At 36.5% G+C, this 144,179-nt stretch overlaps 2 protein-coding genes across 6 annotated transcripts; both read right to left on the reverse strand.

Moving 5' to 3' along the window:
* Positions 1-27,096: 27,096 nt before the first annotated feature.
* On the reverse strand, positions 27,097-54,720 carry LOC145768655 (organic cation transporter protein-like). Of its 3 annotated transcripts, XM_082580211.1 has the most exons (15): positions 45,048-45,105; positions 43,344-43,492; positions 42,582-42,698; positions 38,939-39,065; positions 38,720-38,823; positions 36,614-36,768; positions 35,488-35,612; positions 35,016-35,201; positions 34,033-34,130; positions 33,501-33,583; positions 32,744-32,893; positions 31,939-32,047; positions 29,958-30,076; positions 28,544-28,664; positions 27,097-27,858 (listed from the first exon to the last, which is right to left on the reverse strand). In XM_082580211.1, exons 1-15 carry the CDS (start codon positions 45,048-45,050, stop codon positions 27,780-27,782), a joined length of 1,725 nt encoding a protein of 574 aa, XP_082436337.1. In that variant the 5' UTR covers positions 45,051-45,105; the 3' UTR covers positions 27,097-27,779. The 3 variants fall into 3 exon arrangements, with proteins under 3 accessions (XP_082436337.1, XP_082436339.1, XP_082436338.1); XM_082580213.1 differs by lacking the exons at positions 43,344-43,492; positions 45,048-45,105 and adding an exon at positions 54,511-54,720; XM_082580212.1 differs by lacking the exons at positions 43,344-43,492; positions 45,048-45,105 and adding an exon at positions 46,687-46,929.
* A 13,727-nt stretch (positions 54,721-68,447) lies between these two features.
* LOC145769521 (uncharacterized) lies at positions 68,448-87,975 on the reverse strand. 3 transcript variants are annotated; one of them, XM_082581172.1, is made up of 15 exons: positions 87,872-87,975; positions 87,111-87,218; positions 86,686-86,774; positions 83,990-84,127; positions 79,780-79,875; positions 78,860-79,019; positions 78,235-78,332; positions 77,629-77,742; positions 76,744-76,853; positions 75,258-75,373; positions 74,708-74,842; positions 73,943-74,014; positions 73,416-73,509; positions 72,640-72,843; positions 68,448-71,390 (listed from the first exon to the last, which is right to left on the reverse strand). In XM_082581172.1, the coding sequence occupies exons 2-15, from the start codon at positions 87,214-87,216 to the stop codon at positions 71,150-71,152; spliced, it is 1,773 nt and encodes a 590-aa protein (XP_082437298.1). In that variant the 5' UTR covers positions 87,217-87,218; positions 87,872-87,975; the 3' UTR covers positions 68,448-71,149. The 3 variants fall into 3 exon arrangements, with proteins under 3 accessions (XP_082437298.1, XP_082437296.1, XP_082437297.1); XM_082581170.1 differs by having other exon boundaries at positions 78,235-78,356; XM_082581171.1 differs by lacking the exon at positions 87,872-87,975 and adding an exon at positions 87,685-87,818 and having other exon boundaries at positions 78,235-78,356.
* Positions 87,976-144,179: the final 56,204 nt, after the last annotated feature.

Raw genomic sequence — 144,179 nt, forward strand, 5'->3', positions numbered from 1 at the left:
TTTTTTGTTTGTCGTATCCAGGTTTACACCTGGTAGGCCTAGTTGAAGATTTAGATTAAGCGGACGGGAAGGCAAGGAAGCCAATCTGGGTACGAAATGCGTTCTTTTTTAGCATGAGAGTCAACCTACCTAACATTTTATTAGTGCGGCCCGCCACAGCTTTCCTTAGTGCCAAAGTGGCCCGCATGCAAAAAAGGTTGGTGACCCCTGATCTAAAGGATTAGTAATAGAAGAAAAGTCGCACGTGGCAGCGGCTTGCCTTATTCGTGCACCCAATTCTGGAACAGTTTCACCTGGTTTCCGCTTCAAGTTGCTCCAGAAGCGAAATCATTCACGAATAACGAAGCGCTTAGGGTCGAACTGTGCCTTCATGTAATTAGAAATTCCCTCCATTGTAAGTTCATTGATTGGCTTTGCTGTAGACTCCTGTGCGGCCAGATTGAGGATCATCTTGTAGATGCTGGCTGACTGGTAAGTGAGGAAAACTTGAGCCTTCTTATCATCAGGAACGGACTGTGCTTTTACGAATGTGCGAAAACGTGACCAATCTTCTTCTTCTCTCGTGTTGTCGCTATATGTCAGGGCATCCGTTGGTTAGCCACTGCCTGGTGTCGTCATCGATGGAAATTAGGCCTTCCATACCATGGGGTGGTCTGTATAGCCGGCAATCCTTGATAATGTGGGCTGCCGTCTGCATTTCGCCACACTCACAAGCAGCACTCTCTGCCAAGCCCCAGCGCAACATGTCTGCACCATAGCGTCCAACACCAGTGAGCAAACGGTTACGCCTTGATGAGGCAAGTCTAGAGAGGCCATGTCCCAGCTGGTTTTCGGACGGGGATCTGAATACTTGGCGAAGTGGGGACGTGCTGCTTGACCATTGTTCACACCACGCCGCGTGGCACCACTGTTTGCTAGGGCTTCCACCAGAGGCTGCCAGAAGGTCTTGTGCAGCGCGTACAAATGGCTTTCTTGATTTTAGCCGCTGCTTTGGTGGATATCTCAGCGTGGAACGTGACCAATAATCAGTCCAAAGTTCTAAAGTTGAATCAAATTCACAAAATTTAGGAATAGCTTGAGATACCCGATTTTGGTTTTCTGATTCGCATGGAATTTTGAGGGCTGAAATTAACTCCTTCAGTTGTTTTTTATGATGACGTTCTTGCTGTTGCATTTGTTGTTGTGCCTGTTCTTCTTGCTGTTGCATCTATTGTCGCATCTGTTCTTCTTGCTGCTGTCTTTGTTGTCGCGCCTGTTCTTCTTGCTGCTGCCTTTGTTGTCGCGCCTGTTCTTCTTGCTGTTGCATCTGTTGTCGCGCCTGTTCTTCTTGCTGTTGCATCTGTTGTCGCATGTGTTCCAGCTGCGACTGCATTAATTCCACGACTTTTTCCATATTGTAAATAATTTAAAAAAAACTAAAACTTGTAGAAAGTAAAACTCGTAGGGACTAAAACTGAACACTTCTGCGTACCACTGTAAGTTTCTCGTTCAGACGTTCAGCATCCCATCCTCGTCGCCAAATAACTCTGTTGTGTTCTTAGCTCATTCAATCAGAGTCATACTGGAATTCTGTTTTATTTAGGGTTGCCAGATTTTGTTCCTCAAAATAGTGAACATTTTGAAAGCGCGCGACCGCATCCTCAAAGCAGTGGCGTAGCCAGGAATTGTGGAAGGGGGGGGGGGGGGGTTGACGGCGTCTTCGCTCAAGACGACACCCAGTGGCGGGGGGTCTGGGGGGCCTCCCCCAGAAAATTTTGAAAAATTACTTTGAATTTGGTGCATTCTGAGAGCATTTTCAACAAAAATGTGGGTATAAATATTCCTGTAAAATGGTGCTGTCTGGTGGCATAGCAAAAGGATAAGATCATGTTTTCTTGGGCATTTTTCGGTAATAGAGCTATGTCTCTATGTTTTCTTGTTGCTAATTCCTGGCTGAGATATTTGAATGTTTGGTATTGGCAAAACTCGCTCTTTTAATGTAGTTTCGTTTAAAATTAGGTAAACTTTGTTTTAAAGACATAGAGACTGAAAGCATCATTCTCAATATAGTGACGTCACACGCGTGCGAAAGGGGGGGTTGTAACCCCCTTCTTGGCCACGCCACTGTCTCAAACACATGCCAAAGCCCAAAATACGCGCAATTGCACCCTTTAACGCATGCCACACGCCTAAATGAGTGCAACCACGCCCAAATATGCAAAGAATTATTGCATAAATAACATGCAATAATTGTTGCAATACAATATGTGATGTTGTCTGACACAACAATTTGGTTCATAAGTGATACCACAGATGAAAATTAATAAAATTTTACTTTCTTGATCTTCTTTAGCAAGTATGGTGCTCTACTTATCACAGGTTGAATCCAGGTAATTGGCTAGCTAGTATTTTGCAGTGTAGCCTACACAGCATATACCTACTGATGCTAAAATGGCAAGAAAAGAGGCCCGCGATTAGAACACTCCTACTTGCTTACGTAACTTAGTTTAGGGGAAGGTGGGGTTAGTTGAGTCATGTTTTACATTTTTCCTTATATTTTTTTACCTATTGTAGATACACCTATGAAACTCTAAGTAAACAAAGGTAATGAAGTATGCTTGCTACTACCCATTTATCAAAATGTTATCTCATGTTTAATTGCCATTTTTATTACCTTAAACATAGAGCACCATTTGACTCAACCAACCCCGCAGGCAGGGTTAGTTGAGTCAGTGGGTGGGGTTAGTTGAGGCGCAATGGCATTCATGAGAAGCATAACTTTTTGGGTCTATATTGGGCACCGCTCTCATCTGGCACCTCTGATCTATACCATCAATGAACGTTTATTGTATTCAGGAGTGGGGAATAACCTACTTTGTAGCCTACTGTGGGCCACAAAAATTATTAACAATACCAGGCGGGCCACATGGCCTCAAATTCGCCCGTTTTCTCAGTCTTTTCCTGAAAAAAGAGTCTTCACTGCAACCAGACCCAAATTTTCCTCGGTTATTTTACCCGATGTTTCGTTTCTCGTTTCTCTAAGAAAATAAAAATAGGTCTTTACTGCAACCAGGCCCTAATTTCTCTCGATTTCGCCCTACTTCATGCCATTTCTCTAAAAAAAGTTTTCATACCGCCTAGACCCAAATTTCACACATTCTATCGAAATTAGTGACGTAAAATCTAATACTTTTCATGCTTTTTCCGCGGCCACATTGTATTGCTTCACGAACCAAATTTGGCAAAATTGGAAGTATTTCCATTGGTGACACATAAGTGGTCTCTGATCTAGCTGAATTCCGAACAGAAGTTACGCTGGAACAAGTTTGATGTGCAGCACTAATGTTGGGTGTTTCGAAGGTTGCGGACAACTGATCCGTGTGTTCATTGATTTCTGAAGCACAGTTTTCATCTTGAATCCCAACACGTAACTCTAACGGTTTCGCACTTTCGCTCATCTGTCCATATGTTACCCATAACACTGAAAATTCTCTCAACATTGGCATTAGATACAGGGATAGACATTGCATACTGGACAAATTTTAACAATTTAGGTGCAGTTTCTTTCTGAAAGAAGTTAGTCCACTTTTTCCAGCGATGATCTTAACTTATTAGCCACATCCTGGTTTTTTTTTTCGTTAAGACTTTTCGGTCATTTGTCCGAAATGACTTGAAAAAATTCGGTCATTTTTTATTTATTTTGGTCATTTTTTCTGATGAAAATATTTCCTTTCAAGTAGCTGATACAAACCAAAATTTGCACATAGTCAATTCGGACATTTTGACCGAATTGACTATATATTTTTTTGGACATTTTGACCGAATTACCTATATTTTTTTCGGACATTTTGCTAAAAAATCGGTCAATGACCGATAAACGACCAAAAAAAAAAACCCAGCCCACATCACACATGATTGAGTAGCTGGCCTACACAGTCTATAAACAAACAGTTAAATGGCCAAACTTCTAGGCTGTTAGTTGCTCAGGCTAGTGGCTTTCAGTTTGTCAGCTACCTAGGCTGTACAGTACAGTGTACACTCTCCACTGTTGGACTTCGTGCTGGCCAAGCCTGGCTTTGACGAAATTACACTGGGGTAGCATACAGGGATGCCAGCGACAAATTTCCAATAAACTTAGATTGTGTGCTAAAAAAAAAACCAGATAAGGCAAAAAAACCCAGGTCCAGAAAATATGTAGTAAAGCGGTTAAAAAAACCTGCGTGTGCTTTCAGCACTATTTTAAATACTTACACAGAAGCCTCAGAAAGCTACAAATAGTAACACGTATATATAATTATACAATATGATATCCATGCTTATTGCTTATGTTGGTATGGTAGTTAATATATAATGTAATATAACTATATACAAAAACAAGAGCTTGGTAAGCCTTTGGGCTCACAGCAAAGATTTCGGTTCAAAATTACTTTTAAGGTAAAGCGTCTAGCTAGCAAGGTTCAGTGTGTGTTTAACCAAAATTTCTAAAACTGACTAGATGTATGAGTGTATTGGCTAGCCATTAAGGTTAGTTTTGACTTTTGAACTAAAATTTTTGCAGTGTGAGTTGTAGACTGCGGCTGAGGAGAATCATCATGACTGCATAGGCCTACAGCTTACAGTTTGTTGTACAACTACGATAACTTGGTTCTTAGCAATAAACCCTGCTTAGCCTTTTTCATTTGAACATAATGTTGAAAAGAATAGGCCTAACTCAAATTCACAATACATAAATGTTCAGTAACACAAATAGTTGTACTACTCCAATTTTTAGTCATCCACATTTTCATAAAGTTGGATCATTTCTTGAGCATCCTGTACCTCACTGACTGCAGTAGCTGATGCAAAAAACATTACCGATACCATATCATTTTTGTGTTGCAGTGTGGACCCTTTATCGAAAATCCCAGAGCCTTAATACCATGCAAGCTCTGTACAAAGTTAAAAACCAAAAAAACCTAGATTTACCTAAATTTGAAATAAAAGAACTTAAAACCCAGATGTGGTCAAAAAAACCCAGATCTAGGTGGAAAAACCAAGCTCTGGCATCCTTGGTAGCATATTAGGGGTTTTTCCTCAAAGCACCAGACTCATGTGCTTTTACTCTCTAAGCAGCAGAAGTGGATAGTCACTTGTTAATCCATAGCTATTGGCTAAAATATATTGCCAGAATTGTAGACAAAAATTAATTGTCAAAATAGTGAACATGTTCACTATCACTATTAGCAAAATAGTTTACAGTGAACATTTACTTAAAATAGTGATTTGTTCACTAAAATAGTGAACATCTGGCAACCCTAGTTTTATTATAAAATTGCACAACCAAGATATAGTGTGAAACCTGCAACGTAAGCCCAAAACGAGAAGTGCCAATCAACAAAAGCAGGCGGATGAATACTAAGCAAAAGAGAAGACCTGAAGGAAACGAAAACAAAGTACATCGTTTCAATGCAAATAAACTAAAATACATAACAATTGGAACACATAAAACTTTTCAATGGAGGAGTTTTAGTTTTAGATGTCCTTTTTTTACATCGTCTAATCAGAGATATAAATACAGAGATAGGCAAAGTGGCCAATTCGTGAATCGGTTTTGAAAAATGATGACGTCACCGTCACGGTGCGTGGATATGGATCAACAGCGATAAGGGAAAGGCTACGAGGCATTCAGTACAGTATTTCCGATTTCGGAGTTCACTTAGTTCACGTTTTGAAAACGAAGGTTATAAAAGCATACGATATATTTTATGCTATAAGAAAATGGAAGTTTTATCTATGTTCCATTCCAATACGTCTTGGCTCACACGTTTTGTACAAACAAATGGCATGTTGTTTGACAAAAAAAAAGGCATTCGATAATTCCAATCATGCCATTAACTGATAATTTCAATCCTTTAAAGGTTTGGTCAGATATAATTTCTTTTTTCTAATTGCCCTGGAAACTTGAGTGTTTGCATTTATCTGTTCATGCCAACTATTAAGATACGGCAAAAATACACCTTGCAATCGTTCAAGTCTGGCATCAGTAGTTGAATAACATGGTTTTAAATCCGGGTTACCTGCTGTAAAATTGCATGTTGTGTTCATCAAATCCAAGAACCTGTTAAACATGGAACAATATTGAGCTGTGGCATTAAAACCATACTTCTCCAACTCCATTGATACGCAGCGACTTAGTGTTTGGGCAGCAACAGCAACATTCATTTTAGAAAAAGAAGTCAAGTAAGCCTGACTATTTGATATTCTTGGCAAATATCGCAACTCTCGATTCATCTCAGCAAAGGCCACTTCTTTAAAATGATCCCACAAGATCAATTCTCCATTAACGTATTGCATCAATCGTGTTCCTCCAACTCGGCTTGAATAGGCTATAAACAATTTCTTGCTATTTTTATAAGATGGGGCGGATCATTTAATAATTAAATAAATTAATTAAATAAACAAACCTATCTTCTTCAGTGAATGGATTTTTTTACTTTTTCAGAACCAGATCTCAAAATTTCCAAATACTTTTGATTGTTTGCGCTACCATCACAAACAGTTCCCAGCACTTTCAAATTACAATGTGTCTCCAAGCTGTCTACACCTCCCCAAACAATGCTCACTAAATTATGACATTTAGCTGTGTTTGTTGAATAAAAGGCCAGAGACCGACTGATATTTCTTGCAAAACTTTTAACATAAACCACCAGCATATAATTGGCCACATCTAAATCGGTTGATAAATTTGACCCATAGGCTAATCTGTAAAAATCTATGGTTTTTTCGGTTTCCGGTTTGAATACTAAATTAGATCGTAGGCTACTTTCATTTCATCAAACGTTATATAAAAGTATTTCTCAAAATTTTTGCATGAATCCATGAATGACTTTTTTTTAATGCATCCGGAATATGATTGTTGAATGTCCCGGTTTGGTTTTGATGCATATGACGATAATCAAATAAAGTACGTTTTGATGGCAAGCGCAAAACTCCACGAAGTTGATCCGAGTTGATCATATGCAGAGGAACTTTTTAACTGCAGGCTGAGAGCAAATCGGATAATCTCAGGATGATATTTTGTTTTACAATTCTTTTGATTAACTTCAAGTTGACTTTCAAAAAATATTTTTTGAAAATCAGTCAACATTGTAATACATTGTATGTTTTGTAATATACAATGCAATTAGTGCCAATGACCGGCTTTGTTGTAATACCGGGACACATTTTTTCTGGATGTGCTTCTAATTCTGTGATTTGGGCACCAAGCTTGTTACAGAACATTGTGTCCTGACTGTCCTCAGACACTTTAAAATGAAAGTTAGACACACTAAATTTGTATTGTAGCCTAATGTTGAGATATTTACAATAAGAACAAGGTCATTCTTTTGAATTGAAATATAATCTGCATGTTCTTGAAATTGCCACCCAATTCGTTTTATCCTGTTAAAAGATTTTTCCTGACATCTCCAATGTTTTCATGTATTGATGGTGTAATTCGGTCTCGGACCAGTGTTAGACGCATAGTGGATACAGCAGCTTATCACCGGTTTTCTGTGGCAAGTTTAAGCATGGGACGGCACCAAACTTCAAAGATTTACTGCTACTTTTGGAATTTATTATTATGTCCTCTGCATTAAAGTGTTTCTCACAAATTTCAGCATTTCCTTTGTGAAGAACTTGTTTAATATTATCTCTTGGATCACGTTCATCTCTGTACTTAAGTTAAAGTATGACATTCTTCAAAACTTCATTATGCCACACTTTGTACTTCCCTTTCGCATAAACATTGACAGTTTAAATATAGAAAAACCTTTTACTTCTATCCGTGTGACACTGAGGAATTGGGCGATTCGAAGCTGGCATTTATAATCTAATAAATAACTGCAAATAAATAGTATAATGATAATATTCCTGAAATTATAAAACAAATATGAATGATTATAACAACAGAATTCATGACTGTAAAATACACCACAATTCATAACCTAATCTTGCAAATGGCAATAAAAACTACCATGCCCATGACTAAGTATTTAGCCAGATAGTTTAAAAACTGAAACTCTTGCTAAACCTGCATGTTGCTTCCTACATACTCGCAAAACAATCAATAAATCCAAAAGGGCTACCGTAATCTGCTAGGTTTATTGCCGACTGGTCAATAATACATACGGTAACTTAGCTTGATAGCAATTAAGTTATCTACCATATTTAATTTTCCAATAGACGAATATTAATGCAAGCTCTACAAAACTGAATTGGAACCATCAAATTCCATGGAACTTCCTCACTAAACCTGTAAACCTCTGGGTAAACTGCTTGAAATTATCACGTTTTGCAGTTTGCGGGCATAGAGAGCTGCCGCTTGATCCCTATCCAGTCAACCGTGACCGCTTTTCAACATCGCCGAATGTTTAAAGCGTACGCGGATTCTATTGCCTATTTCTTGGTCTAATAAGTAACCTAAAGATATCCTTGTCCAGTAGGCTGTAACTGTCACCATAAAGGCGACTTGTTCAGTATTTTCATTTTCAAATCTATTTCTTATTATAAAATCTATTATCCTGCTTGAATAAAAATAATAAAGCAACCTTTACTGTAATAAAAGTTAGTGGACGCGCTACACTTACTTTCATCTACTCAAAAAACTAATGACTATAAACTAAATTTATGTTCAAAGCACATGCACTTCTTAGATTATTATGATTTGGCCACCTTCTTCGTTTGTATGAATTGTTGCTGTGTTTGTTAAACGTTTTAACCACAACATAACGATTATTTGTACACCATCCATTAGTTTGCCTTCAGACAAGAAACAAATAAACCGAAGATTAAAATAAGTTTGCAGGATAAACAAAGCCAGCTGGTCTGTAAATCCAACTTTGACAGTAGGTTTGCAACTATGGTTTTTGTGACAGGTTTTACAAGAAGATTGCAATTGCAGCAATGCTCATTTATACTGATAGGCGATACGGATTGCTGCAGTTAGGAAATTGTTTTTGAAAAAGTTATGAAATACAACTGTGTTGTGTATTTTGGTTTGTTTTTGTTGAAACATGTAGCCTACCTTGCTTTCGTTCCCCTTAGGTCTTCTTTTTTGCGTGTTTGTTAATCAGCGCTTCCCGTTTTGTTTCACCTTATATTTTGGTTGCATGCCTTTTTGATGATATAGTTTCATTCTTGCGATTTTGAATACAAGTAGAAAACTTTTATATGACTCTTGTTTAACCCGTTAAGTGCGTAATTAATTTTTCGAAACTCTCCTTACTGTGCGTATTTAATTTGATCACTCGCAGTATTTTTCGTCGCATTATTGCTTGCTAGGATATTGGGGAACCCCCATGACGCAGCACAATACGCTTTTGTTCAATTTCCTTTTGCGTCTATTGCTTTACCATTTCATCAACTATTGCGGAGAAGTCTTCGGCTGGACTATTGTTTTCTGGTGTAATCGCATTACTCTCAAGTGATTATACCTTTCACCATTGTGAAATTATTCAACTAGTTGTTTATTATGAAGAAAAAAATACATTAGTTCACAGAACAGAATAATTTCTAAGCATTTATAGGACACTGAACAAAGTATACGTAAGTTTAGTTTGGAAATATCAAACTGCATCATTTTCGAACGCTTGTTCTAACATTAGCAGCAACACAAAACCCTATTGTTTTGTTGACTATGTTACAAAATATGTTTTCGAACACAGCAAAATATTTCTGAAACTGCTTGCAACGTTACATCAAAATAACTTCACACTGACTGAACGCGCATGATCTGGTTCGAATTTTATACACCGGAAGGAAGCCATTTTAGAAAAAAATAACATTTAGAATAAAATCTTTTTATTCTTGCAATTGTGGTTATATTGTAGGTGAGTGCAGAAGCTACCTAATATTGTAATGGAGCGATTTAGGGATTAATGATTTCTGTCAGGCTGCAATCGTTATTGTAGTGTAAACAATGCATCTATGTTTCTTCACACGTCATAATTGCGCCTTCTAGACAAAGCGAATAGAGGAAAGCGAAATTAAAAGTGCCATGATAGCTGCGATCACGAAAACGACAATTGTCGTCTTACGCACAGCAAGAGCGACTGTCTCGGACGACAATTGTCGTTATACGCACTTAACAGGTTAATGAGTTAAAAACATAACAGAGTTATTTGGCAGCGAGGATGGGATTTCTGATCGACTGAACGACAAGCTTACAGTGCTAAGCAGATTGATCAGTTTTAGTTCCTACAAGTTTTAAGTTCTGCAAGTTTTAGTTTTCACAATTATCTTTTACTCAAGATGGAAAAGGTCATGGATTTGATGCAGTCGCAGCTAAAACATATGCGACAACAAATGCAACAGCAAGAAGAAAGTGCGCACCAAACTGATTAGAAGATTTTTCACTGAAAAAGAACTTTTTGATCTGCCTGATTTTTATTAAATTCCTGCATCTACAAGTTTATCATGTCAAGTCTTTTGAACGTTTTCAGCCGCCTACAAATCTGGAGAGATTTTATTCATGGAAGATGAAATTACAAATGTCATAGTAAGCCTCTCAGATAGAAAATCAAGTGGGGCAGATGAAATTGCTGCAGAACTTCTAAAACAATTGGGAAAAGGGAAATCGCAAAACATGACGAAACTACTGAATAAGACATACATCAGTGGTGAAATTCCGGATGATTTCACTAAGAGTATCCTAATCCCAATACCAAAAGTAACAAAATAATGAGATGTGAGGAACACAGGACTATATAAGTTTAATATCACAGGCCAGCAAAATTCTGCTACACATTATCGAAAAATAAATAACCCCAATAATACAACAAATAGATGAAAATCAAGTGGTATGTAAAAAAGGATCCGGAACAAGAAGGGGAATCTTCTTTCTACAAACAATTGGCGAACAAAGAATAGAAAAAGGAAATTACACTTATATTGCATAGCCTACATTGATTACAGTAAAGCATTTTTCAGTATAAAGCAAATCAAATTACTACAATTGCTTGAAAAACTTAAAGTCCCGTTCTTAGAAAGAAGACATATAAAAAACAGACATTTTAAACAAACAGCTGTAGTTTGAAGTGGTAGCATCTCACTGAATTCTTCCCAATTTGCAGAGGAGTTCGACAAGGATGCATATTGCATAGTTGCATACTCTCACCAATAGTATTTAATTTATATAGCGAAGCAATAATCAAGGAAACGTTAACAGCACTGGACAGAAACGGAGTCAGATTTAATGGACAAGTAGTGAGCAACACAAGATATGCAGATATTGTCATTGGAAAATTGCGGGAAAGTATGGTCAAAATCAAATAAATCAGCAAAAAGTACGAAATGAAACTAAATTTAAACAAAACAAAGACATTGTTGATAGAAAAAAAGTAATGAAAATAAAGAATAAAAATTAAGCTGGAAGGAGGACAATTGAAATAGGTCACTACCTTCACATACCTAGGGTCCCACGTTACACAAGATGGAAGATGCACCAATGATGTAAAAAGAAGAATCGGTCAAGCAATACCGTCATTTTGGAAATGTAAGAAATTTTTAAGAAGAGATATAGATTTGCAATTAAAACTGAGACTACTATCTTGTCATATCAAACTAGTTATGTTATATGGAAGTAAAAGTTGAACCTACAACAAGAAAATTAACAAAAAATAATGCTTTTCAACCCTGATGTTACAGAGGAATATTAAAAATATCATATAAAAAACATTACAAACGAAGCAATTAGAAAAAAAATTGAAGGGTAACATATATAGATGGGCAAACAATTTAGCAAAACAAAAAATGAAATTCGCGGTACCATACGTATTTTAAGAGGATTGGCAGAACAGCTACATCAATTGGTTATTGAAATTTGAAAATATGACAGAAAAAAAGAGGTGCAGGTGAAGAAGGAAACGAACTTGGGGAAATGAAGTAAAACAATGGGCTGTCTTGACAAGCATCGGAGAAGCAAAAAAAAAGGAGCGAAAGAACACGACGTGTGGAAGTAATTTACAGCCAGCCTTCGTCTTGGAGATGACACATGATGATTTTAATATTTTATTTTTAAATAACTATTTTTCTTTAATAGAACGCAACCATGCAAACAACCAATTACTAATGATCAATTAAGACGAATTTTATTAAGCGGTTTTCAGTTTCAACTCTTTCAATGTAGGAAAAGAATTCACATTTATAATTTTTCCAAAGAGTAAACAACTCTAATATTTTTGAAAAAAAAAAAGTAAATATGACGACAATACGATAGCGGGTCTGGAAAAAAGATTAGGGAAGAACTAGAGTTTTAACAAAGCTAAATGGATAAATGAATAATGTAAAATTTAATGTCCGAAAAAGTAAAGTCGGACAAGGGGTGTGGGGGCTTTCCCACCGGAAAATTTTACCAAATGTAACCTTGTTTTGGTTATTTTTGTCGCAATAACGTCTTTTTTATTAAGATACACAGTTTTTATCAAATTAAACTTAGATTTGGGTAAAAGGTTTGGTATATGATTTAAGTTAGCCTACCTTTTAAAAAAACTTCATTCACAACCACAAAAGGATTTTTATAATTTATTTCTTGAAAATTTGTATACTATAGTCTAGTAGGACAGTGCCGGTCTTAGGGTATTTCGGGCCCTGTGCGGAATATGCTTTGCGGGCCCCAATGCAATGATCCAATTCAATAGCTTAGCTAGGTACCGGTATTTTGAAAGGGGAGGGGCTGGTTTGACGGTCGGCGAGCGTTGCCTGATGGTGTGTTCACCGAAGGCGACACCTAGTAGCAGGGGGTCTGGGGAAACCTCCCTCAGAAAATTTTGAACAATTACTTTGAATTTGGGGTATTCTGAGAGCATGTTCAACAAAAATTTGGGTATGAATATTACTGTAAAATGGAGCTGTCCGCTGTCGACAAAATCGAATTTCAACCTATTTCGTCCTCTGAAAAGATCGAGGAAATTATGAAATGTTTGCGGCAACTCCAATCAGCGACTTCGGCTCTGTTGTTTTTTTCTTTTGATCTTTTTAGGGTACGAAATGTTCAGGACACGAAATAGGTTGTGTCTCTGTCTTTTTGTTGCTAATTCTTTTGTTGAATTTTTCCATTGGAAATGACAAAAATGACTGCATTTTCTGAGTAAATTGCGGGCCCACTAATTTGCGGGCCCTGTGCGATCGCACGGTTTGCACACCTCAAAGACCGGCACTGAGTAGGATATAGCCTTTCAGCAATCAGCAGTCTACAACTTTGAAAATCCATCTGATGCCAACACCTTTACCCAGGGTCTTTACCTAGAGCAGTGGTTCTTAACCTTTTAACAGTGGGGGACCGGCAAAATTTAAAAAAAATGTTTGCGGACCGGCAACCAAAGATCGTAGTGAATAGAATGAATATTTGTAACGTTTTGATAACCAAAGTTGTCGTTGCGCACCATAATGCAAGGTTTTAGCATATGATTTGTATTCAGGACGAAAATTAGAATAAAACGGCAATCAAATCAACTCAAACAGAAAAATGTCAATCCATTTCCATACAAAATCAATGTCAGTGGGAAATTTGCTACTGTTACGCTGCCAGTAGCCTATGTGAGATATCAAAGAAGTTTCTAAAACACGTAGCTCTGTTTCGGCATCCAGGCGATTTCTTTGCTTTGTAAAAGCCAGACATGAAAAAGAACTGTCGTTTCTAAATAGCTGGTTGAAACAATTACCCTCAAATCGATTGTTTTGAAAGTTAGGCACGAGTTCGTTTGCAAGAGATAACCAGAAGTGTGACGATGATGTTTTTCGAATCTGGACTGCAAAGTAGAAGCATAAGATATTGTAGGCTAATTCAATCAGACTTTCTTTTTCATGAAGATTAAGGTCGCATGTGTTGACATCATCGATGCATGGATTGTTTATCCAAAAGTATAATGTCGAGGATCTTCATGTTACGCGAAATGAATCGTTAAAATTGTTAGCCAACTGTTTCAATTGTTGACTCACAACGCTCAGCACCTCTTTTTACTTTTTTCACCACTCCATTTCACCAGCATTTTCCACAGCAAATCAGCTTGTCTTCATTCCATTCTTTGAAAAACAAGATCTTTGCTTTCTCAAACTCCGGTTGTGGCAAATTTCCATTGCAGGCCTGACTTTATCCCGGAACTTCAAACTTATCTAATTCCAAATTTTTGTCTCCAACGACTTTGAAATTTTTCAAAATAAAGGACAAAATTCCCCATTTGTTTATGTATTTCTGTGTTTCAAAACTTTTTGAAAACTATTATGCAATTTGTCACAAAAAACATTATCAACGGCACAGAATTAGGTCATCAAAAAGTTCACCTTTATTATCAAACAATTTTACGTGGAGATATGTCAGTTTTACAGCTGTGCGTGTTTCACAGTGCGGTCACAATTATACAATATGCTAATGACTCCACGTTAAAATAAGGTTTGCAGAAAGTAAGATCTTTTGCAGACCGGCAAAAAAATTACACGGACCGGCACCGGTCCGAGGACCGGCGGTTAAGAACCACTGACCTAGAGTATTTTCACGGCACAGTTTACTTCATAGCTTAAGCTATCTATTAACACTGAAATTTATCAACCGAATTGTTAATTAACTACATAGTGGGCCTACTAAGCTATCTATTAACACTGAAATTTATCAACCGAATTGTTAATTAACTACATAGTGGGCCTACTAAGCTATTTGAGTGAGCAGTACTTATTGCGGAATATTGCATTATTATGCTCCCTTTTACTCCCTGAATGCACTTCTAAAGCTATGCATCCCCAACTTTGCTGGTTATGCGACTAAAATGTGGTTGAGTGAAAGCGAGCAAAAAAAATTTGTAAAAATGAAGGAAGAATTACATGTTAAACGTTACATGTTAATTTACGAATCCAAACAGCATGCACGAACCAAATATGTGTGGGCCCCTGAACGGAGGTGGACCCTCACTCGGGGATTTGTAAAGCAGTAAATACGGCCTTGCATGATTTTGAACCCTATCTTAGTACGAGATGTTTTCGTACACGGAAAGTAGCCTACGTCACGGGCTATCTTAGCGCCATGCTAATTAATCGCTAATAACGGGATCTATGAAAATCACCGAGCCAAAATATTTCACAAGATAGCCTAATAGCCATGTGTATTGTGCGTATAGAAATTACATTTTTACCGAACAAATTTATTGAAATAAAGTGTTTGAGATGAAAAACGTCAGAAAGTCGGTTTTTATTCTAATTTTCCGAAAATAGCTTCAAAATTGACCGTTCTAACGCATATTTTTGAATTATAACATATCATAGAAATAGAGTAATGCTAAACTAAACACAAATTACTCTTTGTTTAGGGGTAGGATTAGAACGAATGTCCTAAAACGATATATCGGATAATTGGGGATCACGCAGCAAGAGAAAAACTTCCCACGACAATGTAGGCAGTCATGAAAATGTCTAGCCACTTGAGACGAAATGCTTATTGTGAAGGACAGGAAGGTAGAAAAATGACCAGTGTAGGTTTAGAAAATTCGTAAAAAATAAAAAATAAAAGTCAAGAAATTTCACATTTCTAGCATATTTCCTTCTGTGAAATATTTCACTACTAGAGTGGGGCGTCCTCATAAAACCCCGTATCGCTACAGATAGGGTTAAGCTATTGATTTCCGTATCAAATTTTTGTAGCAGCTTTTTCTTTTTTAAACAGTCAAAAAACTTTAAACAGACTAAAATGAGTGGGCCCCTAAACAGCCATGGCTCCCTCCCGGTTGGGGGGCATAGAGAGCGGGTAACACGGTCCTGTTTGTACCTGACAGGCGAGATTCTAGTCTTCCGATTGTGGACTGCTGTCTGGATAATTGTCTTCTCATTGAACGTATTTGGCCTATAAAAAAATTAGAGTATTTGAACTAACATTAGACGTTGACACGTAATGCATAGTAGGCAGGCGCGAATCTAAGAGTTTTTTTCGGGGGGGGGCCAGAAAATTTGAAAATCAATTAAAAAGAAAGAAAAAGCTAAACAGATATGAACAATGATACTACGACATATACGATATGCTAGAAAATAGACATTAAAACAACCATTTTCATCAATTGTGATGCCGAGGGACTAATATCAGCTGTTTAGAAGCATATCAAACCATTTGATGCGGAAACATACACTTTTTCACAAAATTTCGGGGGGGGCCCGGGCCCCCTGGGCCCCCCCCATAAATCCGCGCCTGATAGTAGGCTATGAGCAACTTGATCATTTAAAGACATAAGCTGTCATGCATATTCAACAAAAGCAGTCAACCCAAGATTAAGTGTTGAGAATCATCTTCCTACTAATGAATTTATTCAAACTTAGTCATTGAATAGAGTGCTTTGATTTTTTACCGAATTTGGCTATAACTTTACATAATTATTCTTGATATATGTATTTGTGATCCTTTGAGGAGAATGTTATTTTGCTTGAAAATAAAACATATAGTTACGTTTTCATGATCAACAAATTATTTTGTTTTCTAAGTATTTTAAAACGACAATAAATTATACATTGTTTATTAGATACACACTGTTCGGTAGTTGAAAAAATTCAACAAAGTTACAGAATGTAAAAGCATCTTTTATTTTGACATTGCAATGTCACTTTAGAACTTCGTAACTCGGGTGTAACTTAATTTGTAGGCTAAGTAGAGAAAATACCTCGAACCAGAAACGTAATTGCCGCTTGGTCGACTGCACTAACGTCTCCCTTCTGCCCCTTCTGGCCAACCTCTCCCTTTGCTCCAACCACCCCTTTCTTACCCGGGGGGCCTTGTGAAGTTGACCTTGTATTTTCAATTGGTGACCCAGAAGAAACTGGACTTGCCCGTAAGCAGGTAAATTGGTCTTGTGAACAACAAGACAAGACAAGCAGAAAAATAACAAATAAACAGCAAAATATTTTCATGTTGAACTTAACAGCTTAACGATACAATGTAAACAATATTTACATTGTAATACCCTGTAAACAATATTCTTTTATTAAAAGCTACTGAACATCTAATTGAAATTAAAATTTGTACCAAATCAAAATGCTTAAACATTTTATCTAATTTGAATAAGTGTAGCTCACGTTTTTGTGTAAAGTAACCAGGAAACAGGTTTTTGTGTAAAGTAAGCAAAGAGCATTCTGACAAAAGTTATAAAGAAAATGCACCCTTGGCACATGTTGAGCTAAATAGTTGGGCTCATCTTTGCTTACATTTAGAGTTAAAATTTGACTGTTTGACCGGGAGTCGAAGCCGGTTTGCAATGTTGGAATGCCAGCTCCTTATCCGCTGCGCTATTCCACCGTTACTTTGAATAATTGAAGATTAAATATTATAGCTATTATCAAGAATTATGTTTGAATCAAAACAGAATATGTTTCACACGGGCATGTGTGAATAGCTACCAATTTCTATTGGTCTCAAATTAGATCGAATAATTCATCCACATTAATGCAGTTTTCTAGATAGCTGAAACGTTCTGCATCTTTCTTAACGTCACTCAAAATTGTATGGTAAGGAAAGAAACAGTACTGTCGAGGTGCAAAAAGATTAAATAAAGGAAATGAAGTTTGTTTTAAAAAGAAACGAACAGGTGCAGGAAGATTGAATCAAGAAAATGCAGCACGTTTGATTAAAGTTTTATGTAGCCTACAATTACGTTACAGTACGTAAAAATTCTTGGTTCATTTTTTTGTGGTATCAGCCTCTGTGGCCAAGGGTCCATCCTTTTGCCACTCCGAATTCACAACTTTCCAGGACTACACCGTAAGGCTACTGGAGAGCAGCCAGTCTTTGGTTTCATCAACTAAGACGGGCAGTTCGAGGTTTCATTTTCTTTCGACAGAATGAAGGTCAAACAATGTTTTAGCTTATCTCAAAATGATATCACTTCCTGCAACATTTCGAGTTACTGTATATTTTCACCGAGAGCGGGCAGTTTGTTTTGGGAATATTCATCTCTATTTGGGTTGAATTCAAGACTTGTACTTGGGAAGAAAATTACACCGTAACCAAGCGAAGTTACACCCTCTTGAGTTGAGATGCAGAAGTTTGTTCTGTTAAATCACAAAATCACAAAGGAAAATCTCGATGACGTGTTCTGCAACAGATGTTTACTAATAAGCAATTCACTTCATTTTCAGAACATGTTAAAAGAACGTTTAAGTCTGTGATATGTATCCCACAATTGGCATGGAACTGAAATAGTCGGGTCAATATATGGTTTGACCTCAAAAAAATTCCTACAAAAGGTTTTCCAACGGTTTTTTGTAGTATTTATCATCAAGAATAATATATTAAAAATCTAGGAGAATCAGAGCACCGGAAAGTTGTCATTTTCAAGATGGCCGCCAAAACAGTATAATCACAATAATTCACATAATATTAGGATTATTAGCAGTGGGCTATAAAAATATAAAAAGGCAGTGCTACAGGCAGTTGTGCAGTTGCAGTGGATAATATTCAAGAGGGCATCTGGGGCCGCATTCATGTCCGACTCTGTTGACACAAACTACTGTACATTAGAGTGTTGTGAGAGACGTTCCGACGATTGGTCATTTGCCGTGAAAGGTCGTGTTGAATATTACGGCGGCGATTTGCATGCTGCAGACTGTTTATACCATCATTCTTGTAGTGTTAATTTTATATATGGATTTAACGTAACTTTGTAATGCGGCAGAGTATTGAGGCAAAACGTCGCAAATCTGGGCGACCGAAGGATGAGGAACAGGACTAGGCATATCTAAAGATGTGTTCACATCTTGAACAGAATGATGAAGAACAGTTAACGATATCAGACCTCAGATCTAAAATGAAGGAGTTTTTAGCAAATGATGATTGCCTTCCTTATGGATCACAATATCTGAAAACCCAATTACAGAAACAATACGGTGAATCAATTCATATAGCTGAAGGTCAGGGTCTTCTTGGCATTGTCACCATGAAAGAGAAAACATCTGAAATCCTCCGATTTCATTACCTAAAAACAAGGCAGGAGGATGATGAAGAGTCACAAAAGAGAAAGCTGAGTTGCGTGGAAGATCTAAGAGCAGTCAACTGTAGTTATGCTATCAGTCTATGGTTGGGGTAGCGCGAGCACTAATCGAAGCGGACAGGACAGGTAAATGGCAGATGCACCTTCGTGCAGCTTCTGACTGTCTACCAGTATTCGCGGCTGCAGGGCACTTCAATTATCTGAAACCTGCTCTCTATTACATCCAAGAAATGGACCAACTCTCGAACCGACACCCAGAGTTATCTCAAAGGTTTCAGCAAGGGTACCATGTTATCCGTCGCTCGAATCAGTTTTGGGCTGGTCTCAGCTCAGACCTAGTTATTGAACGGAGCTTGATGAGGTCACTGAAGACGTCGGGAGGTTTAACGCGTGGAACCGGCATGACAGAAGAACAGCGATGCTAGTGGACAATGTCGACTCCAGTCACGTCTGAGTACAACTATGCCATGCAGGAATTCAATAAACTCTTCTACACAACAAGCGAACAACACAAGGAAGCAACACAGGCTAGGGTTCAGAGAGACAGTTCTGATCTTGAAAAGCTCAAGACATCACTGGCTGGTTACGTACCTTTTTCTCAGGATCAAACCCTAAGGAATATTGTGAATGGTGTTGTGGCCGAGGATGACGTTAATGTACATGAATTCGAATCAGTCGGAAGGAACATTATGGACAAAATGATTGGACAGTTTGTTTTCTCAATATCTTTTAAGCGGAAGGATAAAGCCAAGACATTTGGAAACATCTCATTAGTGAAGGTGACACCTGAAAGAACGATTGACCAAGGTTTGCTTTTTCAACGTTTCCTAGTTGTTTCACAACTAGGGGTTTTATCTCTCGAAGATATCTTGAAGTATGAACTGAGCCCGTTCCCTCCAGCACTGTTTGAAACAAGGAAAGTGCTTCGGATTTCGGAAGCCTGATAAGCCTCAACTTGCGAATGCTATCACAGACTATGCAACCAAGGCAGTTCGGGAAATCCGTGAATCCATAGGAGACACTCCACCAAAAACTCAACACTACGTCATAGGATTCCCTCTCGTCATTGCGCTACAGAGTACTAAGAAAAAAAGTAGTCTCTTCCCAATCATTTGTGACACCAGAACGCCTACCACCTACTGAGCCATCAACAAAATTGCACTGTCTAAGGGTTTACTACCAAATAATGGTGTGGCTAGGACAGGAGAGTGATATGGAAACTTGCGGGTGGGGTTGGAAACTGGAAGGCAGTCAGTTTGTGCCAACAGAGTCGGACATGAATGCGGCCCCAGATGCCCTCTTGAAGATTATCCACTGCAACTGCACAACTGCCTGTAGCACTGCCAGGTGTAGCTGTAGGCGGAATAATCTACCCTGTACCTCAGCATTTGGACAGTGGCAACTTGATGCCTGTGACAAAACCTACAATCAGTCATTACTGGAAGAAGATGATGATCAGGACTTATTAAGCAACTGAATGTAAAGAACTTAATAAGTGGTGTGTGACTCTTATGCTGCCAGTGTTTCACTATTGGTTTTGTTTCATATAAGTCTTTCCATTAAACTAATGAGTAAATTTCATTTTGAATTGTTTTAATGAATTCCTTACCACCTAAAACCTAAATATAGACGCCAGAATTAGAGAATTAATTACTTATTTTGTGGTTTTTATCGAAATTAAAACCACAAAATAAGTTTAAAAAAGTGGGTAATTTTGTCAAACTATATTATAACTCTACACATAAAAGCTATAGCCTACTTATTATTGCTTAAACAGATTACGTGATCTCACAAACATAGGGTAAGACACCACAACCAGGTAAAAATACCCCAAAATGACCAAGTTATGGCTAAAAACGTGATTTTTTTGCGGAAAATGGTGGCCATTTTGAATTTTTGCCCTGCACACTTTTTTCTTGGAACTCAGACCAAAAATTTTGTCATTTTATGTTGAGATAGGCTAAATGGAATACAAAAATCTGTTTCTAAAGCAAAATAAAAAATTGCCCATTTATAGCCCACTGCTAATAATCCTAATATTATGTGAATTATTGTGATTATACTGTTTTGGCGGCCATCTTGAAAATGACAACTTTCCGGTGCTCTGATTCTCCTAGATTTTTAATATATTATTCTTGATGATAAATACTACAAAAAACCGTTGGAAAACCTTTTGTATAAAACTGTTCACATTCGCCTTTTAAACACTGTCTCAGTCAGACCAGTCCAGCTCCGCTTAAAAACATCAAATTGATTGTGTACTTTTAAGTACGGTAACATTTGGACGACTGTTAAAATGTAATAATTCGTAATAATGTTTCACTGTCCTGTAGTATCACTATTCTGTAATGTTTAATTTCAACTTCCGTCATAAACCTACAATATAATATGAACACATTCTGATAACTAAAAATTATAATTCGAATAACAATTGTGTGGAAATAGTTGTGTGGAAATAGTTGATGGAGTCAGATAGTCAAATTAGTTAGAATATCCGTTAGACAGACAGAATTTCATTGGACAGCTAATTAACGTTTCAAATTACCGCTACAACCATTCTTACATTATAATAATTATTACTACATTGTTAACATTCTTACACACTTATATAATAAAAATAACCACATTCTTAATATCCTTACATTTATAATAACCATGACCACATTCTTATACTTATAATAAAAATATAACCACATTATTACCAAAATATATGCTTCCTAGTGTAGTCCATTGATGTCAGTGATTCTATTAGCCGGCAAGGCCAATAGTGTTAACGGGCGCCAGCATGGAAACAAACGTTGACAAAACAACAACATACTGTAGACTAACAAGTGAATAAAGAAATAACAGTTAACCTCTCAAGTAGCCTACATGTAGCTCCACACAGAGTGAAATTTACATGACTTTTGACTCTTTTATGTTTGTTTAAAAATAATGTCTAAAAAGACATTATTAAAAGATAACTTCATTATTATCTTTTAATACTGATGTTAAAATGTCTTTTTAGACATTATTTTTAAACAAATAAAAAAGAGTCAATAGTCATATAAATTTCACTCTGTCTGGAGCTACATGTACTTGAGAGATTAACTGCTATTTCTTTATTCACTTGTTGATTTATGCATATCAGTTTGTATCCTCTGTGGATCCTTCTCTTTTATCATGGGCCAATCCTATAGATGTTTGCTGGTACACCCCTTCATTTTTTAAATCTTAATACTGTAGACTGTTAGTAAGTTATGTAGGCCTACATGCAGCATTCTGAAAAATAAATCAATTTAGTGCAAATAGCTACTTCGAAAACTAAACTGTCTTCAGTTCAGTCAATTTTAATAGCAGTGAAGATTGAACGTATCTACATTTTGGGATCTTTAGTTTGATTTTATCAACTGTGTTGTTACTAATGTTTTATTGTAGGCTGTTTCAGTTGAATTCTGGAGCAATCAAACAAGTAGAAGCACGTCTCCGCTGCTTTAATGGCGTTTCTCAGCAAACACCGATGTGAGAATGCTCAATCTAGGGCACTTTGAAACAAAGTATTTGAAGAAAAATCAAATTGTAATTTATTAAACTAAAACTGACTGTTCGCTTTTCTTCGACGCACAATGTCATTGTCTTGGTCTTCATCCGTTCAGCTATGTCAAAAATATTTTGAAATTGTTTCGTAAAATTCCATTTGTCTTTAAAATACGGACTTACCTGTCGATTTTAATTGATCGGTAGAAACTGTGTTGCTGCTTCTTGTGGTTATTTTAAAAGTAGGCTGCAGGATGCTGAGGCAACCAGTTCAGTGGCGGCTGGATAATCAGCTAATCAGCCCAGTTTACATTGATTCAACGTTTTCAGACAGTGGAATCGATGTCAAAAACAACTGATTTGCTACCTGAGTGGTAGCTGTCACATCCTCTGAGAGGCTTAGGTTCAATTGTGTTTTTTGTTACGGAAACCAACAATATAAGTAGAAGCAATATGGTGTTTCCGTAACAAATACAAGTATTCAGATAATATGAAACCAAGGAACTTTCAGAATATGTCCTTATGATGTTTGTAATGTATTGTATTGAGTTTAAATTTAACCGTTGTTATTGCGTTCATAAACGTAGTTGCACTGATGAGAATTTAATATTCGAAAACGCGTTCTGCAACACTGTTTTTTGCACTCTGCAATGCCTGATGCAGATTTATCTGTAAATACAAGTATGATTTGGAAACGCATAAAGATATAACAAATTTTCATTTTGTGTTTAAGCTTTAACAGTTAGATGTTACCAAACAGCCCTCGACAAACTATCTTTCTACCATTAGCCGATTAGATATTGTTCCCTTGTTTCGACCACCATTTCTTGTAGTCCTGGAGGTTGGGATTTGACTCCAGATTATAGGATATTATGTTTCAAACTAGTACCAATTGTATCCTTTCTTGTGTACAACAGTGGGGATATATTAGGGTTATAATGAGCACAAGTTGACGTTGTGGACATGGTCACGAAAATACATTGACTGTAAGATTTGAATGTACGGCACATAAGACTTGAAGTCATCTATTTTAAAGAAATAATAATAATAATTTATTTAATACCAGTTGGGAGCAAAATAGTGTCAATAAAAAGTCTTCATAACTGGCAATTTTCAGCCAACTGTCGCAGTTCTTCCTGGCTGTGCTTTGTCAAAGATCGAACTCTTCCCATGAATGTCTCTGCTGGTCTTCCTTGATTTCGCTTGCCTTTGATCAGTTTTGATAATAGGAAAGTTTCCTTATAAACTGAGTTTATTGCATGGCGTATTACGCCATTTTAAAGTGACAACACATAAATCAATCCATTCTTATTATTGAAAGTTGGCTACTTTACAGATATTAAAAATCTTACTCTAGAGTAGACCAAAACATAGAAAAATCGATTGTTTTTAACCGTAATTCTTCTGTGGCAACTCTCACGAAGCCCTATCATTACCTCTGCTCTTTGCGACATTAGCTTAATTCGAACAAAGTAACCTTAAATTCTTGCAAACGGCATGTAGATTTGTTTGCCATAACCACGAGATTTTAACATGATTTAATCTCACTGGTAAAAGGTTTACAATAAACCGGTTTTGCTTAACCTCAGTGCAACATTGCAGCAGCGACGTTATTGCCAACGTCAAACAAGCAAGTTGCAAATACCACCTTCCTTATAACGCAAGTCTCTGAATGTCTGCCATTCTTCTTAATAAACATTGTTCAAGCTTTTTTACACTCTCTTAGAACCCAACTATAGAGAGTTTCAAATTGTGGTCAAAGCTGTTCCTGCATGATCAATCACGAAAGCTTGCGGATGATAAATGTTTCTTGTCTAACTCTTTCTGATGTGACATTCTATCCTTTTCGCTTCACAAAATAAGTTCATTTCCATGGGTTTTCTACACGTTTCTACTGAAGGTTTTTTGTGTTTTTGAGATTTTGCATTGCTTTGGTATAGGTTTTACAATATTTCTTGCTTTCTTTGGAAGACTTCAGGCAAGACTACCACAAAATCTTGAAAATGATACCGAGGTTTATTTCAGACGTTTCGTTAGTCAGCACGACAGACTTAATCTGCTGTTTAGCAACAAAAGGACACAGCACGACAACATAGACAAAATGAAAAAAACATCTCATTTCAAAAATATATATCGCTATGTTATTTATTAATAGTGGGAGTTTATTAGTAGCCTATAAACCTGTCCCGGCTAAGTCGGGTCAAGGTCAAAAGAATTCGAACAGGAGTCTAGCGCATCCATTCCAATATGCAGAAGTGGGATTAGGCTCCCTCATTGGCCTGCGAGTGCGGCGCGGAGGAACAAACTGCTAACCATGTGTTATTGAATGCCCATTTGCAAGGGACCAAGTGAAACCAAGCAAAACTAAAATAACCTGGCTTTCCATCATCTTCCCTGAGTACTGAACCATCTTATCTCACACAAAAGAAGAAGAAGAAGAAGCAAAAAAAAAAAATTGGTATTTTTTTGCAGGTACGAATGCATTGACTACACGGAGGCTTTGCTTATATCTTCACCACACATTCCAAAAAAGTAAAAAAGATAGTAGAACCGAAGGGCATTATGCTGTTCTAATAAAAATTTAAGTTCTAATGTATGTTATTAGTTTGTGATTAGAAGTTGCGTAAAATTTCCTGGAAAACATGATGAGCAAGGTTTTACATCAAGTGTGGGTCCTGAGCAAAACCAAAGCTTCAGGTTGAAGTCACAGGCTTCAATCCAATTGCAATATTGGCCATGAAAATTAGTTAGCGTTGGCAAGAGAGTACCGTTTTTCCAGTTCCGTATCTTCCAACAACTTCCATAAACCTCCAAGACACGTTGTTAAAGTTTTTAGGTTGTGCCACTAAAAGCCCTTTTTGTTAATTGTTTTATGTAAGGATCTGCTTTTCAAGGCAAGGTATTGCCGCCGTAACTATGCAGCCCACTATTGTATTGTATATCATCACAACTGGCAAGAAATAAACTTGTTATTGGTATTTTTATTATGCTTGCATGACATATCAAAATTGTAACTTTCCGCATTAACCCGTTAAGTGCGTAATTAAATTTTCGAAACTCTCCTTACTGTGCGTATTTAATTTGATCACTCGCAGTATTTTTCGTCGCAGTATTGCTTGCTAGGATATTGGGGAACCCCCATGACGCAGCACAATACGCTTTTGTTCGATTTCCTTTTGTGTCCATTGCTTTACTTTTTCATCGACTATTGCGGAGAAGTCTCCGGCTGGACTATTGTTTTCTGGTGTAATCGCATTACTCTCAAGTGATTATACCTTTCACCGTTGTGAAATTATTCAACTAGTTGTTTATCATGAAGAAAAAAATACATCAATTCACAGAACAGAATAATTTCTAAGCATTTATAGGTTACTAAACAAAGTACACGTAAGTTTAGTTTGGAAATATTCAAACTGTAGCCTACCATTTTCTGACGCTTGTTCTAACATTAGCAGCAACACAAAACCCTATTGTTTTGTTGACTATATGTTACAAAATATGTTTTCAAACACAACAAAATATTTCTGAAACTGCTTGCAACATTACATCAAAATGAATTCACACTGACTGAACGCGCATGATGTGGTTCGAATTTTATACACTGGAGTCTGGAAGGAAGCCATTTCAGAAAAAAAAAAACATTTAGGACAAAATCTTCTTATTCTTGCAATTGTGGTTATATTGTAGGTGAGTGCAGAAGCTACCTAATATTGTAATAGAGTGATTTAGGGATTAATGACTTCCGTCAGGCTGCAATCGTTATTGTAGTGTAAACAATGTAGGCTATCTATGTTTCTTCACACGTCATAATTGCGCTTTCCAGACAAAGCGAATAGAGGAAAGCGAAATTAAAAGCGCCATGAGTAGCTGCGATCACGAAAACGACAATTGTCGTCTTACGCACAGCAAGAGCGACTGTCTCGGACGACAATTGTCGTTATACGCACTTAACAGGTTAAAAATGTCACCGTTTACAAGAATCTTTCTTCTATACAGATTTTAGTTTGAACGGTTTACACAGAAGTAAACTGTGTGCTTACCCTTCCTAACAAGTACAAGAATAAATTCATATGATTAGATGGATCTTTGAGAAATGTTTTAACGTAGCCAATTGCAGGGTACTAAGAAAAATCATAACTTATAAAACAAACAAGTGAGGACCTTCTCTCAAAATTAGCTGACCTGTAGCTGTCGACGATTTTACTACAGTAATTTCTTTCGTTGGGTATTTTAAAAAAGGCATTGTGCTCTTTTTTGATAGTGTCTTGCTTTGGAGGTCCGGAATTGACGCAAGTAAAGTAAAGTCCCATACTTGGACACAAGCTTTGGGGGTTGAGAAGATAAGGTTCTCATCATACGCACTAGGTACTAAACCTTCGGCGCTAACGAGAGTAGGGCAGCCAGTTGCTTTCTCTCGGCTGTCTCGGCTGCCATAGAGACGACGAGCCCAAATTAGCTCATCAATTGCTCTGGCTCTAACAACGTAATTTTTTTTACAAAATATCAGAATCCCTAGTTTAGCTTTTAATTTCTAATCGAAAGGATTCACAAAAATAAACAATAAGAACAAATAATGAGATACTTCGACTTCTATCACTCTTCAAAGGTAATCACCTAATCTGATTCGTTTGCATTTTTTTTAAGAGCAAGGTTGAAAACCGCTGATCCAGTTGATTGCCTTTGCATATACTGTACATTGTAGGCTACAATAATTAATAGAACGCTCCACTAAAGAATACCAGAAAAACGTGTTGCGTCACTTTTGTAATTTCAAAATCACTTAGAATTCATGAGCATGATTTATCGGTTCACAAAAATCCTAAAACAGGAAAAGTTTAAGAAACAAGTCTACTGTTTACATTAGGGGCTATGTTGTCATCAAAACGTATAAGTTGTCATCAAAACTGGAAAACAATAAAGGTCTTGGGAACAAAGGTGTTGAGTGAAAACTGAATTATTCACAAAGAATTTAATTTAAAGCAAAATGAAATACTTCAAAGCATTTTGCTGCAAACAGCCTTGCTGTATTATCATTTTTAAAGGATTAGCATGTCCAGCATCTATTTTTTTCTAACATCAAATTCTACTTCACTGCTCTTTACGTAAGAATTGCCGATAACATGTAGGCTAATCACTGCTTGTCTATTATTACAAGCCGAAAGAGCAGCCTAATATAATGACAGTAAAAAATTTAAACTATATGGTATTGCGCAGTGCAAACAGTGGTTACTAAAAACAATAATAGGCTACTCATGTTAGGCTGATCTTTCTCTACCGACTATGGATCATAAAGTTACTTTTGTAAAAGTAAAATTAAAGTTTAGTAAAATCTTTTGTGTAAGCGGGGTTGTTGTACTCGTATGACTCTTTGGATTCAGATCCAACATCAAACCTGGAAATAAATTAACAACATTGTCATCTCTGTATGAAAAATCGCTTATAAAAATAAATAAATTTACTATTTTTCGAATTATATTATATATTATAATATTATTTATAGGATTAGTATTATTCCAGAGATATTTTACTAATTTTCATATTGCAAAATAGAAAATACTTGACGTAGCAGTAATTACAGAGTTTTTTAGTCGGACAAATATCTTTGCAACTTGTTTTGCTTGAATATTTATGGCAGCTTTTTGTGATAAATTTATGCAAAGCATCTTGTGTAGTGCTGCTTTACAAACGGGGTACCTAAAGATGGTATTGTCAGATGTCCGTTTTTGGTTTAATATTAGTATTATCATGTTACGATATTATTAATGAATTATTAATATTCTAGAGATAAATTTCAACAATTGCAAATTATGTGCTCAATGCCAGCAGAGCAAAAACGCTTACTGTGAAAAGTTAGTTAGATTTTAAGTTGGTTTTTACTGTAAGTATTATTATTTATAAATGTTATATTACCATATTATCATACCGTATTACTATTAAGTTTATTTTATATATAAGTTATTCAAAAGTGCCTTATATCGTTGTCTTTTTTTTTCTTTTTTTTTCAGGTTTGATTTTGTAACAGTTTGACTGGGAGCGAAAAACAAATTATAATTATCTGGATTAAAGTTTATACTCACTTCTCGTCGTAATCCACCGCCTTTCCTTTAGAGTAAAACTCTTCTGCCTCTTCAATGGTTTCCATCATCACGTGACCGTTTGTTTCCGGAAAAGTAAGAGATAGCACTCCAGCGACAACACCTTTGCAAAATATACGTGATCAATATGTCGTGAATTTTTTAACCTTATCAATGAAAACATCAGCAGTCTTCTAGATCATTCGACGTTGGTAAAGGGATGCAATAAAAGTCCGTTGACATAATAATTTAAAATAATCAAGCAAACTTTCAACTCAGGCCTAATGCTTTGCTAAGAATGTTTTTTCTTCTTCGCGCAACGTTTTCTCGCGGTTGACGCCATTTTGAAGCTAGCTGTGCTTACATGCTGAGTTTTACAATGAAATTCATGTCTTGTTTTTGCCACAATTTGTCACAGCTAAGTAACTGCTATCAATGCAGGGATTGTCAAACCTTTGTTTATATAGGCGAAAATAACTGAAGGATTGATAAGCGAGGGGCCTCATGTTCTTTCTAGATATTGTTTTAAAGTCAGAACAAAAGCTTTACCCTTATTTATTTAAAATCAACAAATCGTTATGTTGTCTCAATTAAGCGGCTATAGATTACCTAACTTTGAGACACGACCATAAGTTAAGAATAGGTGGCCAAAAAACAAGCGCAATTAAAACTTTAACCAAATAAGTTTTGATCTTTCTTGCGCGTGATGTACCAATTACATTAATTCATTTATTGCATTCTACAAATTCTTATGGTTCATCCATTTTGCCACGCAAATAAAAGTACCACCGGCGAGCCTGATCAATTAACGTGGCAAGCCTGACTCGACTCATGACTGTAGTTTGAGGTTTGGTGATAAAAAGCGGGATACAATAATGCTATACAACAAACAAATTTACAATCCTTGAATAGCATTTAGCTTATCCTACAGTGAACTAAACTAAGGGTTCTTAACCTGGGGTAAATTTACTTTGGAGAGAAATTTTATCCACCAAAAGGGTACAACTATTAAAAAGGAAATGGTAGAGTAGGCCTACATGATAAATTTCGCAAACCTGGTCAGAAAAAAAACCTCCAAAAACTGAAGTGGTTAAATTTATCTTTAGACAACCGGCAAAGGGCAAACAAAAGTAGGCTACAACGTTTGAGAAACTCTGAACTAGACCCACAAGACACGTTCACAGATCTTTTTGATCTTTACATTGGAATAGCCCTATGTTATTTAAAAGAACAACTTCTCGTAAACAATGCACTTATGGCACTTTTATATGTGCATTGTTTATCTCATCACGTTTTTTACAAAAAAACATCTCAATTTGTTTAGAGAAAATATTTGAAAAATTAAAAGATATTGAGATACTCTCACTCTATCGTGTATGAAACGTTTTGTTATATAAACAAATGTACGAGAACTTACTGAATACGCCGAAGATGACGCTAGGAAGCCATGGCACTGCATCTTGTGCCGATATAACATATGGAGCTAAAATTCCTCCAACTCTTGCAGCCACTGATCCCATTCCAACGCCATTGCTCCTGGTTTGTGGAAAAATACATATCAAAATTTCTACGCCAACTAACGGTATTATCTTACAAACTTTAATATATTGCCTAATTAAACATGAAATATTTCACTCTATCCTGATGTAAAATATTTATCACGTCACATTGCAAGTCGGTTAGCTGGTTGTTGCTGCAATATTTGGAAAATTAAAATCTAATCTGGCCCCAATGGTGAACTTGGTTGCGTTTGGCTAATGATTGATGATCTTATAATAACATCATTTATGTGGTGTCCAATGACAAAGTAGTTGCAGATGCAACACAATAGAAAATCGTAAGCAGCAAGACACCATAGCCTGTAGTCAAGTCAGCTGCTTTCGTTATCTCATGCCACTAAAGTCTTATGAAGATATATAGAATAGGCGAATGCTCTCGAATGGTATTGGACTGACGTCTTTTCAGGCGTTGTGTTGGCGCTCTCTTCACTCAGCCACGCTGCATGGCAACGAGTCGGGGGTAGGCTTCTGCTGCTATAGACACCACAGAGATAGCCTAACCTTACAATAATCCAATTTCTTCCACGAATTCTACGCTACACGTAGCCTATACTGTATACGTGGTGTAATGCAGTATGCATTATACTTTTTTGAAGTTTCTCAACTGGAAGCATTTAAATTGTCTGCAATGGAAAAGTATCTGCATTTTTGTGGCTTCTTCTATGCCGTTAACCTACTTTTTCTTTTGCAACTTTGTTCTACTTATACCAACAAATCGACAAAACCAACACCAACACACACCTACACTCAGCAAACAATAGAGAATCTTGGAAACTTTTCATGCAAGAGGCTGTCAATGCTTGGAATCAAGTGTGACAATAAAAAAAGAAGATGTCTGAAATGATTTTGACTGAAACACAACTTTATAAAAAGCTAAAATAAATTGTGGTGGACTTATTTTGCCATGACATACCTATGCAATTTCTTGTACGTAGATTTTTTGGAGCAAATAGTAATCCATCAATATTTAACATTAGCATTAACAAAATTGTATTTTAACATAAACAAGCAATAGATTAACAAATTGTGGTAAACACTTAATGTCTAACAAACGCAATTGATACAAGTAGAGGCATTCAATAATGATTTTTTGTTTGAACTTTATTGTCATTGTTTTTGACAGTGTTACTTGTTTTGTGATCTGTATTGCGCAAATTTAATAGGAAGTCGGTTTATCAATTTTTTCGTTTTTTAAAATAAAACTGAAAGATTCATTGAACGTAAAAAACATGTTTCAGTAGAAAAGTAAAAATATCTAATATTTATCACCTTTTGTAATCTTATAAAAACTTTTATGATGTTATCACAGGAAAGCATTTTGTACTAAATCACTTTTTGTAAAAAAATATTTCATGACGAACTGACTGACGAAACGTCAGTAATAAAAGCTAGATATCATAATTAACCCCAAGGGGTAACCTAGTAGCCTGTAGTCACCACCAGAAGAACGCAAGTCACTTTATTTAAAATATTCCATGTTGTTTTACCGCCAATCAAAGTTGTGAATATCTCTATTATTCCCCAACAGAATTTTTGTATTCTTTTTCACAGCAATAGCATTATTTTGCAGTTTCCGTGGTTATTCGGTCTCAGTTTGAAGAGAAAAAAAGCTTTTTAAAAAATTTAATGTTATTGCAAGCTATAATAGGGTTCTTGATATGACTTGACTAAGAAGCCAAGACATTGGTGTCTTTAATTCAGAAGAGTGAACTCTATCTACTGCATCAACGGTTCAGTGAAGTTGGGGGAAGGGAGCTGTTGAAGCTCTCCCGCAATAAGCACAAAAAATTGAAATTTTATGTAATCATTGACGTTAAATGACGTTGTTAAACTACAAACCTGATCACTGTTGGATACAATTCAGAAGTGAGATTATAGATGACGGCAAATGAGCCTGATATTCCAAATTTAGCAGCAAAAGCAAAAACAAGACCAACGGTTATCAAAGCTAAATAACAAAAACAGTAATGCATATTTAGAAATAAAAAAATGCTTACCAAGATTTGATAAAATCTGCCCGTAAACCTGTTTGGTTGATTATTATAAAATTATGCTGCAATACTCATCCTCGGACTAAGAAATTGTTTTAAAAATTCAATTCTTGACAGTTAGACATAACTTATGCATGCAAAACGTTTTTATGGTTGACAGTTGCAGAGTTTGGCGCAGTTGAACCGTTGTTTTTGGAGCAAACTTATATTTATCAAAACAGACAGCTGTCGAAGTCCTATTTCGACTGTATAGGCCTAAACTTCACCCTACCCCGCTTAAAAGCACAGAAGAATATAGTTAGATTAGCTTTTAAATCAAGCAAGGCATGTTTAGCAAGCAAATCTTCTAAATTAAATTATTTTTAAATTTATGTGTTTTAAGTTCCTAAACATAAAGCTCTGATCTAGATCACCATTGACAGAGTTTGACAGAGACCAGAGACGTTGAAATGCTTATTGGCAAATTCAATATAGGCTAACGACTGGAGCTCCTTTAAGCTTTGTAGTCTACAATTCGTCAACAGAACGTTTGTATCGAAAATGTTGCGCATAAATCCCTTCAGCTACAGTGCTTGCTTGCTCGACAAATATTTCGGCACCATGTTGATGAGAATTTTTTACCAATAATCGAAACAATCGATTGCTGTACTCACTTTGACTGGTGCCAGCATATACGTTGACAACAACGCTTGCAAGAAGCCCGACACCAGCTAGAAGGAGCAAAAAAGTCAAAAGAATCCTTCTTCCAATGCGATCCATTACCAAGATGCAAAAAATGTAAGATGCTATTTCAAACACTCCATCTGTAATAAAAAGTAGCTGAAAAACTGCATTCTTCAAGTTTTATTTAACTTGTATCAATTTGTAAAAGTATAAACCAGGGGGGTATAGACTAAACAATACACTACTTTTGTATAATCAATCTGTATGCTTGCTTCAAGACAGCAACTAAATCACCTATGCTATGACAATTTTCTATATACTTTGTATTTATAAATTGTAGACTTGTAATAAAATGTTTCCAAAAAAAAACTTTAAGTAGTGTTGCTGTGATTTTTATCACACTCGGGTTTATCATTGGAAAACAATTTGCACTACAGTAAGTAGACAAAAGGAGTTAAGAAGCCTTTGTAAGTTGTTAAATCCATATTTTTCAGAACGTCATGAATAAGTTTTACCACCACAGTCCAGTCATACAATCAATTGTATTCATTGAATTGCGGTCGTTTTATAATATCCAATTGCTGCATCAAATATGGATTTATCAGGTAATTGACAACCATTAGATAGCAATTGATAGATATTGCATAATTTTTCCATCTTTAAAAAGCAACGAGTTATCCCGTTTCTTTTCGAGTTATTTGGTTGGTGCTAAACTCACTTTCTTAACATTATTCGATATAAACTCACTCAATGTATTGTTGAGGAATAAATCTCCAGCCAAGGAACCAGCATTCAATGAAATTCCATAATAAACAAAACTATTCGCAAACCTTTGAAAGAAAACTCAAATGAAATCGTAACACACTATACCGTATGTTATTGTTTTAATATTATATTTCTGATTTCATATCATAAATTCAACTTGCTGATTTAGGCTAAAGAATATTTTCAGAAGATATGTGGGTGTTGAATGGTTGAATACGCAGCCTTAACACATTTGTATAAAATTTACTGCTGATATCAACAACAGCTTGCAGCTAAAGTTGCCAAGTAATTGTTACGTTTTACACTGTCGTACATTCACTAATTGCCGAAAACTGAAACGTTATTGCGTTAACTCAGGCATATGCAATGAGGCTTCAGCTGTGTGTTCAATAATTTGTATATTTTATATCCATCAAGGTGATATTCAAGTCACACCAATATGTCGTAATGGAGTGTATTTAAGGCCATTTTACTATTTATACAGTTACGTATGTAACTTGTTCGTTTCACTTACCAATTGAACATCACTTTTAAAGTAATAATCGCAGTTGCCTTGCTTTTAAAGAGATCGATTGAGCTATACTTTCTTCCATCTTCTTGCATAGCTTCAGCCTGAATAAAAAAAAGACTGTGTAAAAAACATTCTTCAGGTCATCCAATGTCACTTATGTTATAAACCGATTTAGTGCCACTTCGTTAGTTTTGAAGAACTGTTTATTATAGAAGACAAAAGCATTGTAAACATGTCTGTTTTTGAGGTGCAACCAAATATTGATGGTCTGTACACTTCCGTGGAGTAAACACAGCCATAATTTCTTGAAATTTTAAAAGCTCAAAAAAATTTAAACTACTCTGGAAATTCAGATTATTTTGTTTGGCAGTCTTAACATAATTTCTCTTGAGGTTGATGACACGGTCGCTGTTTTATTGAAATCACCTTATTTTGTTAAAAAGTTATGCATGTTTTCTGTAAGTATAATGGAATAGTTCCGGTAAAAAAAACCTTGGATGTTGAAACTTTTCATACTTTTTGTTACTATAACCATGAATCTAATCCTTGGTTTTTCTTTAGTTGGTAAAAATTAATCATCAACATGAAAATATTAATCTTTAAAGTAAACAATAAAAATAACGTACAACTTTTTAGTATACTTTTGACTTAACACCCTTTCTCTCAGGAAAGTGGAAATTTTGTAATGGATAATTTGATTTTAAAAAAAATGCTTTAAAACAAATCTGAAATAGACGTAAGCGCAATATACAAAAAAAAACTCCAACAAAAAGTTTTTTTTTTCAATTTCAAAGAGGGCACTTGGAAAGATTCCAGGTATTTAAGCCTATACAGGACAGTAATAAAAATACAGTATTTAAGTCTATACAGGACAGGACTCCGAAAAGTATGCTACGCCTCTCTCAACACCACTGGAGACACTAGGCAAGTATATACAGCACACAAACTAAAAAAAACAAATGCGTTCTGATAATGTTTATACGTACCTCTTCTCCAGCCTTTTTAGCCGCAATCCATGTTTCTTCTGAGATCTTTGTCCGATTGATGCGAGCCATGAAGTTTGTTACCTTCCTCCCTTGTTTCTCCTTATTCTTCGCAAAGAGCCACCGCGGAGATTCAGGGATAATTATTGTAAACACCCAAAAAGGAATACTCAACAAAGACGCGACCAGCTAAAACAACACATTTTCTATTAAAACGGGGTTAAAACCCATTGCATTGAAAGCATATTGTAAGTTTGAAGCTTTATTTATAATGTTTAGCCACCAATGCTCACTTCTGGCTTAAATACTGGCCAGCTGAGTTGCAAAAAAATTACTAGATGAAAAAGTTGTGAAACCGATCTATAAAATTACTGTCTTACAAAAATTGAAAATTGGATATAAAAACCTTTTTGAAAAATATAAAAATTTTACATACGGTACTTGAAATTACAAATTAAAATGCCACTTTTTTTACCATCATATCATGCCAATTCCTCCAGTTGTAAGCTATTCCACCCAAAATCATAAACCCTAATGAAAAAGCCATTTGATACCCTATTCCAAACATGGTCCTCCATTCTTTTCCAACAATCTCCATGACTTTATAAAACAAAAAACGATTAGTAGTTATTTTATAATAATCAGTTGAAAAATGTAAAAGGAGCAGAAAGGCTGTGCAAGAAAAAAATTCTCGTATTTTGGTCACGTGATGAGAAGCAGACCATAATCTATCTGAGGTGTTCTCACCTTCGCTTTACTTATAATATTTTCAAAGTACATTTTACTTCATAGCCTATCTCTTTTTACACCGAGATTTTATCAATTTAATTGTTAATTAAGTAGGCTATTCGGATGAGCACTTGAGCAGTGTTTACTTCAAAATATTACTTTATTTTGTTAGTTTTTATGGGACATAAAAAAACTTTTTACTCCCTTAATCCACTTTTGAAAAACTATGTACGCTCAACATCGATGTTAGGTGATAGGTGAATAAAGTGTGATTGAGTAAGCAAAGCAAGAGAGAAAATTTAAAAAGAAAAGGATTTAAAATTACAAGTCGACAAACTTTGTACGAACTAAATATGTGTGGCCCCATAGACGGAGGTGGGCCTCCAGCTGGGAGTTTTGGAAGCAGCAAAGAGTGAACTTGCATGATTTAGGCTATTCATTATCGAGCTTCTGCTGCATTTTTTTTTTTTTTTTTTTTTAAACAGTCAAAAACAGTAAAAAGACTAAAATAAGTGAGCCCCTAAGCATCTGTGAGCCCCCGTCTGGGGGATACGGGAGTGGTTAACACGGCCCTGATCGTATTTGTTTAATATTGGTTATGTTGCATTTGTTTAGAATTTACAATAAAACGAAATAGTTTTTCTTTCAAAATGAAATAAAAGAATATTTTGTATAAATTAGACAAAATATTTCAAATTTTAGAAATTAAAGTCCTTCCGAAATATTTTTGTGGTACACAATTCTAGAGTGCAATAAAAGATTTGATAATGTAATTGCAACGCAACATAGAAATCTATGTAAAAGTGCATCTATCATCTTTACGGTATCAATATGTCTAAATGTACACCAACTCCATTTTTATTAGTACTTACTATAGACATATGTGCCAATCGTCGAACCATATCCAAAAGCAGCAATTAAAACTCTCATAATGATGTAAAGTTCAACTGAATGAACAAATGATAGACCAAACATGCATCCCAAGCATCCAGTAAATGTGACGAGACAGCAAAGCTTTCGGCCTAGCCTATGAGAGCAAGATCTTTTATGCTTCATGAAATGTATTCTTTGATAGGCTAAACCATGAAAGAGCAATTCTATGATACTTACCTTCCGCTGCCACCACTCTGCGGTAAGCCAATTTAGGTTTTAAATATTCAAAAAAAAAACATCATAGTGATGTTTCTTTGTATTATCCAGGGTTGGGATATGCTTAGGGGTCATGATTTCATGTCAAACAAACTAATGTCCTGTCCAAGAGTTAGTGATGCGCTCAACATAGCTGCTCTTCTAAGTGTGCGCAGATGCACTCACCACCGCACCACGCAGCTGACGTTGCAGAAAGCAACAGGAAATCTATCAGTTTTACTTAGCATTATTATAGTAATATGTAATGAAATTTAAAAATAGTTGCAGAGTCGGAAGACAATCGAAGACTCTAAATGTGTACACTTAAATCAGACAAATGATTTTGCCTTTTTAGAGAACCTACATAAACATAAAAACAAAATACTCCTAAAAAACTTGTTAACCTGGAGTACTATTCGAAGTTAAGTTTGGTCAGTTTGTATCAGTTTGGAACAATACAAAACAAGGTTTTACTGTAGGCCTACAGTATAAAAGTAGTTGAAAATAACATAAAAATCTTAAAAAAAAATCCAAGACCCTTTAAGACAACAGACTTTTCTAAAACAAAAATTGTTTTGAAAATTTCTCAAAGTATTTTTGTTGCACACTTGCAGACTTGCATGGTTAGTAATGATGCAAAGAACTTGATCAATGCCACTTACTTTAAATTTTGCATTTGAAAATTGTCGTTTCGAGTTATAAACGAAACAAAGTTTCTTTTATTTCGAAACGGAACAAAAACAAATGTATTTGAAAAAAATGAAAGCAAGACAATATATTTCGTGACACAATTGAACGTAAATTTTGTTTCGCTTATACTACAGTACTGCAGTAGTATTTCCAATTATTAGTTTCGAACGCCTTAAATAACTTTTTTAACTTTGAGATATTTCGAGAACCATGTAGCCTAAAAAAGAACGACAAGACCAGAGGGTATCGCACTGAATTGATGAAAACAAGTTTATTTCAGAGGTTTCACCATACAAGTAAATACTGTATAATGTACTTTGTCAGCACATATCTATTCATTACCTAAAGGCTCGTCAGTACATACATATTTATTCCTTGTAACTCCGTCAGTACATATCAGTATATATTTATTGCCTTTTATACCTACAGAGGATTACATTAAATACTGTAGTAGTTGACTTTTGGCTTGGCACGACAAGCACAAGTCTAAACATGTTGTGATCATATAAATCAGTACAAGTGTTTTGCAAACAATTGACAAGAAAATCTTACGTGATTGATACGCAAACATGCAGCCATATATCAAGTGTTTAGGAGAACGTTACCCCTGAATTGACGTTTTCGATTTGTTTGTTTACTGTGTTGGTGGCGAGGTATAAGTTGTACACAATGAACATATTTTGATAATGCCACCAATTCACTTTTTAAAGAAAATTCCAGTTGATTTTTCTACCTGAACCGCTTAATTTATGCACTGTCATGACAATAAGTTATAAAACTTAAAAATCAAACTAATTCAAACTGCAGTATACTTTGGGTAAGCTTAAGTATATTGACAAACATTCAACGCATAAAAACTCTTATTGTGAGTCAAGAATGCTTTTGCGCAAATGCGTGATTGTTGGAATGGGTGACGTCAGTTGTTTAATTTTAAACGTTAAAGTGAACTAACAACGCAATTAAAATCCATGTCAATAGAAAACAATTTTTACAGGAGTTTTTTTTATTATTGGAAAATAAGGATAGTTCAACTCAGACAAAAGTGGAAAACAATGGGTGAATACTTGAACTACATTTGAAATAAACAAATTATTTTGTTGCACAGCAAGTGTTAATTATAAACATACATTGAAGTTTAAAAAACACTAACAGCAACTTACAAGTCAGCAAAGTTTCCAAACACCAACGAACCAATCATCACCCCAGCATAGAAAAGGGAAGTTGACAATGTATTGAGATACTTGTTGGAACAGACCAAATCAAACTAAAGTAACAACATTTCAGCATGGTCAAAAGCAAGTTGTAACAAATTGAAAACAAAAAGTTCGAATCGAGATTTTTGAACAGTTGACACTATGTTTCACTGAGGATACTCTTACCTCGGTTACTATAGTCTCTGTGAAAGTCGATCGGTCGTAGTAATATCCATTATCACAAGGTATTAGTGGAGCAGATTTGTTCACACAACTCAAGTTTCCATCACATGTGTTCAAATCATACCCGTACCTGCAAATAAAAAAGGGTTACGGTTAAATTGCATGTGTTAAACGTAGAAAATGACAAAACAGCTTGTTTTAGTCTCACAAGTAGGCTCCTTGAAAGTACAGTAACGTCGGACGGATTAGTTTATTGCACTAATCACAGAACTCCTTTATTTACCTGGGTGAGACAAGTTAGTTACACTCAGTGTTGGGCGCGATAACTCATTTTTCAGTTAAGCGATAACGATAATCAATAAACGAAAAATGCCTAAAGCGATAACGATAAACGATAAATCAAAAAAAAGTTAAGCGATAACGATAAACGATAAATTATCGCCGATAATGTCCGATAACGACAATTTTTTTTTTCTTGATCAGCGCTGCCCCATCCCATGCAGCACGAACTGTTTTCATAAACATGCCGAAAAATCGAACATAATATACTGCAAAGGGACAAAACTTTTTGTAAGTTATGCATGAATAGAATCGCAACAGCGGCAGTGGGTATCGAATCTTCAACCTCTTGATCCAGAATCAAACCACTGAGGTAACCGCCGTGCTTATAATTATACTTTCAGATACCAGTTGGATGCTTTTATCAATTGAGTTACACTGCCGCTTACGTGCAGTAGGCAAAATAATTAAATTAAATGAAAATACCACAAAAAATTCCATACTTTGTATTTTGCTTTCTGCTTAAAGGGCTGTTTACAGCAAAGTCAGCAATAATTGAAAAAATTCCCAAAAACGCAAAATGCTTGAAAATTTATCAGTAATCTTAAGCGTTATTGGTAGTAAAACTGTGCATACTGTGAAATCCATCAAGCTTGTCAAATCAGTCGTGTTTGTTTAAGAACAATAACATAATTATCGTAATTTACTGATAATTTCAGATATTTTTTTTTGTTTTCTTTGTGAACACCATCATTAAAGCAATGGCAGAACGCTGAGTTGTTGAGATAAGAATTACAATGTAGGCACTGTATTAGTGGGAATAAAATTATTTGATTGAAATAGGCTATGGTGCATAGGTAGGCTACAGTAAATGAGAAAGGTTATACAGTATTTAGCATAATTTTACCACGCAACTCGATCCGCCTATTGTCATGCAAAAACAACTACAAGATGCAAAAAACGTGATGTCGGTCTGCATGTTAAATGCTTCAAGCAATATCATATTCCGCAATGACTTCTTTCAGTGATGTTGTGTTACTTTGCTAATTTTCATCTTCATATTTTTTGAACTTTCATTTCAATAAAATGCTCGATAACAATAATGACATGACAAGATATGAACAAGACATTTCCCATTTATCACTTTGAACGATAAGTAAAATGTAATAACGCTTAAGTATTACGCACAAGAAGCTTGTGAAATTTGATAACGGATTTGCCTAGCGTCTTATATATAGGACGGCTTTTTTCTCAAAAAGTACAAACACAATTAAGAAAAAAATTATTGTGATATGTTTTTTAGGTCATAATTATGCTATATTTAAATTTTCCGAAAATTTTTTTAAGTACTTTCACTTTCGGCACAAATGGGTTAACTTTTTAAGTTAAATGGCACTTATGCATTCGGTTATTATTTTTGGATTAAAGTTATATCGCCAAGCTAGAAAAAAATCGATCTTACAGTCTATAACCGATCTTGTGTTGTTATTGTGTGTGAATTTTGTCTTTTAATTTGAGTTTGTGACGTAACCGCACGTCTCAAGGCAAGTTCTTGCAATTTTAGTTAATCTACTCATCTAAAGGTTTAATGCGCTTAAAACAGTAAGGTTCATGTTTTGACGAGAGAGATTTTATTTTTTTACGACAATTACTAAAAACTAACACTTTTCAACGAAAAAAGAAAACACAAGAATAAAATAGTTGATCGTGAGGGGACGCGAAAGATCATGTTTCCGATGTAAAAGCGGCTTCGTATTGCAACACTTTCACAAACCACTTGCCAATTTCTTTCGCTTTGCTTCAAAGGAAGTTGTGCCGCCTGTGCGCTTACATTTTAATTGTAAAATTCACTCGCGATTGCTCATTGCAGCAAAACAACAAGCGACTTGTTGCATGCATTTCATTGCATTGCAATTTGCAACTCTAAAATTTATTGTGTTGTCAGGGCCGTCGCTGCAGGGGGGCGTGCCCCCTCCCCTGATAACGACCTGTGCACACACACTTCAGGCACTGAAGAAGAACTGGTTTTAATTTTAGTTTCATTAACTAGGTGGCTAGTAAAAATATTACTTTTCATGATCTTTCCACTTGTGTGTTGATCCAAAATAAAATTTATCTGCGATTAATTATCGGCGATAATCAAATATTGCCTTTGGCGATAACGATAAACGATAACTGAAAAAATAATTGAGCGATAACGATAAGCGATAAAAATTTATCGGCGATAATTATCGCCGATGAATTATCGCCGATAATGCCCATCACTGGTTACACTGACGCAATAATTGTATTATCAAGACAAATAATAGTGGACAGTTTTAATGCAAACGATTAATTATTTTCAACCGTCTTCGTCAATTGCTCTTGAACCGACTTTTAAGTGATGCTCATTCAGCGAATTTCATGTTTGTTTTACTCAAACAATTCTTCAGAAATAAACTGTCCAAGTCATAAGTTCCAAATAACGTGTAGCTACTTAGACCATCGGATCATGAATGCTGTAACCAATTATGTTAGTATAGGTATTATTTAATTAAATGTTTACATTTACCTGTGTTTACAAAGTAACCTACGACTCTATTATAAATAAAGTTAAGGGTACATTTATGTAGCGAAACAAATGTCCAAAGACGAAATCAGTTATTTAGTGTAATGACTAGGGCGATTTTTTTGTAACATAAAAAACTCAAAAAGGTGACTTTAATTTTGCGAAAAAGTAACTTTATTCAACAAAAACAAAAAAGCGAAAAAAATAGCAGCAATTCAACATAAAAAAGCATCTAAATTAGTTTCAATTTGTGCTCAAATTATATTTACTCATTCCAATTACACATATGTGATGTTTTACATTCTCTGGCAGGAAGGTTCTGTCAATCAAACACTTTAGCTGTTGCAGGGAAAACAAGCGGTTTAAAATAGTTAACACAATTTATTTCATCGAAAAAACTTCTTTACGAGTTTTCGGGAATACACGCGATACGAACAAGCATGGGCTCGTGCAAACCTAAAATCCGTAGCCTACCATATTAGAAGATATATTAAAAATTTTGGCATTACATAGAAATATAATGTAAACTCATCTCTCCAGTAGCAATGAAAGATAAATAGGGGAATTAGGCAAAAAGTATGCAAAATAAAGTGACCTAGCAAATGAAAAGTAACCTAAAAACACAAAAATTGATTTTTGGTAACTTTATAACTTCTTAAATATTGACCCCACTACCATGAAATTTTGTTTCTACATTTCTTTTGTTAATTGGTAAAACTAAAAAAAGTAACTTTAGTTACAAAAAATTGCCCTAGTAATGACTTATTATAAAGAAAATTAAATATTCAATTTAAGGGCATTAAAGTAAACTTTTCCGACCTGTTGCATTCGTCATATGTTCCAGTTGCAGGATCAAATGGAGTTGTTAAGTTGTAAATGTCAGCTTGTGTAAGGTTTGGATATGCTGTTGCATTGTCAAATGGAGGTATATTGCATCTGAAAACAATGGATAGTTAAAAATAATACATCAAGAACACTCGAACAACAAATGCGCTCTAGCACGCACACTCGCACAGTGGTTCTCAAAGTTTTTCAAACATTTTGCATGGCAACTCTGGAATTTTGGAATAATTTGCAGCCCTTAAAAAAATATATATATAGGAAATAACGCTATGAGAAAAAATCTAAAATGCCAATGGAAAAAAAACACAATACAAACAGATAGTAAGTGAAAAATAAAACATTAAAAGAGAGAGTCAATGAAAGGAAAGCAAAACCTAACCAATGCAATGGCAAGTCTAATGGGATGGGTGCACTTGTTGTGGTGCAATTAATTACAGTGTTTGCATCTCGTAAACTAAAAGAAAATCCAATTCCAGTATTCAGCCTCATCATCTTTCTCAAAAAAGCGCTTAACACGCTTATTTTTTTATTGATGAAGTGATGGCCATCTTCGTAAAATAGTGGAATAGACCAGCAAAGACTTAGTCGTTGGCCGTGGCATAATTAAGCGTGAAGAGTAATGTGGACGTCGCTATAACAACGACATGCAAAACAGGTTAAAAAAACAAACGCAAAATACTGGCAGCACAACCACGTTTAGGCGTTCCTATTATTTCCAATGGCTTGCAGCCAAGTTACCTCTTAGCTAGTCTGTAATCGGATAAACACTCAAGAGCATGCCGCTGTGTCTTTGGCAGGACATTTAAAAGACATGCCTGTGGACAGGAAAATTGGCTTCCTTGCCTTCCCGTCCACTTAATCCAAATCTTCAACCACCGGGCGTAAACCTGGATACGACATGATAAGCTTCAATATAATCACATCATCAAGAACCAAACTCATTTGTTACATAATAACTGCTTACAATAATCTTGGTGACCCTGATGAAAAAGCTGCATGCACTTTCAAACTTGCATGTGTAGCTCTGCCGTGATTTTGGTAAACCTAATATCCGACATTTTGCCAAAATGGCTTTTTTGCATTTTTCTACGTTTAAAGACTTCATGCATCTCCTGACAAAAATTTGTGCCCCAATGTAGTATGGTTTTCGAGATAATTGCTGTGTACAACCTAACATATTCTAATCTGTGCAAGAATAATTTTCTGAAATCTAACATATTCATCTACTCCAATCACGTAGCAGGATATCGTCACGTGACAGCCATAATTTCAGCAGCAATTGCAGCAAGCCACTTCACCACATCTTATTCTTACATCTCTTGAGTTGCATGAAGCGGATTTAAAAGCGTTTGATATGGTTTGATACAGGGATATCTGGTTTGATAAAGTAGATTGGGCTAAAATGTTGTTAAGGACTAAGTAAGTTTAATTGTGTAGGCTAGCCTAAAAATGTCAATCCGAACACTAGCTTTTCTTTTCATTAATGGCCGTATCATTTACGTCTCGCCGATCAGTTTGATTTTTCGTAGCCTACTGGTGTACTGATGGCTTAGTTGAGTTTACGGTACGCTAAATAACTTAGCTTGCATACGATTATTAAGATTTTAACGCAGAGGCCTGGGAGTACGCTACTCAGTGTGTTTGGTCATTTTTAATCAACCGTACCAGATGCTGTGTAGCCAATGTAGTACGGTAGCCTTAAATGAAGGCATGGTTATTAAGTAGGCTACTAGCAACTGATTTTAAATCGGCGATAGCTTTTAACCTAGCAGGCTTTTGTGATATCAGCAAAGTCATCTAGAGATTACAGTGATGAAATGATACACAGTTTTGGCAGAAATCCAGAGGCTTACCGGTAGGCTACTTTAGGTTTGATTTAGGCTTACAAAGCCAACATAGTGTGGTCAAAGCCAACATTTAGCTTATATGAGGCTTTATCATACAAAAACATAACATTAAATAAGCCAATAAGGCGGTTAAAGTGAACATCGAGAGTATATATTAGGTTTTATCATACAAACCTAATGCTTTTTTTATAACTAGTTTTCTGGCAAAACCAAATATACGCCATGTTTTAATAAACAAACAAAAACCTGGCTCAAATTTCATTCTTAAAAATTTTGTTTGGTTGTCCGTTCCAGCCTTACAAAAGTCAACTTCGAGTGTTTTACCTTGGTAATTTTACAGCTATAAACACAAAAAGTCGTTTATCTAGAAAACTTGAAAATGGCGGATATTAGGTTCTGCCAAATCACGGCAGAGCTAGTCATAACAATACTAAATATCGAAGCAAAATCACTAAACAGTACCAAGAGCTTTTCTTTTGCGAACAACCATAAAACAACAAAATTGGGCTATTGAAGAAATCGTTTTAAGAATTATCTCATCTACGCCCTGTATGAAAGACATCTTTATGAGCTTGTAAGGTTATTTTTCTCATACCATAAGTTTTCATGTGATTCCAATCATTCATTTCTCGCAAACCACAATCTCGCAAAACCTTCTCTCGCGATGTTACAGATCTCTGTGATTCTAATTTTGACCTTCAAAGAGTCTGGAGTAAACGTTGGGATGAGACTGTAAGATCAGAGAAGACGAGAGTATCTCCAGGCATCTCACTCCCACCAGGATCAGAGTTACCCCGCAAAGATTGGGTAAAGTTCAATTGTCTTCGTACTGGAGTGGGACGTTTTAATTATAGTATGTTTCAGTGGGGTCTTGCCGAATCGTCAGCCTGTGTGTGTGAATCAGCCTCCCAAACCGCACAAAAAATCACTCATCACTGCCTGAGTTACGGACCTCAAAATTGAAATTCTAACCACACAGCGCTTGATAGCTACACAGCCCAATGGCTGCAGTGCCTGGATGAAATAACGTGACTGCTACTACTTCACACGCAAGAAGAAGAAGATGTGATTCCTAAATTTGTTCGGTAGGTTACCTGACAAAAGTTAAAAATAATTCTCTAAGTTTAATTAAAGTAACTTGCGTTCTTCTGGTGACTATAGGCTACTATACTTAGTCTCTAAACTTAGTTGCAGTACAAGCACATCGAGTTATAAAAAGCATCTATTCTCATTTTTTAATCCTAAATGAAATAGGGTAACAGCATCTAAATGTTTGTAGCCTATATCTTCTTTGTGTATCAAGCCTGCTCAAGGCGTAGGCGTTCATGCAACGTTCTTTCCATTTGTCTGATGTGTGTTGTCCAATTGCAACGTCACTGTAGATATGTATTTGTATTCAATACTTTTGCAACAAAATCATAAATCAACCAAGCCGTGCATGTCAAGTTATTGATTACAAAAACATATCTAGTGACCCTACAATTGGACTAAACCTGCTTGACAATAAGGAATGAGCATTAACTTTAAGCTTGAAATGTTATCGGTCGTTGTTTCACCTGCAGCACTAAACTTTAGAAGCAATATTCATTAAAGCTCTTGATCCATACTTATGCCGTCCAAAAAAATTAGTTTATATCTTACAACTCCTTGGTTAACCAAAATTTATTTTTATCGTTTTTCATTCTTTTCCTATCTATTAAAAACCTTGTCATCACATTTAGGTTACTGGTAAGTTTATTCCGACGACAATTTCTTGAAGACAGTCAAACGTAAAGTGCTGCAGCTTTGAGCAATTAAAAATGAACTTCCTCCTCACCACTTCAAAAACTGTATTCCATGCTTAAAAAGTTTAATTTTATATGTTCTACACTAAAACATTTTTTTGTTCAATATTTTGTTTCAATTTATGTCTTAGAAATGCCTCGGTATGAAATTTCGTAATCGCAGGTTTCCAGCAGACAGCAACTTTGTCTGGTCCAGATTTTTACTAGATCGGGTGCGGATCTAACCAGATCTTGAGCAGATAAAGTGGCTGTCTGCGTTCATACTTAAAAAATCTACGATAGAATTGAAAATTCTGTTAGAGACTCATTATTATACTAGGATAGATTAATCTGTTAGTTAAACTTTTAATTTGTTCATGTGAGCACAGAGCTCGAAAACATGGTTTCACAACAGAGGAGGCCGACATAAGCGCTGTAATAGCCTACCACTATTTAGAAATGAAGTCTTACCTTGCAGTAGGAGTCGCTGCTATAAAGACAGTAGCCAAATTGTTAATGCCACCTACTATGTTGAAGTAACATAGCATGGAAACTAAAATAACTTGAGCTGCACCAATCGCCCCTAATTCAGACAAAACAACATCGAACTGCAACATCTTCTTGAGTTTCTGTGGGACTCGATTCTGGATAAAACTACTTTGCTTAATTGTGGTACAAGGGTATGCAAATCAATTTTTACTTAGCCAATTTGACTTATTACTGTTGCACGTAATAATCAAAGTCCGCTAGACCTATAGGCTACAACTAGGCCTACTTGAACTACATCAAACATGGAAGAAATAAATAAAATTTGCAGCGCAAGCGGTATGCAAATCAATTTTTACTTAGCCAATTTGGCTTATTACTGCTGCACGTAATAATCAAAGTTCACTAGAGCTCGACAACTACGCGAATTAAATCGAACAAGAAAAAAAAAGAAAAAAAATTTACGACATAAATACATGCATTCGTAGCCATGGTAGGTCGATTAGAATAACAAATCTCTGTTGATCTTGCAGTTAAACAAAGCAAACAGACCCCAATGTCGTATAAAATAATTTGATCATGTAGTTTCTTACAGTTTAACTGCTTTGGCAAAAATCACAACTCACTATTTACAAATAAAGAGATTATGTGCATAGACTGTCCTAAAGCTTGCATAAGGCGAGTGGACGTTTTTACTCGAGTGAATGCCCTTCTCGATTAGTATCTCTGGCTAAGAGCACTTTTCGACAAAAATAATCGACAGTTTATTTTATGATCATTTCGTACTATCGCCCTGTGGTCTGTGGAGATTTAGTGAACGGCAAGACAAGGAAGTTGTGAAGAAAGGGGCGTTCTTCCCGGCTATCAGCACAAGGCTGAGCACTCACTAGTACAGCGAGCAGTTGCGATTCGCTAACCATAACGGTGTAGCTTCCACGCTAGCCATTCAGACCATCCAATCAACAATATGTTTTTCGGCAGCCGATTTGTAGCAAGAATTGACAGCGATAGACACGTGTTTCGCCCATGAGGCTGGGCTCATCAGTATCGCACCGTATTCTAGCCACAAATTTATTCGACCACCGCTTTACCAGTCAGTTTAGCGGTGGTCGAATAAATTTGTGGCTAGAATACGGTGCGATACTGATGAGCCCAGCCTCATGGGCGAAACACGTGTCTATCGCTGTCAATTCTTGCTACAAATCGGCTGCCGAGAAACACAAGGAAGTTCCGTTATGTGTTCACCTTATCAAGCATGCCATTGTGTGCTGTTGGCGCATAGCCGATCGATGAAAGCCTTCGTGCGGCACTCCAAAGAGAGCCGGTTTGACACCGCTTAAGAGCATTGAGCTTTGTCTATGGCAGGACACTTATATTCCGTCCACTTAATATAAATCTTCAAAAATATCATGATGTTTTCTTTTTTTTTGGCTGCTGCGCCTGGATGTAACAACGTGATCTGCGGCGGCTTCAAACGCAAGAAGAAGATCTTTGTCTTGACACGATTTAGATAAAGGAAAAGTGTTGCGAGTGCTTCCTGCGATTCGAAATGATAATAGTTCTTTTTATCTGTTATTACTATTGTTACTTGCCTTGTTGGTGTTTAGGCTCATCTCTTTCAATGCAACTCCAGAAAATGCTTAGTGATTTACATTATGAAACAGTTTAATAATCTATATGGGACACCATCAACTCAATCCAACCAGGAACCAGCAGAAAATTAAATTTAGAAATAAAGTCTTACCTTGTATTACGCTTTGCTGCGATGAATATAGTAGCCAATGCATTGAAACCAGCTACAATATGATAGTAGCATAGCATCAAGGTATATATGATTTGAACTAGACCAACTTCTCCTAATTCAGGTAAAACGACATCAAACTGCAACATGCTTTATGTTTTCTGACCTTTTTGTGGAATGAACAAGCTATTTTGTTGAGGTTTTGCTATTTTTTTGTGCTTGTAATTGCATAAGAACAAACCAATAAAACGATGGCTCAAAGGCAGCTTTTATCACTCTACCTTCTACAAGCTTAAACTGTCTGTTAATCGCCGTATACAGAATTGCATACATTAGATTATGAGAACAAAAAAAACATTAGATCTAATTTCGCAATTGTAAAAAGTCAATGACTAAAGCGACTCAAGCGAGTCTAATAATCACAATAGATGTTAAATGGTACTTACTGCAGTAGGTCTAACGACTTTGCAGTGATGCAAATTCATCAGCAAACATAGCTACACAAAAGGCGATTCGATGAGCTTCCTAATGTATAGAGATAAAAATCACCGCCTAAGCTAAAGGCACTGTCAAATGAATGACACTATTTTATTTATAAGCGCGTGGAACTATGAAGACATAAGTTACTCTTCAAGCAAATTATGTGGTCTCATGCTCATTAACAAATCAATTGATAAAACGTGTGCTTTCTGAGTGTTTGATTACCGTACTTCAACATATTTGCAACCATTACAATAAAGTTTTCTAAATAGTCTAATAACGTATGAACTAATATGCTGTAGTTTTGATCTCAGCTTCTAAATAAGAATCTTGGAAAAATCTTATTGCAACTGTCATTACAAAGCTTGTTGGCCAGTTTGAACGCATCCTTTTTGCACTGGCGCTGTTGTAAAGAATACAACAGTTAGGCTACATTGACTTCATCTAAGCCAGCACAGTAATTGATAAGTCTGACCAGCGAAACCTCAACATCACACATAAGAATTAAAAATAGAAATCCACACACGCCGCGGAACAGATCAAATGAAGTGTTGTAGATAAGGAAAATACAAAAAGCTATTAATTAGATCACGCAGAGTAGAAACGAGCCACAAGCATATCGTTACCTGTTTAGCGATCGATTGTTATGTTTTATATGCAGAGCTTGGAAGATTTTTTAAAATGTATGTAGCCTATATTGTATAGCCTATGTTCCACTTCCCTAATGCTTTAAATCCACAAATTCTCCCAAATCTCTTTTCCCAAATCTCTCAATCATCTAAACTCCCAATCCGCCAAATCTTCTAAAATTCTAATCCTCCAATTGCCCAATTCTAACCACCAAACTTTCCTAAACCTCAGATGCCCTAATTTGACAAATCTCCCAATGGTCTGAAATTTTCTACAATAGACCAAAATCTAAATTTTTAAAACATTCCAACGTTCCAATACCTCAAATTTCCTTTTCAATGAATGTCTGTCTTACGAAATGTAGTTTCACGTGCTGTCGGTTCATATACAATTCATATGTTAGTTTATTTATGAAAATTTATTCGTAGTGTACCGGTTTGTAGCAGAAACTTCAAACAACTTTGTCCTGGCAATCACAACACATCTTTAAATGGTCTTTTTATCGATGTTAATTTTGAGAAAAACAAGATTAGTCTGATTTTTACAAAAAAACAACGGTCTTGACTCTTGAGTACATGCAACTGTCTGTTACAAACGGCGTACGTGGTAGGTGGCATTACGAACAGGTTACAACTTTTCGGTGTACCATGGCAATTTGTGGTGTACCATCAAGCCACGCATTCATCTAGTCTAAAGAAAAGGTGCTACAAATATCAGATCTTACTTTGTATCAAGGTTTGCCGCAATGAATATAGTAGCCAAAGCGTTGAAACCAGCTACAATGTTAAAGTAGCTTAGCATCAAATAAAATATGATCTGAACTAGACCAACTACTCCTAATTCAGCTAATACGACATCGAACTGCAACATGTTTTCTACTTCCTAGCTTATTTCATGGATTTTAAAGAGACTGTCTCTTAGGTTTTACTATTTTTTAATGCTAATCAATATAAATATAAGTTAATATATTATACAAAAAATCTAACAAACGACAATTACATGTGCAATAAATTGTATCAACTACATTGTAGTTATTATTCACATAAAAACCGTAATAGCCTGTTTCACCCTAATTGAGATTATTGGAAAGTTAAGTGCACTTCTGCCTTGTACATTACATTTTATGTTGGTGAACCAAGTTCCGAGTTTGTGCCAAGACATTGTTTAAAACTGCACTGAAGAATTTTCAATAAATTTGCAACGGTTTTAGTTAATCTACAGCAGCTTAGGTTATCACATGAACGCAGTACGCTGATAGGCTTGGACCAAAGTAAACGTAAAATCTAACTGCTTAACTATGAAGAGTCGACGTCTAAATTCACAGTGGTTAAGCTAATAATAATCACAATGAATATCAAGTGTTATTGCAATGGGTCTATTTGCTTTGCATCAATGAAAGCAGTAAGGGTAAGCAAAGCTTCATTCAAAGCAGTTATAAAACTTTGCTTGTGGTGATAGAAGTCAAAAAGCATTGCTTTAAAAAAGTGTAGGCTATTCACAAGTAAAGGTCTTCATGAAAGCATACAGTTCTGAAAAGCTCTCCGGTCAAAGCTGTGATTCTTAAAATCATGAGCAACTAGTAGCGTAGCAACAAAGTAACAGTTCCACTGGTGCAACAGTCATTGACCGGACACCCATTCGACCTAACGGAAGTTACTCCTAACGGAACTGCTTCCTCTCAAACCAATAATTTAATTCCCTTCTTTCTTGTGTAACGCCGCGATATGTTAACTTGTCGTTGTTTAATTTGGTTCTATTCTGTTGTGCTTTATAGTGAAAGCCACATGCATGCACAACAACACATGCACACGAAAACCTTTTTAATAAATATCGAGTCAAGGAGTATGATTGTGCTATTGGTGGTGCCAAAGCCTTGGGAACCAGAGTAATAAAATTGCTTTCAAACAATTGAACTTTTTCTATTGAAATCAAGCATGTGATAGTCGAATTGAGAATTGACCTTTCTCTGTGATCAGAAAAACGGAATTTTGCATCCCGTTATGGCAATGTTCTTACTGAAGACTCTCTTTAATCTCAATCTACTACTAATAATTACCAAACAAATAAATTGATACATTGTCACTCCAACATATTTTCAACCTTAACGTAGCTGCTTCCAACTAACAATATGTTAGAATTTGATATAATCGTGATCTTCTTTTTTACATAAGAATTGAAATTCATCCTAAACCTTATTGTTGCTGTCATAAGGAAACGTGCCGAACAACGGGTTGGTGTAATTTTTTCATTGGCCGCATTATTAGGTTATTAAACACTAGACCGTATTTAAAATAAATTTAAATTGTAGCTTACATGTACAATAGCTGCACACAAAGTGAAAATTAAATGCCTAATTAACCCATTTTTATTTAATAAAAAATAATATCTAAAAAGACATTTTACTGCAAACAGAGTCCAATGTTTCGATCTTAATGATCTTTTCAGTGCAGTGAAATGAAAGTAGAGAGATGTCTTGAAGTTTCGGATGAGATGATGGTTTTTAAAGAGTCCTGATTAATAAGCCAATAAGAATTGATTTAATGTTTAATTTCGGACTTCAGCGAAAGGTAATTTTCCTGCCTATTGGAAAGTGTAATTGAATGAATGCACGACTAGGGTCAAAATAACTCCAATACTTTTCAAATGGTACAACAACTGTATTTAGTATTTTAAAAGAATATACTTGTCTGTGATATGGTTTCCTGCACCGTTTGATGACGAGTTCAATGCGTTTACTGGCTTGACGTTACTGGCTGGCATGGGAAAAAGATTGGACGTTCCGTGCTGGAATACTTTTGGGATCCAAACACCCATGTATAGAGCTATCATGTCCGTTATAGAACACGAAGATATTCAAACACTATTTGTTGATAAACTAATCAATGCGTAACGTAGACTGATCCATGGTAGCGTTTGTTACGGACAATCTCTGTACATATCAAACGTCACATAAAACCGTTGTCTACTGAACCTGACGTCTTACGTCATATGGACTATTGCTAGAAATAAGCAAAGATTGCATCACCTTTGTCACACCTGTGAAACATTACATCATCGTTAAATCTTGAATTACGAGATATGGTGTAAGCCAAATTTAACAGGTGCTTGAATAGCTTCATAATGCTTATCATTATTACGTCACAGAAGATGGTTACGTGCGTTTGGAATATTGCAATCTATTCTCTCTTTCTTAAAACTGCTGCTTGAAAAGTTGGTCGCATATTAAAACGGTTTTGTTTGTACTTACCAACTAGACAAAATTTCCGTCTTTATCTAAGTAATTTGTATTGTAGTGACAAGTTTTAGTGGGTACGGTGTTGCCCCCATTCTTCGACAGCCTTGAGGCTATTTTTACTGAAATAAAATTCTTGAATAGACGTTTTCAGAAGAGTGTTTCTTTTGGTCATTGCATGCAGACGAACGGATCCGGGAAATTTATGTTACAAATTTACCACGAAGAGATTGTGGTTTACCGTTGTAACCAGCGTTCAGGTATGAGAGTTGTAAATGACTGGGTGTAAAACCACGTCGACCTGCTATATTGTAAATCAAGTAGGCTACAAGCCAGTTCTTCAAAACGGAAAATATTAGATGAAAATATGTCACATTTTTTCCGTATGCAAAACAACAAAAATATGCGATGCAACCGCTCTCACTGTCATGAAGGAGTTTGTTTTGAACATAGTGTAACCCTGGTCATGTTTCATATTATGTGAAAGAAGTGCAAAATATACAAACGCATTGGATGCCTGATTGCCTGCGTATACTGTGTAGTCTCTGGTTGTTGTTTTACACTTAAATATAGCCTACCAACCCAGCATAGCAAATTTTGTGTTATCATTTGAATTTTTTTCAACCATAAACAGATGAAACCAAGCAACCACACGGCATTTAACATAATATACTGAACATAAACTATAAACTACGAACGTTTTCGGCCATACACACGTTAGTCCTTTTCAAGTAACGAAAAAATATTAACTGATTTTACATCTACATTGAAATAAATAACTGATCTACACAATGAATTGAAAACGAAATGCATAAGAACGAAACGGCAAAGCAGAGGAGAAAGGCACATCACATGGCGGTTAATCTCTCGCGGAATATCATTAAGTTTTAATATTTTTCAGGCATAGGTGGCACGAAAACACTGTGTAAGCCCGCAAATGATACTCGAATAGACATTTTGTATCATTATTGCAGTTTATATCGTAGGCAACGTAGCTTCAGCTCTGTTGAGTTGATAAGAACTCAAATTTCTTTGTTGTATTCAGACTAATCCGTAATTGATTAAAACTGGCTTCAGCTTTTTTTGTAACTTTTGGGCTAGTTTATCGTTAAAATATGAGTTTTTGTTGTGCTGCATGATGAAAAATAGCATTTCAGCTGCCAATTAAAAAAAAATGTTTGGTAAGCCATGACTTTGAAAGCATTCCCCAATCCCCATTGCCAGTAGCTTTTTTATCCAAAATTTGTTATAACATTTAACTTTGTTATAATTTATAACTTACAACTTTGTTAAAAGGCCCTAACGGAAATATTGTGAATATCACAACTATTGGCTTTGTTGTGGGTCTACACTTTTTGATGAAACCGTAAAAGTACAATGATTCTACGAATAATAACATCATTTGCTTTGAATGGCGTCACAAGCCCCATCAATTACAATCATGTTGTCAGGCGTGCAATAAATGTTGAATTTGTTTATTATTGAAAAATAATAATATTGGCGTAAGCACAACTTCGGTAGGCTATTTTTTTTATAAAGTTTTCATGTGGTACCGTACTTAAAATAATTTTTGCCGTCTTTCTATACCATTTCTCAATTAATGTTGCTCACAATAATAGTACGTTTCCAATGCTTGATCAACAAAATTTGGTAAGAGGCATCTTTTGTCGGAGTGCAGTAGGCTATTAGACTTAGCTGAAGCAATTATGTTTCAAAAAAGTCTTACCTGAAATCGGCTGTTGGTGCGATGAACACGGTGGCCAGGAAATTGTATCCAGCTGATAAATTGTACAAGCATAAAATCAGCACCAACACAACCTGAGAGACACCTATCTCACCAAGGTCTGATAAAATTACATCAAACTGCAACATCGTTCAGTGACATTTACATATAGTTAGCACGTACGGTAGATCAAGATTATTTTTCAAAATAAAACTGAAGTGCTACCTTGAACAGGCCCTGGTTGAAGTAATGATTACACAAACTAAAACATCGCTATGTCACTGTTCAAATTATTATCATTTATTTGATTCAATACAACATCGTTTTGTAGTACAAAAGTAAGTATTTGTACAAGTGAATCGGCATTGTTTCGCGTTTGCTCAAGCACTTGCAGTTTTGAAAAGTCGGAGCAATGCAAACAGTGACGAGTTTAATGAAAGGGTGTTGACAAAGTGTTGTAATTCGTTCGTATTTTTCAGGTTAATGGGTCGACTGCAGTTAAATGTTGCAAGAAACAGCTTCCTTTGGACAGATCCTTGACAGGTTTTACAACAATTCCTAACGTTGTGCCTACTCAACTAACAATGTTGACAGCACTCCTTCCGACCTCATTAAAACTCGATTGTATCTTATACAATGAAAACGAAATAACATACGGTTCAAAATAAAACAAAATTCTTTATAAAAACAATAAACTACTGTAAATTTCATTTTGCTATGAAAAATTTCCAAGATACTTTTATGCAAGACACTCGTATACGTTTGAATACATCGATTTTTATTTGAAGAACGTAACTGCGCAACGCATGTTTTCTACGTTCATAACTTCTCGTTTGTTTTGTCTGTTTTGTTTTTGTTTCGAATTGACAGCGAATCGAAAGGAAATCAAGGCAAGGAATCTTAAATTGAATGAAAACGAAATATTAAAGTACTGAATTGTTTGCCTATTTGTGTAAACGAAGCTGAAAATTTAATTCAATTCAAAACTCGCTTGAAAACGTTCTATTTCACTGAAGTGAACACTATGACTGAAAGTACGTATTATTTATCACCATTGCCATGTACATTGTACAGCCCCCAGGAGCATAGTTTACACTGTGGATGTGGCGCTATATAAATGGTGTTATTATTATTATTATAATGTTGTTAAATATTGCCGCTATAAATATTAGAAATGTTGTTATTATTATTATTACTGTACCTAGGCCTATTTGATTCAAATACTGTAGCCTATGTCTGTATAGGCTTAAAGTGCATATGCCTAAACTTTACAGAGGTCAAGCAAAACGTAACTACATGACTATATGCAGTTGCCTATAGGCTACCGAAGAAACAATAAGTAAATTTTAGAAGTAGGTATGTGATAAACATGATAACAAGAAATTAAAGAATCGTTTTTCTGTTGAACAACACCCTGAAATTTCTTCATGTTATGCTGTCTTTTCAATTGTAAAAGAAATGCAAAGTTGGCCATTACACAAGTTTCCCCAGCATAACTTTCTTGAATATTAGAAAAAAAGCATCCACGAAGAAATTTGTTGTCTCCTTTTTACAATAAAAATATGTAATTTAAAAGTTTATTTCAACGCGAGCTTATTCAGCCTATGTACAAACACAATTGCATAAGGTGCTGAAAAAATCCAACAACATAAAAGTTGACACAAATGAGTTATAAAAAGTATATGAAATGCATGTTTCTGTTTCATAGCCCTTTTCATCATCCAAAGGGAAATGAATTTAAAAAAACACAGCTTAGGTCAAGTAATTTAAATATAGCCTAGTTTGATCAACGAAACATTTGCTTGGGGCTGTAACAAGACATTAACAAGTTGTGTATTTCATTCTAAGAAAAGGCCCTCCATTGTGGATGGTCAATCGAAAATATCTTGCGTATATGGGAGTCTAAAATTTATTTGTAGCGTGAGATTGGTCATCAATATTTCCTTCGAAGATCTGATGATGAAAGTAAAACTTGTTCAGAGTAGCCTATTTTGATTAATTTTCAAGCTTTTAAAAAAAAACCTCATTTTGAAATTTAACAAAGCATAACTAACGTAGTTTTAAATATAAGTTGTCCTCGGACAAGCTACATATTAGCCTAGGACAGGGATGTCCAATTGTCCAACCTGCGGCCTGAGATCTTTGTGCGGCCCGCTAATCATTTTCACTCCAAGTATAGTGTTTTGAACTTTGAATCTTAGCCTAATAAAAATGCACCAATCAGTTTTTAGGGGCGTGATAATAGTATTTTATGGAAGCAACAGGATTATATACAGTAGGCTATAAGTCCGAATATATCTATAAAGTTCGATGGCTCAGTAGAGCAGCCACCTTAAAAAGATTTCAATTATTGTTACCCGAAATAAAACAGTTCATGGAGAAAAAGAAATAAAATGTGAACGTGAAAGAAAATGAAGAATGGTTGACATCACAGAAATGCTAGCTGAGCTCAATTTGCATTTACAAGGAAAAGGTCAGTTGTGTAGTTCAATGTTTGAGCGAATAAGTAGCTTTACCGGAAAATTAAAGCTTTTCATAGCACAACTGAAAGCTGGCGCAATTGTTTATGTACCCATTTTTCTTGAAATTTAATAAGTTCTGCGGCCCATTGAATTATTTCAAATGACAATGCGGCCCACTATAATAAAAGGTTGGACATCCCTGGCCTAGGATATACTGTACAAGCAACGTTTAACAACAAGACTTTGCCTTGAAAGCGTTTCTTTCGGTGAAGAAAGAGTAGGCTATATTATGATTTATCATAATACTGTGGGCTCCTGTAGATTAAAGACTGCACAAGGTAGTCACTAGTCAAGTAAGACTGTAACATGCCAATAAAGACAAGTCTACATTCAATTACGATTTTCACATATAAATCGATCGAAAAAGGATAGAAAACACTTTAAAATACGTTTGTATACAGACAGACTATAGATTACCAAAGCCTACCACAGTTAAGATAAATACTCTTGAAATCAACAACTCTTCATATAGGCTACCCCGAAAATTAAAAAAATAAGGTTTATAATTTCTTTATTCAAATAAAACATTTAATTAACAGTAGCCTACAGTATCACAATATCAATATTATTAATTAAAAATATTTATTGTTTTGTTTGCATAAATAATAATTATATTATTTTTATTGATGTTGCACAAGTAAGATATTGAACCAATGACTTCAGGCCATGCTGACAGGATATCACTGTTCACTACACCAAAACAATTTCAAAACAGATTTTGATGAATTTGTATACGTGACTTTGATTGGATATAGGCTATATGTAGGCCTATTTGTAAAGTAGGATGAATCGTTTGATTAACGAAAAATTGTCGAGTAGGCTGAAACGTTGCACACAACTTACTTTATCGTTCCCATCTGGCCGCTTTATAGTTCGCAAATCGTCAAGGGAATCCCCGTACGAAATCAGATAATGTTCAACCCAATAACAACCAAAGGAAGACCGGCCTTGGGTGATGTCACGATTTCTTTCTATCTCTTACCAGGAAAAAGACTTGGAAAGATTCAATGACGTAGTTTAATGGGTTATAACCGAAAAGCAGTCAATTAAATGTCGAATAATTCTACTAGCGAAATGATAATCTGACTTTCTGAAGAACTTTAACGAACGGCTTCTCAAATAACTCTAATTTCTGCATCAACTACCAATCCACAACTCATAGCACAACTCTCATAACCAACTCAATAATAATCATCATAATAATCAACATTACACAAACTACACCACTATTTATATAGTTGGTTGTTCAGTCCAGTAACTTCGAGAAGGTTACATCATAAAGAACCATTGTTCTATCAAGCAGCATTTAAATGTAAACAACAGAAGTCTCTAGAAGGTCACGTAGGGAAAATGATTCCAGAAAACACGTTTTACATAATACAGATTTCGTAATCAGAGGTTACTTCAGGTCATAACCGATAATAACACATCGCACCAGAATTTTACAATGAAAACAGCACATTCTGTCAAGACGCAAAGCAGCCCGACGCGAGGACTTGCACATTGATTGTGACATACGCCCCCCCTTAGAATATTGTTGCAAACAATATAACAACACAATCAATACAAAACACACCACAAAACAATTAATTACTCAATAAATCAATTCTCATAAGTCCATCGTTGCATGATCTACCAACGATAACTTTTCTCAAAACAATAGTCACGTTTACTGTGAAAGTTTTCATCGTCCTCAATGTCTTCAGTGCATCGGCGAGCAAGATGACCCATTTTCCTACATCGGAAACACCTCCTCTCCGGACAGTCCTTGGCGAGATGACCTTCTTTATGACAATTGTAGCAAGCCTTTTCATCAAAAAGGCAGCTCCTGGCTATGTGTCCAATCTCCCCACATCGGTAGCAGTGGTTGTCACGGCAACGTCTATTTTCCGAATGTCCGCCGTCAACAACGCACTCCCTGGCGAAGTGTCCGCGTCTACCGCATCTATAGCAAACTCCAAATGGTCGTCGCCTGCCTCTTCTCCTCGGTTCATCGCGCTCGTAATATCCGTCATCGTGAGATCGTTGCTGATTATCTGCAGAACAATCTCGAGCAAAGTGACCATTCTTGCCACAAGAATAACAAGTCACTTCAGAATCTCTCTCAATAACATTTCCGATTATAAGATCAACTAAAGAGTTTTGTAAACATAACGCTTTCACAGTCCCACTACAATATGGAGTTTCGATATATATCCTCGCTAACGGTCCTTGGATCGAAGTGTTATTTATTGACATCACAATTCCAGTTTTTCCCGTTAATTGACTGTCTTTAACCAAATCTCTCCTCACCATTATACCCGTAGAACCAGAATCACGTAAAACTTTTACCTTTTTGTTTCCAACTTTTCCATCCACTACTGGCAGGTAATCTTCAGGTATTATTTTTTCGTAAACATCTTCATCCGGTTTCTCCTCCCCAAGCGTGGGTTCAGGAATCATTAACGCACAACCGCATCGATAAACGTCCGTGTCTTTATCTTTTCCAGACTGATTGGATAGGGAAAACGACTTGTCCTCGCATTCCTTCGCTTCGTGTCCTTGCCTATTGCAACGATTGCACCACTTCCTCGATTCCTGATGATTTCTGTTAGTCTTCCTCCGGCAGTTAACAGATTTATGACCTAAGCCATTACAATTAAAACAACGTAGCCTACTTCTCTTGGAACAGCACCTCCTTTAAAATTATTTGTTTGCTCCTCGTCATTATCGAATGGCAACATTTCTTCGGTCGACAACTTCTCATCATGAGCAACTAAGTACTGTTCCGCCACACTGGCTATTTCTTCTAGAGTCTTTGGACTTCTCTCCATTAAATAAACTGACAGATCTTTTGAACATGAATCTGTGAATTGTTCCTTAACTATAAGGTTTGCCAATCCGTCCAATGATTGTTCGGCCCCCGAAAGTTCAAACCATTTTAACAAAAGGTTTCTTAAACGTTCAATAAATTGACCTGGGCTTTCGTGTCGTTCAGGCTTTGCCTCACGGAATCTTTGACGGTATCCATGCTCGGTAAAATTGTATCGCTTTAACAGAGCTAACTTCAATCTGTCGTAATTCATGGCTTCTTCTTGCGAAAGTCTTGAATATACATCAAGAGCTTGTCCCGATAATAACATGCTTAGCTGGGTAGCCCACGTCGACTTCTCCAATTTGGCTATTGTAGCATATCTTTCAAATCTTAACAGATAACTATCCAACTCATCTTTTTCTTCAACAAATGATGGCAAATCTGGACGTCTAACTTGCGCCACAATAACATCTCGAGCATTATCATTAGTAGAATTAGATCGCTCACCAATGTCCAGCTTTTGTCTTTCTAATTCAAGTTTTAACTTTTCCAATTCATATTGCGCTCTTCTTTCTTCAGCTTCTGCTTCGTACTGCCATTGAGCACGTTTTTCTTCAGCTTCTCGTTGTGCTTGTTTTTCTTCAGCTTCGCGCTGCGCCCGCTTCTCCTCTGCTTCGCGCTGCACCCGCTTCTCCTCTGCTTCAGCTTCAAGTTGTGCTCGCTTTTCCTCAGCTTCAAGTTGTGCTCGCTTTTCCTCAGCTTCAAGTTGTGCTCGCTTTTCTTCAGCTTCAAGTTGTGCTCGCTTTTCTTCAGCTTCAAGTTCTGCTTTCCTTATTTCACGAGCAGCTCTTCTATCTTCTCTTTCGTCAGCTTCTCGCTGAGCTTTTTGGGCCATTATCTTGTGATACTCTTCCATCGCAAACTGAGACTTCTCATTACCAGTCAGCCCCATTCGTTCAGCCATGCTCCCTAAGTCTTCAATCATCTCATGTTTGACAGTATCCGCCATCTTGATAGCTTGTTGTTAATTTATTATTCTTTCAATAAATCTTCGGTTTTTCGGTTTATTCTTTTTCGGTTATCCCGGACGAGCCCCCAGAATGTCACGATTTCTTTCTATCTCTTACCAGGAAAAAGACTTGGAAAGATTCAATGACGTAGTTTAATGGGTTATAACCGAAAAGCAGTCAATTAAATGTCGAATAATTCTACTAGCGAAATGATAATCTGACTTTCTGAAGAACTTTAACGAACGGCTTCTCAAATAACTCTAATTTCTGCATCAACTACCAATCCACAACTCATAGCACAACTCTCATAACCAACTCAATAATAATCATCATAATAATCAACATTACACAAACTACACCACTATTTATATAGTTGGTTGTTCAGTCCAGTAACTTCGAGAAGGTTACATCATAAAGAACCATTGTTCTATCAAGCAGCATTTAAATGTAAACAACAGAAGTCTCTAGAAGGTCACGTAGGGAAAATGATTCCAGAAAACACGTTTTACATAATACAGATTTCGTAATCAGAGGTTACTTCAGGTCATAACCGATAATAACACATCGCACCAGAATTTTACAATGAAAACAGCACATTCTGTCTAGACGCAAAGCAGCCCGACGCGAGGCCTTGCACATTGATTGTGACAGGTGACAACTCCGGTAACCCGCGTTTGCCGTAGCAAGTCCACTTACAGCCACTCTCCTTTCCCTAGAAACAACTTGTATAAATATTTTGTATGCAGCTACTGCTTATTACTTTTACGCAGCTCCGTTAGCTCAGTGGTAACGCGCCCGACTCAAGATAAGCGGCTCTCGGAGAGTGCGCTTGAGCAACGCATTTCTGCTTGAGCAACGCTTGAGCAACGCAAGAGCAACGCAAGAGCAACGTTGCTCAAGCAACCTCGGGCACCTTTGCTCAAGCAACCAACGTTGCTCAAGCAACGTCCACCATACCTAGCAAAGTTGGAAGTTCGATTCCCGCTCAAGACACATGGATATGCGCCATTGATAATCCAAAGCAAGGGTGAAACTCGAGTATGGCGACTTCCTTTTTCGTTTGATCGGGCTCTTAATGACTTTAGGTTACAAATCCTCACATCCCCTTAATTATCAAAACTCCTTTTTACTGAACCCATTGAGTAGTAATAATATTTATTCAGTCTTTGAAGAAATGACACAAAGCCAGCGCTTTAGAATTTATCGCACTTTTACCTTCTGAGATTATCAAGCGCTTCTTTTTGCTTCAAGGTGACAACTAAACAAAATTAGTTAGGCCTACTGAGAAGGTACCAATAAAGGGCAGAAAAAAAGGACTACCGGTAAGTAATTTTACGATGAATTTTTGTTTTGTTTCGAAAGCTTTTGTTTCGCTTAACTTCAACCTGCAGGACAAAGATGTTCTCACCTTTCGTTTGATTTAGCTCTGACACCAACTCGTTGAGGTTTTCAATCTTTGCTGCAACGAAAGTTTGATAAAGTCGATGCTTAACCCTATGTCTACCGAAAAAAAATATACAAGTTTTACCGTTGGGGTCCATTGGACCCCAAATTTCTAAGTACTTGTTTTGGACAAAAAAAAAATCAGCTCCGATGATGAAATTAAAGCTCAATAGGAAAGGACGTAACAGACTTCAAAAATCATAACTTATAAACACTGTAGAAAAACCAAAAATACTCGAAATTTAACAAACAAGTCATGCAGTAGCCCATGCACAAACCAAACTGATACGGAATTGGTCTATTCTTGAGCAATGGTCAAACCATTGAGAGATTTGGCTAAAAAACGCATATTAGACCTACATATTAAGTCACAAGAAGTATTGTGAGTTGATGTATTATCGCATTCATTGCAAATGAATTGCGAATGTTCTTGGCAAACGTTGAGTTTGCAAGTATAGTACAGAATTGTCTGCATTTTTGGCTTTGTATCTTTCCCAAAAATAGCATCTAGCCTTCTTTGATTTTGGCGCCTGAACTTCAACAGCTGTTTCTTTTATTTTGTTGCGGATTTAGATGTCTTGTTGATATTAAAGTCAAAGCTGGTAATCCAGCAAGCTCTTTTTCTAGTTGGCTCTAAAATTTTCTTCTCTTTCATACATGCGTGCTTCAATGTTGTGCTGCTATTTTCGCCTTGCAATTGATGCCATATCACAAAAGCATTGACAGCAGTGACATCAATTATATTGTAAAATCCCAGCTAGAAGTTTCACGTGTATTACACGTAGATTCTACGTACCTTGGGTCGTGTATTATACGTTAATTTTCACGTATAACACACGCATATGTGTCGACACTATTTCACGTGTATTACACGTATATTTGGTGGTGGATTTTACGTGTTTTACGCCCGCATTACACCTAACTTCCTCGTATCTGACAACACTAATACACGTGTTTTGCACGTATATTTGGTGGTGGATTTTACGTGTTTTACACCCGCATTACACCTAATTTCCTCGTATCTGACACGTAGATTCTATGTACCTTGGGTCGTGTATTATACGTTAATTTTCACGTATAATACACGCATATGTGTCGACACTATTTCACGTGTATTACACGTATATTTGGTGGTGGATTTTACGTGTTTTACACCCGCATTAAACCTAATTTCCTCGTATCTGACACGTAGATTCTACGTTCCTTGGGTCGTGTATTATACGTTAATTTTCACGTATAATACACGCATATGTGTCGACACTATTTCACGTGTATTACACGTATATTCGGTGGTGGATTTTACGTGTTTTACACCCGCATTACACCTAATTTCCTCGTATCTGACACGTAGATTCTACGTTCCTTGGGTCGTGTATTATACGTTAATTTTCACGTATAATACACGCATATGTGTAGACACTATTTCACGTGTATTACACGTATATTAGGTGGTGGATTTTACGTGTTTTACACCCGCATTACACCTAATTTCCTCGTATCTGACACGTAGATTCTACGTTCCTTGGGTCGTGTATTACACGTTAATTTTCACGTATAATACACGCATAAGTGTCGACACTATTTCACGTGTATTACACGTATATTAGGTGGTGGATTTTACGTGTTTTTACACCCACATTCTACCTAATTTCCGCGTACCGTATCTGAAATCAACAATTTAACACATTTGTATTTATTTAACACATTTGTATAACACATATTGTTATAAGAGGCTACTGTCCAATTGTGACCCTTCTAGCACTCATTCGGGGAGTTAATGCTTGTTTTGAACTTTATTTGGAATTAGAGAAGAAAAAGAGCAATAGCAGTGGTGGGAATCGAACCCGCGTCAATGAAATGACTACTTTCTAGCCCTAACCTTAACCCCTAAGCCAACCAGCTGACAAAAAATCCATCACTTAATTTGCTTTCTATCATCTTCTTTTCACCATTTTTACGTCACTTAAACCGGAGCTTATGATTGGTTGGCGGTTTCATTCTAGTCATTTTTAGTGGCAGAATTTCGACTTGTCAAAGTGGCTACCGTACCAAACCTTAGTAAGTAATTGTTTAATATCAGTTAGCGAGACCACTTAAATTTACACTAAGAACTATCGTTAAAAGATCACATTAATTTGCGACTAAAAAATGTCATAAAGTTTCCTTTTTACATAACGTAATAAAAACGTGTAAAGACACCTACAAAAACACATAGTCTAACTTATATCCTAAAAAATGCGGAGGAGCGTGGTTGACACCAATCCACTTGAGTGGAGAATTCTTTCTGTTTATACCGTCCTTGGGAAGTAGTTTTACCTAACACAGATTAAAAATTGCCCAAATGAACTAAAGAACTTCAACACGTTTAATATACGTGGAAAACAAGTGTTTCTTTTCAACAGATGGAAACGTGCAATACACGTGGAAACAACATATAATCAACATACAAAAAATTCCGGAAAAACATCCTTCTGCTCGGGTAAACATTTTTTCTCTTTTATATGCCCTCTTCTGGGTGTAATTTTATCTTATATACCTTAAAAATTAGTCAAATAATCATAGGATTTTGAACACGTGTAATAATAAAATATACGTGGAAAACACGTGTTATTTTTGCAAGAGTTATATTCACAAAATAATCCCTGATAAAACTTCTAGAATCATATTTACACACTAGTCATACTAAATGATAGCTAAAATATGTCTCTAAAAAAATGTTTTTTAAACAAGTGAATTTTTGTTGGTGTACACAAACTCCTTAATAACACCTGAATTCTACCTAAGATACCATACTACCTAAAATCAACCAAAAATCAACGTGTAATATACGTAGCTTTCTAGCTGGGATAGAGCTATCGGCTATCTTCTCGTCATTCTTTTGGAAGTGTATTTCCTAAAAATTCTGTCAATAGTGTCGACTACTCTTTTAGTGCTGTTGTGATACAAGATTACTTCGAATGCAGCAGGCTTGGGGTCCGTTGGACCCCACGGTACAAGATGCTATTATTTTTTTCTATGCTACTAAATTTTGTTTGAGATCAATAATTATTATATTGTCCTAAAGATCAAGCAAAGCTGTGAAAAGTCAAGGTATATCAATATCGCATCTGCTATAGGCTATGTCCTGAGAAATCGCAGAGCGAAATTTGTTTTGGGGTCCATTGGACCCCACGGTAGACAGAGGGTTAATCTCAGAATTTAGAACTCTTCTATTGCCAACTTAGCTACTTTTCGCTGCATTCTATTGTAGGCCTACCGGTAATACAAAGAAACAGCCCTGCCCTTGGCCTACAGTTTTTCAGCAAGATCAAGTTTCGGTTGTTAAAGTTGTGAAGTCGAGTTACATCTATGTGATGTTTTGTCAAAACATACTGAGTGAAATATTCATAATGGAGGGCCATACACTTATCAAATACAAAAATTGTTGTTTTAGAAAATAACTGCTTAATTGGAAACTTAACAGGTTCCGAAAAACCATAAAATCAAAACAATGTTTTTTTTCCAAGTTTAAGCGCTAGTTTACTAGCCTACACTGTCATATTGTCTGCTTAAATCAAGCAACAAACCTTTAATTTCAAGTATCTCCTCTTCTACTTCACCGACAGCACAAATTGCAATCGGCATCAAGTTGGGCAATACAAAGAAGAACAATGAAAAATCTGAAGCATTTTATCATGTTTCGCTTTTGAAGTGTGAAGATTTTTTGAGAAAAAGTATCTAAAATAACGTAAAACTTTCGTAATGCTGCATTAGATTATGAATATTTTTTTCTTAGTTCTGTAACGGACGCGTCGGTTAATACGCGCGCTCATATGCTGCCGTCCGTGCTGACGGCGACATTCCTGGGCAGAACAAGATTGTAGCTGGCAAGGAATGACCAGGACACGGTGGTCTTCACACTGTCTATTTACTAACTGGCTTGACAGCTAATGCTTGACTACGAGATTGAATTCTCCAAGGCTCCGTCGTTTATTAATCGATCCACTATTTTCAGGAGAACAGAGATTTAAACATAGCGAACTAAGAACACCGAACTTTCAAAGAATAGAACTTCAACTTGCAGAAATCAAATAGCCAGCTTGGTTGCAAACAGAAAATACTAGCGAACTTTCTTGAATCGTCTCGAATAGTATAGTATGGTAAAGTCTAGTAAAGTTGAATAGTAAGGTACAGTCTAGTCTAGTTGAATAGTAAAAGTCTAGTTGAATAGTAAAGGTCTAGTTGAATAGTAAAGGTCTAGTTGAATAGTAAAGATCATGGTTGCCGTTACTTAAGAAGCACTCTAGCTTAATTGGAAAGACGCAATCTACAGGCATTGCCAATTCTACATGCGATTATTTAACATTATATAACGGTGGATCCACTTATCGATGAAACAATGATTCAGGCATGGTACAAAGATTGATTACAGGATTGCATTCCGAACGTATGCGGTATTTGTTGATTCGAAACGAAGGTGCTAGAATTCCATATGACGTCAGTATGTGACGTGCGTTACGTCAGAGCTCTCGGGCGCCACAGTTCTTTAAACTACGGTACACGAACACTTTATCTACTGTAAAGTGTGCTTTGCGTTGAGTCGTGCAGGTTTGCAATAATTGCATCAGGTCAGCTAAACAAAACTAATCGCGCTGTTCAACACAAAGCTGCAAATTCTGATAAACTGAAGGGAATGTAAAACGTGCTTAGCAATCGGTAGGAATGTGTTCTCAAATTTATTGAATAATTCCGCTAAATGTCTTTCATCGCCTTACAAATTATAGACTGCTCATACGAAAACAACAACTACGGTATGTTACACTAGCCTACAATCAAAGTGAACTAAAGTTTAACCTGCTTGCAGTAGTTTCACATAAGCTCAATTAACTTTTGAAATTCTTTCCGTGTTATGTAAGGTGCCTAAAGTATCAGCTACAAAAGCCAAGTTGGCTGCACTGCCAAGTGGTGAAAGCCCTGATCAGAAAGACTCGAAAGGGCGCAGGTTCGCTACCGCTCAAGAGCATGCAGCTGTGTTTTGGCTTCCTGTCCACTTAGCCTAATCTAGTCTAAATCTTCAATTACCAGGCGTAAGCTTGGATATGACAAACAAGCTACCAATTTCTGAAGTTATGAGGAAGATTTTTGTTTTAACTTAGCCTACCGGTAGCCTACTTCAATAAATTGGATGAGTAGACTGACTCCTCATTGAAACATTTAAGTTACTGGTAGAGAAAACAAATCAATAGTTTTTTTTTCAAGTCTAAACCTTAAACCATTTGACCAGGTTAACACTCACAATAGCATTTCAAAAAATTTTTTTTAATATAATTTATGTTGTGGAACCGGTTTTCTTAAATTAAATTATGTTAAATTTTTTTTTGAAATGCTATTGTGAGTGTTAACCTGGTCAAATGGTTTAAGGTTTAGACTGGTAAAAAAAACTATTGATTTGTTTTCTTAATGATTGCTTTCTGTGTTAGGTTGATCGCCCATTTGAGGAAGTGTCATAGTACCAGATCATCTTTTCCAGTTAGTTTTTCTCACTTTTGATTTTCTGGTAGAGACATTGTTATTTTCTTTGTGTTGTAGTTGGGGGTGCATGCAGAAAATTTTCATAAGGAAAAATTGAAAAAAAAAGTTTTCCTGAGGCTACGTAGAACTTTGTAAAACTCTTTAGACATGGTAAGATTCTTATGCATTTCATACTTTTTTTTGATAGCATAACAAAACCAAATTGCCACCATTTTAAAACGAAAAAAAATATTCCGTCGAAACAAAACAACTTTTGCTTTAAAACTTTTTAACAACTAGCCGAACTGAAGTTGGTCCTGGTTAAATTCAAGCAAGCTGTTCCAAGAAACAGTAACTGTAGCCTACTAAAAATAACACAACCCAGACAGCCACATTATCTGGCCCAGATCTGTACCCGATCAGGTAGATCTGGACCAGATAAAGTGGCTGTCAGGGAAGCCATCAGTTGAACACAAATATGTTTTAAGCTGGTGACTCGCCCAGGTAGGTAGTAACCTATTGTTGCTTCAAACAGCTTTAACTTGACTTAAACAACAATGCCATACTGCTGAGCAGGTGTGCTGCATGGTAAAGTCGAACCAACAACTAATCAACCGCTTCACTGCCAGTTGAATTTCTTGTAAAATGGAACTTGTCTTCCATCAAGACAGTGACTGAGCATTGGGCAAAGCATGTTTGTAATAACGTACATTAGAAATGCAACAACACAAGAGACAAAAACTTTTGCATTGATATTAGCGCTACCACGTACGTTTCCGCAATAATCTCGTTCACTAATGTAAACACAACGTTCTTCAACGTTCATTATACAAAACAATAACTTTGAAAAGTGACAAAAATAAATTACACGGTCATAATCAAATACTGTACAAAGCTAAGAAAAGAGATTTGGCGATTGGAAATTTTTTTTTAATTTTAAAGAGTGGCTGCCCTATGGTTTACGCCCTGGGGTCAAGTTAGAGTTACATTTAGAGTCACGTTACTAGGCTACATGACATTAATTTTATGTAGACGTCTCAATAAAAGCAGGCAGGCATAAAGACGTGATTCACTTTTCGAAATAAAAGTAACAAAAAATATAAAAAATCAGTTGTCTATACGCCCAAGTGTCAAAGCGGAGAAAATGAATTAAAACTTTACTGCTTGTGTTGAGCTTCAATTGTGTAATAACGTTCCACTATGTGTCACTCGCAATGTCTTACGTATGGATGACAAGGGCGTAGCTACAGGGGAGGCGCAATTACAACCAAAGATTTTATGTTGCCCCCCAAAACATGTTTAATACTGTTACAACGTTTCAATACCATTGTAATTCATGTTGAATATACTATAATACATGCGTTTGTTCCCCTAACAATTACTTTTGCCCACCTAAACTTTCTTTATTGCTACGTCATTGATGGATGGTGTGTCGCAATTTAGGTCCCAGAAATCCGCAAAATCCGTCATTTTACATTGATTCAACGTCTGCAGACGTTGTATCAATGTTAAAACGACGCATTTTTCAGATTTCTGGGCATAGACTCAGTGCAGACATCCACAAACGCTCAACGAAAACAAACAATTTAAAGAGTTGATTAAAAATCAGTAAAAATATCACTTTAGTGTAAATTACCATCGTTGCATGTGGTGAGCAACTGAGCATGGTACGCTTACACACATAACAGGTTCTTTATCACATCATTTCAACGTTTTTAGATGTTAAAACAATGCAAAATGACAACTATTGCTGGCTCGGTAACGGGTCAAAGCAACACATTACATGAAATACGCGGTAGCTAACACGATCATGTACCAGAGCTACGTATGAAATGTTGGTGAACAGCCAACTCAACCGTCATTTCCTTGCAAGTAACTTCACAAAAACAATGAGGATTGTAGAAGAAAGTTAAAGAATTGTGTGGCACACAAGTTTAAATGTCGCTGCCGGTTAAACCCCAAACAGCAAATTAGTCGTTTTTACATTGATTCCACGTCTGTAGACGATTTGATTGTCTGGGACACTTGTTGACAAAATCTGTCATTTTTACATTGATATTGACTATGGTTTGGGTAGAGGTGGTTTGTATGCGGTGCTGCGGTAAATTGTGTTACAGAAATGAAATTCGTGTAGAAGCAACTTAACGTTTCATGCAAAAACATATGAACAAAACGGAAATTTAATCGCGATTGAAAATATATCAAAGTAATTAATCAACAGTTGGAGTGCAACAATTGGCTTCAGGCATGGGCCTTGCAAGTAGTCAGCATACAGTTTTCATATGGCCCAGTTATCGTAAATAACATTCTTCTCGGGCTTTTCTTGCAGTGGAAACATTTGAGTCCATTGATCATAAACTTATCACACGTGAGTTCTGTTAACAGTAAAGTTGTAACCAACAAACTTTTTGACAAAAAAAAATAAATGTGATGTGGCTTTGAATTTAACAAAGGGATTCTGGACTGTAAGATTTTCTCTGGCAGTGTTGTACCAAAGCTGCTTGGTGAACCCAAACAAAAATATTAAGTCAAGTACCACAAATGGATGTAGCAACATTTTAATAAAACCTGTTCTTTCTATTTCTATAAAGTCATAGACAAGCAAAACAAAGTAACCTTAGCGGGTTTAACATAATGTGTTACACACAAAACAAAATATCTAACATAATGACTCAAACATTTTCGACACGTAGGCTACGTGTCATTATGTTGCATATTTTGTTTTGTGTGTAATACATAATGTTAAACCCGCTAAGGTTGCTTTGTTTTGCTTGTCTATGGTTCAAAAATGTAAACTCTCTACCAAAGCTTTATCATTATATAAAGTCCTGGTCAAAAATAAAAGCTGAAAATTTTGATTGCGCGGGATCTTGTGTTAAAGTAATGCAGAGTTTGCCATAACACAGCCTAGCTAGTTACTTGGTTTTATGCGGTTGCTGTACACTGTACAGCATAGTAAACTGTTTGCCGAAGCTTTTTAAAAACAATATTAGCTAACACTGAGAGCATAAGTTTTTTCGACATTACAAAGCGCTGCAAAACGATTTCTTCTACATATTGCATGATGAAAAGACAATAAAGCCACAAACGCAGTAACATTGACCCGTTCACAAGTTATATATTATTTCGTCATGCCCGTAGATTCTCAATGTATTGCTCGTTATTCTTGTGGTTGTAGAGGTATGAGAGTGCTAGGTTATTGCAAAAGTGACATAGCAGGATACCGTTTTAAAGCAAAAGTGAAAAGAAAACTGCCAGTGAACGAAAAAGCGATTCAACACTACGCTGCTGCATATAAACAAAAACACAATGGACACAAGTCAGAATATAAACTTCTGAGTTTCACGACTGCGCACCAGCTCATGCAAGCAGGTCTGACCAGATCAACAAGGTGAATGGACATGAACGATAGAATCGGATAAACTCTGCTGCTGATTTACTTGCACAACTTCTTCAGAGGTCCTTTCATCGATCGGCTCGTAATCGACTTGAGAATAATCTCTAGCGTCACCGCCCGGTTGTAATGAAGCGGAAGCGTTTAAACTCGGGGTGGCGTAGTTGAGTATTTGCAAAGCAGATACGCGTGTGACTTGATAAAGCTTGGTGAAGTTGATGCCCATTACTCTGCAAACACGAAAAAGATCGATCAGCAATGCAAAAACTAAACGCGCAAAAGAAATTGGCCCATTACATCGCCGTCGTTAGTTTTTTATTTTTCACACTGATGGATTGATAAGCAAAGCAATAATATCTTGATTTTAAGAAAAATGTGAACACTATAATATCAACGACGACCTTTTAGAGTACATGCATAGTCCAATTCACAGTCTTACCTTCATAATTTGCATAAAAATTGTCATTATTACTGCTCGTAGACTAATTTGTTTCTTAGCAACCAAATAACATTTTAAGTCATTTTTTTAAAGTGAACTGCTGTAAATTTTACTGTACTATGCTGTTGATAAAAGTTGTACTGAAGAGGGTTAAATACCCGAAATCGCGCGATATGCAACATAAGAATTTCTAACTGGAACAATGCAACAAAAGAATTTCAAATTGGACTTTGTCTCACTCTTATGCATGTACTCTAAAAGGTCGTCGTTGATATTATAGTGTTCACATTTTTCTTAAATTTTTGATGCTTTTGTATCTGCTTTACGCGGATCCCCGATTGACTTATTGACTTTACGTTGATACGGGTTTAAAGCAATCGCCCCTTTTTTTTAAATAAATAATATCTTGTTTCCAGAGTTAAAAATCATGTTAACTTGATGATTGAGAGTATGTCGTTACAACCACCAGCATGACCACAAGTTCGAATAGCTCGTTGAGAATATATGGTTTCGTTTAGAAAAACACAACGATTGAATTGAAACAGTTGAATCGGATTTTTTGCGAGCGTCCCAAAAAGCAAAAGGTAATAAAAATCACAAAACTGATACATTTGAATAAAATGACTTATCTTGCGGAAAAAAAAAACGTTATTTAATTCACACCACAGTTTTTTTTTTCTATTTAAATGAACATTGCTTTCAAACTATTTTGCAATACGATCTATGGTAAGAATGCAGCTGAATCTCATCTTGCGTGAAAAACAATTTCCAGAAATACATTTAAATCGAAAACGTTTTGGGTCGTGAAAAGACTTAAAAAATATACAATATTGCAGTTTGAGCACTTTGGCAAGGTTGGCAGTAGTACCATTTTTGGAACTTGGTACCACAAATGGGAAAATGTCACGTGGAGGTATATATCTCCACGGCGATACCATTGTACCACTGTACCTACTGCACTGAGGAGGCCGGAAGGCCGAAACGGTGTGCACAGTCTGCAGTTATACTTAAAAATATATATATCAAGCAAAATAACTCACTTGAACGCTACCAACTCCGATAGGACGGTGGTCCCTAGAACCAGGACTTTAGCATAAGTCTCCAAGTAATCGCATAGCAAGAAGACAAGGATGGTAGCAATTGGAGCGGATACGGCAACGACTATGGCTGGCACTATTAAAGAAGCACGTTTCGAACTGAGCAGGATTTGACCGAAGTGAACTTTGTGCTGCTCGATGGAGTATCTGCAAAGTGATTGGTTGATGGGGCGTCATGTGAGCAAAAGTTGAAGTATGGATTCGTTGCCACATTATGGAACATGAAGAAAAAAAACTACAATTTAATTTGAAATATTTATCTCGGCTTTAAAATCCTTTGCAATGCCAGGATAACAAATGGTAGGTTCAAGGGTTTAGCCGACAGTGAAGCAAGCTAGCTTCAAGCGAAGGAATTTATTTGCAGCAGTGCAACCCTTTTCTCCTTCATAGCTACGCTAACCTTGGGTCTAACTCCTTATTATGTTCCTGCATAAACTGTAGCTTTGCACTCTTGTCCATTTCATATACTCACATGGCCCGCTTGTCAAAGATTAAAAAGTTTTTGGCCCGTGGTCCAATAAGCTTGCCCTCCCCTGTTCTAACTCTTTGTTACGCCACTGCATATTATATGAGAGGCAGAAAGATCAATTTCCTAAGCTAACTTCAAATGATATAAAATCAATAAATATAACTTTGTTCTAAAATCTTAGTAAGTTTACTTTAACGCTGTGTCAGATCCCAATGTACATTGTACAATGCTAAACAAGGTAAAAAGTCACCTGTGCTTGCACACTTTGCAACAGGCTTTCTCCAGGTTAGGATGCTGTATCAGCCAAGTTCGTAAACAGTTGTGATGAACCTTGGCCATGCCACCTGCAAAACACGTGTTTTCAAAATACTTTTGCTTGCGTTGTTTGAAATGCTACTGCTAGAAATGTTGTTAAAACCTAAAAGTAACTATAGGAATCGAGATGTTGTCTGTCATTTTCACAAGTTATTAACATTTATAAAAAAACAAACTAGCTGAATTAAATTTTATTTTGAATCTTCGTTCAGTAACGTTGAAAAAAAGTTATATATGTCAAATTGGTAGTTCCGGAATCGCAAACGTATGGCGTCACGTGAACGCATGTGAATCTGAACAACGGCACTGTGGTTGATTATGAAGGTAGAGTGAGACATAGCTCAGTTGGGGATCGCCTTCAAGGGCAAAACAGATTCATTATATGCAATGTCTTTGAATCATGGCGATAGTATAGATCGCCATGCTATGAACATATAATGCCCATAGCTTCATATTATATACCTTTACAAAGGCAAGGTGTGATGAAGTCTCCAGCGTCCTTTCGGTCGGGATCATAACAAATCCAACATTCACCTAGAAAACGCAAATATTACGTCAAATAACGAAGAATCGATTCTAAGAAACCCATTCGATTGAGCAGATACGACATAACATCCGTTCTATTTAAAAGAATAACTTCAAACACTGAAAGCAGTGACCAACGTCAGTTAGTTTGTGTACAGTTGGCATGCCATAACTTTATTACTCAGCTGTATCAATAATTTACCGGCCACGGTAATAATACAGGGCCGGGTTTATTTACCGGCCACGGTAACAATACTAGACCGAGTTTATTTTTTTAAATACGATTTAAAAGTGAAGTAAAATACCATAGAAAGTGAAACAAAGAAGTACAACACAGCAGCAGTGCCTTTCTTCGTACACACAATTCAAATGTATTTTGATTACTAGACCAAAAACAAAATGTGACCACGCCTAGCTGAAGTGAAAGAGTCAAGCGTTTAATGTAAAATAGAAAAATTTGAAAAATGATAAATAGCAGATTTCGTAAACGGTCACCTTTTTAGTCAATTTAGTACACTCCAACCATTAACATGTTCAAATTATCCAAAGTGTGTCAACTTTTGTCCTAGTTCAAAAACATACCAGTATTTATTTTGCAGTCAGGCTGGTGAGTTGTAAGCCTTGCAAAATCAATACAAAGTTCCCATAGTGTATAATACAGCTCTGCAACACTTGATATGACTCTACGATTTAGTGACTCACCAGGCTCTTCATCCTTGATTTCTATGTGATCTTCAGCCGGTTGAGAGAAGGTATTATATGTTTTGATGTCTTTGGAGTATTTGCTGGTGTATTCACGAGAGTCCGTAGACGAGGGTCCGGAAAGAAGACGTTCGCCTAAATATGTTGTAACATCAAGAGTTGGCAACTGGAGTGAGGTGGTATGGGCAATGAGCAGGTTTTGAGGAGGGATGAAGAATGAAGATGTTTTGAGAAGAGCGCTGGAATTGCGAGCGGATGGTCGTAGAAAGCAAGGAAGACCGAAAAAACATGGAAAGGGCAGATTGACAAAGTAAGCTCAGAAAGGTTGGTAAGGAAACTGTTCTATATGTATCTAATAACTGTTTTTTTTCTTGCGTGTTTCTGGTGTGCAGGCCAGGGCAGGCTACAACACAGTGTTGAAAATGATAACCAAATTTATTTCCAATATTTAGTCAGTCAGCTCGGATGATTTTATCAATGGGTTAAAATAGGTAAACCACTTGTTATGCAGCAAAATGGCACTTCAAGCCTGCATGTTGTCACATTTCACCTGCGTCACTTGTAATTCTCAGCAAGCATCTCGGATTGAGGAACCATAACTTCTCGGGACTTGCCGCATTCCACAGAACACACGGAAACCAAAGCACAGCGCCTGCTTCTGCAATTCTGCAACAACATTTGGCTGTTATTCAAACTTGAGTGTTATTTTACAAGTTTAGGATCAGAAGAAGAAGGTTTAAAGCCAGAAGAAGAAGGCTCAAACGACCTGTATCAGCCTGATGCTGACGGCTCGCTGTGGTGGTAGGCGTTTGTGACTTTGTCACGAGCTTTCGAAACACAGTTTCCCAAGTCATGTGCTATGAGTAGAGCTCGACCGATGTACCGGTCAGCCGATATTTATCGGCCGATATCAGGGGTAGCCCATATATGGTATCGGCTTTTTCGCGGATAAACATCGGCCAGCAAAAGCACACCCAAAATCAGTCAGGCATGCCTTTAGAAGGAACACAAGTTGCTCAAACGTACAAAAGGCACAGAGAAAACAAAAACGTTGCTGTGGCTTTGCATGTGACTCGCACAGTGGTGTGGTAAATCACAGTGGTGTGATAACACATTCCAACGGCACTACAAATCATACAAAACAAAGCACTTAATTGGCAACGGTAATTACTTTGTACATCACGCTACTCAGCAGTCAGCACTGTAACTGCAACAAAACATTTCAGTTGCCCTTATGGACTTGATTACAGGTATAGTTGCACAAAACCCTCAATATTGATGCTTGTCAAGTGATTTGCCTTCAACTGACCTATTGGTCAAACCACTTCGACTCTGTTGTCGTCTGCGGATGTAAGGTCAGCACAACATAGACCGTACATATACTGAATATAAAATAGGTATGAATACGATGTGTTTATAAAGTATCGTTCATGACTGGCATCATTCACAATAGGGGTGGGGAAGCATATTCATTTGTGAGGTCGCTTTTTTAAATTGTTTGCAAGCAAACCATTAGTCCAAGTTTACATCTCAAAGGGTATCTTAAAGTCAACGTGCACTGTTGAATGGGAAATAATTTCTCTCAACACCATTTCAGAAGTGCAATTCTTCAACAGAAAAAAACAACATCAAAACTGAGACGCGGAACTGTACATAAATTTAATTTCGCTATGATATTGTGCAGACATGATAAAAACGAATCTTTTCTCTACTAAAAAAAATTAGAAATAATAAATAGTAGAAACTTAGTAAGAATTTTAAGTGCCGAACAAAGCATTTGAGAGGTGGGTTGTGTAGTGGTCCTTTCTAAACCGAAAAATCTCAAATGTGTTGAAATCATGCAAAATATGGTACTGCTATTTGCACAACAATCTAACCTCTTAGTGTAATTTATTTAAGAATCGATTTCGTTACACAATATAGTAATGGCATCTTCAGCTTATTCAAATAAATGCAGATATAAATAGAATTCTAATAGATTAGATTCATAGATTCAAATAGAATTCAATAGCATGCAAAATAGTACTGTTCATTACCTGTATATGACCTCATGCGTGCTTTTGGTGCGAGAGTTGATGTTGTACTCCCATAGATTTTCAGCCGCATCAAATATGACGCAGAGAATCGTGAGCAAGGTGAGAAGAGCCTGGAAACATCATGTGAATGAGTTCCAAGATCACGAGAGTTTGATTCATAATAAGACTAACCCAGACGAAAAACCAATCGCTTTTTACATTGATTCAACGTCAGTTATGTAAAAAACGACTGATTTGTTGTCTGGGAATTTTGCTGTTGCTCTACTACGACTACAGGTGAAAGTACTTCACAACATTGAAAATCATAACGAGTTATTTCCGGAAAATTGGTTGTAGAAAATCAATCGGTTTTTACATTGATTCAACGTCTGTAGACGGCAGATTGGTTGTTGATCGAGCCAGAGGAGGCAAGGTAATTACAGATAGTTAAAGAAAAAGAGCACAATGCCAACATTTACTTACTTATCATTGCTTTGTAAAATCAACAACGTGTGTACCCATAAGGACAAACACAACGTTGATGGAATGATGGAAAATTCGAGTGACGAAAACTTTTCTTGCACAAATAAACAGCATTGAAAACAGTGAAAGCAAAGCCCTTTTTGTTTCAAGTATTATAACATTGGCAGTGGTTGAATCGTTGCAACTTAAATTTCTATAAAACTTGTGACAAACATGTGTAGCCTTGAGAGTAGTTATTTTTGTCAACACCAAAGTTTTGTAATAATCTACAAGAGCGCCCTGCAGCCAGCAAACCGGTCGTTTTTATATTGCTCTAGTCTAAGTGGTCATGTCGCGATGATTGAACGTGCGCAGACGTTGAATCAATATATATATATAATAATAAAAGAATTGATTTGCTGGTTGTGAGAATGCTAAGCCCACCTGAAACACAAGGGCAAGCCTGGATTTGAATATCTCGCGAGTGTTGACCGTTCCGTTGTCGCTCGTGCTTGTTGATGGCTGTTCTGTTCTGTCAACAGCGAACGCACCGCGAAGCTGGAGGGAGTAAGAGAAATAGTTTCAATAAAAAGCATCTACTTAATGTTAATTTAACATGCTTTAACGTTTGATGCAAGATACTTTGTGGTGTTTTGGTCGCAAAAATAAAAAGCAATTCATGTAGATTTGAATAAATTTGAATGACAGCTAAACAAGGAACAAAGTACATAAGATCACAGCTATTGGTGATCAAAAGATTTCAGATAACCATAGGATTGTTAAATATGATTTCAAAAGAGCACAATGCCAACACTATCAGTACCTTTCCCAGCATTGTTAAACCAAAGTCGTTTGCGTAATAAAACGCAATTTTGAAGTTACAATCGCTTGCAAGAAGTCAGATAAAGATTATAACGATTGGCTACTTTTCTCAAATCTTAAAAAAGAAAGTATTGTTAGCGATGAAATGGAGTTTGAAAATAGTCTTTTTCTAGCGTTTTATTGTTCCACCACAAAGTATGGCACAACAAAAATTGGGCTTCATACTACCTTGAAGAACATCTCGACTCCAATGGCAAGAAATATGACGTAAACGACAAATAAGACAATTCCAAACGAAGCCTGGAAAGCCCCATTTAGCCATTCAGCTTTACAGTTGGAAAGCGAGGAGTCTGCAAAATCGTTAAAAATTGAGTCATATGACGTTTCAATAACAATTTGTGAAGAAACTACCCTCTAAAGAAAATTTGTCTTTTCTACAATGATTTAACGTCTGCACAAGATGTTGAGTTTGCGAGCTGATCAAGCGCGTTTCATGTTAAAATCACTGAAATTGTATTTTTACATGCAGTCCAGTCAGTGTCATACCATAAGATAAATTTGTCACAAACCTCACACACTATAATCCAGCACACTGGAAATCAGCATTTAAAAAATAGAGCAATTTCAACGAAACCATATAAGCCGAGGTACTACAGTAGCAAATCCCTTGCTGTGGTAATCTTGGACTAAGAATTACATGTTGGTTATTGCACTATTTTCTGCAAAAAGCACCCATTTTTTGAAAACCATGTCGCCTTTCCAAAGAAAAACTTTGAATGTAGATATGTCAGATGAAATCAAACGAAAACAGAAATACGGTAAAAACAACACATTTTAACTATCTCGTTGTTACCTTCTTTCCCGTGAGAATAACAGCCAGCCCCGGTGGCAACGATTTGAGCTATGAGCATCACATACAAGACAACGTTGAAGACTAAGAAAGCGACCACTGATTTTGTTAAAAAGCTTGCTCGGTGTGATGCATCCACGCTGGCTCTTTCAATGAAGAAAGCCTAATAATAAAATCAGTTGTTGTTTCTCGGCAGTTGAGTGCAGCAGAAACTCAGCGCGAAACACAATGCTCGCTGTTCTATAGTGAGTAGTCAGGTAGTGTTGACGCCAGGAAGATCGCTCCTTCTCAACAAAATCAGTTGTTGTTGGTGACAAACCGTAATGGTGTTGCAGGAATAAACAATCAAATCGAAGAAAATGGTACATGCTTATTGAGGCTTCACAATGCCACATTAAATCGACCACAAGGGATGATGTTTTCACGGTGAGATACCGCACAACTACAACGTATGTTATATATACCGGTACTCAAAGTAGACATCATTGCCTTTAACATAGTCATATTAACCCTTTTATACTGAAAACGCGTACGGTTATACTAACGATATGTCGATAAGCTGTTTTCATGGCAAATAACTTACAAGGACTGTTCGTGAACAGATGCCGGATATGAAATACTCACATTAAAATGAAAAATTGAGTAACTTCCGGTGCATTGCAGTTTATTACATCACTTAACCATTTCACATGTACGTAAAAGTTTGCAAATGCACAATGAAAAACAAATAGGCCTACTGACTACTGAATGTACTTGCAATCTCACGTAATTGCATTCCAATTAAAAGGCAAACGTTCATTTTTTTGTTTTTTTCAGCTATACTTTACTGTCTCTTTCAAGTATATATAGCATAATATGAGAAACAATGTGCTTTTTAAAGAAACGTTTAAAAATGAACATATCACATCCGGTTGTTGACCTACCTCGCTCCAGTAGCATACAACAAGCGAGAGGCCTGTGATAAGCAATGGATGGTACGCACTCTCCATGGGTATTAGCCACTGGTCTGGAATGACTCCCTATTGAAACGAGGTGGAAGTTATTAGCCATTAGGTTTTTGAGAAAACCACTGTGAGTTCACATGCGCACATGTTGTAACATGCCAGTAATGTCAAAATAGGGTCGCAGAAGGTTGGGTCAAATGTTTTAAGTAGACTTTGAAGTCCTGTGCGTTTGAATTCAAAGGATCCAAAATTATATATACGTTTGATTTGTAAATTTAACAAGGTACAGTGTGGCGCTGTGTTCAACATCAATGTCACTATCTTAACATGGGTCTGCTACTATTCGGCGAGTCCGATTCGGCGAGTCCGATTCGACTAGTCCGATTCGGCGAGTTCCCAATTCGGCGAGAGCCCTTTTCGGCGAGTGCCCTATTCGGCGAGTTTTTGAAATTTTTGAAAGGAAATTATCGGGTTCCGTAGCCTAATTATAATTGCCGTTTTTACATCGTTTTAACGTCGCTAAACGTTGAAATCGTGCAGAAAGGAATAAAAAGAAAATGTTTGAACTATTAAATTAAAATTCGTCATGTCAGTTCAGTTGTTTTTATTTTTGACCATCATATGAAAAACAATACACGTCAACATAGCAAAGGTAGAAGCGACAAAACGCGAACGTTTAAACGTGCTGGAATTCGTCATGTCAGTTCAGTTGTTTTTATTTCTGACCATCATATGAAAAACAATTCACGTCAACATAGCAAAGGTAGAAGCGACAAAACGCGAACGTTTAAACGTGCTTGAATTCGTCATGTCAGTTCAGTTGTTTTTATTTCTGATCATGATATCAAAAACAATACACGTCAACATAGCAAAGGTGTAGAAAAAGGTAGAAGCGACAAAACGCGAACGTTAAAACGTGCTTGTGACCGAAGTAAGTTCATTGAGTTGAAAGAAATTTGGCACGGTCGCAACACTTTCAAAAAAATTTAAGATATGAAGGGAAAATAAAAACAAAGAAAATGTTACAAAAAAAAATATAAGAGATCATGTTTATGTCAATAAGTTAGTACTTTTGAATAGTTAAAATGATTAGTTTGGACCAACAAATGTGTGGCCTACAGCTTGGATTGAAAGGAAATTATCGGGTACCGTAGCCTAGTTATCCCGACCAGCAAAAATTTGTTCCAAGAACACAGTTCATTTTTCCATTGTAGTAACAGAATGAAAAGGCTAAACAAATGTGTGGCCTATCGTGTTAACGTCGCTAAACGTTGAAATCGTGTAGAAAAGGGCGCTTTTGCTGACTAGGATACTTTGAAACTGAGAAACATTCACAGAAGCCCTACGATTTGTTCCAAGAACCCATTTAGCATAACATTTCATTTGTACATTGATTCAACGTCTGAATACATTATCTTAAAAATGCAACGTATCGTAGGGCTTCTGTGAATGTTTCTCAGTTTCAACGTATCCTAGTCTGCAAAAGCACCCTTTTCTACACAATTTCAACGTTTAGCGACGTTAAAACGATAGGCCACACACTTGGTTAGCCTTTTCATTCTGTTACTACAATGTAAAAATGAACTGTTAGGCTAACTGGGTTCTTGGAACAAATTTTTGCTGGTCGGGATAACTAGGCTACGGTAGCCTACCCGATAATTTCCTTTCAATCTAAGCTGTAGGAGTGTAGGTCACACATTTGTTGATCCAAACTAATCATTTTAACCATAGGCGCCTAAGCCGTGGGGACCAGGCCAGCACGCATATTTCCGCGTGGGAGCAACTTTTTATGCGGCATTGATACATAAAACAATAGATGAACTAGCGATCGGCAGCAGGAAAACATTTTTAAATACAAACCGCAACAGCTTCGCAGTAAATAATCACTAGAACGAGTAGCGATGCTACAATCCCACCCCAGACAAAAAAATCTGTCATTTTTACGTTGATTTAACGTCTGCAGACTTTGAATCAATCTAAAAATGACTGATTTTGCTGCCTGTGACATAGCAAAAATCTACCATTTTGCGTCAATTCAATGTCATCAGATGTTGAATGCACCCAAAAACAACATAATTTGCTACGTTGACGCAGCGTGCGTTTAACTTAATGCGCTTGCAAACAGCCTCGCTGTCGCTTTCGAAAGTCGAAACCTCTGCAGAGAATTGTCGCGGCAGTGAATCGGTTGCTGTGAAAATGAACTTGAAGTCTCGGCCCGAGGTTACCACCAACCAACGTAACAAGGGCTGGTACAAACCGCACTGCCCACAGTCGCACAAGCGGCATAATCAACACAACAACGGACTCGCGTAAACTGCATGGCGCACACACGTCCGTTGCCATAGAAACCCGATCAAAGGCGGGGAATATGCGCATCTTTTGTTTCATCTGCAACACGAAAACGGGCGTATTACAGCGAATTGGAACTTGAAAGCTGGTCAGCCATAAGTTGCGATATTGTAGTGAAAAGGGAGCAATGTCAAGTCGAAAACTTAATCAAACGTCTCTCTGTAACTATTTTTCAAGGGCTGTTTACGGATGTCAGCAACTTTTAAATTTATTAAAGGTGACGTGCTGTTGAATTGATGTAAACATGAATGATTTTGCTTTCAACAGGTATATTTTCAAGCATATGATCAAGTTAGTATTTTCATTCCATTTACAGTATACCTTTTAGTAAACCTTTTCGTCTCTTGTTTCATGCTAATAAATCTAGTTCGTTGATAAACTTTATGTTGTGCTTAGCTTAAACAGTCGCAGTCCATCAACCGCTAGCCAACGCAGACGCATAGCATGTGTTTTGGTCGAGCTTTGTTTATAATAATTAACGGCAGGTCGAACGTAGCGATAACTCCGAGTGTGGCAATAAAAGCAGTCCTAGTGTGACGACATAATTACGTCATCCATCTGCGTGACATTTCGCTGAATTTACGTTGCTGCTGATGAAACACGCTTTCGCCCCCACGGCCAAAAAAATAGTTAGGCGCTTATGATTTTAACTATTCACTAGTACTAACTTATAGACATATATAAACATTATTTTTTTTGTAACATTTTCTTTGTTTTATTTTTCCTTCATATCTTAAATTTTTCTGAAGGTGATGCAACCTTGCCAAATTTCTTTCAACTCAATAACTTACTTCGGTCACAAGCACGTTTTAACGTTCGCGTTTTGTCGCTTCTACCTTTGCTATGTTGACGTGAATTGTTTTTGATATCATGATCAGAAATAAAAACAACTGAACTGACATGACGAATTCAAGCACGTTTTAACGTTCGCGTTTTGTCGCTTCTACCTTTGCTATGTTGACGTGTATTGTTTTTGATATGATGGTCAAAAATAAAAATAACTGAACTGACATGACGAATTTTAATTTAATAGTTCAAACATTTTCTTTTTATTCCTTTCTGCACGATTTCAACGTTTAGCGACGTTAAAACGATGTAAAAACGGCAATTGTAATTAGGCTACGGTACCCGATAATTTCCTTTTAAAAATTTCAAAAACTCGCCGAATAGGGCACTCGCCGAAAAAGGCTCTCGCCGAATTGGGAACTCGCCGAATCGGACTAGTCGAATCGGACTCGCCGAATCGGACTAGCCGAAACGGGCCATTCCGCTTAACATAGGGGACAGTCTGCAGACGTTGAATCAATGCAAAAACAACTGATTTGCTGTCTGGGAAACAAAAATTCAATATATATTGCATTTTATAAGTGTGAGAGGTTGGGCGAGAAAAACAAAGTCACTATGACATTTCGCATCAAATCCTGTTGATGGAAATGAACTGCCAGACAGGAAATTTGACCTGTGTGCCAAACAGCCCGAGGTGTAGTTTTAATTGTCTAGTCTTGTCAATTGTATTTCGTCACAAATCCAACAACCACAAAGGCAAGCCTATTGGGATTTTACTGCTCTGTCTCAATGTCTTATAATTGTCTGTTCAAGTTGACGACAAGGTCGAATTTGTAATAAAATTGGATCCAAATATTGACGTAAATTACAAGTTGGGTCAAAAAAATGTATAAAAACATAAACTGTCAACTATTTTTAGTCTGATATTAACAAATCTACGAGAGATATTCCAAATTTAGTGATTAACCTTGCATTCAAAATTTTCAGGTTATTAAAAGTTTAACAATTAGAGCTTGATTGCAAAAAAAGTAGCGAATATAAAATATATCTGTACCTGCAAAGAAAAATACAGCACTCTGGTAAGAGACGCTGCTATGACAACTCCATGGAGTAACTTCTGCGTCGTGACACGGAATGCCGAACATAGACTCGGATTCTTTAATCGCTTGTATTCCGAATAAATGCAAAAGGACTGAAAACAACACGTTTTTCGTAAAATAGCAATATCAAGCAAGCTTTATATTATATAAAATGAGACCCTAAAAACTAAGTAGAACTTGAATCATAACAGTATACCGAAAGAATACTGTCTTGATAGAACTTCTTCTTCTGATACCGTACGGAGTTAATTGTTTTGATGAAAAGTATGGTTACCAAGCGGTTACGATATTCCAGCTGGCAACTCCGCACAGGAATGATTTTATCAATTGGGATTCTAAGAAGGATTTGAACTCGTTGGGTCAGCCCATAGCCATTTACACACTAGGTCGCCACGAATCAGTCTCACTGGGGGTGCATCTGTCAAATTTTTCAGATTCAAGTTTTTCAATAGGTAAAATAATCCTTTAAAGGTTATTGATAGACTGAAATTAACTTCATTGTTTGCTTCTTCATAGGCTTGAAAAAAAAGACATTCTTTCCTTTATAGTTTATGCTGTTTATTTACTTGTTTTTCAAGTTAACCTGATGCAGAAGATGGACAATTAACTGGTACGAGATACATGAAATACAAAACAAAATTTCCATCCAATTAGGCAGAAAACCGTCGAGCAGAATCACAGCTGAAAAAAAGCATCTAGATTCATCAACAAGTCGTGTGAATTAAACGTTGCCTGCAAGCATCACTTGGTCGTTATGCAAAATTGAAGCTGTATGATGTGAATTCACGGAAATACTTCAGAAAAAGGAACCAAAAGTGGTTGAATGTGAAGAAACTGCCAGATGTGTGGCAAGTCCTAGCAGAACAGAAAGTAACTGGACAGTTTGGTCCAGTCACAGATGGTGCAACATAAAGCAAAGCGAAACTCTAATCGATATAAAAAAACCTTAAAAAAAATCTTGTTAAAAATTACTGTGCCATGTGATGGATATGTTCGATGCTCAGGTCAGCTGCTCTTTCCTAATCATCTCTACCTTCTGCTTTCTTTTTAATTTCACAACACAAATTCTAGGGACATGACACTGCGGGCGATACACGACGTAATGCCGGGGTACGAATGCCGCAATGCATGAATGACGAGAGATTTGATTATTTCGTATCTAAATTAATCGTTTTTTTAAATACTGAAGTAATTTTATTTGTCAGAGTAGTAATTTCAATTTTTATACAAACAAAACTATAAAAATTGTTTTCTTTACTTAAAATGAGACTTGGTTATTTCTCACTAAAACTAAAATTTATTGTTTAATAGAGAAGAGTAGTTTCATTTGCAACGGTAGCAATTTCAATTTTCATTTTTTATTTATAAACAAAAACTTAAAAATTGCTTTTTTCCACTTAATAACATAAAGACGCAGCACAGTGTTATTTTTGTTCACACCAAGGTCAAGGAAGACATAGACTTTGTTCTGACATCAGAAACTATACCAAGAAGTTTTCTGTGACGAAATAAAAACGTAAAAAGTGTGTGATTGATATAGAAATTTCTATTTTTTTTGCCTGCTTTAAGCTAATTAGTGGCACATTCATCTTTGGTTGTGAAGTGGAAAAAATTACTTATATATATTTATTTACAGTGAAAATGAAAATTGTTACCGTGGAAAATGAAATTACTACCTACGGTACCGTATTAAAAAAAAACAATTAGCTTTAGTACAAAATAATCAAATTTTGCGTCATTTATGCACTGCGACATTGGAGTACCGTACTGCGACATTCGGGCTTTGCGTCATTCGTGCTTGTGTTATTCGGACCGCGGCACAGATTCCATTACGGGACGCAAAACTCCACTTTTCCGATCACACTGAAGGGTCATTTCTATAATATTTTACGCCTTACTATAACCTAGCTTTCAACAGAAATACTTGAATTACTTTAGAATTAACTTCACTACTTTTCTATAACTTACAAAAAGTATACACAATGTTTTACAAATCAGCAAAAACGTAATCTTTCTAGCGTGGCAGTGGCAGATAAGGCAAAGGGGGGGGGGGGGGGGTGGAGTTTCACACCCCCTTCATCTAAAACCCCTAAAAAATCCAGTTTTTGTCACGCTCATCGTGTATGCCAACTGAAGCCCAATAAAATGAAAAAAACATACATACAATCTAATGTCCACTTGATTGAGGTTGACTTGGTAATAATATGTCTATAGGTATTTTCCTAGAGACACAATAATAGTCACTGTTTCACGATTTTGTGAGTAATGTAGGTAACAAACTTGGTTGATTTTCTTTACTTTCACTGCTTCGCACAAAAATTTTTACGAGTTTCAGTCAATGGAGAGTGGAGACGTACTGCAATTTCTTCCCCACAATAGTTGCATTTGCGGTATTGTATTTCAGCAAAATCCAAACAAAGTGTTTTTTTTTCATGACAATTTTTCACCAAAGGAGTCATGCAAGAGCGTAAAAAGATTGTAACCTTTCAACTTTACAACAAAGTATCCGCGAATCACCCGTGTGTGATGTGCTTTGAGTGCACGGGAAGGTACGTCATGCATGTTGAGTGGGCCTATGTTGTATCCTGAATAGAGTTCAATATATGCATTATGCAATACACATTACACATTGTAGAATGAAATTTTTTACCAGTTGAATCACGCTGACAAGACCCAAAACACTGAATATGCTGCTAAATGCCGCCGTGTAACCAACGTTCGTCTGTGTGCAATTTTCACCTAAAACACAAAAAATTCATCATCGAACATAAAATATTTCATTTGTAAATGAACAAGATAACTGGTGATATTAGATTCTATTAATATTGTAAATCTGTAGTCTATGAAATTATTCCATCTTATGTGCATTGATTGACTATTGATGCCGAAAAGCTATTTACTTCCGCCAAGCTTTATATTTTCACAGAGCAAGTCATTAATTGTTATACACTGCCAGTTAATGATCGTTGCGTCAAATGTTATTTGAGAATAAGCTACAAAGTATAAATTACCACACAATACGCAACCAAATGAGGGTACGTAAAACGAGCCCGTTTTAAGTATGCGTGGAATCACCTGCAAACTGTACTTGACAGACGCAAACGCCGTCCTGGCATTGGCCACGGTCTGAACAATTGAAATTATTTTCACAAGTCATCAAATTGTAGCCTCCAAATAGCATATCTGCACGAAAAACATAGATTCCGTACAAAACATGCCCCATTGCATTTCAAGAATCATTATATACCCCAGTTAGAAAAAATAATTGTTGCAGACGTTAAATCAATGTATAAAAGACAGATCTTGTGAGTTGAAAAACCAGCAAAGTTTGGACACATTGCAATATTACTAAAATAAAACTTGTGACTGCATTCCTCAAGTAAGATGCCGTACTATTTTTCCCACCAAATTGAGCAAAACTAAACATGTATGTATGATACATTGTACAATTTAACTAGATCAACGGCTTCTAAAACGGTATTCTTGCACAGTTCATAAACCATAAATATGCCGGAACTCTTGGTGGTAACACCAAAGCATGGGATTTACCATGCAATTAATGTTTAGCTATGCCAAGAATTGCACTTTTCATTGTTTCATTTGTATATAAGTAAAAAAACTTGGAAAAAATACATGGCGGTCGACAGACCTGTTTTTTTTTTAAATGGTGCTTCAAAGAGGGGTTTCGCATCATTTAAAAGTTATTCTAGCATGCATTCCAGCTATGACCATGTCGGTTTTCCACTTAGATCCATAATTGAAACGAAAACTGTATTATCCTAAAGAAATAGTATCCGTATTCTCAAGTGGTATTTTAATTTCAATGCAACGTTTACCTGAAAAGATGGACTTCACAAATTTTTCAAAGTTAAGATATTGAATATATATACAACTTGTTTTGATTTTAACTTTAAAGTGCAACTACATAATAAGGTTCCTTGATACAAATAAGTAATTAAAATGCTGAACAAAACGACGTTTGATGGTTGGCTAATTGGCTATGTGTTATGCCAATTTAATTACGGTACTTCAAAGTAGTCATTAGCAGAGCTCCCATTCACACAGTAAGTACGAATATTAAATACTTCCTTAGAGTTTACAAAACAATTATTTAATCATACACAATAGTTTCAATGTCTATTTACAGTTTTCATATAAAGGATATCTTTATCACAAAGCTGCCTGTGTCTGATAGCTAAAAACAAAACAATACTCTTGACATGAAGTCCCAAAATAATTGCCTACACCACCGATAGTTGACTGAGTTTCTCGTGACAGGTCATGTGATTCAGATAAACAGTAGTAAATCACGTGCAGAAAGGAATTTAAGGCTCACTTGAAACTAGGGCAAGAACACAAGTTTGGTAAGCAGAAACGTTTAGGAAAGAGCTTATTTGTAGTGTAAGCCCTATTTTCCTATATCCTGGAACTACTTCTTTTTCACATCAAAGAGATATCTTATTGGGGAGATGCGACTTGTGATTCTGAATCACTCGAGAAACCATGGTACCGGTAGGTGCAGAAATACCACAATTAGAAAACAAAAAAATCCTACCTTAACTTAAGCAAAATTTCAAGCTGTGATAGAAGTGTATCCATTAATGTGAATTGCGTGTAAAAAGTTGCGACCATGAATAGTCTCTGTAAGATGTGTTTTTATCACATCTAGCTTCTCTTGTCATTGTTTAATGACGATTGTAAAAAGGCCTAATGTAAGAACGGTAATGTTTTAAGATAAAAGCTGGGCAACGAAGTAGACATCAAACAAAAGCAAACCACCAAAACGAGAATGGTTCAAATGATGTGTGGCACTACATACTTCTGGACAAAACTATAAATAATGTCTTGAGAGACAGAATGGATGATATGTTGAACATCTTGAACAGGATGAGATAAATTTGACAAAGCAAGTTTGAAATAAGGTAGTGATAGAAAAAAATGAGAAAAGACATTTAAAGCAAAACATGGAAAGACACTGTGAACAATGACCTGACAAAATATGATGTACTGACCGCACCATCTCTTTCGTATATGACCAAGAAACACAAAATCAAGTCTATCAAATGTTATTTTACTGATGTTCAATCATTATAATGGCATTTTAGCATTATAATGGCACTTTACAAATCTGGTTTTTGACTTTTGCTTTCACACATCCTCTTTTAGAATTTTCTGCATGCTTTAGAGCAGTGGTTCTTAAACTGGGGGGCGCGCCCCCCTTGGGGGGCGTGTAAGGCTCACAAGGGGGGCGCAAGAAATTAAAAAATCTCTGCATGGATTATGACTAAACAATCTAAACATGTCTTCACAACTACCCTGGACAGTCAATTGTTGAAGATGAAACTTTGTGTTACAGTGGCACAGTGTTTGTAGCAGGGGCGTTGACAGGGGGGTCTAGGTGGTACTTTTGGACCCGGAATATTCAAGGGGCCCGGATTTAAAAGATTCTCCGCGACTTCAAACATTATTAAGATCTTAATATAATCAGATCTAAAGAATTGCAATCAAAGGTTAAAACAGCCACTTCAACTGTCAGATGGTAAAGTACCGGGCCCACTTCAGCTCTTTGGTGGTAAAATAGCCACTTCAGCTACCAAACAGTAAAATAAAAATTTAGTTTAGTCTAGTATAGTGATTTCCCTCACCATTTATATAGGCCTATTTAGTGAAATATAACCCGAAACACGAGTTTCAAAATAAACAAGCTAATGTTTGTTTAAACTCAAAAACTGAATTTGCACAGGTAAGAAGATTGCTATCCCTATTTCTGCACTAAATATTAGACCAAAACCGCTTTTGAGATTGCAACAATCATCAAATGTTTGACCTAGACCCAAAAAACCTTTCCCAAATCAAATTTAAGACTTTCTGACCATCTGCACTAACTTTGCTGTAAATTCTCTACTGGTGAGCCTAGAATGACCAGTGAAACACCAATGGAATCAAGATGTAATAGCCTACTCTAGCGCCATGTGACAAATAAAAACTCAAAAAAGCAACCGCTAAATAGAGATAGTAAGTTTCACGGTTTGGGAAATTTTAAAGTTGTGCACGATTTGTTAAACAACCATGCTTTTGGCATATCGGGTTTGATCTATTCTGCTTAATTTTCTACTTTGAACGGCATGTGTCATCCTCATTTTAAAACAGCAAGCTTTATATTCATAACATTATCGATGAAAGAGGCCCAAAAATAAATTGGTACCATGCTCGAGAAATCCTGTCGACGGCCCTGGTTTGTAGAGCGTGTTGTTGCCACATCTCGCATTGTTTGTAATGTTTTAGACGTTGCTAAATGTTTCTGCGACACCACTCTCGTAACACAACGGCTTTTTGACACAGCAGCCTCGAGCTTTACTTGTAATAATAATGGCAACGACTGACCAACAAGTGACAGAGGCTAGAAGTACAGCAGTATCCCCAACTCTACAATAGTAGGCTACCATGCGTAGGCCTAAACTATTTTTTTAAATTTTAGCATTGATTTAATTAGGTTTACTTTTAATTAATCAGTTCTATTGACATAATAGAGTGAGGAAAAAAAGAAAGTATGACAAAATTATCGAAAGTTTGGCTTTATAGAGGCCATAGTAGCCTAAATAACCAAGTTGTACCACAATGCGTCATATGTTTTTGAAATCTGAGCAACGTCAGTTTGAGACCAACTCGTACGCAGCGTCATCTTGAAAAAAAAAACAACTTGATTACCAAAGTAAACCTTTAGCTTTTTCCCAATGCAAGAAAGACTCATTTAAAAAAGTTAAGATGGCAAGTAGCGAGTGCTTTCGCCAATCGTCGTCGGCGGAAGTTGTAGAAGCGTCTTTCGGAATTTGGCATTGTCGAGTTCGCCTACCCCGTGAACATTTTTGAAGCCCTTAATAATTTAAATTTGCTCCTGCAGGGCAAGAATACTAATCGCATCAAAGACTATGATGCCATCCAGGCTTTCATAGCAAAACTGGGGCTGTGGCATCGTCGAGTTCAAAAAGGAAACGCAGCTTCATTTTCCAACCTTGATACTCGAGAAAAACCAAACTGAACTGAAGGGCGAGCTTAAGTTCGAAGTGGATTACCACCGTCAACTTTTGAAATAAGAATTTGAATGCTATTTTCCAGACTTTGTAAACATCGAACTTCCAGAATGGCAGATGACAAGGAATCCCTTTCGTCTAAATGAGGAAATTATTCACGACAATTTACAAGAGGAATTCTTGAAACTAAAATGAAATTTTACTGAAACTGAAAACCTTGAAGCAATGCCACTGACTGAGTTCTGGGTAAAGCATGTATTGTAGGCTACAGACATTTACAAGAGTGTGGGACTGTGGGTGCTGTGGCTGTACGCCCACTTCTTCTATTTCCATCCACTTACTTGTGCGAAAATGGTTTTTCTACTCTCGTGAACATAAACACAAAATCTAGAAACAAACTTGAATGTGAAGCCGATCTGAGATGTGCATTATCTGCTACTAATCCCCAAACTAAACATGTGGTATCCAAAAAAATGTTACATCCTTCGCATTAATGCATTACTTGGAAATGAATTGCTGTGTTAAATAATGTTTTTTTGATTTTGAAACAAGGTGGGGCACGAATTTGTTAGAATTGCAAAAGGGAGGCGTGTCTCAAAAAGTTTAAGAACCACTGCTTTAGAGCTTTAGACACCCATTCCGTGTAAGTTTACTTGCCAACAATATATATACGGTAACTAACAGAAAAAAATATGACATTTTTGCATGGTTGAGAGGAAAACTCCTAAATGTGAGATGTGATGTATTTTAACCTTTGAAGCTTTTGTTGTTTTGTAATGTTTGATTTTAATTCAAACAAATACATGTTGTACGGGTCCATGTCTTTTAGGCGCCGGTCAAACAGGCGCGCACAATGTGGCATCAGGATATTTAGGTGCGGATCACATGGCGCCCGTTCATTTAGGACTTTAGGTGCTATTCCTAGTAAAGTCTGCAAATTATATCAGCTCAGCTTTGGCAAAACATAGTCGGGGTTTTGACGGAAAACTAAGTTACTCTTCACTCAAGCCTACCATCCGCTTGAATAAAGGCTATGGTATATTTTTTACTGATGTTTAGAGTAGTTATTAATTATTTGACTTATATAACTAAAAGTGAACTCAGTCATGTTAGGAAACTTGAATAATTTATTGATAAAGCTTTCGCATTAAAAAAAACCAATATATTCTGATATAACTGCACCCCCGGTAATTTCTAAAACTCTACGCCTATGATTCTGACTGTTAAAATGATGCTGGACATCAAATTTCTTCTCATCACTAAACACAACGGTTGGCAGCATGCCTCCTCCTTCAATGCATGAGAGCAAATTTCTGGCTCTGGAGAGATGTTTCTCAATGGTATTGGCATTTAGCAACTGTTTCTTCGTGTGCTTGAATCGGCTCGTTTTCAAATCTTTCTTGAGAACTGTGAACATGGTTCCATAGGCCATGTGTTGCCTCTTTTGCCAGGTTTTGAATTGGATCTCTTGTAAAGTTAATTATTGATGACCCCGTAGAGTGGGTCTGCTATTATTCGGTGAGTTCCTAACCTCTAACCTTAAAACAGCAATGATAATTAGGCTACGGTACTCGATAATTAAAAAAAAAATTGAAAAAATCACCGAATAGGGACCGGACTCATCGTATCGGACTCACCGAATCGGACTCACCAAAACGGGCCATTCCGCCGTAGAGTACCAGTATTTAGCTTTGAAATAATACAAAACTTTCTTGACTTGTCACTTTCTATAGAAGATATCCAGAAGGTATCACTAACAAAAATAAAATAGTCAGTCTGGGTCTATTTGGAGATGACCGATTCTGTGCTTTTTTAAAAATTCAGCGATGGCTCCGTTCATTAAGAAAATTTGCAGGGATCATTTAAGCAGGTGGTTTTTGTGTCTGCCTTCATACTCATGCACAACAAAATGGTTTATGTTGTAACCTAATTGTTTTACAGTGAGATGGATACTTTAGTTGAGACTATTTTTCTGAAATTCTAGTTGTTTAATCTCAATTGTAAACTTTGAATAAGCTTCCTTTGAATAAACAGATGCTGTGGTGGGATTTTAGAGAACTTCCATCTACATATACAGACAACTGTATTTTAACTGACAGCACGTTGCTAACAAAAGGCTGTTTGATGTTGCTTTTTTTGTTGAGACCTTTCGGTTGTTTGTCCAAAATCTCTGGAGAACGCATTTTCTGAATTGGGACATCTCTGAATCGGCGTTTCCAAAATTGGCCATTCTGCAACATTGTCTAAAAGTGAGGACAGCTTCGGCCGAATGCCACCGATGTCATCACCTAAACACGTTGTCCCCCAGATGTCGTCCTTTGTCGATGTCGTCTCTCGAAAGCGCTGTTGTCAGATGTTTTATTTTTTTGCCTATTTTAAATGTTGGTAAATATTTGGGTTGTTTGAAACAAACTTTTTCAAGTCAAAACGAAATTTTTGCCACTTTTTACTATTTTTAGCAAATATCTGAAAAAAACCAACTAGCCTAAACATTAATTTTTATTTTTAAAATGTATAATAATAAAATAAAATCAGAGACTTTTAAAAATGGTAGCACTAGCAGGCCTCGAAACAAATTTTTTCGGCAGCCAAACGTGTCAGACTGAAGCAAGCTGTTCGGCGACCAATCACAAGCACATGGCGGCCATCGGAACTTCAACACGCATCAATAATAATTTATTGCGTCAATAAAGTATACTGTGATGTCACTTGTATCCTGCTTATCGTCAGACATCAGCTGCTTGGTCAATCAATAATGTTAACAATTCAAGCATAGACAGTGTGTATTGTGATTTATCGGGTGCTTTGACTGATAATAAGTTAACGTGGAAACACCACATAGAACAAATCTGTGGGAAAGTTGCAAAGGGTTCTTGGGCACTATTAAAACTGAGAGATTATGTGAATTCAGACACATTGACAACCGTTTATTATACTTTAATTTACTCCCACCTTCAATATTGCATTACTAGCTGGGGTAAAGCTTGCAACAAAGTTCTAGATCCTCTCAGAAAAATGCAAAAAAGAATAATAAGAATAATCACAAAAAGCGATTATAGAGCCCATACCAGTCCATTATTTTTTAAAATGAATATCTTAAAGCTGGAAGACATATGTACACTAGAAGTAAAAAAACACATGTTCAGAGTCTGCATGAACTTGTACCCTTCTGCCTACTGTGCATTGTTCACAAGTTCTTCACTCATCCACAACCATAACACTAGATCTCAAGCAAACAATAATTATTTTGTTAAACGCACTAATACAGAATTTGGCAAAAAATCCATACAAGTATTTGGACCAGTGGTGTGGTCAGAGGTTCCAAGCAATCTTAAAAAGTTATCTTTTTATGATTTCAAAAAACATAGCAAAGCATCGGCTTTGCAAAGTTATGATACTTGATAAGTGGGTCTTCATTTGGCCTAAGCTCTTATATTCAACAATGTCTATTGTCATGGTGTCCAGTGTCCACTGATTTTCATGATTTCTTTTCGTTGGAAAATCTAGTATACAATTCTATGAAGTTGACAATTAATTGTAAGCTACTAATCGAAGTATTAGTCTTGTTTGTGTTTTCTTTTTTGATTGTAACCAATTTGGTTAAATTGTTGATTAGTTTCATAACTCAAATTATTCTTTCCAGGGTGGCAACTGACTAGTTGACCGTATGGTCGTTTCGTTGTCTCCCTATCAATAACAAAACCTAAACATTGTATATATGTATTATTGTTTTATGTCACTTTTGTGTTTTGTTTTTTGATAAATAAACGATTGATTGATTGATACTTTATTCACAAGGCCGCTTGCATAAAAATTTTCTTGGAACTTCATGGCGGACAAATGCGGCTGACGGAAGGGCGAGACCCGGCAGACAAAATGTCGGTTTTTGTAGGTTAATCGTGGCGATGGCCATAGGTGTCGAAATAGGGTGGGCGCCGCCCACCCTGCAGTGAAACGAGGGTGGGCAAAATGTGTTTCGCCCACCCTGTTTTCATGACACTTATGAAGTGTTTGTTACAATCATTTCAGTTTTTGTTAAACGCTGAATTATCCAACCAACTGCAGCGTAACTTCTTGTTTTACGTTATATGTCTCTCGCTAGGTACGGTATCCGACAGAACAAAGCAATTCCGCAACAACGCTGTGTTGAAAAAAAGGCAGTACTCACTGCACTGTTGTTGCTATGGCAACTGCCACACGATGGCAATTCCTGGTGAGAAAAAGCCACGTTTGATCTTTTCTTGAAACGGTCTCACTTTTGTTACGTCACAATCAAACTTCAGTTTCGGGTCAGCGTAAGGGAATATGAATATGACATCATAATGAACATGATAATAAAATAACCGATACAAATTAAAGACGTACTAAACAATCGCTTTTTACAAATCTTCCCTCACAAACTTGTTGCTGGGTATAAATTGGGGCACCGCGTGATGTTGTCATTTCATTATTGAAAAGTCAAACATGAAGCAAAGTCAAACACCTATTTGCGCATTCTTAAAACCAGCTTCCAAAGGCGTCGAGATGATAACGCTGAAGAAGCCATGTCCAGCACGAATGAACATAGAGATAATATTGATGAAGAAATGTTGTCTTTCTGTATGTCATTCATTTTGTCCTTGGGTTTTCTATTAGTGCTTTCGGGTATGTAGGCTACACCTATTTCCAACAGGTTACATTTTTTCCGTCTTAGTAACGTTTGCTTTTTTGTATGATATAATGTCACGCTGCATCTTGTTTCTATTTCAGAAGTTCTGAATACATTTTTGCCAATCGTACAGCAGGCTAAGTAGCGTGATCAATTATTTTAAATCTGAAAAAGTTGGTCGAATAAACTTTTTCTGTTCAGGACAACTGAACTGAACTCGTGCTGAATGACCACATTGTACGTAAGCTTGGCGCGGTACAAAACCGCAATATCCACAGTCACCTGTCAGAACATGTTGCGGCAAATCCGAAGGCGCCACTTTAAAGGTAATAGGTCACACGCTTCTTAGGTCGCAACGGAAAACATAAAAGAAGTTTGTTTGGTTTAGCAGCTCACATAAGATCGCAAGGCGCAAGATAGCAAACACCAAACCTATTAAAGTTTAATTGCTGCAGCGACGCTAAACGCAGTCTTTGTGAGAAAGACTAACCATTACGAATTTGCGAACATACACATTCAATGAAATCTGTTTGAAAACTCTTGCCCACCCAGAATTCCTCTCTTCTCAGAAAAAATCGACGCTTATGGCGTTAGCCACCTTCAGTTTCGAGGCCTGAGTAGCCTACCAAATTGATTGCTTTTTTTTTGTTTGTTTGTTCATCAACTAAGTCCACAAGTTGTACCAAACTGAAAGAATAATGTAACAAACACCACAATAAATATTGAAAATGTAATAGCCTACTTTTGCAATGGGAACATGGGCATTGACGCTCGACCTGAAATTCAACAGCCGGCTGCATAAGAAGTTTTTTCTGACGGCTTAAATGATTGTATGAGGGGACGACATCGAAGGTACGATATCGGCAGGGAACAACATCGTCACCACCCGCTTCAGCCTGCTTTCTTTGCCCAAGCAAAAGCAAAAATATGGTTAAGCTTACAATCTCATGGCAATGACATCTCTATTTAACTTTTTCAAGTGCACATAAAAGTAAAAGAAGTTGAAAAAAACTCGCCTCAAGTCTTCGAAATCTTAATTGCTTCTCTATGCAGTGCTCCCAACTAAACATGAAACTTCAGGCCAAATTAGTGTTATTTCAGGTTTGGATATACAGTTAAGTCTATTGATCATCAATTTCACTTTTTAAAGCAACTTTTGAACAGCATGCCAAATTCCCTTAATTTTGCTCAAGAAAGACGTTTTGAAAAACTAAAAACTACCAAAATTCTTCGGAACTGCCGAACTGGTCGTTTTCCTGCTAAACAGATAAAAAAAGCCAGATTTATCATATTTGGCAGGAAAACTGAAAAAGAACATCACACAACTAAGGCGAAAGAGCCATGTCCATTGAGTCCTGTCATGAGTTACCAAGGGGGGTGGGGGGACTTGTATACCTGGGACTGGTATATAAGTCTCCCCACCCCCCTTGGTAACTCATGACAAAGACAGGACTCAATTCAATTTTCTCTTTCGCCTTAGTTGTGTGATGTTCTAGGTTTTTCCTGGGACTCTACTATGTAATGTTGCCAGACTCCCAAAATTGAATTTCCCAAGTCAAGTTACAGTATTTTGTTTCAACAGGTTTAGTTTTTTCACAAATGGCTCTGGAAAATTCTACAACCGCATTCTCTTTTTACTAGCACTTTTTATTTAAAAAACGTTTACATAAATAATATTTGATCCCCTTGCTTACAACTTTTTCAGTTTTTTTTGGTTAAAATTTCAATCTGTTTTTTCTTCTCTTTAACTAAAAAATTCCTAACTCACAATGTCCTGTCAACAAAAACTAGCATTTATTCAAATAGAATCTATTTGATTAAACTTAACTGAAGACAATCTAGCTACTAGCTGATCGAAATCGATTTTTAGCTGCTTATGGTTGAACTGACTCGTTATTACTCGATTATTATTGTTTTGAATAATACTCTTCAAACCGCTTTTATCTTGATAATGAGCTGCCATATTGTGTATTTGTTCTGCAATCTATTATAGACTACTTAATATCGTTGCTGCGAACACTTTATTTCTGTTTAAAATCTGTAAATAGTCCTTGTTTTGATAGTCCGTTACGTAATTAGTAATTACAATATGTGTGTGTGTATTAGTTTGTTTTTGTGATGTTGTTGGGTTCAGTCGTGTTCTCATTGCTTTAAGAATTGGCGCTCCAGTTGTTTCAGGAACGAGGAGGCGACTGATTCTTAACTAATTCATCTACTTGTTTTAAAGTATCAGGTTTGGTGACCGTGCTTAACTATATTTATCGATGCATATACCGCAATGTTAGACCCTTTCATGCACGTCTTAAACCATTATGGTTTTATCACCTTTCCTTTTGTTGGTTTTGTTACTGTAGGCTATTTCTTTTTCTCAATATCATTTCTTTTGCATTCTGACAAAGAAAAATAAATTGAATTGAATATCAGACCTGATGTCATCTGATTGTTCTTATCGTTCTGAATACTTTCAATTCTTTCAACGCTCATTGTATGTAAATTTGTAACAGTAGATAGCCCATTAGTGAGCTTTTAAACCGACGGCATCTAAAGTGGCACTCTGTGACCTTTGTGCATTTGCAGTTCGTGTATTATTTCGTTGTTTTGTTTTGGATATAGACAACTTTGTCTGACGCAAATAAATAATAAATAAATAAAAATAATTTATTTGAATAAGCTTAACTGAAGATGATCTAGTTTCTGGCTGATCAAAATCGATTTTTAGCTATATATGATTGAACTGACTCGTGTGAAAATAAATTTCTTTGCATTAGGCTAGAAGATGTAACCTAGTCGTTCATATCAAGCATTGTTGTGGATTTGACACCTGTCAGAAGATACTTCCTTTTCTTGATAAATTCGTTGGTATTCCTTTTTTTTTGATAATCTCTTCTAAAAATTTATATAAATGGAAAATATCATGTTGAAATAGTCGGAAAACAATAAAAACTTGAAATAAAAACTTTTTTAAAAATTAATTTACCTTGAGGCTGAAAAATAGCACTCAAAGTAGGCTAAGTTTTTAATCTCAAAGTGTTATGAAATGAATTTTTAAAACCTTTCTGAAAAAACGATTTGGCGGAATCTGGCAGCACTGTAATAAAAAGCCACAGCAGTCAGCCAGGGTTACCAGATTGGTCTTTTTAAGGCCAAATTTCTCGAATTTGGCTTTTTTAAAGTCTGTTGGCCTTAGAAATTGTACATTTGGCCTTTTTTAAGTTTATTCTTCAAAATGCATAATAAGCTTAATCAATATTTCTCATATATTGCAACCTTACCAGATGAAAACCATCTTCACCATTGTTCAATGCATGTTCTATAATTGTTTAATACTCGTAATATGACGCCGGCGTCGAGTCAGGCTGCGCTCACACTCTAAGCCATCCAGTGGTGAAATCTCAGTTCTTTTATACTTGCTATTTTTCGGGCTCTTTCAGAAATATTTTTGCTACAATTTATTAAAACCCGCTACAAGTCATAAAATTTCAATAGATATGAATATTATTATGGACATTACTTTGATAGAAACAGGCAAATATTTGGCATTTTTTTTATCTGCCCGTCACGTTAGCTCAGTGTTTACGCGACCGGCTCAAGATTACGCTGGGGTGGTTCGACTCTCGGGGTATGCGCTTGAACAGCGCATTTCAGGACTGCTCTCCATTCAGCGGCACCTAGTGAATAAAATAATTCCCCGCAACAACACTTCAACAATCGGAAAACTTCACTCTGCCAATCTCGGTAACCGGCCTTGTTTCAAGAGCCTCTACAAGTATGCGAAACTACCAGGAATAACCAATCAAGGCTTTGTCAATCCGAGGATAAAGATTCAAAACCAATCAGCCAACCATCTAATATTTTTCTTGTTTGGCTTTTTTTGTATTATTTCGGCTTTAAAGCTGAGAGCTGAGCCAAAGCTATTTTACTGGTAAGAAAGCTACTGGGCCAAAATAAACTGTCGTGAAATCTATTTTGTGAAATGTTGTCCATAAAATATTCAGACCACAGTAGGCCTATGCTGTACCGTTATTGCGAATGTAGGAAAAGTTAAATAGGCCGTTGTAGGCTTAGGCTACAATATTTATTCACACAAAGGCTAGACCACACTTTTAGCATGTTTTTTGAATCAACTGCAAAATAAGAAAATCACCATAGCCTATGGCAGCAGTTTGGACAAGATTTGCATCGGTTATGGCATTATTTGCAGCCCTCGCTGTTATATGTATTATTTCTTGTATTTTTATTGTTCGATTCACGGGACCTGTAAGAATATCTGCAGTAGTTGTATTGATTCTAGTACAGTAATTGTTACTGGTATTCTCATTGTTGTTTTTCCACCCTTCAGCTGAACCGTTCGATTTTCCGCGTGACCTATCCATTTGTATTTTATTTTCCTTGCTTATCAGTTTATAATAGATCATAGCCTATACTAGGCCACTACTTGCGTCAAATGAAGCCTGTTGTTTCGACATCTTGTAAAGATTGGAAGATGATATAGGCTAGTGGTAGCCTAGGCTAACCTTATTTCAGTCAAAGTAACAAGTAGGCTACGGTAGGCTTAGCCTACTGTAGCCTATCTGAGCAAAGTTGGCTAGTAGGCCAATGTCTACGCTTCATTATTTTGCTACGAACACAGGTTTACCTATTTGTGAGTTTTCTTGAAGCAAATCAGCCTTTTTTACACTAATTGCTGGTTGGGCTCTAGCCTACACTCTGTAGTCTATGTCATGTTCATCAATTGATTCAGAACTGTTGGCTGATCTAAAACATAGTTTCGGTTTCTTGCTTTTCATCTAGTTCTAGTCCTACTGTTTTTGATAGACTGACAAATATAGTTGATTTAACTGCTTTAAATGACAAGACATAATATATGGCAGTTCGATAGCCTATAAAAATATTTCATAACGAGGCAAAGCTTGTGTCTAAGTTCAGCCTAAATATCTCTTAGACTGAACGAATTTCTGAATTTCGAAGTAGACTATTTTATTTCGTGAAGGGTTGCGTCAGTCGAAAATACATGGCCTGCCTCAAATTAAAGCGATGATTCACCCTGCTTTTTAAAAGATTTAACTAAATAGTTATTATCGCATAATAAAGAGAATATGTTGACGGCACGCTACAGACAACGTCAGTAGTGTGCTACAATTGCAGCAAGGGTGTTTAATTGGCTAAGGGGACATTTCAAAGTTCAAGCAGTAGAATCCAAGAAGACAGTTGTTGCGCTCTACGCTACATGGTAAGAATCCCTCAGAAAAGAAAAAATGTTTGGGCTACCATAGACATCAGAAGCAGAAGCAGATTTCGAAAGAGATTTACAGCAAGGCTGACAGGCGAATGGATGGGTTATAGGCTACGTAGGCCATAAACAAAATGTCCATTGAAGTGGTAGTCAACCACACTCGTAGTCAAATGAGTCCGCCCCGATAGCTCAGTTGGTTAGTGCTCGACTTCTGGAACGAAGAAGCTTCAAGACCAAGCCGCGCTGGTTCGACTCTCGTGGTGTGCACTTGAGCAACGCACGTTAAGGACTACCGGTATAGGCTACTCTCTATTCAACGGCACCTAATGGATGGAATAATTCCTTGGCAACAACACTTCAACAATCGGAAAGTTCACTCTGTCGATCTCAGTGACCGGGCCTGCGTGAATGATTCAAAGCCTCTACAAGTATGCGAAACTGCCAGGATCAAGCTCTGCAAGAAGATTTCCCAGTCCGAGGATAAAGATTCAATCAATCAAATGGTGATACATCTAGTAGGCTACTGATTTTGTCCTAGCACCTGTGAACAGTGTTAGTCATGCGAGCAGGCCCGGATTTAGGGGCGGGGCAGTTGCCCCGGGCCCCCCGACTTTTGAAGGGCCCCCCTATGTGGACGAAAATGTGATTTTGTGTTAATTTTTTCCTTTTGGCCTTTAAAGTTTCTGCAAAATGCTGTGCAGTACTAGACTGATGCTACTGTAGACGTAGAGGTGGTTTTTCGCGCCATAGGCGCGAAAAATTTTTTTGCATGGGGGCCCCCGATCCAAAAGTGCCCGGGGCCCCCCATCAGCTAAATCCGGCCCTGCATGCGAGTGTAACATATAGTTGCCTCGCATTGATTGATAAGCCTTCGACTCGAGAGTTTGTGATAGGCCTACGGTATATTCTTACATAAAGCTGCAAATAAAAACATGAGGAGGACGCGTAGGCTAGGCCTACCACATTTGGGCAACACATTTCAGGACTTCTTTTCATTCGACGAAAGGTAGGCTAAGTGAGGAAATGGAATAATTCACAGACCACAACACTTCAACAAGCGGAAACTGCACTCTGCTAATTTGGGTAAGTAGTCTATCATATGTTCGGCTTTGTGATGTGAGGTAACTGACGATCTCAATTTTGGAGTAGCCGGACTTAGTCTTCATCGAAACAAAGTTTAAAGTTTGCTTACAGATTCTGGTCACTACTTTCGCTATCGAGCACTGTGTCAATGTATTTCAAGTGACATTCAATACAATTCGTCCCTTCAAGACATGAGTTGTAGTTTGGGTTGCTGACGAACAGTGAAAGTGCAGTGGTGTAGGCCTAGGCTACCGTAGCCTACTGGTAGGCTAGCACCTAAATTGTTCATTCAGAATCACGGCGAGTTTCAGCTGACGTGTGTTCGTTATCATTCGAAAAAAAAACACATAAAAAACAACAACAAACGTACAAAGAAAAAAAATATGCAAAAACAACTAACAAAAGTACCTTCGAACCAGTGTAATGGAAGCCTATAACCTTTTGGAAAATTCATTTGGTTTTGTTGAAACTTAGTAGCTTAATTCTTTCAAGTGAATGATTCTTACAAGTTGCGTAGCTATGTCCAAGATAGGCTATATTGCAGTTGTGTTTTTTTTTTTTCTCTTTCGCGCGCAGTTGTGATCTGAGGAGCTATTCAGCAAAGAAATGCGACCGCAGTGAGAAATAAGGTTGGTAAGCCCGGTGAAAAGCCGTGTCCTTAGATTTGTCGGCATTCGACCTCATTGAAAGACATTTCGGAAAATGCAAAAGTTGTTGGTTCTACTTAGCGAAACTTTTACTACACTTTGTCTGCTTACAGATCCCTTAAAACTTTTTCATGAGCTACTTTGGTGTTTGGAAACCCAACCAAAGTACCCTATAGGTAGGACGACCAACCGAAGGACACAGTGGCGTAGCCAGAAAAAAAATTTGGGGGGGGCCAAATATTTGATGAATTGAAGAGAGTAACAAAGTGTTTGATTTAAGCCATCGCCAGTTGATGTGCAGTGGCGTATCCTGGTGGGCTGAGCAAGGGAAACAATGAAAGTGGTGGGGGGTTAGAGCGTGCCGAAGGCACGCGTTTTCTAGGGGGGTCCGGGGGCATGCTCCCCCGGAAAATTTTTGAAAATTTACACTCAAATAATGGATTGTAGCGCTTTCTGGAAACACTTAAGGTAATATTTGTATGAAGTTTATTAGCAGATAAACAGCTATTAACTTATTAAAGGTAGCTCTTACACACGAACGGCAAAAACTGCGGCTAAAATTAGAGAACACCAAAAACTCAGCTACACAAAAACTCAATAACTAGCCTACAGTACATAAAAACCCAACAGAGTAAACCATTCTAAAATTGCTTCTACAAATTAGTTCAAAGAAACGTAAATCGCGTAAATTTTGCGCGATTTACAATTTGCAAAATTTATTGGTGTCTATCTGTGTGTCTAAAACAAGTCCTGGGGGGTGTTAATAACCAAATGTCTTGGAAAACGTAATAAATTTCGACAAATTTTATTACATTTTCAACAAAGAGCTCAACTTCGGAATCCAAAGTTGGAAAATTTGGGGGGGGCCATGGCCCCTTTCGCCCCCCCCCTGGCTACGCCTATGGAAGGACATTGACCTTACAGTATTTTGCGTTGGTAGAGAGCTCTTTGTTGAATCACCTTGTCATTAGTTTGTTCAAGCGTAAGTTAAGCTTGCATCCATATATTACGATACTCTTGGACTACGATAAAATGTGACATAGCGCGATTACAGTACAATATATGCAAATTGAATTCAGACTTGTAATGGCACTCTTCACAAGAAGGTCTTGACAACCAGCTGTGTGTCACAGTATGAAGCATTCGTTTGTCTAACGTTAAAAAAATTCAGCCATTTGTTGATTGTGCTGTGCTGGAGCCGATTTCACGTAACTTATTGGTCATCAGTATCTTCATATTTCTTTGCTTTTTCAAACACAGCAGTAGGCTCGGTAGCCTGATAGCTTGTGGTTGTGACATGTGAGGTTAATTGAATAATGCTTTCCCTTCAAACCAACCATACTTTTTTAGCAGTCCGAAACCAAGATGGTTGATTGTGAAACATATTGCTGCGAAATAATTTCGACTGATTGTTTAAACGAAACGAAACCGAAACGTGTGTGAAACTTCAGCCGCCGATGAATAGCCTACTGAAATAAAACTAAGCGTTTTCGATTGGAATTGGAAATCGCACAATCTGTGCAAAAAGTTCTGTAATCTCTGATCGGAAATTTACTATTGTTGATGTCTTCTAAAGAAGGAAATATTATTTCCTTCTGCCTGTACAATGTTTCGAAGAAAAGACTTTTCATCAAGCTTTTCGACTTAGGCACTCCTATAGCTTCTTAGAAAAAGCATCTCGCTGACTTTATTACTGTAGCCTATGGTAGTCACAAACGTTTGCAACACATAAAGCCATGGAACTGTGTATTATTGAACTGGCATTGATACACAACAAGCTACATTTTTCGTTATATAAAAATGCTACAATGCTCTCACAAATTATAGGGACCACTTGGATTTTTCCTCTATTATTTGCTTTTACAAACATTTTTTTGTGTTTGATATTTTTACTTTTGCCAATTTATCAGGTTTTAATTAAAATGAAATAAAAGGCCCAAATAATTTACTTCTGTATTTCTTTTTACCACTGTATTACTGCTAAACCAATACGAGAAAAACGAAGTAGGCCTAAAGCTCAAGCAAAAAATATAGGTGACTTCTAGCAAGATACCAGAAATTGTTAAAGCAATGTTATGGTAAATTTTCTCTCTTTTTGACGTTTATAGGACAACTTTTCATTTTTAAAGGCATACTGAATGAAAATTTCAAACCGGAATTAAGCATTAAAATGAATAAACTGAACATTCAAGAATACATTTTAAAAACAATTACCGAAAAAAAATTGTTTTCAATGGCGCTGGCAAGGCCCAAAGTCCAGTGTTTCATTTATTTTCGTTTTTTTCAAAATGACCAACACGTGCAAACACTGCTCGAGAATACGTAATAAAAGACAGCAATAACAAAAGCCACGTTACCACATCTGATGTTTTGAGCAAACTGTCTGCTGTTTTGATGTTGAAATGTGCTGTTTTGATGTACATACATACATAGCCTACAGTCAAATCGCCCGCAGTAACAATTATTGCGTGATCGGTTGATTGCTAGTCTTTTGTTACATAGACTGTACAGTCGCACGCTTCGTTGCTCAGGCCCAATCTCGCTTTGAAAGCTCTGACAAAAGCACGCGCACAATGGTGGTGAGACCGCAATGGCGCAAAATTTTATTGAAAATCGTTTTATGGTAGCATGTTAAACACAAAGAACGTGGAAAATCGCCAAGTCAGGTTTTTCCTTTACTATCCCTTTAATATGGTAATTTTCATTTCATAACGTTTTTTTTTCATAATTTAATATTGCGTCATAACAGTTACTAATTACTTGCGGAATTGCACATCGTTGGCTTGTGTGGAGGCTACAGCGGTATGGTTAGCGAAACGCAATGCTCGCTGTTCTATAGTGAGTAGTAAGGTAGTGCTGACGCCAGGAAGATCGCTCCTTTTCAACGGCCCTCAAAACGTCGCCATTTTACGCTGCTGCATTTTACTTCCACAAACATCATATCTTTAAACATTTCGCTTTGTTTGTAGTTTTCGCCATTTTTCTGTCTGTGGAAATTTTCAGCACTCATAAAAAATGCAGTTTATCCCAAAAATATATTAACATTTTGTAGTATGAGAAAAAAATTGATGTAATTCCACTTTGATTTCGATTGTTTTTTTTAAAGAATTCTTATACGCAGTGAAAAAGTGTCGGTAGAAATACTTACAGGATAAAGTTTGTCTCAACCAAGCAGAATTTTTGTTTAAAAAAACTGTAGGATTAACTGAAAACAGCAAAAAGATACGTTGACGTATTACGTTATCACATTCATTATGATCAATAACGTAATTTATCTGGGATAGCTCCTGCGACAAAAAAGCATAACGTCATAAAGACTGCCTCTTCGTTTTTGTCGATTTGACATTGCTGTACGTTAAATAAGATGTAAAAGAGCATATCTTTCCAAAAACACACCTCAAAGGTGGCCGACTTGGTTGCACAGGGCTTTAAGTGTTTCCTGATTTTGTTTTCGTTTACGTTGACCTGTGTTTTATGAGGCAGATACAATCTTACCGTAATTCTTGCACAGTTAATGTTTACCAAAAGTGAAGAAGAGACGTCGCAAGCTCAAACAAAAGCGTTTTCTCATTTCAGTCCGGTGAAGCCTACATCAACTCTGGTGGCAAATACAAGTCAATTTTGACTCATGTGTCCTAATAAGGCAGATGTTTCCCCACAAACAAGTAGGTTGACTCATATGATTGGCCCTAAAAGCGCATTCTTTGGTCTTGATGGTTTCCTTTAGCTTTAACTATTTATATTTCTCTTTTTCCTCACTGTCACACTCACATTTTGGAATGACAAATATTTCCCGCCATTTTAAACGTGTCCATTCACAACCAGAGCCTGATTGGATTTGTCAGGTAACAAAATCGCGAGTCAGGATGAGGCGTTAAAATTCCAAAGTGTTGCAGTAATTTATTTTAAATCACAATATTTTCAAGTTCATCTACAGTATCTTAAAAAACTCATCAACAATGACACTTAATTCATTTTGTGGGGAAATTGGTGCGACGGTGCGATACTGTTGAGCTCTAGCTCAATGGTAGAAATATGGTGTAGAAGGTTGATCGCTATTATTACGTTATGCAATGCATGTCCACACTCATAAAGTTATTTTTTTATAAGTTTTTACATTACTTATTCGAAAATGTGCATATCTAAAAAATTCAAATATACTAAATAAAAACGATGCCGGAAATCGGGTAATTCATATTTATTCTAAGTGAAGAAATTTTGAGTGAACGCATTGTCTGCGTCGCTTTCTATGCGTTTTATTTTGTCACTTTGCCACGTGTATTTTCTGTCGTTAGAACGTCTCTTACGTAAAGCACACGTCAGTAAATCACACTGCCGGTTACTTTTTAAAAATAATTTTATTACAAAATCATTGTTGGGCACTATTTGACAAATCCAGTTTAAACTAGGTGTTTCAAGCAAGCTTTTGTTATAACCTGTTTTTTTACCCAGCATTGTTAAAACTGCAGTGTGACTTAGTAGGGCAGTCTATATGCCATGATTGATAGTTATTCTGGCATTTTGTCAATCCACAATACAGAAAATCATGTGTGATAAACATTCGAACTGAAATTGTAAAATAACCACAAACGCAAAATATCATGCTTTAAATTAAATGACATACCAGATAAACAGTATTGGTATCAACAGCACAGTATCCTACTATTTTCTTGGAAAATGTTTCATCGCATGGGAGAGCCAATAGCCAAGCAATTCAGTTGGCAACACTTTCATTTTTCCTTAGACGTTGAATTATTGTAAAAAAGTCAGGTTTTGCTGGTTCGGAAGGACAAATTCTTCACACATTGTCGTGGGCGATTGTAGTCATCTTGTTCCTGCTCAACGCTATGGCAAAAGAGCCTTGCATGACCTTTCTTTAGCAACGAGCTGTGATGTGTGTGATGTAATTGCAACTATTGTGCTGAGCAATAACGTTAAATAAACAAAATCTTCAAAGTTTGATTTTCTCAAACCGTGGTACTGTAATTCTTTGGTCAACAAGTGGCATTCCATCAATTCATGATATTATCGCGACATGTGCAGCAAAGATACGTTCATTTTCATTGTATTTGGGTTCGTTGAAATCTCGAGTCTGTTTTTGTTTGTTTTCTTAACAGGGCATATGGGTTTACCATTTGGACATCCATAACAAGTGGACCAACTGGACCATCGGAATAAATTCTGATACAATTAAACATGGAAGCTTAGAGAAGAATTTAATTGAAACTCTGGCTTGAGTGATCAAAGGATCAAAGTAGCCAAGTCTTTTTTTGTTTGTAGAATATCTGGCAGATTAAGTACATCCACTCACTACAGTAAGCTACTCTTTTTAGTTTTGTCGTGTTGCCGTGCTGGTTCAGTTAATAGCCGCACTTAAGATTTTATCGTTGCAAAATTATATTTAGAGCATTAGTAAGAATTAGTATTACAGCTTTTGCAGACCCTTACTTGTAAACTTAAATCCAGTGTTCGTCAAAAACAAAACCAAAGCAGGGTGGCGCGGTGTGTGGTGAATCAAACTGCTACATGTTTGAAGCAATCAGTTAACTTATCGTGCAGATAGTATTGAGGATTCGTACATTGAGTTGACTCGAGGAAGGATTGCATTTCGCATTTGCAGGTAACCATTCCAATCTTTTGTATGTTATTATTATCATTATCGTATTATTAGCATTTTATTATTAATTTTATATTAGGCTGAGCCGAGCATTGGCAAGGCATTCGGCAGAGGTGGCGCACTTAATACTATTTGCATTGTACAACACAAAAGTAAGAAATTGCAATATGGGAGTCGGTTATGCATTGAAAAAAGCCTTTTGTTGTCGTATACTTGCATTGCTATTTTAATATAGGGAACCTTAAAAGCTTGTTAGTGTTGTGAAGAAAGGATTCTTTGTTTGAATAATGAGAAATTGAACTTAATCTCTAATTTGAAATGTGAAAAAATCACTAAGTTAATATTGTGCATTGATTACAGATTGTTGCTGTTTCGACAGTAAAAAAATATTGAACTTTTAAGTTGTGATAAGCAAAGCATCACATACTAAATTCAATAACCGGGTTCGAGCGTTTTATTCAGAGCGCACTGTCTAACAACAATCGCAAATGTTTATCAAAATTGTTTCTGTATGAATTTTTTTTTTGTAACATTGTTGACTGTTTAGATTTGTTAAAGTAGTTGGTCAAAGTAAAGAAATTAACTTATCTTTGTCCATTCACCACTGAAATACAGTGCTTTTATACACTTCATACAAGACTTTCTATAATAAAAGAGGGCAAGAAAAATTGAACTTTTGAAGTAAGAACACCAACGCTGGCTCCATAGTTTCGACCACCAAGTACTTTACAAACTTCGCAATTGAACGCCTTTTTCGTAGCTGTCTTTCAATCAGTAAAAACTTTTGCAACAATTCATGACTTGTTTGTTTTGCTAGTTTGATTATAAGAAATTGTTAATAAAGAAGATTAAATTAGTTGTGCTCTGGACAGTATTGATCGTGCCTTAATGAGGATGGTCTACACATAAAGTAACTTCAATTCGTTTGTATTGTTATTGTTAGGGTTAGGGCAACACAGATGATATCAGAGATAAAAATAGCTGGATTTTTGCTTTCGGTTTTGTGCAAACTATTTGCATTAGATGCGTCAATTCGATGCAACTTCCGCTAATAGCGCTATTGTGCTGATGCATATTGTAACTATTTGGTCATTCAAAAGTTTAGTCTTGGTGGCCTGCTGTATTTGTTCTCAAGGAATGTGTTGTCAGTAGAGAAATTCGACGATTTTTGTTGAAATTGCCAATTCTCTTGAGCGACACAGTTCCTTGAAAAGCTAGTTGTCAGGCTCAAGTTACAATAAATCCGATGGTTTTAAAAATAGTTGTTGTTTGTTGAATTTTGCTTATCGTTATTTTTTGTCACTGGATGAAAACATCGAAATAACATTTAAAGACTGGGTTGAGATCTTTACAAAATGAATCAAAAATAGCTGACAGTTAATCGTGCGTCTATTTGATATAACCATGGATTGAATAAGCAAACAAATATTGAGTGGTTTATGCAATCACCCTCTCAATCAAATGTTAATAAAAACCGTCCGATTTCCCATAAATTTATCGGACACCGTTCCTAAACGAAAAACATTCATGTACAGGACAGTGAATCAAATATTCAACATGGTGTGCTGTTACACATACATGTATGCTTTTTCCTCTAAATGTTGAAAGGTGCTTCGTGCTTTTCCGCTGAAGAGAAAATCCCCTAACTTATGAACAATAACGGTGCTTGACTAACAGGCTCATTTCTATGTTGGTGTAACACTTTCACACAATAAACAGAGATATCCGGTCAATGTGAGTGGAATTTTTATCTTCATTGTCGAAGTTGTATTTGTTTGCAAAGTTTACAGACCTTATTTGATATTGAGTTGAACAAATCTCAGTAGCATCAGACGTTTTCGATTTGATGTCAAGAAGATGTTGATTATTTCAGTAAATTTGATAATGCGCCTGAAATCAATTAATCTGTTGCTTAGCGAGTGACTTTGTGAACGAAGAAGCTTCAAGGTCAAGCGGAGCTGGTTCGACTTAAGTGTGCGCTTGAGCAACGCATTCTAAGGACTGCTCTCCATTCACCGGAACCTAATGGATGAAATAATTCCTCGGTAACAACACTTCAACAATCGGAAACTTTGCTCTGTCAATCTCGATAACCAGCCCCGCTTCAAATGCCTCTATAAGTACGCGAAACTACCGACCTATCAAGGTTTTGTCAGTCAGATCAGAGCATAAAGATTTAAAACCAATCGATCTTGTGGGCTGCAATGCAATAGATGTGAAACTGTTTGTTGAAATGGTGATAAGGAAGTGTTAAATGCAAAGACTAATTTTTTAACGAGTTGTACCGAAAATCGGAAGCAGGCTGATTTCGTTCTGGCCTTGAATAAGAGTTTAGTTCTGTTTTGAAACACGACTTGTTTTTCGATTGGTATTTTGTTGTGAATATAACCTAATTGCGATATGCTCATAGCAATGCACCCATCACATATCAGTTCCCTCAGCGTTTTTTTAGTCATAGTGATAAACCTTTCCGATCAGCCGTATGGAGGCACAGCCGAGTACGTTTTGATACCAAGGACGATGAAAGTGTCCATCCATCTACTGTCATAGTGCATGCAACTGTGCGATAAATCCTGGCGACTTTTTCTCAACTATAAATTGTTGGCAATGGTGTGTCAACAAATTTAAAATTTTGGAAATGGAAAGTTTTATTTTTCATCAAGCATGACTTGCTTCAAGTTCAAATCAGCAAAATCAACCTGCTTCAAATAAAATGGCTGCCTAAACAGTTTGAAAATGCTCATGTAGCGGTATGCTTGGATCAAACGCTCACATACTGTAGGCTACTAGCAATTCTATTTTGGCTATAAGTTTGTTTATGTAGGCCTACTCAAGTCTGATGAATGAGCGAATTGTACTGTTTGAGCTATGTTGCGTATTACTGTGTGTATCCAGTGGCGTAGCCAGAACATTTTTTTTGGGGGGGGGCAAATATTTGATGAAATGATGAGAATGACAAAGTGTTTGATTAAGCCATCGGCACCTGATGTGCAGTGGCGTATCCTGGTGAGTTAAGCAAGGGAAGCAATAAAAGTGGTGGGGATTAGAGCGTGCCGAAGGCACGAGTATTCTAGGGGGGTCCGGGGGCATGCTCCCCCGGAAAATTTTTGCAAATTTACACTCAAATAATGAATTATAGCGCTTTCTGGAAAAACTTTTAGGGTAATATTTGTATGAAATTTATTAGCAGATAAACAGCTATTAACTTATTAAAAGTAGCTCTTACGCACGATCGTGCAAAAACTGCGGCTAAAATTACATAACACCAAAAACTCAGGTAAGAATTCAATTGACTGACAAAAGCAGCGGTTGAGAACTATGTGGCAGGACTAGTGGTGCGGTATTGATGAGCCCAGCCTCATGGGCGAAACACGTGTCTATCGCTGAGTTCCTGCTACACTCGACTGCCGAGAAACACCAAAAACTCAGCTACACAAAAACCCAACAGAGTAAGCCATTCTGAAATTGCACCACAAGTTAGTTAAAAGAAACGTAAATTGCGTAAATTTTGTAACGTTATAAATTTGGAAAACGTTAATAATTTCTACAAATTTTATTATATTTTCAACAAAGGGCTCAACTTCGGAATCCAAACTTTGAAAATTTGGGGGGGGGGCATGGCCCCTTTTGCCTCCCCTTGGTACGCCTATAAGTGTATCTATGTATCCTACCCTTTTTTGTTCCAAAGTGTATTCTGCTTTTTGAGTAGGCTACAAATCAAGAACTACAAAACTTTTAAATGTGGGTTAACCGTAAACGTAAACTGTTCCATAATGTAGGAAGGAAAAAAAAATGATTTTGCTTTATTTGAAAAGTTGTTGCCATTTGTATTGTAGTAGTGTAGCCTACATTAAGCAAAGATATCGGCAATACAGACGAGAGTAGGCCTAACCAAAATTTTGAGCCAGGAAGAGAAATCACTGGCGTAAAACGTATGCAACCAAAGAAAATCACGTATGTAAATTTATTTAACTATAAGATAGGAGTTTTTGATCTCCTTCGGCTGGTTTGGCTCTTGAAGTACTTGGAACTGAACCGCTCTGGACAACTTGATGCAATTTATTTTGTCTTTGTTGACCTTGATACTGTACTTGCTATCTCGACAAAATAGGCTACCACACTTTTTCTGTAGCCTACTCTAATTTGTTGTTTGTACGAAAGTGTTTCTGCCATCTAGACGTTTTGCTTTTCCCCTAAATCAGTGAAGAAATTTTTTTGAAGTCAGCTGTGAATTGCGTCAAAATCTTTCGGAAATTAAAAATACCCTCTTGCCAATCTGGACGTAAATTTTTTTGTGCGTATCCTTTAACGTGACGTGCGTGATTCTGCAAAGCACAAACATACGGAAATCATAAGAACGCAAAGGTCATAAACTTATAGCCTACTTTATTTCGTGTTAGAATTTCATGCATAGCTAAAAGGATGGTGTTTTTACGAGCTGTATCAATTAGGCCACTTTAAACATCAATGTTAGCCCTTGCAACAGTCTCACGTCATGTTCATTGTTTTTAAACTTTAGCCAACCGATTCTAAAATATCGTTTCAAAGTTTAGTTTCGAAGAAGATAGAACTCTTTCCGTGTAAGCTACTGTGGTAAAGAACGTCATTGCAAAAGTACTGACTATATAAATGTGTTTATAAAAGTTGTTCAACGTCTTTACAAATCTTATGCAACAAACGAAATGAAAAAAACTAACCAATCTATTTCAACTAGGCCTATGATGTAGGCTGGGCGAAGTGAACGGTTTAAAAATTTTTAAGATTCTGTCATGCAAAAGCTTGTTCACATTAATCTTGCCGCACACAGAAATGTTTTGTTTTTGTGAGTTATTTGATCCTGTGGGAGGATAATCGCTTTCCGGATTGTGCGTTGACAACTGAACAAAATAACGGATGTCACGTGCAGGGGAAATTTTGAAGGGTGGAGAAGTGTGTCATCGTTTGTTACACAAAAACTCCTGAAAAAAACAAAAAAATAAACTAAAGCAAAAGTATGTTTTGAAAACAAAAATTTGAGCCAGTCAAGTCAAGCTTTATTGTGTTTTTGTTATCAGCCTATTCGCAGTATAGACCTAACCCGATATGAGCTACTGCACAGTAGGCTATATTTCCATGATGAAACGAATATTTTTGTCTGAGTTCATTTTGAATGTATCTTTCTTTACTAAATATTTTCAAGCGTGAGCAATTAGTTTTTTTTTAAAGCAATTAGTTGATAAATAAGAGGTGACGTCAACGTGCCTACTATCCGTAACTGCTGTGAACAGTTGGAACGAAAAAGTGGGTCGATGTGCTGAATGGTAGGCTAGGGCTATCACATTCTTACAGGATACATTGGCATATCCTCAGGTACTCCTTTGAGCTTTTGTGAAACGTGGCATCCGTAGACTAGAGATGCAGCGAACCCAAAATTTTTATCCGCACACCGCACCGCAACTGACTCATCTATCCGCGCACCGCACCGCACACCGCAATTTATCTGGAACTTTGACACTGCACCGCACCGCACACCGCAAATTACAAAATTAAAAAAAAATATTTTAACGAGTTATTGTTTAGAAAGTCAATTGTAGGAAAAAGCATCCATGGCATATAACTGGTAACCTAGTACCAATACAGTTGTGCACTAATTGGCCAGGCTAACCAGATCATATTCTCTTATCAGCAATGCATCTAAGTTCTAAGACATAATACAAACTAAGACAAATAGAATGTTCCTGGATCCAGTATCAGGACTTTTGAACACTTTTTGTAAGCAATAATGCAATTATAATGCCAGTGGCTATATGAACTACACACACAAGAGTAAAACTTATAGCCTGAACTCACTGGGCTAACTGATATAGTAAATAATGCGGTAGTTGCGCTAGGCCTATAGCCTGGTAACTGAGCTTATCAGCTAGGCTACTAACCAAAAACATTCGTACAGCTTCCCTGACAAGCAAGCCCTAAAACCCTGTCAACTGCAAGCCATTTGCAATTTGCATTTGCATAGCTTTCCATCTTAGGGTTTCCGAAGGGAAAAATAACTGATCCGTGTTTCCAATTTAAATTTGAAGTTTCATAGCTGATTCTTGAAAAGTTGAAAGTTTACGTTTACGAAAGTTTAATTTCTTGAAAGTTTACGTTTACGAAAAATTAATTTCTTGAAAGTTTACGCGGCAAGCGGCGCGGCGCGGCTTTGTCATTTCAACCTTCCACGCGGCGCGGCGCGGCACGCGGCGAAAAAGTCAAAAGCGGCCGCGTACGCGGCGCGGCGCGGCGCGGCTTGCATCACTACCGTAGACATCATATTTTACCATATCTTTAATAGGTCTACCGGAGTGCTACCTCAATCAAAAAAAAAAATGCCACTGATCCTCTGCAGTAAGTGAATAAATGCTAAACAGTGACTTAAACGGGGGAAATAGTACGCTACCACATGTTAAATGCACTGACTTAATTATAAGTTATTTAGTTTCTGTGGCGTACTTGTTTCTTGCTTAATTTTGGAAATGTGAGGCAAATTTTAGATATTTTGAGCTCAAGATTGTGAACACCCACAACTCCCACAGTCTAGCCCACTGAATATTTATTCTTCCGTTGTGGCTGTGATGAGCACCAAAAATAGAAATAGACTTCATTTCAAATATATCTGTTGCTATTATTAAATGGAACCAAGGTGGGATTGTTTAAAACACAAGTAGGTCGAAGACTGTTTCAAATTCGGGAATTGCTTGTTTTTTATCGAAATTAGCATTTTTTTTTCAACTAAAACAGTTCTGTTTAGTTTGAACTTGAAACAAAATCGAAACTCCCATAAATCTCCGTTTGCAGAAATCGCATTACAATATTATTAGAATGAAGCGTTTCTGTGCCTTTTTGTGGAAGAAATACCAATTTAGAGCTTCTGTTGAGAGTTTGTCTTGTTGTAGCCTACCATAGGCAAACGAAGCCGAGTAATGTAATCAGATTTGACATATTTACGTTTATTTTACCATTTGCAGAAAACAAAAAATGCATTGAAGCAAATTTCACATCGAACGTTTTCCCATCACATGATGTCTTTTTCAGGAATAACATACAGTAATTTTATCTACCCTACATCCAAACAAAATACAATGGTTAAATATTAAATTTATCAACAAGAAAAAAAATACACAGTGCTTCTGATTAGCTTAACACAACAATATACTGTGCACGAGAATCCAATGGTAAATGCATCAAACAGCGTTAAACAGACCAAGTTAAACAAATAACCAATTTCAAGCTTACGATTAACTTCAAAACCTTATTTTAACAATATATCGTTTTGTTTCTATAAAAAACTCGTTTGGGTTGATTTTAAAAGAATTAATTATTACGGCATTATTAGTTAAATTAAATTATCTTGTCGAAACTATTGTTTCATTCTGCCAATGACAAGTGCTTTGAACAGCTCCAATAAATTAGAAGAACTAGTCGTATGGGTATTATTTTAGAGGCGATTTTGGTAAATGCTGTGCCAAACCAAAAGACCCCTTATAGCATTTGTGACAGGGGTGTTTCTTGCGCCCTGAAATAGTCATTCGTGAGTACTAAACTTATCCAGTAGATTAGAAATGATCTTTTGGAGACATGATCAAGCATTCCGCCATTCACAGATGTCAATCAGAAAAAAAAAAACACTAAGTTTAGTTTGTGGAAGTGTCTGTGACAAGCTGTGTGTCTTTGGGGACGAGACAGTTTGAAATATGAATGTCGTCATTGTTTTGTACTTCGTGTGTGTCTAAGCACCTAAGCCAAAAGATAGCAATGTCAATATGTGGAAGTAGGCTACAGCTGGCAAGCTTTCTTAGAATAATTTTGTAAGATAATAAAACCGAATAGCCCAACTGACTCCAGCCTGGCATATGTCGCTTCGCCTACGCACATCACTTTGTGAATCATGTTTGGGCCTTTCCAAACTAACTAATCAGGTTACATCCCATTTGACTGTCGTCGGCTCCATTGGCTGCTGTTCCATCATACCAACGCATCTAGCAACAATGTCAATTACACTCGTGACCTACTCCACACTCTTCTCATGTGAAACATCAATGAGCTACGTTTACAAAACTTCTTTTTATTGCTAACAACATTTGTTCGCCAATGGAAAGCAACGTGATTTTTTGTCATATCAAGTCTGTTTGAATTTGGAGTCTGTGAAGAGTTTTTTTGACTGACAACAAAAATGAGTTGTCTCGTTTTATTTTCTATTATAGTTTTTTAACTTTTCAGTGGCTTCAAAGCCACAGTTTTAAATTTAAGTCAATAAGAAAATGGAAAAATTGTAATTGATTACGACTTTTCTTTTTTTTGAGAGATAATTAAGTGTGACGCGCAATTCAAAATCAATCGCGGAGTAAATACTGCAAACAAACTAAAATTGCTGATTACCATCCATCGAATTATGAACCCAATTTCGAATCATTTTTAGTTTACCATTTAGTAAGCTTCCACATTGTAAACATCTTCTAAAATTTATCCTGCTATCTAGCTTCTGGTTCTTAATTGCCACCACAATATGTAAGTAAATCTATAGTTTCTTTTGCGATGCTTGTATGACCAGTGAAAACTATTAATAGCAAGCTTATGAGAGAAAAAACGCAAGCCATCAAAATCAACACAATCGAGTGGTCAGTTATCAACGACGAGGCACAGTGCCCAATGCCCATTGTTTCAGCGCCTAAGCGTCTCAAATGACCGATGTCTGTTGCTGGTAATCTCAGCCCAAGACAGTAAATTAACCGTTTGTTACATTGATTTAACGTCTGCAGAGGTTGAATCAATGTAAAACACAGTTGATTTGCTATCTGGGGCTCGATTTGGGTTTATTGGGAACTGTCAAGCTTTTCAAATTGTGTAGTGTGCTTAGGTCAGCTTTCAAGTTTGTGATCTTTAAAATCACCTTCAATAGCTTTAGAAAGGAACCAGTATTTATTTCATAATTTTAAAAGGTCTCTTTTGAGTTTATAGCGTCTAAACTCATCAAGAAGGGTTCGCTTTTTTCTGAGAATTTGATATGCAAAAAGTTTAATGCAAATGTTATTTCAACAGTAGCCTATGCATTGAAATGTTATTCAAATTTCATGAATATTATATATTTATCATTGTTTTTCTTAAAGAGAGACCTTTGTGTGGTAAAATATAGATTAAACTTATTTGCGGAATCGCTATTATGCAATATATTCAGAATTCATTGTGGTATTTTGCTTACCTTTCAACAACGTAAGTTTAGATACGTTTGTGAATTGAAATGTAGATGCTTGATTTATTTTCTCTGAATTGAATGGAATCTTGGTCATAAAAGGAAAGGTGGTAATGTGCGAAACTGCAGTTCTTGTGACGTGAACATTTTTAGAGCTTTTGTAAACTTATTTATAACGAGTTTAAGTAGAATGCAAACAGGCACAACTACAAAATCTGGTGTGTGTGTATTTTTATTTGAATTGAATCATTCAACATATCATTAACTTCAACTATCAACATTGTTGTTTACACAAAGTAGGAAATTTTATTGACATATTTCTAATTTTAACTAAATAATTTAAAAAATGGTGTAAAAATCAATGTAGTTTAATTTAGTTCGTGGAATAAATTAATTTTTCATTCATTTAACTCAAGCGGATTTGGAAGAAATATGAACATCTAACAAGACTTAGTTTGTTGAGAAAGAGCGATCTTTCTGGGGTCAGCACTACCTGACTACTCACTATAGAACAGCGGGCATTGTGTTTCGCTAACCATACCGGTGTAGTGTAGCCTCCACACTAGCCAGCAAGACTCTTAAAAAAAAAGTCTTATTTTGTCAGCAGAATATGACGACTGGCTGGTATAATTGCCATTTGATGTTACTAGAAAAACATCACATATCTGAAGTTGTAAAATAATAGACCCCAGAAGACGAATGCGACAACAACGTCATCATGTAGATTTTATATTCAAAATTAAACAAATTGAATTTTCTAGCTTATTGATAGCAAACATAGTTCATGGCATAACTCAAGCTATTCCAAGGTATGGTGTTTGAATCACTTTCAAAAGTACAATGCACTATCGGCAACTGACTTTGTTAGATTGGTAGATAAACTCACCAGGGTTCATATTGTCCTCGTTTGTTATGGACGAGACACTTGAACTGTTTCAGACGCGGATATGAGTCATGGCCAGTGTCTAATATATATTTCATGAAAACAATTTGGCACCTTAGCTTCCGTCTGAGGCAAAATGGAAGAGGTTTAGATCAAAAAGATGCTTGTACTCTTTCTTGGTATTTTAGTACACTTCAATTTTGCCCGGAAATTTTGTCGAAAATGTCATGTTGTTTGCAGTTTGCACGATTTGAACATGATATATAACAAATGACTTTTCGATCATTCTTGTACGAATAAAAATAATTTTAAATTCTAATTAATAATTATATCCACAGTATTAAGTAAGCGACCGGAAGTATTGCATAACAAAACATTCGCTTGTAGCGAAGTAATAGCCAATACTTAACAAATTTCTAGCTTTCTCATCAGTTCAAACTCAGTTTGCTTAGTTCTGTGTTGCTCAAATACGTCATGGTCGTGTATAATCTTCATTATTCTTGTTGTTTTGAATATTTAGTACCAAAAGACTGCAATGATATAGAAAAGCTGTATGATAAACGGCTGTAAGTAAACGTACAATAAGCCACACAAGTAACCTACCGCCATGCATTATTATTGGAGCTCCGCCATTTTGCAAACCCCTTCATGATTGCAGTTGCGGTTAACATTGCTTTATGTGACACCCAACAGCATAGTCCTCGCTGCCACTTTGGATAGTGTTTATATGACCATGTAAGGAATAAGTATATTGCTATCACATAATACTGGATATTAAAACCATAATTCGTATTCTTTATCACTCTAAAATCAAGTATCTGTGAAACATATTAGGATGACGTGTTGGGTTGCCGATTTCATTGCTAAAGTGGGGAAGTGACATATTTCCGCCACAAGATGATGGATTGAATAATTTATCACTCCAGATGGTGCGTGATAAACAAGGGGAGTGGAAATTTTACTTTTTTTTACAACTGACCAACTGTTTTGTTTGTGCAAACTATTGTAGATATCACATTAGTCAGCCATTGGCTTACCGGCTTAACCTAATCTAGCCAGCAAGATTTTTTTTTACCTTAAATCAATGTAAAAGATGGCTGTTTTACCCCTTTGGAAAACAGGACGTTATAACTTTAGCAGGAGATTTCATACGATTCTATTCCAAGAAAACAGCCTAAGTTTGATAAACCAAAAATGGATTAATCATCAATTAAGCTAATCTGTTGGTTAACCAACTTGTTTTCTGGATTATTTTTTTTCGTATGCGCGATCCGTGATCTTCTGATTAAAATTACAGATTACGTATCCACTAATGAACTCTGTACCAACTGATCTTTGACTAACTTTTTGGACAATCAGCTTAACCGTTCACTTAAAATATCCGTTGTTGCCAAATCCAACCCTTATTGTTCTTGACCAACTGTTGAGATTTTTTTATCGTATTCAGGCTTACGCCTGGTAGTTGAAGATTTAGATCAAGTGGACGGAAGGCAAGGAAGCCAATCTTCGTGTCCACTATCTGACATAGTGCCTCAAAGTGTCTCGCTAAAAACACAGCCCCATGCTCTTGAGCAGTGTCGTACCAGCGCCCTTTTAAACTTCGAACCGGGGCCCTCACCGCTCGGCTGTGCAGCCTCCTTTGTAGAGATGATGTCATTGTTCTTGAGCTCTTCTGTGTTTAAGAGACAATTGTGTAGACATTTTTTGCATGTGGTGTTAGAGGTCCACAATAGCAAAACATTAGCAATGTACAATAAATGTTTTATACATGATATTTACTTGGTACAATTTACATAAAACATTTTTGTGAAATAGTATAGCATATATCATTCATAAAACTGTTATTAAATGTGTCGCTTAGCAACGTGTTGCATCATTTCTTTTACCATTCATGCATTGCAATGGAGATCAAATGCAAAGATGTCGTTCATTTCAATTGGATTAGAATAACCACCTAACTCCAGACTGTTTTAAATTATTAATTTTAAAATGTCGCAAAATCGGAAGTCTGCAATTGAAGTACTGTTTTTCTTAGCTTAACTAAGGTTGCACACTTGGGCTATTTTCCAGACACATAGTCATATTAACATTATTCATTTTTCATGAACAAGAAACGTCTCCAAGATGTTGCTTTTACACAGAACATTTTATACCACCCCCCCTAATTAGCTGTTAAATGGATTAAATTTGTCCACACGATTGCAAAAACTGGGTCACTAATCCGAAATCCACCTTGCTTGCGTTGTTGAAGCAAAATTGAATGAATAAGGAGCGTATAAAATTTTTAGAAATCGCTTTCATCAATCATCAAGAGCTGCTGTTACCGCACAGTCAATAAACTACATGAAAGACATAACAATCTGAACCAGTAAAGTGCTATAATTATTGCCAAAGAAGCAGATCTACCACGAAAGGACGTTTCTCTCGTTAGAAGGTAACTTTTTGCTTTGGTAAACAATTATTATAAAGAAAAACCAACGTAAAATTGCTGTAACTTTGCTGTAATTTTACCCACTTCTCAATTGAGAAATTTTTCTTCGTTTTTTAAGATTTCAATGCAGGACTTTTTCTATTTTTGAAGTGTTATCTTTTCAAAGCTATTTTTAAAATGGATTAACTTTGGAGAAACTCCGATTGCGACTTGTTTGTGTCATTTTGTACCTCATTGTTGCGGTTAGCCTTGTTTTCTTGAAAAAGCATACAACGTTTTGACAAGGACACGGAATTATTGCCATCAAAGTCTTCACGTAATTCCTATTGTTTCGTAAATTTAGCATTGTATAAAAAAATTTGTTCGGCTGGTCCTTTGCATTTGTCTTTGTGGTGGTGAGATATTGCTTCCCTGCCTTTTTTGCAAGTATCATCGCATAGACTTTTAACTGAGTTGGTGTAGACTTTTTATTGCCTTTGCAAACACATTGTTCATAGCCTACTACAGTGTTGTGGGTTTGACATCGCTCAGAAAACATTAATTTTATTGATAGCCTACTACAGTAGGCTAGTTCATGAAAATGTGTGATATACCATGAGGAAGTTGGAATTTGATATTAGTGCCCTACTTCTATGGTGATTAATTGACTAAATAATTAAAACTTTTTCTGCATTTAAAGTTTAGTTTAGGCTATTTGTAAAAATCTATTTTTCTGATACAAAGTTTTCCTGTGAAATTTGATAGCATTTAATGACATGTGTTGTCTACATTTAAAGTACAAGAGAAACAAAAGCCACGTGTTACTGCAAGTTGATTTTCCCTCCAAAAACTGACCAATCACAATACAAATACTAACAACGTGACAAACCTGGTGTGCCAGCAATGATTAGATTAGATACAAGAAAAAGTTTGTTGAATAAACAACGATCGTTTGTTGTTGACTGCCTTGTGTTCACAGTTGTTCCAATAGAATCTAGATAAATGTTAAACTCCGATAAAATGTAACATGGGTGTACTTTCTTGATGACCGTTTATGTCATTTTAACTTGCTTCCAAAAGCTGTTATTGTTTCCTTGATTAAACTTTTTAATTTTGGCGTGGAGAAAAACTTTCCAACAAACATTCTCTGTTCACCTTTGAGTCGAGTATTTTATTGTTTGTCTGTTTTTCAGGTAAGATCGAAAACTATCGACGTCATTTCGAACCCGTTTGATCCGGTATCACCATTTACGTGTTTATTTCACGAGAATTGCCATTGCTGACTTTTCTTTCGTTATTGATTAAGTTTGAAATTGTGCATGATTGAAAACAGTATTTTTTGCCAGATAAGTATCTGCTTTCTGAAAATCCTGTGTGTGATGCCAATAGTTCATTTTGCAGGGAAGCAAAACTTGCTCTTTTCAACTCTAAATATTTATTGCAAAACAGCGTTCTAGCGTTGTTGTCTGTCGTTTTGTATAGTTTAAATATAACAATTTTTAGTTTTCAGCTTAGTATCCTTTGTTTGTTGTGCGTATAAAACGTTGATAACGTACGTAAGCAGTTTTTCGAAATTTAATCCTTGGAAAACCAAAATGGGTTTTCTTGGTTTTGCTTTTATACTTAATCGCTTTTGGTTCAAAATTCTATGAGATCATTGCCTAATAACCTGCAGTAGGCTACATTCCGTTCAATCAGATAGCAAAAGTAGATACAAATCCACCAGAACTTGGTCTTTTTATCATTGCTAAAATATGTCAGTTGAGCTCAGAAGTTGTTGTTCTTGTTTTTCGTGTCAACCACGTTTCGAGCACGTATGATTCACTCCATTTATTCCATTTCACTTCTAATTGCACTTCAATGAAAGGACAACAAAGTCCCTCCCACCTACGTTCTTAATGACATCATTTCAGTAGGATTTATACGGTGCTATTTTGTGATATTATTTCAAGCACTTACTCTTTACATCACACGTTTTCATCTCATACATCAATAAATCATTCAGCTTTTTATGCGTAGTTCAAAACACCTTTAGTTTTGCATTTTAGCAAATAGTGTTCAATTTTAATTGAACGATGGAACAACAAATTAAGTGTTTTTAGCTTATTTTTTGTTTTCTGTCTTAGTTGTGGGTGATGACATCGTTGAAATCATCCCATCCATACAGCTTTTGAACTGACGTCATCCCAAAAACATTACTGAAAGCTTTACAGGTGATGTTGTGGATAAATTAATCTTCATTCTCATAACTTTAGTAAACAGCGAAACATTGTTCATTCTCTTTAACCTTTCAGGCTTCATGCCAGCAATTTCACATTGTTCTGAATCCAAGCCCAAGTATTCCCTGTTCTTATTTGTTAAGAAGGTGGATCCGTTGTTGGTGAATTTAAAAAATGAACGGCCGTTGTTGGTGAATTTACGCCAAAGAAGGTGGATACACGCCGCTCAATGCCTTGCACAGGCAGATATAATTCTTTTTCATCCATTTCTTTTACCAAACCCGTAATTACAGAAAAGTTCACATTTGACGTCACACCAACCTGGTACGTCAAAGGCCTTCAATTTTACCCCAGGCAAAGAGCTAGCTTTGACATTGAGAAAAATAAACGTGGTGAGATCTTTTACCTCTTAGCGGAATTACAGGCGACCTGAGTTTTTCATCCACCAACGAATTGTATTTGTATCTAGGCTTGTGTTTATCCACACAGCAAAATCCATCATTTTTACATGGACTGAACGTCTGCAGACTTTGAATCAATGTAAAAATGACGAATTTTGCTGTCTGGGATATTCGGAGCAAAGTAGAGGAAGTAGCTAATATTTATGTCCACCTTCAAACATCTTGGTATGTGAGTTCCCTTGGAACAACTGCCTTTTTTGAAGTCGAAAAGGGGTTCTTTGGACGTTCGTGGCTTGTTAACAGTATCGTAAATAAAGGGTCATCATCTATTGAGGTTTTTAAAGAGATACAAATAAATTAAGGAATTATTGGCAAACTTTTGTCTCTCAATGCAACAAGTAATATGACAGGTTTAACTTTTTATCAAAACCTGATGTATGGAATAACATCTTTCCCATAAATTGTTTTCATTTTAAAACAGACAAACATCATTACATTGTAAAAACAAGCCGAGCAATGTATTGACTGAAAATAAATAGTTAATTTTAAAATGACGTCTGAAACTCTGCGATATTTCCGCCTTGGGTGGTGACAACTGTAATTAACTAAATTGTTACGTCAGTCATATTTCAAGCTGTTCTTAATTAAAAGGTTGTTTGTACGTATCAACCTTTTCGATGCTTGTCCACAGACAGAATCGCGTTATGTTGTAGAAAATAAACGTTTATTAACGTTAGTTTTTACTGCTGAAGATGGATACATTTGACATCAAACGATTTGTGGTCAAAACTTTTCAGTTTCTTCTTTGAAACGATACGTTTTGTAAGTTGGTTGTTATGATTGACATCTTGTGGTTTGCCTAGACACATAGACAAACCATAAGCGTTGGAGTGCGAGCTTTCAAATCTATCTTTCTTCTTGATTGCAATTCGTGTATCTAACAATTATTCGATGACTAAATTGATTGTTCTCAAGACAATTTTGAACATACCTTGATGAACTTAAAATTCTTGCCTTTGTGTTTGGTTTGATTAAAAACTTAAAGCCATTATTGAGCCTTTTCTCCTAAACCAAAAAAAAAACATGGTGGTAACTTATCCCTGGACACAATGCATTTAAGATTTTATAAATTTTTGAATAATTGAGTTTGTCAAGTGGGGTGCAAATGTGCGTTTTTTGTTTGATTTTCAGGACTTTTTATGAAACCGGAAAAGCGGAAGAAAAATCTAGTATCTAAGAAAATTCCACCCTATGATAATTTTTTTTTTCAAAATACAAAGGGAAGAATCTTCTGTCTGGGTCTATAATAACCTGCTAATAATTACAGCCGTAAGTTGCTGAAGACTCTTCTCATCACACATCTTCTTTTCCTTGCTTGCGGAAATATTTCTCTACCTTTTTGTCTATACAGTATATCTCTTTTTCGGCATACTTACATTCCTTTCACACAGATAAAACTCGGGGTTATGGATGCCTTGTTTATTGGCTCACCTTCACAGGAAGAGCTTTATTGAAACGTTCAGGCCTGTCAATCAGGCAGAGAAAGCATAGCTAACCTGGGTGTATAAAAGGATGGATTTTCGCCCCAGAAGCTCAAATAAAGACCAAGAGCCAGGGCCGTTGAGAGGACAATTTGGGCCCGGCACCAAATAAATCGTCTGGGCCCAAATCAAGACACATGTCATCTAAGATAAATGCACTCTATCCAAAGAAAACACGGTGGTTTCTTCGTTTTCGGGACATTTGGAAAGGCGACGGGCTCCTAAAAACATCTCGGGGCATGGTCATAAAGTGCCCCATGGACCCCCTGTCAACGCTACTACCTAAGAGCAGCCTCACAAGAGCACTCTAAACTAATAGTACTTAGTCTAGCAACGATGGACTATTTGCCACATACACTGAAACGTATAACTACTGTTTTACAGAAAAAAGTAGGCTAATAACATTTCTAATACGATCAGCATTCAATTCAGTCGGCGAATCAATTAGGCCATAAAAACAAACATATTTGATTTTGTGCAGGAACACAACGCTTGTTATTTCACAACTTTATAAGATGACCAACTTAGTAAGTTTGATTTTTGAAACGTTCGAAGCTGGTTGACTACTGCAGTACCAACTATAAATAGTGTTTCGATGAGTTCGTTATTACGTCGACTCGTCGAGTGCTTTGAACTATGTACAGTGTACACCATGCCTGCAAACGGCAGCGTCATGACACATGGAGTGCACGATCTTGAAGTTTATTATGAAATTAGTTCAAGCAAGGTTTAGTTTTAATCTATTGAAATGTATGGTAGAAAAGCTGTTGTTGGTAATGGAAGCTTTCAAATCTGGTGATATCATTTCTCAGTGAGGTTTATGAAGAGGTGGAGATCCACACCCGAAAAATACCCAAAACAATTTCCTTTTCTTTCCCACATAATAGTTTTAATTATTTGAGATAAAATACCGTGACATTTCATCGACTGCTGTGTATAGACCTACTGCTTTAGTAATATGTTTTAAATTCCTGCATATCTTTGTGGGCGTTAAGTATGTCAGAAATTCCGCCATCCTTTAAAATAGCTATGTTTCTTTGTTTACCCAAGACACACAAGTTCAATAGAAAGAATTTCTCCTCACATTTTGACGCACGCACGCATTTAGGTTACGGTACAAGCATTCTGAAACGTCGATTCAATTGTAAGTGTGGTTTTGTGAATGCTTTGGAAATGCCATGATGGCTACTTGAACGATGTAGGCTTTCGTGACACCAGAAAAAGCATTTTCTCGTGTGGGTATAGAGTTGTAGCATCATTGGTTGTTGTAGCTATACTGTTCTTAAAATATTAAACAAATGAAGCTTTTCTCAGAGATATTTTCAGAATACTGATAAACTACATCAGTTTACATGGTATTTCATTATATGAGGGCACACTGTCACTCACAAAGTGTGCTGGAACTATTGCGTAATTCCCCTTTTTTGACACGTTATAGCTAACACGTGTATTGCGGGTTTGGAGAAGTGGTTAACTTACTGGCCGCCAGAGTTCAATAGTCCAATACTTTATCATGTGCCTGTAGCTAGGTCTCTTGTTTTTGACAATTTTTTTTTCAAACTTTCGTCACTACTGTAACTTTTTTGCTGTTTTAGCTGCACTTGAAGATGAGATTGCTATATTCAGAGGTATTCCAAAATGATTATTAAAGTAATAACTGGTAGAAGGCCTTCGGTAAGTAGCAGTTGCAACTCCAGCAGATACGTGTGAACATGAGTCTTTCAGTGACGTCATGCACGAACCCGGTTTACACTCAACTTGAATAGGTAAAATCAGGTTCAAACCAGTTTGGACAATTCATCTGTTTTATTATGCTGTGCTAGCTTGCGACTGCGCACTTGTCAGATCACTTTTTCTTACGAGTTGGCATATTTTGTATCACGAAAAGCATGGTGATTGAATTTCACTCATTTTGCTAATTTGCGCCAATGGATATTGCGTAATTGATTATACTACACTCGGGAACCAACAATTTATCACAAAGGGTTGATGCTTGTTAGAAAACTGTCAAACGAGTGCATGGGAATCAGATTGTCCAAACTCTAAAAAGACAAAGTATCTTATAATTTTCCAAATCAATAAGTTTTGTGCGGGTAAATGTTGTTCCGTGCTTTGGTATGTTGACATCTATAAATTTTTCCACCATACCAAGGTCAAATGTTACTTACTGTACTAAGAAGTATAAATTTTGAGATATACCATAAATCGTTTTCGAACCATCCTCGTCATTCTGATGACACGTGAGAAAAAAAACAAAAAAAAACAGCTTTCAGTATTTTTCAGTCATCTAGCTTTGATATGACAATCACAACTTTATTATGCAGTATTTTCAATTGGAATGCCCAGTCAGCATTCCATATACAGCTGTGCACTCTGTTTTTCATGTTCGATCAATTACGCTGCTGTTATGTTACACAGATAACAGCTATTTTGTTATTTCAACAAACTAGAAAAAAAAGAACCTGCACAATTAGCGTATTTCTGAAATTCTTGGTGATAGATGGTTTCTGTGCTTACTGCTTGTAGGCTACAGTGAAGTAGGCTAAACCAGATGGAGAAATGCACATTTTGAAAACCATAGGGCTTTTCTGCTTATTGTTATGTCAATATGATACACAAAGTTCTTATCTTTCAATCTGAGGTTATTCGCTTTTTGTGACCTTTTTTGCGAAAGCCTTCAATTTTTGTCAAAAATTCTTTGACTGCTTTTGTTTATGTTTACACCTAAGTAAAAACACGGTTTAGCCGAGATTGTGCGTCACTTTTCTCAGAAAATATTCTCTTTGTGACGTACTTTTAGCTTATTATACGACTGCATGTCACAACCCTTGTGCATTCTCATGAGACAAAAACCCGTTTGGGTATTCGTAAACAGAAAAGTTTTTGTTGTTACCGTTTTGTAGGTTTATTTGAACGAAAAAACGTGACTAAACACAAGTGGTGTTATCACATTCTAGACATACTGTGTATATTATTTTCCATAAAGTTGTCCTCACAAATAGTAAGGTATGTCAAAAACGCTTGTGGGCAGTTGTAGAAAAGACAAGCCATTTTAGAAATATTAATAGAATTACAAGGACTGAGTAACTGCTACCTTGTTGTTTTACATCTTTTGCTGGAGGCCTACATTGGTCGGTTCTTTATACTGTGCTATTAGTTTTTTTAGTTTCAAGTAGTTTTGTTTTGAAACTTTAAACTTTATGGTGCTGTTTACGTTTACTATGCTCTGACAGTAGAGAGGTAATTGTGACAGTGAGTGAGGTGGTAAAGAAAAATATTCCCTACTTAGTACTCATAAACAATCCATACAAAAGTCTTCATTTGAACCATTGCAGGTCTGACTCACTCGCTTGGATCTGTAGCATAGCTTGTCGCTTAGTATTCCTGATTTTGCGTTGGCATGAAACATTAAAAGCAATCGGTTTTTGTGAGTTGAAATATTATGTTTCATTATATTGGTGATGTAAAATGTTTGAATTGCGCAATCTTTTGTGGTGTTTGCTTCATTTTTTTTGTAAATTACGTATGTTTGTTGTCTTGTCATCTCCTTTGGGTATAGGCCTATCAGTCGCTTCATTAGACCACATGATCATGAATATTACAAACTGAGGTGAAGACCTATCTTTTGACACCCAGTCTCAGCAACGTTGAAGCTTTACAACCAGTCGCAGCAGCGTTGCCAGGTATTCAAACCGGATGGACTAATTAGGTAACCAGAAAAATGACATAATAGACTACAATTTTTGCGATGTTCATCTAACATACAAGGTCAGTGTTTTATATTGAAGAGGATATTACACAGCCTACCAGCGCAACAATGGCCTCACGTAACAAAAGGTATCTTTTTGCATTTAGTTCTAAACGATTCTAAATATATTATTTGGAAATTTTTGGTTTTATTTGGACACAAAATTGGTTGTCTTGATTTGATTTCGAAAACGCCATTTGATGAACAATGTCGCGTTATTTCCTGATAAACGCAAGTTGCTTTCGTTGTGACCTTGAAGTAAAAGCAGAAAACAATAGATGCTGCTTTTATTTTGAAACCAAACCTCAACTGAACAGTTATTTTGAAACAAAATAAAATTAAACTTTTTTGTGCTTTTGGCATCAAAAGTCTATCCTTTTTCTATCTCAAACCTTGCTTCAGCTGTGTATTTAGGGGATTTTTTATTTACATTGAAGCTTAGACAATAGAAGAACACCACGCCTATCTATAACGTCGCAACATACACTAAGGATTTAAAGGTAGACTTATTCGCCTACGGCTTTAGTTTATATGAATCCGTTTATGAATGTAAAAAAAAACACTCCAATCTTGCATGCAAGTCAAGTAGAACACAATTTGGCTGTAAAGTAATTATTTTCTGTGCCTCACATAATGTAGCCTAATGCTGCAGGTAAAACGACCAAAATTTACCCATCTCACATTTTTAAACTATGCCGCATTCACTTCATGTCATTTTGTGTTTTCAGTTACAGGCTATCATAAAATTTTTCTCTTGTTTTGTTTTCTTCAACGTCGTTAGAAAAGCAATCAGCTGACGTGAGAGTATGTAAACAAAAATGCAACATGAACTCGATTCAATAAAAACGAGGTACTTTGAGTTATGAAGAAGGGAGCGTTCTTCCTGGCCATCAGCACAAAGCTGAGCACTCACTAGCCCTCGTGGGAGAAACACGTGTCTATCGCTGTGAATTCATTCTACAATCGGCTGCTGAGAAACGTAGCCTACTTGGTTGTCTCAAACATATATTAATTTCAGGTAAACGAAACAATCGGCAAAGCTATGTTACAAATTCAGGTTGTCTGTCTTCGTCTAGCCAGCAAATTAGTCCTTCTTTAAATCAGCGTCTACATTCAATCGTCTGTAGACGTTGAAACAATGTAAAAAGGAACAAATTTACCGGCTGGGTGGAAAGATCAAAGCATCATGTGCTCAACTATTTCAATTTGCAGATAACAAAAACAAATTTCGGGCTGAGAGATATTGGTAATTTCAATCACTGATTGCTTGAAGGTGATGTTTAGTCAAGCAAAAAAATCATTATTCATACTTTTCGTTCTTCTCGAGACCAACAACACAGTTTCTGAAAAAACCAGACAGTTTTCAACAATCAGCGCATGACATCATCATAAATGACGTCATGTGCTTCAAATGTCTGGCACGATGTCGGCGAGTGTCGCTGTCAGAATTACAATAATTCGATAAAATCATCGCTTTCTGGTTTGAGTTTTGAAAGCATAAAAGTTCAATGTTCCTTAGTTTAAGGTCACTTGCCCAACTGCCATGACTTTAATAAGTTTTTGGTTTTAAACGTTGATTCATCGTCCCACAGAAAAGTGCTGATACCTTCTGGTTGTGATGAAATCATGGGTATATTGTGACGTAATTTTCTGCTATAAATGCCTTGGATCCACAAATTTGTTCATTTCAAGCTGAGATTGTCGTTAGGCTTGTGCGGTATTGTGTTCGGGCCAAGGCACGAGTGAAATGTAGGGTTAGAAACTAGCGGATTTCTATAGGTCTGTGAAAGTATCGATTAAAAGTGATGTCGTTCAGTGATAAGATCAACCTTCAATAATTTTTTGTTTTTAGTCTTGTGTGGGTAAAATCTTGATTTTATATGTTGAGCTTCAGTTTACTCACAATTTGCTCTCGAAATAACCACATTTAACCAGTTTGCAGCGAACTTTAAAACGATCGTAAGAGGGTATTTTCCAGAATGTTCTTTGAAACAGCAACGATGTAAAATGCTCAGTCATCGCTTTTTTCTTTTCCGTTTTTTCTTTGTTGTTCTTGAATCTCACGCGTCTCGTTCATTCAGTCTGAAGCTTTGCCCAGTCGGCCCGTGCGTGCCTGGAGAAGATGTGACTGGCTGTTTGATTGAAAGGCAAAAGTTGAGTACAAGATTACGTGACTTCGCTTTGTGGTCTTTATCGCTGCACCAGCTGAGTTTCTTTTGGTAAACTAAATATGCTAGCATTGAGGGTACATAGATCTGAACATGGAAGCAACTTGTAAGTTTGAATTTGTTGATGCATTTGCTCTATTTTTAATGTAAAGTTGCGTCCTGTTTTAAGCTTTTGTTAACAACTTTTTTAGAAAGCAGCTTCAACTTAACCAGGTGAAGTTCTAAAAGTCAGTGATGACACGGCAGGTTGCTGTTACGTAATAGTTGCTGAAATTTGACACTTTGAATGGAAAATTACAGTATCTTAACTTAAATAGGTCTAATCACGCGTAGTTTCAAAGCGCACAGATTTCTGCTATTATGGATACAGAAGTCTAGTTAGTGAAACAATTTTACTACTTTTTATTTAAAGACTGCATCGCTTTTTTCAACTCGCTTTTTCTGGGATATTTTCTTATTCCTTTGACCGAATATTTTCAATTTCCATTCCAAGATTTGTACGTGACCTAAACCTATGCCGCGACTGCTTTTGTCTGGCAACAACTCCTTGCTAATGGAAAAGGAGCGAAGATAACTTTCAATTCAAAATTTACGTTGAATAACGTAGCACTTGCGAAGCGCTTTGATAGTTAAAGTTTTTGTGACTGCCTTGGGAAGGTGTTTCATAAAAGAGTTACAGGAAAAAACATCGTTTTTCAAGGAATGCTGAATGCTATGAATTGAAAAATTGTTTCTCGAAATAGAATTTCTAAGAAAGAACTTGCTTTTTAATTGAAAATGGTCTGCGCTGCAAATATTATCAGCCCATTGTTATTTTTACTTCGTCTTGAAAATAACTAAATTAAAGCATAAAACTGCGTACGATGATGAAAAGTAAACACTTTTTGTCAAATCACATTTTTAAAAGTGATGTAATGTTAAATTGCTTTGTCAATATCATTGCTTTTGTTGGTGCGTGTGTGAATGGCCTTGGAATTGACAATTCAAATTTCAACGACTTAAGTTGTTTTCGAAGGCACGCTTCAAAAATCACTGATTGCTTAGCTCTCTTGGGCAAACAAAATGTATTGCAAACGTGCGAATTTGTGTGTTCTCTTTATCACAAGATTGCGAAATCACTATCACATGATATGACCTCGTGCTTTGTCTGGGTTTCGTAGATTTCAAGCTTCCCACCACTTTGCAGCATAAGAAAATGATCCGTGGGATTGCAGCGGCTTTTCCCCTGAAAGATCTGTCATTGTCAGTAGGTCTGGTCTTTCAAAGAAAGGGCTTAGGCTAGATTTTTGTTGGTAACAAGCTCGCTGTGCCACATCAGTGAAAAATATTATCTCATTTTTCTTAAGATTTAAATAATTTGACGCTTTATTGCCCTCTTGTGGTTGAGTACAAAGCAATTTTTTGCTGATTCTGACAAGGTTCGCTTGACACGTTTTTCTGAGTCATCGCTTTTGAACCCTGAGGCCCTCTGTTCGAAACTCGCGCTCGCCCATCATTTCCTATTTCTGTCTGAAGTCCCATGATTCAATCTTTTTTTTAATTTATTAATAATAAATTTGCTTTGATGATAAATCGCCCGCTGATTTATGACGTCTTTTGATGAGTCATCAACGTCGTTGTCAAAAGATGGCGAAATCGAGGGGTTTTCCTATTTACGTGGCTTGCTTTAAGAACTTCCTTATTTGTATGGTAATCACGTGGGAGGCAACCGGTGCATGGTGACATACCTGGTCACTGGTCAGGTAGGTTGTTTGATGTTTGTCCATTGCCATAGCTTCCATCTACTATGTTGTGCACTTGCTTTTCACAGCGGTTCAAGAGCAAAGCGTTGCAGCTTGGAGTTGTGTGACAAGACTATAATAATCCCAGTCAGCAAAGCTGGACCTTTTTACATAGATTCAACGTCAGCAGACGATGAATCAATGTAAAAAGGACTAGTTTTACTGGCTGGGATAGTGGTTTTCCATTATAAAGCAAGTGATCAAGGAGTAGTTAGTAGTTGTTAACTTATGAAGAAGCACTTGTGTAGTTTGCCCAGTTGGTTTTACAGTTGCAAGCCTTAATGTGTTCCTTATTTGGGTTGTTTGAAGGCAATCGGTGCGAGAAGAGCAATTATTGCAGCTTAAGAATGTCAGACCTTTAGTTAATGAAAAAAAAAAACACTTTTCAGTTTAGTTTTAAGTTGTCTCTACTGGGCTTAATTTAGTATAAGGTTGTAGGTTTCATTAACACCGGCAGCTGATGTTATCACTCAAGACAAGTGCTCGCGTTACTTCTCACACCAAGGAACTTGATAGCACCTTTAAATGTATGTTGTTGAATGTTCATTATTTCCAGTACGGAAAACTTGGTTCCCAGCATGATTACTTACCATGTAGCTTTTTCCTGTCTGGTGGTTAAGATATTTTCAAAGTGGTTTATTTTGAGAATTTAAACAAAATTGTTTTACAGTGCTGACGCCAAACTCCTTACAAAGTAGTTTCCGAATGTGTTGTCTTTCAGGACAACTTGTGTGCACCCGGAAACGGTCGTGACCACTGAGGTAAAGTATTAGCTTTAGAAATTTGTTCTCAGCGCCTAGGTTACGAACCTAAAGGCAGTCTACATTTTTTTTTTATCTTGGCAATGTTGAAGTGAAGTGCTTGGCAATTAGACGCGAAGTCCTGCACCCAGACAACTTTTCAAATCTCCAGAGAGTTGGATTTTTTAATTTCAGCTAATCGATAGTAGTGACGTTATCCTTGACTCTTCGCTGGGGTATTTCGGTTATGGATTGCTAAATTCAACAAAATTAGATTTAGTCTGCACTCCAGACCATTAAAGGGCTTATCTTAGTTTAGATCAAACATGTCTGTCGCTGTTTTCTACAAATGCAGTCTCTTTCTGGCTTGACATCTGTACCGTGTGTTTTGGCACCTTGGTCACCAATATTGCTCTGTCGAACAAGAGCAGTATGGGTGAAAGGTGACAAAGCTATCTGGTCCTGTCATCATGAACAGTTACTTAGTTTTTGTCGTATCCAGGCTTAAGGCCGATAGTGGTAGATTTAGATTAAGTGCGTGGGACGCCAAGGAAGCTAATCTTCGTGTCCACCTTCACACATGCCTTTGAGTGGCTGTGTCTTGCGAAAGTGGTATCGAACCGGGTCCTTTTGGACGATGACACAAAGCTCTGATTACTCGATTGCGCAGTCGACAGACAGCTATCAAGAGTCACAAAATATCGTCTGGAGTCTTAGTAGGTCCACTCCAAAGGGACAGTTGTTCAACTTCATGTTAAAAATAAAGTTCGCTGTTCGTGCTCAACACCTTAATCACCAATGTGATTGGTGTTGAAACAAGCGCATTGGATTAAGGTGATACAAACGAATCGGCACAGTACGTCCATAATTTCATCAGACAGAGATTGCTGCTTGATTGTTGTTGTCTTCACGAGTGTTTATACCAACTTGTTTGCTTGCGAGGTGGTTATTTATGTAAAAAGTTCAGGCATACTTTATGTTTTATTTGTTCGTGGTTGCAGATAATTAAACTCAAATTTCACTAAACTGGGGAAGTGGCCTTGGCACATGTATCACTTTATTGAATTTCTGCTCGGCCCCTATTATAGAATACATTACATACTGTAGCTCCACTGCAATGCTCTTGAGTTAGATGTAGTGTGCCATATAACATAAGTAGGATTTGTAGCTGAGATTTAGTGTGCAAAAAGTGTCTTGCCTACATTAAGAGGGTTTCCAAGTTCAATTTTGAAGACCAAAACGAGTTGTATACAGCTTAGGGGAGTTTTAATTGAAAAAAAAATCTTGACCTGGCTGCTATAAACAGACATAACTCAGCAACAACACTGCATTTAACATTATAAAAACAATAAACAAAAGGCGAACGTTTTCGGCTAGTCATATAGCCCTTTTCAAGCCTATAAGAAAAATACATTTTTAAAAGAAATGCTAAAGAATCATATAATATCACAGCAAAAATATGGTCAAATCTAAACATTTGAGAAACTGCCTCGCTCACACAAAATGATAACTGAAAATTACACAGCACAACGGGTCAAGTATTTCAGAGGTAAAGTTAATTGATTGTTCAGACAAGGGCTCAGGCAGATTACGCAAGAAGGACAGAAGCACAAAAGATAATGGCACAAAACAAAGTAAATGCGAGAAGCACAAGACGTAATAATTCAATCAAAAACTGCTAAAAGGTAAGAAGCTCTGCAAGCAAATAATTGCCTGTTGAGCCCTGGGTTTAAAGATTTGATGATCAATGCCTCGTGAATCTTGGCGTCGAATTCGGACAAACACTTTCGAACAATTTTGAAAGACTGCAATGACGGTATATTGTTTGAGCACGATTAGCAGTTTCTAATATGGTCTTTAATTGCACTGTTTTTATTAACATTATGTTTTTATAATGTTAAATGTAGTGTTGTTGCTGAGTTATGTCTGTTTATGGTTTGAAAGAGTTACCTCTCTACCCAAATTGGCTGCTATAAGGTATACAATACATGCATGGGTGATATTAAGCGACTTATTTGTTTTGCAATATCACTCATGTTTATCCGCTAAATTTGAAACAAAACACAAATTAATTTATTGCTTCACGGACGTTTCGTGCATACCTAGAAAGATTAACGTAATAATAATATTTTAAAAATAAAACAATAAATACTATTAATAGCCTACTACTAAAAGTGCTTAATGCCAAGCAAAAAGCCAAGCAGAGCGAATTAAATCAAATATAGGTATTACTCTCTAATCTTTGACAGTCTGTTTCACCCTAAAAAAAGGATCATCAGAAGGTCTTTATATATGTTAAAAATATATACCCCAATTGTCATCTGATAACAATGATAGATGAACACTCTCATTGAAGCTCATATTTGTAACCCTTACTAAGTTGACCACTGATTGACAACTTAAAAGTTGCACTAGAAGTTGAATGTGAGCATGATATATAATAAGAGCTATCCTGGCTTTAAGTCACGGGTTGCACACATTTCCTAAGAAACGTGCAAAGAATTCTGTTGGCAGACATCAAAATTTTACAGACCAACAAGTTCAGTTCTTATTTCCAGGAAACTTGGTTTGCGGTATTGTGTTGTGACGTCCAAACTTCATCAACATTCTGAGCTGAAAATTGTATTGTGCTGTGAGCAAGTTCATACAAAAGACATGGAGAATTAGTTTTAAAGGGAGTTTTTGTGCCGTTAATATCTGAATAGCGTTGCGCTTGTGGATCCGTGCACCAATAGCAAATTTCTATAAAAATTTGCATGTAAATGAACTACAGTAAATTGCGAGCAAATTTTAAGGTGGCATGCTGTTATATTTGATAATAAAATCTTGAAAGTCAGTATAAGAAAACAGCAAGTTTTGCCGACTGGTTGATTAAATGAATGTGAGAATCTTTATCCTCGGACTGAAAAAACTTTAGGAGCTCCATCCTGGTAGTTTCGCATATCTGTGGAGATTTTACTTTAGGAATCACTGACACAGACCCAGTTACAAAAATGACAAGCCCAGTTACAAAAGTGACAAAAATAAAAAATCACCTTGTTTCAAATGTTGATTTTGTAAATTCTATCCACAAAGTGTTGATGAGCTGGAGACCTATTCATAACGTGCGTTGCTCAAGCGCTTCTTTTGTATGGAAAAGTATCGTTCCTCCACCTTGCTGTTTCTATGTTTACAAAGTCATCGCTGAACCGTATGCGACCAGCAGTGTCTGTATAAACATAGTGGCTTTTTCAGGCGTGGGAAGATGTTTTGACTGAAGACGAAAACTACAATTTATTGGGACCAGAATAATTTTGGCCTCCTACCGGTAAGCAGACCTATGATGATATGGTGTGTAGGCTATTGTCACTGCACCGATATGGAAAGGTAGTTTATCTATGCTTGCTAAAATTGTACCAGCTGTGCTTGCTAACTTTACTAACACATACTGTACAACAGTTCCACTCAAATCAATAATAAACTACAAGCGACTCTGCACCAAACAATTTACGAGAAAACGTTGACAGAACTACATTCCTAACACCACCCATCGAAAAGAATACAAGAGAATACTGAGCACGAAAAGTATGCATGCTAAAACTGACCGAACCAGTGACCAAAAGACCATTGATCGAACCACACTCCAGTCCTAATGGTAAACATAGGTCTATCAAGTTATAGCTTCACCGTTGCTCAGAATGAAAGTCTAAAGCGGTATTGGGAACATGTTGTTAATGAAACGCAAAAGTCTGTCATCTGTGAGCCTGCCCTACCCTGAGATGGTGGGACCCCCTTGGCCCCTCCTTGACACAGCACTGAACCTTCACTAGTAGACTAAAGTTTGTATTTAAGTTTCGGTAACATATTCTGACTCTTGGTCACTTTGACTCATCCTTCATCATAACTCGGACCCCCTGTAACTTCCTTCAATCGTTATTGTACCGAGCCATCTGATTTTTCAACCACCTCTTTCCTTTTCGTCGCTTTCCAAACCAACTATTTGTCTTTCTATAGTGAATTGCCACTCATTAAACTGCCAATACTAACGTTTCCACTTATTGCTTTAGGAGATGGGGTGCAAAGAGGCAATCGGATCCTCGCTTTCAAAAACGTCGCAAATTAGACAAAAAATGTCGAATCATTTTGGAAGATTGTAAATTGTTGTCTTTTTGAAGGTATATTTGCAAAGAAAAATTTTGTTCGCACCTTTAAAATGTTTTATTCTCCTTCGGCTGAAGGCTGAAACGAAGAAATTCAGCCATTGCCACTGAAACCTTGACATAATCAGAACATGTTATAAGAGGCTACCCTCCCATTATGACCTTTCTAGCACTCAGCCAGAGAGTTAATTCTTGTTTGAGATGCTTTATTTAGTAGTTACAGAAGAAAAAAGACTAGCCTAATGGTAGGGGTGGTAATCGAACCCATATCATGGAAATGACTACTTTCTATCCCTAACCCTAACCCCTGAGCCAACCAGCTGACAGAAAATCCATCACTTGATTTGCTTTGTATCATCTTCTTTTCACCCTTTTTCACATCACGGAAAACGTAGCTTATGATTGGTTGATGTGGCAATGACTGAATTTTTTCTTAATGTGGCTACCATATTTTTATTTGACGATACGAGCTTCCAGGTATTTATTCGATTTTATGCATCCACATTCCACATGGGATAAACCATGCTGGTCAAAGCATGCACTTGCTTACTCTACCTTAGAGTCTTAGACGACACTAGGAAAGATGTGACGTTGCAATTATATTTTACTGTACTACTAAAACTATTAGGAGGAATAGTAAAATGGGCTGCAAAAACAAGATTCACATTGAAATATTTTTTTGAACTTAATCAAGGGGAAGGCTGTGGTTTCTGTAGCGTAAGTTGACAGGAACCAAAACATTAAGTAGTTTCCAATAGACAAAGATGTACATTCAATGTGTGGCTAAACAATGAAAAACAGATGTGTGTGTGTCGACATAGCCTTCCAAGTTCAATGCTATTGTTGAGTATCTAGTTCCGCTTTTGGTCAAATTTTTCACGTCAGACACACAGTTAAAAGTTTTAAAAAGTTCCACTTTGGATTAGATTTACAAGTTGCTATGTGATTGATTTGTGTTGATCTCGTGATCTTGTGTTTGCAATGCTGCAACATACAAGCCTTGTGCTATTGTAAATCAACATTTTCTAACTTTATAAAGTACTTCACTTGCTTACTTTAGTGTTACCTTTTGTTCTCGTCGTTTTCATATGAACAACCCTGAAGAAGACGACCAAGACTCACTTAAATCGACTAAAATAATTACAAATCAAATAGCTCAGTAAAAAAGTTTGTACGATAGAATATTGGATACGGTAGTGAATTCTCACCGATAACCTAACATCCTACAATTCGTAATGGAATAAATGTTGACTGTTGACTTTCATACTGTATTTATGCGCAGATTGCAGATAGTTAGGCTACACTTTTCGACTTATGGGTCCACATTGCAGGCCTACTTTTATCCACTTTGAAAGAAGGCTTAAAGTGAAAAAGTGTTTAACAATACAACAGCAAAATGTCTCCAGTAGAATGATAATTTTGGAATTGTTTATTCACTTATCGCTCTACGACAGCTAAGGTTAATTATGGAAGTCGCCTACTCTTTTTCAATTTTGTAAGTTATCATATTTACGATGTCACCACATCACATCATTGGCGTGCTCACCGCTCAAAAGTTTTTCATAAAAAGTTAAAAAAAAATTGCATGAAGCTACGTGAAAACGTAAACAAAACTATGGAAAATTCACGGCAGAAACGAAATCAGCGATCACCACATGAAAGCTTGAATTGCACTACACATAAGGGTTAAAAAGTTGTCGAGTAAATCTAACAGTCATAAGACCAACGGTACGTTGTTGTTTGGCTCAAAACTCCATCGATTTGTTGGTTCAGTGGGTTCAGTGTGATTTAATGTGGGCTTTTAATGCAATTCACTCCCTGAATTCACTGCAGTCTTTCTTGAAGAGCAACATGCAGGCATTTTCTATGAGAGTTACATTAAGATTGAATCACGAAGCAAATAATGGTAAATTTGCAGCCTATTTAACATCATAGGCAATAAGCCTAGACCAGCCTATTCTCGATAGATACGACCGGAAAGTACTACAGTCGTTGATTGCGCTCTCCAGATCGGGATTGGTAGAGAAAACTGATTTATAAAATAACCGAGAAGGTAAATCGACTGAATGGTGAAGAGAAGAGTTGATCATTATTTTGTTCCAACAAAACATTTTTGATAGTGGGCTAACTTTTTCAAAATGACAGAAAATAAAAACATTTTGATAAAAGAGAACGGACGTATTGACAAATGTGTCGTACATAAACAAGGAAATGTTCAACCGATCTTCATTTCCAGCTTTGTTACTAAAAACAGTTGCTGAAGCTATTTCTGATAAGTTATAAACACTTGTTGACAAGCGAACGGAATATAGATGACTCGAGCATTTCTTTTATAAGTTTAGCTGACCTGTTTACGGAATCTAGGTTGAAAGACCAGGCCTCTAACACACCTTCCTTCTTACAGTAAACACAGATTGATTGCATCATTTGTGCCCAAATCTGTAAATCAACAGCAAATGATGTTTTGTTCAAATAAAGTTACAGTACACTTGCAAGCTTTTTAATGTTATTTTCTTGTTAGGTCCACTGTTGCTTGCATTTGATTGATTTCTTAAACTGATTTATTTTAAGGGACATACAGTTTCAGAAGAGAAGGCAGCAAATAAATTGAAACAACTCAGATTAAATATTATATTTTGAAAACAATGAAAACGCCATTGAATTTTGCAACGTTGCATGTTTATATAAATTGATATATTTCAATTAAATCAACAATGGAGAGTGTAATTTTAAAAGTTTGAAGTCCAAAATTCCCAAATTAAAGTCTCAAGTTTGAGACAGAACTTAAATACTTTCAAAACGAAACGTTTTGCGTGCTTGAAAACTGTGACATTCAAAAGTGAACTTCTACAAATTTTACGCGCTGAAATTTTGCAACAACTTTGAGGTGACTGCCAAAAGCACTTTTTCCAAGGACATTTAACTACAATCTTTAAATACTTTAAAATTAGGTTTGACATCTTGAATAAAACAAAAGGTAAGCTACCCTAGATTGATAATGACAATCATAATTTATTTTACATCGGTTGGGTACAAAATAGCGTCAACTTGAAGCAGTAGCGTAGCCAGGAATTTTGAAAGGGGGGGTTTTGAGCACCCAACGGCGGGGGGTCTGGGGGGCCTCCCCCAGAAAATTTTGAAAAATTACTTTGAATTTGGTGCATTCTGAGAGCATTTTCAACAAAAATGTGGGTACGAATATTCCTGTAAAATGGTGCTGTCCGGTAGCATAGCAAAAGGATAAGATCATGTTTTCTTCGGCATTTTTCGGAAAAAAAAGCTAAGTCTCTGTGTTTTCTTGTTGCTAATTCCTGGCTGAGATGTTTGAATGTTTGGTATTGGCAAAACTCGCTCTTTTAATGCAATTTTGTTTAAAATTAGGCATTTTTTTTAGACTGAAAGCATCATTCTCAATATCGTGACGTCACACGCGTGCCAAAGGGGGGGTTGTAACCCCCAAAACCCCCCCCTTAGCTACGCCACTGACTTGAAGTCTCACACTGTTATTGCCTATTATCTTGCTTCACACTGTTATCGCCTATTTTCACTTCGAGTGAAAACAATATTTTACAAAGGAATGAATGTGTTTAAAATAATTATCTACCTCCCACTAGCGGCACCAACAAATATTTTCTCACTTTTACGTTGCGACCTTTTCTAACGACAACGAGTAATATAGATCGTCAATATCTGTGGCCAAGGCACATGATGCAATGCCGGCATTGAATAAAACAGAAATGGTCCACATTTTGTACCCTGCAATATTTTCCATTCCACAGATACTAAGAATCTTTCATTCAATATTTATTATTTATGTATATTTTTAGCCGCTAACCACAAACATCTTCGAAATTGCAACTTTTCCTAACAATTTGCATTAGAACATACGTAAGTTACATAAACCTCCTGTGTGGTAGACCACACAAAGCTTCATTACGTAATGTAAAAAAATATCACAGATTCTAAGTAGGTCCATTTGCAGTGGTTTCAAACATTTTTTGCGCTGTACGTATTTACGATGACTTAAAAATAAGAAAATATAGAACACGTATTTCAAATTCAGTTACTACTCACTGAAAATCTTAACAGCCTGTTTCACCTTATTAAGATCCTCAGAAGGAACTTATTCAAATATAATTCTATTTATTTATTCTATTTATCTGTGTTTATTATTCAAAAATAATTCAAAACAGATTCTATTTGAATAAGTTTTTCTGATGAAGTGAAACAGGCTGTTAAGGTTTTTAATGAGTAGCAGCTGAATTTGAAATTCGCTCTGCTTGTTTTTTTTTTTTGCTTGGCATTGAACACTTTTTGTAGTAGACTATTCCAGGGTTGTCCAAACTTTATGGGACGCGGGACGCATTCGGCAAGGAAATTAGATCGCGGGCCGCAGTTGACATTTTTCCTCTTATACACTGTCTCACCGTACCAGATGTAAAGTAAAACACGTACATGTGGAAATGAATCTTTATATTTATCATAAAAACATATTGGGGAATAGATTAAAGAAGCTAAGATGTGAATACTACGAATAAGAGAGTTTTGGAAATTTTAAGCAACGTCAGTAGACCAGGAAACCTTATAAATAACTGACAAGTATGAATAAGAATAAACCATAAATTTATTCGTAAAAAATATTTAAGGAAGTACGTAAAACGGTACAGTTTACTTAAAATTCAGTGAGATGGGTGTGCCTGCATTTTGGAAGCCAGCTCCTTTGTGTCAATGTCAACTGAGGTTAAGGTTAAACGAAGGCAGGCTTCGAGAGATGTTTGTTTAAGTAGATTCCTCTCTTTGGATTTAATCGACTTCATTGCGGAAAATGCTGCTTCACAAAGGTAGGTACTGCCAAACATTGACAGCAAGTGCAATCCAAAACGGCGTAAATTAGGATAATGCTCTTCAGAAAGAAGAGGCCAAAATTGAGTGATTGGCAGTGTAGCTTTGCTTAATAAAAACTGGTCACTTTGCAAGTCACACAATTCAAGCTGCAAATCGTCATCGGCTTCTGATATAGTTATAGTCAGCGGAGCATTGAATACATTGAAGTTTTTTGGATTTAGCCATCAAAAGTGATACATCATAAGAAGCAATGGTTGTAGAAGACGAAGGCTTCACTAATTGAAACATGTTTTCTTGACGCTTACGCAGGTTTGATTTGAGATCATTGAGTAGGGCTCGCCGCGCCTCACCAGTGTATTTATCATAGCAAGTGACATGAAGAGTGCTGTAGTGTCGTTGTACATTGTACTCTTTCATAACAGATATCATTTCATTACAAATTAAACATAAAACTTATATGCGGATTTTTATAAATTTACCATTTTAAGGTTGTTTTTCTAGGGTCGGCTTATATGCGAGGATATACGGTAATTTTTAAAAGTTTTCTAGAAGAGGCGGCGGGCCGCATTGAAGGAGGTCGCGGGCCAGGCTTTGGACAACCCTGGACTATTCGTTGCATTCGATTCTCCTACAAGTCAGCAGTTGTGAACTAAGCAAACGATAACTGAGCAAGTGACAACTGAACTAGCAACATTTCAGCAAGTGACTGAAGTAGGTAAATGATGAAACTGAGCAAGTCATAACTTGGAATGTCACAAATCAGCAAAATGAGTTTGACAAGCGATGACCAAGCAAGTCCTACGTGAGCAAGTAAATCTAATTTGCTGACTTGGCAGCAGTTGAAATGTAATTGCTGAGTAGAAGCACTTGCTGAGTTGTCGCATGCCAATTTATCCGACTAAGCTAATTTGCATTCATTTTTTTTTAGAAGATGTGTATGAGGGCTATGTGTGAGAGATTTCTTTGATAGATTGTGGAAATCTTTTTTTTCCGATTGTAAAAAAAAAATTTGACAACTTAATCTTGAATTTTCCACTGCTTCGAATTTGTGTTTAATGTTGAAAGTTTTTCTGTAAGTTTACGTGGAAAGTAACCGCTCACACATGTTTTTGGTCAATCTTTAAAATAATGTGTGTTTCATTTTTTTCTTGCCTTTAGCCGCATTGCAGTAGGCTATATGACTTTGTAAGTTTTATTTTGTATGTTATTCGTTTTGAGGATGCGCATTATCATGGTGCGGAAAACGTCAGTGAAGCAATAAATCAACCTGTTTATTGTTGCTTTTACTTTCACTTTCATCAGATGAACGTTGCAACTAGTGCTAGAAACGATAATTGTCCTGATGAATACTCAAACTTTTCAGTATTCACACAACATCCTGCTTTCAAGTCCCTCCGAAAGCCTCCAACAAGCTTCCACCTTGAGAGAAGAGAGTGGTGCAGCTTGAATAGAGCACGCTGTGAAGTCGAGAGAAATAAAATCAATCTTATTAAGAGCAGCCAGTTTTTGGTTTAATCATCCATGACGCGCAGACCTTCCACTCCGATAGGTGGCTTGAAGATGGTACAGTCAAGTCAAGCAAGCCCTTCTTGTGACGACAATCACTTAAAAAACATTACAAAAATGCTCTTATCTGGCTTCGACACTGGAGTGACAAGCTATAGATCAGTGTTTCTCAAACTTTTTTAGTCCATCGCCCCCTTTTCGTTATTGAAATAAAATTTCGCCCCCCTAATTCTGTCAAGTAAAATAAACATTGATAATAGAGTGATAGACAAATTTACTTTTGGGAATTTAATCAA

This window comes from Aplidium turbinatum, chromosome 4, assembly GCF_918807975.1.
Source record: "Aplidium turbinatum chromosome 4, kaAplTurb1.1, whole genome shotgun sequence".
Lineage (NCBI taxonomy): Eukaryota > Metazoa > Chordata > Ascidiacea > Aplousobranchia > Polyclinidae > Aplidium > Aplidium turbinatum.

What these genes read in the sequence shown, in the direction of transcription:
- LOC145768655 (XM_082580211.1), bottom strand. An exon ending in ATATGCTGGCACCAGTCAAA is followed by an intron (nt 32,048 to 32,743) that starts GTGAGTACAGCA and finishes TTTGTTATTTAG; the next exon opens with CTTTGATAACCGTTGGTCTT. An exon ending in CGTCATCTTCGGCGTATTCA is followed by an intron (nt 28,665 to 29,957) that starts GTAAGTTCTCGT and finishes TATTTTGCAAAG; the next exon opens with GTGTTGTCGCTGGAGTGCTA.
- LOC145769521 (XM_082581170.1), bottom strand. Translation starts at nt 87,216, where the DNA reads ATGCTATTTGGAGGCTACAATTTGATGACTTGTGAAAATAATTTCAAT. An exon ending in CTGTCAAGTACAGTTTGCAG is followed by an intron (nt 86,775 to 87,110) that starts GTGATTCCACGC and finishes TTTGTGTTTTAG; the next exon opens with GTGAAAATTGCACACAGACG. An exon ending in AATCAAGGATGAAGAGCCTG is followed by an intron (nt 74,015 to 74,707) that starts GTGAGTCACTAA and finishes TGCGTTTTCTAG; the next exon opens with GTGAATGTTGGATTTGTTAT.